Below are 144,179 nucleotides of genomic sequence, written 5' to 3' on the forward strand. Positions count from 1 at the left end.
CACAGCTGTGACTACATTATGCATCTTGTGTGCTTGAGTATACCTAGCATCACTGTGTGATGAGACAAATCACACCACTTTCAACTAAATTACAGGCACACATATACCTTTAATCAGTAAGATGATGTAATGCCTTCAAATATACAAATATCTCACAATTGTAGTAAGACTTCTAATATGGGACGTTCGGTCAACAGAATGTCGTGAATCTCTTGTGATTGCATAGGCAGGTATCGAAAACCTCCAATGATTGTGTTTCACTACACTGCTATGCATGAATGACATCCACCACAATTGTAATGTGTATGATTGCAGTGGGAGAGGCCTCTCTCATCCCTTTTACCTCAAGCAACTGGTTTGCAACACAGTGATATGATGCAATGACTATACATAAGAGGAGTCACAGTTTTGTAAGACTTCCACTATGGCATGTCTGATTGATACACATTTCATTAGCCTGTAGACTTGCATAGCTGGCTGTTCAATTCCAGTAAAGGACAACATTATGTGAGTGTTCTGACATGACATGAACACCATGGCATTAAGTTATTTCTATCCATTTTTATGTTGGAGCAACAACTTTGAACATATTTGGGAGATTGTGGCAGTCAAACATGTGCTCTGAGATTCTTGTGGTGTGAGTACTCCCATGGTTAATATTTTTGAATCTGGAATTGTGTGTGTACAAAACAATGTGGTCAGAAAAGAGTAGCTTGGCCAACAAACAGTGATGTTGGACTGTTCACAGCTGTGTGAATATTACCATGATATGTCCTTTTCATCACTCAGACAAATTCATATTTAATAAATTAGCATCAAAAACCCTTCAATTCACGTCTGGAATTATAATATTTGTGAGAAGTGCCATTGTTATTTCCTATGGCAGATGCATTTAATACACAGCTCTGTAGAGTGTCTAGCATGTTTGGCAGGGGGTTGAATCTGGTCATTTCTGTCTGTCAGACAGTTGTGACATACATGAATGGCTTAGGCAAAGAATACCAGCATGGCGCAGTAAGATGGACACATTTTAAGGTCTTACACTCCAAGTTAGGGGAACCATACCCATTACAGTGGAACAGAGATATAATCCCTTCAAGTGAATGTTCTTCACGATACATCAGATATGCGTCTTTCAGTGGCACCAGTTGTTGATACACATTTCTCTTTGATATATGGCCTCAGCATTTGTTCAAGTCTGGCAACATGCTAATGCTGACTATGTCAGTGAGTGCCCACAGGCTTTATTTATTTTTTCAGATAATATTGATCTGCATTGCATGACCTCATACATTTACATATTACTGTCATTCTTCTGTCCACACTCCAGAGCTCTATAGGACATGAGGGCTTAAAGTACAGTTCTTAACATGTGTCATGCTGCCAGTCATCAGAAAGTGTGAGTGCTCCTATGTGATGATACTTCCTTGTGCATTTATGTTGGTTAGTTGATCTTATTGTAGTCTTTGCTGTAGTTCTTGTGAGCATGCCCAGTATAATGATGTACTAGATGCACACCATTTAGCAAAGAGACCCTTAACTACTGAATGCTATGACATATTTTTTGTCATTTGGTGTTCTTTGTCAGGACTTAATTGAATTAGCCTCTGCAATGTTGGCTTTACCAATATCTGTGCAGTTAGTGGCCTACTGGCAAAGGATAACAACATTTGTCGCAGGTTAGTGTACATTTGGTGTATGTGCAATGTAAATCTACAATGGATCACTCAGTAATATATGTTAATGCTTCACCTGGGTGTGTTGTATGTTACTGTAGTGTCATACAGTGCTTACTATTGCTTTTAACAAGGCTCACTTCAGGGCTGTATATAAATTAAAATGTACCTCATTCACATCTGTAGTTTAATACATTTATTTTAATCAGCATATCTGATGTAGCAATTACACCAGGAAGGACACATCATATCATTGATTACAGTAACATAATTGTATCACAGTCACAAATAATTGTAGCCTGACATTTGTTACATTTGCCATTAGCTGATATATTAATGGCATAATGCTGGCATGAATGTTTAGTTTGCTCTTTTCTTGTGTGGAATACCTATTAATTTGTGATATAAACAACAATACATTCTATGCATATCGATATACATCATGAGATTCAGCAACACAACCAATTTGTCAGGGGACAGATTGCACCTGACTTTTACCTTGATTTATGTGCATTTTTGCATATGCTACATTTGCATGACTCATTCTGCATAAATGTAGGTCACATCTGCTATAGTTAGACAAATGGTAATATCTATATATATATATATATATATATATATATATATATATAATTATTTTGTTTATATTCTGGTCAATGTGACACATCTATGTATGCTTCAGATCCTTCTGTATTTTGCTATATACATTCGCAGCATGCATGAGCAATCATTAACTTTCTGCCATTCACAACATGCATGTTGCTTTCTTTCATGGCTTAATACTATTAATAGAATGTTTGCATAAGTGTCTGTGATTCTTCTCAATATTTCCACATTGTCACAAGTGTGTACACTGCCTCACAACTATCAGCATTGTTTCCTTCATATACGTAAGTCAACAACAACTTTACAAATCTTAAACCAGTGTATGTGTTCTAACAGCAGTGATATGGATATAATTCTTGTACCTTTGATCACTCCCAGAGTATACATTCTAATGGCAGGGAACTTCCATGTACACGCCACATAGGTGTAGCTAGGCATTCTCAGTACAATCATGTGAGTAATAGAAATATTACTGAGCATGCCTCAGAACATGTATAGTTGCAAATGTGCTTTTAAGTATTTTTTATGACTTATTTATACTGTCTATAATTCACATTAATATACCACACATACTTGGTTAATACATTTTTAAATGCACAATAACCTTTCTTTTGTTTACAAGTGACAACAAATGCCAAAGAAATGTCCCCTTCTGAAGTGTATGGCACAACAGCTATGGCATTCATTTATTTTTCTTTATGCAAGTGAAGAATTTAGCATACTGTCATTTACAAAAGATAACTTTCTGGATACATAACTGATATGCATTAACTTGAGTATATGCAGACATCCTCTGCTACATCTGTTGTCCTTGCAGTTATCTCAACTCAGCAGTTTATAAGCATTCATTACATTTACTCCCCTTTCATGCACTGTAGCTTTGTGTTCCTCTCACATCCTCTTTTCAGCATTTCTGGTGTTAGTTATTTACATGAGCTACTAAAGTGAACAGGATTGCTTGTTTAAATAAATATAAATAATTAAAAAAATTTTCTTTGTGCTCTAATCCCATCTATTATCTAAGCACAATTTCCTTGTTTAGCTTCTTTTGCCTTTTAATTCTTTCATTAAAGTTGCACTTGCCTTCTATTATGCTGTTGGCATCTGCTCACTTACTGGGTTTGCATGCATGCAACAGCTAATGTTTATATTTGTGTGCTCAAACCTCCATGCACAAGTGTTTGTGGCCACAAAGAAGTACTGCTGAGCATGTGAGCACCATTTCTAATTGGACTAACATGTAATCATGTAGGTTTAGTACAGAGTGTACAGGCTTGTTAATGAATTCCTGGGCAGTTCTTTTATAAAGACAGTGACTGCCAGCTTCTTACCCTGGATCTTGGCACTGTCACTTTTTTTTCATGTGGTTCCTTCAATTTATATAGAGTTATCAAATATGTTAATCCCATTAGAACTTTTTCCCCAGGCAAGGAGTTACTGGTTGCCCAATCAAACTTTTCCTGTACATAAATGCAAATAAGTAAATGCCTGAGTAATAATGATTCCTAATCACACTCTTCCAACAACAAATTGTACAAGTTGATCCATTGGTGTCGCTTATGTAGCTTCTTGCAGAAGCAGTGACAGCTTCTATGTGGTTAAGACTCTGTTGGACCTCTCCCTGAGAATTTAGTGAAACATATATACAATCAAAAATGTCATGGACACAATGTTTTGCTTAAACTGCATCAAACTTCATGGCAACCAGCTGACTTTATCTTTAATGTTCCTGGGATGATTCATTCTAAGGCCAAGAAAGGGACAGTAATGTAATTCTAGTGCCTAAGGAACTCAGGTGGCAAATCAAGTTAGATGCATGCAACCCTTCAGGCTTGAATGACTATATTTATGATAAAGTTTCTACTAAGATTAAGAAAACTAAACTACCTAATTTTTGTGAAGCAGATTCAAAGAACTTTCATAGACTTGAAATTTAGATTTTCTTGTCCTAATATTGTAGGCTTTTGGATTGTAACAAGTAATGACTGAGGGCTGTAGTGAATGTTTAACATGGTTAGGTCCCAGTTTACAAATGAAAGTGCTTTATCTACATTTGTGCCTTTTTGGCTTCTATCATGCAGATTTATGCTGAGCTACTTATGTACTGCTGTCAGACCTCCAGCAGTATGCTAGCTTTCCACCATTTTGATATAAATGGCATCGCATCCTCAAAGGTGACAGCAGATTCAAAATTCCATTCAGTTAAATCCACCCAGGACAAACCAGTTAATTTCTCCTGAATCGGCCCTGCAGATTTAATATTTTTTCCCTTTCAAGGGTTGTTGAATGGCTTAAGGCTGGTGTAGAGGTCAAAGACTATGAATAATATGCACTTAAGGCACGGTTCATCCAAAAATACATTGATTTTGGACGAGAGCGCTAACTGTACTGTGTTGTTATAAGCCTGCCTGACTTTGGATAAAGTATTTTTGGATGAACCTTGCCTTAAGTGTTTTTTGAGCAGTTTTTATTTTCATTTTGGTTTACTATGAATAATATGTCTGGCTTTACAGAAGTCTTGGATTTGAGTCCATTTGTCTCTATTTGCCTACTGTGTAACCCTGAGCAAGTCATTTAACCTGACAGTGATGCTGGACTGAGTCTGAAATGGGTCCATGTGGACAAGTGCTCTACTCAGGTCACCAAATGCCTCTCCTTAATACTTAATGGAATAGCCAATGAGGTGAAATGATATCACTTTGTGATTTTTTTTTAATCTGGTACCACTCACATATACTTATCTGTATTTTGCTTTCCAGTGCTGCTCTCCCAACCCAACTCCACACACTCACCCCTCACAGCAAGACCAGTGCTTTTTTTCTCTTTTAGATTTACACCCTTAAAGGTACATTACAAGGTCATTGTCTTTATAAGATATAATTAAAAGAAGTAGGTAAGAATCTTTCTGTCTCTACCCTGGTTAAAGTGCCCTTGAATTTGTGAAATGCATTTATACATGCTACTTTTCCTCTGGTTAAATGGTTAAGGCTAACTCCTTACTATACTAGCTTCTAACTATACTAATAAGGACTATTTAGGTCTTTTCTGTTTATGAATTTAAGTATTGCGGTGAGGTTTTGTTATTTATGTAGTTATAGTAATGTATTTTAGGTAAGCAGCTGAACTATGATTAATTGATGAAGTTTGAAATATAGGCAAAAGCACTCGAATAGTTTTGTAATAAAGTTATTTTTGCATCTGTGACACATGTTCATGTTAATTTATTTATATAGTAAGATATTTGCAAGTAGTTATTGTACCAGTTTGATCACACCATTCCTAAAAGGTTAGCAGTTATGTTTTATTCATTCAGTTTTTCCATAACTACCGAAGTGCTGGTGCAAACTGATGCATAATTTGATGGAAGAGGGCACAACAGTCCCTTTTTATGTGGGACTATATCTTGTATGGTTAGCTTTGTCTTCTCTTCTACTTTTCTGCTTTTATTTATTCAGTTGTTAGTTTTGTGCAACCTATCTTTGTCCTGTCATTCACTACATTTAATTTTAGCCACCAGCATGGGATATGATGCCAACCACTTGCTGGTACTTTTTATCCTGCAACTCCCCCTTCACCTGGAGTTTTAGTCCCAGGCTAGTTCATATCTATATACAGATATTTAACAGTGAAGCAAGCATCTTAGTGGTTTGAGCCTCTGCCTTTCTTCATATTTCTGCTACCCCAATGTCTCCACTGTCTCTTCCCTTTTTCAACTACTGCCTCTAATGGCCTTCTCCTTGCTGCTCCATTTTCAGCTTCCTCTCAGCACACCCAGCTGATTAGTCTGTAAAATAGTCGAAAAGACATACAGAGGATGATTTGTAGACTGCATGGTCTCTGTGGGGTCTATATTATTTTGTTGAATATTCATCAAACGTCTATTCAGAGAAGCCAATCTTCATTGACTGGTGAATTTTAACTAGGTCAAAGCAGTGGTTGGCCACCGTCTGGAATTTGCCCTTTTCCCCACTATAGTGAGATCTCAGAGTTGGTATATTTAGTTGGGGGGTGTCAGGTGTAGCCCCCCACCTTGGCAGGGTTTACATTTTTTTTCTTTTTTTTGCGGTCACTCAGTTGGCCAACCACTTGGTTGCCCTACTTAAAGTTTACAGTTTGATGAAGAGCGGCTTCACTAAATAGGTGTTTAACATATGGCTATTTGCTGAACAGCCATTCAATGAAGTGATATAGACCCCTTCCTTTGATATCACTGGTCTCCACTGACATTACTGTGCTGTAAAGAGCTAACAAAAATATGCTGCTATCCCCTACAGAGTGATGTCTGTTATCTGCTTTCTTAATGTTGCTTTTTCTAGAAGTGTACTAACTTGCATTATGTCTTTGTTCACATACAGGTGTGCAGGTGTTTGACAGGAAGAACATTAGGGAAAAGGTCTCCTCTGATGTAATGACCATTCCCAAAAAGGTGACAGTAGGAGGAATTTAGATATAATTGATAAATTATCGCCCAAAGAGGCACAAGTTAGTCAGACACAGAAAGAGTCCTTTGGTGATGGCAGAGCCACAAGACAATAGGTGGTCTGCTAGTGGGAGGAGGAGCCACCATGAGATGGACAACAAAAAATCAGCATTTACTCCAATCTGTTTTCAGTTGAAGTAGATTTGACAGATTGATAGGATTACAACCAAATTTGCTGATGACTTCGGGTTGGGTACTGTCCTCTACTCATGAACTAATACTATATAGCTCTAGCAAGGGCTAAACTATGCACATACCTGGTTTACTGAAAACAGTCTCAAGCTAAATGCAAAAAAGTGCTGCACACTTGCAGTTGGAAAAATAGCTGACCCCACTTCATGTTATAAATGGTACTCCTCTTCAAATAGTCATGTTTATAATAGGCTTCATACTGATGTGAGCAGTTGTTTCTCATTTGATCAGCATGTTTCCACCATAGTCAGGAAATTCTTCTCTATATGGCCCAGTTAGCTTCCAATGTACTATCTTTAAGATTCAAAGAAGTCATCCTGCCACTGTACTTTTCCATTATTGGATCCATCATTGATAATAATGGCCACATTGGTATGTAAAAATTGAAGCATATTGCTCAATGAGAAAGGCCTCAAAGATGCCTTATCAAGAAAATTAAAAGCCTTAAATCCTTTAACTATTCTGATAGATTGTCATGCTCTTCTTACACTCAATGGCCTATGGGCATCTCAGAAGTGACCTCTGCCTCATTTTTGATCCATGAAAGACCCATTCTTATTTGACTTCATGTTTCTTTGCAAAACTAGTGGCACTACAAACTCTACCCATATGGATCTAAATCAACATCAACAAATAAAAAGACTCACTGGTGTGATAGGTTCATAACTTAATGTCTTCTCAGCCAATTAAATAAATTACCACTATATGTCAAACAAATTACTACTTTGACTACCTTTATGGGTAGTTTTGATGATTGGATGGATAGACATACATTTACACCAATATTGTCATGTACATTATTTGGGTGGTGAATGCTATTAAGTCTTTAAAAAGGATGGAACAGACTTTTAAATGTGTTTACTTAAAGGTATATATGGCTAGGAATTTTATGGTCCTTGTGATCATTTGTCTGTATCGTTCCTATATTCATTTGGAAAAATGAAAGGTAAATGCTGGAGTTAAAGGAAGACTGGGGGTATGGTCAAATATAGTTGTCAGAGGGACGAATGTGGCAGGGCTGCCCGAATGAGGAATGGGAACAATTATAGCTTGGGAGGAAGAGTAGGGAGGTGTTCACATTAGTTGTCTATTAATAGTGATTGTGGTTTAGGGACTGTACACGGATAAAGAGAACTGAAGAATCTCTTCACTCTTTTGGCTAGAATGTGTAAATTAATGATAGGCAACTAAGCAAGAACAGTTGCAGTGTATAAGAAATTGTGTGCTGAAGACAGAGTAAGATGCTGTTGGATGTTTAAAGCACAGATGGGTGGGGTGCATGAGTTTGGATAGGTAAAGTTCCTGAAGACAGTATGATATGTGAGGTGTGAGCCACTGTCAAAGTGTATTTCAGCACTTCATATTTAATTGTTGTATTAAAATGTCAATGGAAAGGATAAAAAAGAAACAGTAGATCAGATTAAGATCCACCATTGATACATCTGTCCATCCATCCATCCATCCATCCATTCATCCATTTTCTAAGCCATTTGTGTGCTGGAGATTGCATTGGTGGTATAAACTAAGCATAGCAGACAGAAATTTCCTATTCCCAGCATCACTCAATAGCTCATCCAGTAGGATAACCATCCAGTCATCAATGCACTGTATAATTCCTACAGAAGGGACTCAGATAACAGCGTGACTCATTTTATTCTGAATTTCTATGTGAAGCAGATATATTCCCAGATCCTCCTGGATTGCTAAATTCCTCTGTTTTCATAGATTGCCAGGTTCTTTCCCTTTCATGGAGAATGAACTCAGGAGTATCTTTTCATCTGTTTGAATCTGTAGTCTCATGTTTTTCGTCACTGCCAATAGCCTGTAGTATTGAGAGAGGATGGGGCTAAAATTAACTGATAAACTGAGACTTCAACCTATACCTCAGCTATTGCTCAATAACTTCCTCTGAAACCCTTTACATCTCTTGTGAACAAGAAGCTAAGACACAAAGTCTACCACTTTAAATAGATGCTCTCTACTAAGCTGCTGGGAGCAATCCACTCTTTCCTCTAGAAAAAACATGGCATCTCATTCAAAAGTTCTAATCTTCATCCCAGACATTTCACATTTGTTAACGTACAATTCCTATGGGTGACAGCAGAGACAGACAGTTTAAATCAAAATTACAGCATTATTTGTATCAAGTGGATGTTTCCAAAGCATTTCTGCATTTTGATATCCTGCCCATAACATTTGGAACAGTAGGGCAGATTGACTGATTGATTCATTAATTGATTGATTGCTTTATATTGACAAAAGTAGATAACTGATTCAAAAGGAACAATTTCAGACTCAGCCTGGGAGCAATATAAAGAAAATAAAAATGCCACCATAACAAAAAGCAATTTTCATGCTACAATATCTGCTCACTACAAAAGAGAAAAATAAATGTAAACCACCCAAAAGAAAAAAAAAAAAAAAAAAAAAATATATATATATATATATATATACATATATATATATATATATATATATATATGTGTGTGTGCATGTGTGTGTGTGTGTGTGTGTGTGTGTGTGTGTGTGTCTGTGTGTGTAAACAAGGAAAAATATTCAGAAGAGTGAAAGAGGTCTCAGAAGTAGAACCACAATGTTCCATAGTTACATGGAGACATATGGAGAGTATTCAGAAAAAAATATTGCTGTAGCACTCCTAGTGCTTCAATGGTGTTATGCACCAGCAACATAATGATAAAAAGTGATTCCAAGACATGTAAAAGTTGCAATTGGTAAAAGCTCATTAGTGGGTAATTTTATTATCTCTGAATAAAACACTCAACTCACTTAGAACAACTGTGTTAAATGCACCCCCTCCAACCCAAGCAATGCTATTGCACAGATATCTAGATTCACACACACACACACACACACACACACACACACACACACACACACACACACACACACACACACACACAAACCATAAGCAACAATGGATATACACCACAAAAAGATGGCTGGTCATGGTGTAAAGCCACAGGGTGGAACACATGGCTAAACTGCATTACTCCTCACCACAGACTATAGCATTTACATGTGGATATTTCCAACAAGACTACTGTAATGCTACTTGCTGAAGCCATTATACCACTGTAATGCTACAAAGGTCTTTGAATCACTGCTTGACACAGGATTGCAAAGTGGAGTGTGTGTTTCTGAATCCCCTCCACCCAAGTAGCATGTGAACTTGCATGTATGCAACTTAAATGTATATAGCTCTGCAAGAGAAATTTGGAGGTATAGTAAGTTAGATGAAGTGTAGAAAATACAGGCAGAAAGAATTAAGAAACTAGGGATTAAGAATACCCATGGCAGGTGTGGCTTGTTATTATTATCTTTAGAAGTAATCAAATAATATTTAGATTGTAATATTTATTATCTTATCATTTTTTGGCAATTCATTGTGTTTAAGTAATTCCAAAATTTTTAATACATTAACAAAGAGTACTTTGCATGAAATAATGTTTAAGGCTGTTCCTAAATAGGGAGTGATGAGTTTAGGACCTAATGTATTGGAGAAAGGAGTTCCACACTTTAGGTCCTATAACTGATAAACTGTGACTACTGCATTGTTTCTTCATCATGGCAGTATGGATTGATAAATTGTTATCTGGGTGGGACCTCGGGTTGTATGATCTTTCTCCTATTGAAAATCTACTGACCAGGAAGATATTTGTTGAGTTTAAGGAAATTTAAAAGGAGGAAACCTTATAAAAGGTCTACTCTTGGTTGGACTAGAAAAGTTTTATTTAATCCTGAGTAGTGATATTCTATCCCTGGGGCAAGGAAGATGAAGTAACATATTATGTTAGAGGTAGTTTGTAGAGAGGTTAGGCTCACTTTACAGGCTGTTGCTATTTCTGGAATCCATACTTTACTTGTGACTAAAAGATTCCCTTGCCAATGGCTTCTCTGCTAGTCAGAACAGAAAGACTAGAACTGTCCAGGCAAAGAACATAGCTTTTGGAATTTTATCTCTAGCTTGATTTATGTGTCAATCGAAAGTAATATATTGGTCGAATTGTAGGCCCAAGTATTTGAAGGAAGTAGTTTTTTCTTGGTGGGGTAGGGGGGGTGGTTGATGATCAAGTATGACTCAGCCTGTTTCTCTATTCTTTAGTTGTGGCGAGTTCCATAGTGCATGATTTTTGCTTCAGCTTTGGTTGGGTTCAGGACAACATCCTCAATGAATGTCTAGAAAGTTCAAAAATGTAGCTCCATTGCACATGAATTAATAAGTCCAAATTGACAATGAACCACAGCAACAGACCAAAATTGCCAATGCAAATAATTTAATAAAAAAAGCTGAACATGAGTACTTACAATGATGGCTCTAGCACAACCTACCACAAACTGGTTTGGGCATATCCCCACCTTCTAATCAGTAATTTTAGTCTGTTATTGTGGTTGTTTGTCTAGTGGGTTCAGAATAAGCCTTCTCATGTTTAGCCAGCTGACAACAGTTAAGAGAGTGTGTTGAAGCTGAGACTATATAGCCTAGTGAGAGGGTCTAGTTCTGCAAATAGCCATATCAGCAGCATAGAGACTATATAGTGTAGTGAGAAGGTCTAGTTCTGCAAATAGCCATATCAGCAGCATAAAATATGATTTGAAATAAGGGATTATCTTCTAGGAGTCTGTGAGTAAAGACAAAGAAAACTTAAGGGAAACGGCAGAATGTTCGGCTACCTCTTTAAATATGGAGTGCTGAATGGAAATACAGAATCCATTTTTACTGTACAAGACTGCACAAGTGGGATTAGTAAGAAAATTATAGAACTATTCTAATGCTACTACCATGAGAGATTAAGTGCCTAGTGGAGCAAGTTGTGGTCCACAAGATGTAATGTTTTGGTGACATCAATAAATATTGCTCCTATGAGCTTACCTCTAGCCATACCAGTTAAAACGTCATCTGTTGAAGTTCAGGTGGCCAGAATTGTGCTACAGTCAAATCAGAAGTGATATCATTTTCTGCAAATCAGTCTGCTAGTTTTAATGTAATCTGATATTTGAACAGAAGTGAGCTTTTAATATTTTCCCAAGAGCTGAAAGAATACAGATTGCCTATAATCTGAGGGAGAGCTGCCCACTTGAATTTATATCCACTATGAATTCCTTTTTGACTTAAATCTGAGAATATGGACACAATTCCTGCTCCAAAAATGCAGGGCATGAATTCCTTGCAGCAGTAGCCATGAGACACCATCTTGTTGTAACACCTTCCTCAAGACATTTCTCGGTAAATGGTCATATCATTTTGTGAAGTTAAGGGTAATGCCAGGCTGAAAGGAAATGTGTATGAAACATGCTGATGTCAAGATGAATAAAGCAGAATATATTTTTTTCTCTTTTTTTATCTGTTTCTGACATATTTAGCTGTAATATAAGTTCTCAAGGGAAAAAAGAGACACTTTTGTTTTTTGGATGGCAAACGACAGAGAGATATGTTGATGTTCTCAAAACAAGTTAGCACCTTCTTCTAATATGACAAAAAAGAATAAGAAAGCACTGGTATTTAATGACTATTGAAGATTTTTGAGTATGGACTGGCATTCAGTTCAAGAAGATAAAGATGTAGAGGTGTTTTGGCAAATTCTGACTGTTGTGTTGATTGTAGGGCTAGCTGGATTATGACCTGTTGCCACAACAATGGTGAGGTGAGAAGACACTGAAAACTATCAAACAACTTTGACTAATATAATTGTGGTTACTGAAGAGTTACTGCAAAAAAAAGAAAGTGAGTAGAAAAAAGAAGAAGAAGAAATTTTATGTTGAACTATCCTATCTGTGAAAAGTTGGCTGTCTCATGAACACTACTATTATAGAAGATAGCTAGGGAACTTAGATATCTGGAGTATGTTTTCTATCTACGTTTACTGCTTTTTATTTTAATTTGCTTGTGTGCCAACCTACATATGTGTTTCTCTGTAATGGTATTATTTTCTCTGTCATTTAATACAATTAATTTATTCACTTTTAAGCTTGTGTGACTTATTTATTTATTAATTTTTGGACATAAGCTGTGGTGCATCAGATAAATACTGTGATCTATTGTGTGTATGAATAGATAGGTAAGGGTTTTAATCCCACTGTAAGCTACTTGTGCACATCTGTGTGTGTGTGTGTGTGTGTGTGTGTGTGTGTGTGTGTGTGTGTGTGTGTGTGTGTGTGTGCGCATGTGTATATCCCCCTGCAGAACAACCAATATGCCCTCATGGGGTATTCACCTCCATTGGTTATGTATGTACTGTATGTATGTATCGATGCATTTATTTATTTATGTATTTATTTATTTATTTATTCCATGTGCATGTATGCATTGTTGCTTAGTTGAGAAGATGGTAACCATTATTTACACCAAGAAATAACAAACCATAGTCTGCAACTTGCTTCATTTTTTCACCTGTTGGTAGTTGTTGTAACATCCAGAACCCTCCACTACCAATACAGAGATGGTCTGTTGCTCAAACCTGATGTCTTCCTTCATCACTGATATCCATCTTGCAGTCCTGTATTCACTACCGTGGCAGGCACTGACCTCCTTTTGGCTACTTTTCCATCTTGCCATTTCAGCTACACTCCATTCTTATGGCCAACCACCACTGTGTACAGAGGGATGTCTTCTGGAGGTATGAGTTGAACTTGCCCAGTACAGAAACCTATATTGACCCATGATCATTACAGGCATCCAGAAACAATTCATAGCACAGATGCAGAAATGGCAAGCCATTTCTTCAAAGTACACCCCCCCAGGAATCATCATTTATTCTTATATAACTGCAGAAGTCTCCCAACTGTCCATTGCATCAGAAGATTGTAACCTTTCACCCTCTGTCACAGCAGAATAGTTCAAGTGCCCTTGTATTCTACAGAGCTATTTTATCCATAGTTTTATGGTCCTGGTGGAGTTATCCTTAACAACAAACTGTTTTAGGAAGAGGTGCCAGACACAATGTGATGTGATATTTAACCATCTGTGATTCTCACTGAAAGAATAAGAGAGACTTTTCTCTGGAACAGGAATACTTGGATTCACATCTGGAGCCATACCTCTCAACTGTACAGATTTTTGCAGAATGTCCAGATTTCTGCCTCATATTTTTGGTCCATTTTATTTTTGCCTCATATTTTTGGTCCATTTTTTTATAAAATTGTGTTTTTCTGGCAAATCGTTGAAAACTGAAGTCAGAAAATAATGATATAAATGTGAGTTTTAGACTTCATACCCTTCAGAATATTAATGCCAATACAAAACCTACTATTCTATTAACTTTCAAAGTCTATAAGAGCAGTATTTAAAATTGTTCCCGTTTTTGATTCTTTGCCCCCCCCCACCCCATTATTTATGGCCTTGTCCAGATTTCTTGCTGTGAGAGGTTGAGAGGTATGTCTGGAGCCAGGTCTGAAGTTGATATTTCCTGTTAAGTTGCTGGCAGCAAAATTACCCTTGTAGCTTTGTCAAGATCATCCCCTAAGATACTGCATATATTCACCATGTGAGCTCACCATCCTGAAGACACCATTTGAACTCACTACTAGCAAGACAAATGGTAGTGAGAGTGGTGACACCAGGTTGAGGAACCTAATGATACAAATAAATATTAATAATATAAAAAAATTTGACTAATAGAGTGCACATTGCCTTCTAAGATTAAACGGAGAACAGATTAGGCCAAGAAAACTAACAATGATTCTTAAAATGTGAAGTGTCACCACAATGCTAGGGAAATAGAGCTTGTACAGTTGGTTGAAGAATAACAGATATAATTAGCTTAATTTCTTCACTGTATAAATTTAAAAAATGAACTCTTGACCCCCTTCTACTCAAGAATTTATTTTTCTTTGCAGAGACCCTAGGCAAGTGCCAGGATAGTCATGCTTCCATATTGAGGTCTTGTACAAATGGGGTATCTGTTGATTGGTGGACTACGATTTGGCCAAAGAAGACTCTTTTTTTTTTTTTTTTTTGTTTTGTTTCTTTTTCATATGCATCTAATATCTGTTTAGAATTTATATTTCTGAGAGTTGATATGATCATTCGCTTCACTGACCTGCACAGTGATCATTTTTGACAACAAAAATGGCCTTTATAAAGATGACAAGGTGGTCGTTATCACAAAGGAGTTTTAAGATGATAGAAACTACCAGATAACATCTTGTAGTTGCTATTATTTTCAAGTCAATGTTTGATTAGATGCATTGGTATTATACTGAAAAGTAGAAATGTCAGGAATTACTAATGGGAGTTAATGAATGTACAAGTGATTTTGCCTTCTGGAATTAGGAACATCACAACATAATGTGAGTAATCATTTTATGTAATAAAATCAAGTCTGACAAAACGTTTGTATATTTAAAAAAAGGATGGCTCAGAAATATGTTTTGACAACTGATTTTATTTTTAGATTTTAGAACAATAAAAAAACAAAATGAAAAATGTTTAGTGATGACTACAAATAAACTATTATGCAATAAACACATAGGTTGGAATTCCGGCATATTTGGAATATTTTGTAAAACCGCCTCTGCTTTGTGAATTGGATTTGCCATGCCTCTTAGCATACAGCTGGAGCTTCCAGTATGAAGCATACATTAATCCATGTTTTTTTTTGTTATCATTCTACCATTTACACCATGTAATGAAACAAGAGATTCCTTGCGCTGCACATAGAGGATGAGCACATCAGTCTCAGTCACATGTAATATAATACGAATATATATATATATATATATATATATATATGTATGTGGGATTACTTACCTTGGTCGACACAGCAAATATTTTCATGTCAAGAACGTCGACCACAAAAGGCTGACAATTCAAATGTTAACAGTTAACTGTGCAAACGTGAGGAAAATCCTCACTGCATACAAACAGAAAAAAGAAATAAACAATATTGTTTTTTTTTTACAAGAGGACACGCCTCCTTGCAGCACCCTTCACCCCTTTTTATTATATATACTAACTCTGAGATTGCAGTCCCAAGGGACTGTCAGTCTTGTACATCTGTCAACCATATGCATATGTCAACCAGCTCTGATCGATCAAGCAGCTGATGATATTTTGCTGTGTTGACCAAATTCAGGAGTTTTTATATATATATATATATATATATATATATATATAGAGAGAGAGAGAGAGAGAGATTTGTGTATCGGTGTGTTTTGAGTCACCCATGGTTGGCAAAGTGCACTCTGGTTAGATGCATTTCATTTGAATTAAACTGATTGAACAAAATGTAGTTTGAATAGAATTAGTAGAAGTCTGATATTTGTCCAAGATCACTGATTAGCAGAGACGGGGGAATTTTCCTTTTTTTCCTGGCATTATACAGTCTTAGGTTTGCTATGTTTAAGTTATAGGAGGATGTGGGGCAGTCCTCTCATGTGGTAGGTGTAGGGGCTTACCTCCCCCAGCAAAAACATATGTCTTACTTTAGTAATTATGTGCTATGATATAGTTTATTTAGGAGAATGGAATTCAAAATGTAATTTGATTACTTACCATAGGCTTGGAAATCTCTCTCTCTGTATAGATAGATAGATAGATATAGATACATATAAGATATATATATATATATATATATATATATATATATATATATATATATATATATATATATAGGTATGTTACATTACATCCTAGAAGCTTTTCATCTATTCAGAGAATATCTAAGAATTGCATCCAAAATGCATTTAATAAAAAAGGACAATTAGTCAGATCACAGTTTATCTACAACTTCATATACAGTAAATGCTCCTCCAAGATATCTTTTTTGTAGGAGGAATAGTTACACACACACACACACACACACACACACACACACACACACACACACACACACTCACACACACATATATGTATATGTACATACCTAAATACACACACACACACACACACACATATATATATATATATATATATATATATATATATATATATATATATATATATATAGTTAGCATTCTGATGTAATTTATTATCATGCTTTGGTAGTTAGCAATATGTTACTTATCCGAGTAGTATCCCTCCCATCTGTTAATTATAAAATTAATACGTTTTATACCCATGGTCTGCATACAGCAACTTTGTTGATTTGTCCCCTCTGACCTGTTTGCTAATGTAGTCTATCAACCATATGTGCAAGAATTGGCTTGGGCTCCAGAGTCTACTACTCAGGAGGAGGACAGGCTAGAAATGGTGTTGGAATTGTGGTGAGACAGAGACTTCAGAAGGCAAAGAGAGATATTATCAGAATTAGTGACAAGACTCATGGCAATCAGACTCCAGTGTAGTGATAGGGCAGTATTCATAATTGTAGCCTATGCCCCACAGCAGGTTTATGATAGTGAGGAAAAGAGGGTATTCTGACAACAGTTGCAGGAATTACTAGATAAGTTAGGACAACATGAATTGGTGTTGATAATGGGTGACTTAAATGCACATATCAGAACAGACAGAGCAGGATATTGGGATTGAGTGGGTCCACATGGGTGACCAAAGAAGAATAAAGAAGGAGAGGCCATTCTAGATTTCTGTCTGGCAAATGGCTTGGTAGTAGCCAACACATGGTTCAGAAAGAGAGACAGTCACAAGATCACATACAAGAGTGGCCAACATGCAACTCAGGTAGACTTCTTCCTAGTAAGGGAAGGGCACTGGGGTAGAATCAATGATTGTAAAATCATCTTCAGTGAAACATTTGGCCCACAGCATAAACCACTGGTTGCCATAATCAGCTGCAAGCAGTGGTCAGTGAAGGCTCTAAGGTCAACAGAGACAAAGCAGAAGACCTGGAAGTTGACTGTAGAGAAAGTACAACAGTTCAAGGAATTATTCAGGGCTCTAGCACCCCCAAGAAGATGAGGAAATAGGTGGAGCTGAAGAAGAATGGCAGCACTTCAAACAATGTGTGAGGACTACAGAACAGATATGTGGCCAAGCCAGGTATTGAAATAAGGTACATAAGGAAAGCTGGTGGTGGAATGCAGAAGTCCAGGAAGTCATCAAAAGAAAGAAGGAATGCAGGAAAAAGTGGGAGATTTAAAAGACCAACCAAGGCTAGGAAGGAATACTGGTTGGCTAACAAAGAAGCTAAGAATGGAGTTGCAATAGCAAAGAACAGGGTATCAGAGGCATGCTACCAGCTGCTGGAAAGTGACTCAGTAGATGACACAAAGAAACTACATCAGGTTGCAAGACATAGACAGAAAGATAGAGATGATAGTCAGACACCCTTCATGAGGGATGCCAGCAGCAACCTGCTCACCAATCCCAGGATATCAAAGGCAGATAGAAGGAGTATTTCCAGCAGCTTCTGAATGAAGAAAACCCCACAGAAGCTGTACTGCCCCAGAAACAGCCTACAATGGGAGAGGCAAAGCAGCCCACCATAGAAGAAGTAAGACTAGCACTAAGGAAAATGAAGACAGGGAAAGCAGCAGGCTCAGATGAGGTCCCAGCATATATGATAAAGATGCTGGGTGAGACAGGGGAGAAATGGCTCCTGAGGTTGCTCATAGCAGTGTGGAGAAAAAGGCATATCCCAGATGACTGAAGAATAAGCATACTTGTGCCAATATACAAGAACAAAGGGGACAACTGTGGGCAGCACAGAGGCATCAAACGCCTGTCATATTGCATGAAAGTTCTGCAGATTGTGACTGATCAATGGATACACAGAGTAGTAGAATGCAAGAAGGGAGATGAGAAGTTCAGATTAAGATCAGGATGCAGCAGAATTGACCCAGTGTTTGTAGTGAGACAGATAGTTGAGAAGAAGCTAGAGATGAGGAAAGAGTCCAATGGGCATTCCTAGACTTGGAGAAAGCACAATACTAGGGCCCAAGAAAGCTGATTTGGGTAATATTGTGGTGGTTCAAAGTCTCAGAAACACTGGTCAAATTAGTGGAGGCTATGTACATGGACCCAATTACTCAAGTACGAGCAGTGTTCAATCTCACAGAGAGGTTTCCAGTGATAGTGGGTGTGCACCAGAGTTCATCTCTGACCACTGCTGTTCATACTGGTGATGAACTACATTAATAGGTCAAAGCTAGAATCAGAGGGGCTGCAGTCAAATGCTATAGAGTCTCAGGTGTAGTCTATGACAGAGGAATGCCAAAGAAGCCAAAAGTAAGGTGTGCAAGACAGGTGAAGAAGCTAGAGGAGTTGGAAATGAAGTGCCTGAGAAGGGTGGTAGGATACACTCTGTGGGACAGATGAAGAAATGAGGACATAAGAGCAGAAGCCAAAGTATGTCCAGTTCCAAAAAAGGGCAAAGAGGACAGATTATGGTGGTTTGGACACATGTGCAGAAAAGCAGAAGATTTGGGAAAGACAGGAATAAAGCAAGAGGAAATGAGGACATCCAGTAAAGAGGTGGATGGATTGTGTGAGAGATCTGCAGCAGTCAGGCATGAGTGTTGAAGAAGGCAGGAGTGTGGCATTAAATCAATAGAGATGGTGATAGTTAACATGATACTCTAACCCCGTGTAGGAAATGGGAAATAGGGGGAGGGTGATGATGACTTGTGGTCTAGGGTCAACTCCACCCCACTTACCACTCACTGCCTAGAATGTCAATATTATGGAGAATATAATGTTTTTCCCAGGTATAGTCCCTCCTATTACCTAACTACTGGACTTCTACACTGCTTGCTATGTGGTATTCCCCTGTCCCACTATGAGATCCCTATCATAACACAGAGCTCAGTTTTTTTTCTAGCACCCATTTCCATTTCATTTTTGAAAACGTTCCACATTTCTTTCACAGGGTTTTGTCCTTCACATCTTTCAGCCTCATTTGTACTGTTCATTTTCAATGGTTCCAAATGCCCACTTGTTAAATTAATTTGCATTACTTATTTTTCAGGACTGCTCCCTGTGATGTCTAAGTTCAGGCATATGGCTCATTTGCCAAGGTCACGCCCTATCACCTCACTTATAGGAACACTGTCATGTTTTTCTTGAGTATGACTCAGTTTGGTATGTTATAAAGTAGTTTATATAGACTATAATTGTTTTTTTACGTAAAAATAAATCCTTTCCTCAGCTTAACAGAGAATACACTGATCCTTAGAAAGAAAGCTGCTGATTTTTTCTGACTAGACCTATTTCTACCGCCTTCATATTTTTTAATAAACCATGATATTAGAAATAGGATATAGTTGGAAAACTAGACAATGTTCACAAGAAGACAAAAGATGTAAATTTTACTAAAGATGGAGGGTGGTACTCTGAAGGCAGATCACATCCAGGACTGCTGAGATAAAGTCTCTCTTTGTCTTACAGTGTGGGATATATGGTATGGTTCAGCAGTTTAAGCACAAACCATTCTAATGATATGGAGAGAATTGAACTGCAAAGTGCTTAACTAATATTTATTACATTAGACAAACTGGAGCACTATGATGTTATTATTTAACATTATCAAGTAACTCCAGCAGTGCCATCACAATGCCAATACATTTTTGGAGGACAACAACATAATTGTAAAGAGGCCATCTGAATTTCTGTCTGCTCTCACTGATCTCCAGCTAGTTTATATGCCTGAGATAGAGTCACAGTCTATGAGACAAATATGTACATTTCTTCAGTCATACTACAGCCATCTGACACAGAGAACTGGTTTCAAGCTTTACCCTTTCTACATGATTCTTGGTAATAACTGCAAAGTAATATTACCTGAAAAAATAATGCCTGCTTGACCCTAAAATACTTGCTATTGACAATAGATAACGTTCGTTTCATCAAATGAATGAAAAAAGAAGACACACCATGATTTTAATAATAATTTTATTTGAACTTGGAAAGAACAGGCAGAGAAGAAACATAAGCTTCTGTTTTATTCAACTAGTGCCGTGCTTTGTGTTTTAAGAACTGACCTCATGTAACAGATCAGTCTACAGAGAGTCATAATGTGAGTTGTACTCAATTATGTCTGTGTAAGTTAGCACCTATATTGCTTCAGACTAATTAAAATCATATAATTTGATATCAGGATTTATTAAATAGCCTTGCAGCATGCAACCAGTTATTTAATTTCTACTGAATGCATGTGCAATTTGTACATGACTAGAAAGAATGTCTTTTAACAGGGCACCCTGCCAGCCTTTTAAGATTCAAGGAAATTGAATCTCTCCTCTTACAGGGGTTTGCAAATCTCTGTGTGTCACATCTGTTATTATGGTCTGAAGAGGTGGAAATACAGACTATCAGATGTAATAATTATGTTCTATCATCTCTTAATTTCTGGAAACAGGTCTGTGTCTGGTGAAGTATCTAAGCTGTGGGACTACGTTTCATTTTGTACATCCCTTTATACTACTGATCTCGGCATCTTAACTCTTTTCATTTGAAGTTAACTGCTTGACACAGGACTGTCCATAGTCACAGGGCATTGCAGAGAAACCAAACCCAACTGCATATTTACATTTCTGACGTATTTATTTTTTGTATTGATCATTTATTCTAGGTGATAGAACAGTGATTGCTGAATTGGCTCTTTAGTGTAATTACTTCTCTAATATTCACTTTGCCATGGGGATGGAGTGTGATGAGTCAGGATATTTCCTAGATCAAGTGGCTACAACATATGATAGTATAACTAATAGTCATACCATGGCTGCATTATACTATGTTTTGTATGTGCAGATACACACTCTGGTTTAATATGGGTTTTCAAACAGCAGCCAAACAATCTGAACACTATAAAGTTGACTTTGATTCACACCCTTATTTGAACATAAATTTCCAAAAGGTCTGCTCTGTGAGTAACTAAACTACATTTTAATTGATTTCCTGTTCACAGTAGTCAGCAAAATGCATGTTTAAGCTAGTTCACCTTTCACTTGTGAAGATGCCGTAGAGTTAATAAAGCCTCCTAATGGCTAAGAATTTTTCGGAAGCACACACTTTTTCATTCAATGTAAACCAATTTGTGACAAGCATGATGACACAAAGATGGATGCATTGAATTTAAAACATTTATTTTTCTGTTCTCTTCTGCTGTTCTTCTTTCAAATATTCCTACATTTGCAGAGATGTCAGTTATCATCCAGGAGAAAAAAAATAGAGAGGCATTACATACCTGCATTGTACAAAACCAATGGCATCAACCCCATATCAATAAAGTTCATATCCCTTTTTCCAGATATAATTTTATGTTAAAAGCTATTGTAAGCCTGCAACATCAATTATTTCTTTCTGCATGTAATAATAAAGTGATGAAATAACATACATACAAGCATATTAATTTACTTATACAGTCCCAAAACATGTCATTACAAGAGAGGAGAATGGAAACTAATATTATTCCTTTCACATATTAAAACTCCCACCAGAATTTAATGTCCACATAAACAAAGAAAAGCTAAAATCATCTTTCCTAAACGGACACATTTTATATTACTGTGATCTATTTTCCTTAAAGAAAGCAACATATTAACATTTCCTGTGTAGTTTGCAGGATGGAAGCAAAATATAGTGTAATAGTGAGAACAGAAGGCCACATAGAATTTATTGTTTGAGTCACAGTTCTTATTCAATTGGACTTGACAATATGAGAGTTTTGATAGTGTTCACCCATTCACTCTTACTGGAGTAATAGCAATACACATAAGTATGGAGGAGCTATGTATGTATGTGTGTGTGCGTGCGTGCGTGTGTGTGTGTGTGCGTGTGTGCGTGTGTGCATGTGCACTTGTGTACAAGTAGGTGGGTGCCTATGCCATCAAAATGCACTGGCTGGTAGAGAAAACACTAGAGCAGTCAAGTCTCATGGTTCAATTCAGACATTTGGTAATGAGATGCAAATGAGGTGTTTCTTTATGTAACTTTACTATGTCTCTGACTCAGACATTCTCTCCATTGTGTTAAGTAATCCACCCAAGTTATCTAATTAGCACAGGTGGAGAGAATTTCTCTAAATGCCAGCCATAATCAACAAAGTAAAAGATTTGAAACCCATTTCAGTGATAATTAATCTTGTACTTTTTCTCACCGTTGTGCCACCAAGAAATTGTTATATATAAGTTTGGGGGTATTAAGTTGTCTTTCTACATGGAAGGCATAGAGAGGCTTACTTGTTATAAAAAGAAAGAAAACAGCTTACTTTTAGATTCATGGGATGTGGTTTTCAGTGATTTTACTTCACATAGATGTCACTCACTGAAATTACCTTCAGTAAGTCAAGAAGAATCCATTACATAAACAGATTTTCTGTTGTAGTATAAAACAAGTATTGCCATAACTATCTCACTGTGGGAGTGCAGTTTTTCTAAAAGATTTAACCCCATAGGTTAATTAAAATAATTAAAAATTAGTTGAGAAAGTTGTCAGGTAACCTTAAATCATGATTAGAACCTTCATAAGATGAGATCCATTTGTAGTGGCAGAGTAAGTGAAGATTCACAATGGCTGTCGGAGGCATGCTAGGCTTAACTGTAAATCATTTCTGATTGGTGCTCTAATGAGTGATCACAAATGAAAGATTTGTTTGATTTTTTTTTTCCGATTTGATTTTTTTTTTCTGTGATCAAGATTCCCACATATCAGAGAAATCACTTTTGCCTGAGACACAGAGATCTTGGAATTATTTACTCACCTGGGTGTGGGGAGGCACAACCTTTCATGTTGGGGCACTTTAATAGGGAACAGTGAGTTTCATTTGCACTTTAAAGTTTGTTACTTTGTGTTAAGGTGAACAGTAGACAACAATAATTCAGGAATAAAATCCAGGAAGCTGAGATTCATGAATTATTCAAACGCTAAATTATGTAGCCCATAGTGGTTCTAGTTTCCTGTACTGGAAGCTTAATTGAAGTTCAAAAGTGATGATTATAAAAACAGCTATTCTTCAATTCATTTCCTGATGATTTTATAAAGAAGCATATTTGCAAGAATTGCAAAGGAGGTAATTCATTAAAGTGGATTACGCATTGCAGAACTTGTCATGTTTTATCATTTTTGTTTCCATATCTTGAAACAGCCCAACCTGTGTGTTCAAAGTGATCGGTTCATACAGCATAGACTTTTCATTATATGTACTCCCTGTAATTCTGAATCTGAACTGCTACCCAGAATCAATTAACTGCAGTTCTAAGATCACGACCATAACAACTGCCATCTGAAAAATGAATCTGAGTATTCCTTTAGCTTCACCTTCTTGTAGAGAATGCCCATATGTGACTGTACACTGGTTCAGTGGAGATGCTTTCATCAGAAGCACCACTCACCTAAGGTTCAGAATGCCTCTTGTTCACTGGAGAGAGGAAACTCTAGACATTTGTGATAGTGTTCCTTCCAGAAATGGATGCAGTGAGCCAAGTTCAGTGCAGAAGAGTCTCTGGGAGAAATCCTGACCTATGTGACTCCAAAAATAGATGGGCACTCTCTGCCAGTGCTGATCATTAATGCTTTGAAAAAAAGCCTAATGGCTATCTAACTGAACCATGTTGTGAATGTAGTCAGTATCAATGATATATTGCTGAAGGCTGGTAATCTAATACAAGCACATTTCTCTAATGCACAGCTATAAGAATCACTAGTCGGGGAGACAGCAATGCATCTGGCAGGGGCTATCTATGATTTAAACTGACCCATTGATTGTAAAAGACCATGATGTTACATAAGGATTGAAAAGGTAATTGACAGAAGAGAGTACTAAGGAAAAATACTGAATATAAAAAAGAGGATACTGGTATAAAAACACAAAGCTATGTTATGAAATACAGCAGTTATTTCCATCAGGTACCACCTAAATCCATTCCTCTTTTAATTTTAACCCTTTCACCCCACTGTTGTGATGTGTAGTTGTGAAAAATAAGACTAAACAGCCATTCTATGTAAGCTATTAATTTCTCTGAGCTGTATGCATCCTAGTACCCTGCTCTCAGTAAAAAAGCTGGCCACTTGTTTCATTCTTGCAGCTGTGCAAACCAACCAGTTTACAAGCCTTTGCCATACTATGTATGTACTTATCTAGATTGTATGCATCACTATTGTCTGCGTATGTTTCACAGAAGTGAGGAATACGGCACATGGTAGCAAATGATGTGAAGACTGTATTGTGGTGAGAACTGAACTAGTATATCCTGCTTCACACCAGGATGAAAAACAAGTATTCATTTTTGTGACCTCATCCTTCAGATCGCAGCATTTTTATCATAGATTTTCCTTTCAATATTACTGAAAACATGGAACTTACTGCTGTAGAATCACAATATAGCGCTGATGCTTCTGCAACCAGACAAATGTATCAGCAAAGGCAAGCAAAACCAATTATGACTTAAATTAAGGCATGTTCTTTCAGGGACAATAAATTTGCTGTCAGGCAAACCTGGGACAGCTTCTGCACAAATGACATTTAGATCATAACATTTTATCCAGTCCCACTTTTGTAGTCCATTTTCATGGCATATCGTTCTTAACATTCATGTATCACAGGGGTTAACAAAAAGGAAAATAAGTTCTTGATTTTTATTAGCATACATTCATGTATAGTCTTTTTATTTATATTTTAAGGAAAGTCATGTTCAGAGCTGGATAGATGCAAGACAAAAATATATGTGCCTTGCAAACAAAACGTGCCAACAGGCTCAGATGTTATGCTCAAAAGGATTGTGTGAAGCAGTAGATCACAGATTCTGTTTCATTGAGAGATCTTTGCATGCATGATACAAAGCAGAATGCTATGGTACTGCATGTATAAAGACAAAGGCTCTGCAATGAAAGTCACATCTCTCCATCCCATCCTCACCCCCCCATGAGTGCAAGATTCTGCCTGCTGTGATAGTCAGCCTGCCTTACTGAAATATATCTGCTGTGTCAACAATGGGTAGAGTTCATTACAGTCTATAAGAATGAATAAAAACAAAATGCCACTCATCATTCCACAATCGCAAATGAAAAGGGGCTAACACACAGAATTACAGGTAACACAAAGACCACAAATATACATGTGCTCATATTTTAATGTTTAGTCAGAATGAGAATGGATGTAGAGATATGGGAAAGGATGTTGTAGCTACTGGCAACTCTTTTGTTCATTGTGCATGTAGTGAAAAAGTATAATTTGCATGACATTTCATTTGTTAGACTGAGTTTTTGGACTTTTGTAAAGTAACCTGCATAATCAGTATGGTTGTCTTTCAAATGACTACAGGAAATTGTTGACTCTGAAGTTAAGGGTTACAGTAAGCCAGTGCTGTGTATTAGTTTAAAAAAAAAAAAAAAAAAAACTGCTGATATCTAAAGTAAATGTGCAGACCCACCAGTAACTAGGATCTTGCAATAAATAATCTTTGTCTAGCATATGAGGATTGCTGAGTGGGTAGTGAGTGGCACTAATAATGGTAAGAGGATTGTGACTACCTCTTGTGTGTTTCTGTCACAGTTCATGCAAATCAATGTTTAAAGAGCACATATGGCATGGCCTGACACCAGTAACACCCATAAATGAATACAGAACAAGATGAATGGTGTTCCTCGACTTGCAGAAGAGTGCCCCCAGTGTTCAGTGGGGGCATTACCAGGATTATGCCAGCACATCCTTGTTCTGGTTCACAAAGAAGTAACAGCACAGTTCTCTGTGGCATCTACTGCATCAGACTCATTTTGTCGAGTACATATGGCATTCTGTGCCATGGAATTTGTAGTGCAATGCCAACGTTTATGTCTAGCAGTCATAAAAGAAAGCATACTATGTCAGTTTCTCTGCAAATTCTTGCTCATTGAATTTAATTATATAAGATCATTCTGAAAACTTCCATCAACAAGTGAGTACTCGGCAGACTATAAAGACTGATATAAATGTTATCTGAGTCATAACAAAAGGATCACATGTTTTCTTCAGTATATTAAACCTGAGCAAAACAATCATTTAGCAGTAGTCTTTATATTAAATAACTAACAAAGTAAGCAAGGTCTGAAAATAATCAAGCATATGTTCAAATGTTTATATGTGTCATTCACTTCTGCTGTAAACAACTGACTGTGTGTTTTTTACCTTTCTGGGAACTGCAACATTAAATCCAACTGCTACAAAATAATTGAATGAACAATTATTCTGAAATATATTTTGAGGAAACGTTAATTGATACATTGATTTAATATAGCAAAGCAGTGAAGGTGGGGCTGTCAATGCTGGAATGGGATGAAACAAGCAAAATAAATAACATGGATTTAATAATTTTATAAAAATATAAAATGAACATTATTTATTCAGTCTTACTGGAAATAGTGTTGTGTCAATGCCAGGTTTTTGACATCGATAAGGTGTGAAACCACAATGCTTGCAGTGCCTCGCACCACAAAGACTGTGAACGTATGCATAACTGACATTTTTGGCATTAACCAAAACAAAAAAGACGTCTTCATACTTTTTCTTACCTCTGGGTCTTTGTAAATTGAACTACTGTTTTCTTTTGCATTCAAACACTATTTTCAAATTTAAATTGATTGTCTCATTCTGTAGAGAGTTTAATGGAAACTGTCTCTGCACACTGTGAAATATTGTGTTTAGAGGGAATATTCAGCAACAATCTATTCTAGGATATTCATTTTGGAATATTCTATTAACTCATGTATCAAGTCTGTACATGCATAGTGTGCAGATTGTTGGACCCTACACTAATGGTGGGGGGGTTGAAGCAATAAACAGCAACAGAATAAGAAACAGAATAAGAGAGAGAGAAAGGGAAAGTGGTAAAGACAGAAAAGAAAAAATACTGAATAATGTAGGATGGGAAACAGAAAAAGAAAACCACTTCAATATTATTCACTTACAGATTTTAAATTGCAGTATCTGGTAATCAGGCTATTTATTATTATTATTATTATTATTATTATTATTATTATTATTATTATTTCAATTTTTCTTTCTTTCTTAGTTGTTCAGATGTTCAAGCTCTCTGAATCCTGCAGCAAAACTCTTTTCAAGTAAACATGTTTCTAACTAGTTTACTAAAGATAAATTCTGTTCATTCCTTCAGTAGAAACCTGATCCCTGGTGCCCCTCTGTACTGAAACTGCAGCAGGTAATTCAATCACTGGAGTTCTCAAAACAGGGTCTATATTAGAACACCAAACTTTCAAAATTTCGAGTGTTCTAATATCAACCCGTTTGAAAATATCGAAGAAACAGGAAACCAAATTTTTTCCTACGGAAAGAATTTGGTTGTCCATTTCTGTTGCTTCAGTATTTTCAGTGCTGTGGTGGAAAGTTATGGGTCGGGTTCCGATAAGTGTGCGATTGTGTGGATGTGAGGGTTAGGGTGGGGTAGGTGAATTAGGGTCAGGGTGCGGGTCAGGTAAGTGTGTGATTATGTGGACGTGAGGGTTAGGGCAGGGTAGGTGAGTTAGGGTTAGGGCGCGGGTGAGGTGACTATGCGATAGTGACGGACCTTAGGGTTAGGGTTTGGGTTAAGCCAAGTGGATAGTTAGTGGTGTATGTATAGTTTAGTGTAGGGTTAGGTGTAAGAGTTTAGGTGTATTTGTGCAGATTGCTGTTTGTTTGGTGTGCTTGGGTTGTGTATATGTGTTTTGGAACAGCAAATGTTTTCCCTAGGAAAAAATTTGACTGTTCTATATGTTCGCTGTTTTTAATTTTTGATTAATAGGGTTTGATATACGAACACTCGAAATTTTGAAAGTTCGGTGTTCTAATATAGACCCCTCAAAACATTGCAGGACCCAGTATTTATGTTAGTGTTGCAGAGGACATTTTGAATACATGCTCATTAGCGTACTGTCTACTGGTGTTCAGCCATCAAAATGGTTCCCTGTCAATAAACAAGATGGAAAGTGCATTGGGGAAAAAGCTTATAAATCTTTTATTTAATAGCAGAAATATTTTTATTAAGGCAAACAGTTTTAGACTTAAAAAATAGCAAAATTCATATTTGATTATATGAAAAAACATAGGGATCAATTCAGAAAGATTACATACAACAAGGTATAAAAATGGTGTACACCTCACAGTAACCAATCTCAGTTCAGAGACAGCCCTACCACAGTGCTGTACCACAAAGTGAGGCATTCCAGACACTGGGCCTATGCTAATTAGCATTGTGCTCCACCAGAAATGCCTGAAGTAAGGTATTTACAGCCAAGTGATTCAGACAATGAACACAGATAAAAGATCATGTTCATCCATTGCTTCCAATATGTGATATCACATCATAGATAAGTGCCAGAGAGTTTAGCAGACAGGTATTTGTATGTGCTGCTGTGTATATGAGTGTATGCAGCATGAGTGGCCTCAGGTAAGTGTGTATGTGTTTGTGTGTGTGTGTGTGTGTGTGTGTGTGTGTGTGTGTGTGTGTGTGTGTGTGTGTGTGTGTGTGTGTGTGTGTGTGTCCATATCTGCCTGTGTCTTCATAGTATTGAGGTTAGTTAGGGGATATGTAGGGAAGATGAGCTATTTGTGTGCTTGCATGTGTGAATGTATGCCTGGAGGGATGGGCTCATACAATTCCACATTCCACCCTAAACTAATGAGCAAATCCTGCAAGATTGGGGAGTTAGATAGGAAGACTAAACACCAGGGCTACTCTTTATATTGTGCCATAAAGGCAATTAAAAAGATAATAGACAGGCCAGATTCATTAAGGTTACCACAATGCATACACTTTGTGTACACTTTCTTATTTCAAGAACATTCCTGTCACAATGTTTGTGCTATCTACTCACTCAGAAAGTTTATACTAAGTGTATACATAGTGTACAATTTGTGGTAACCTAAATATAGCCTAATATTTTGCATCACGAAAGATGTGTGGTGGGGTCAACATTACTCCCCAGGGATGCAGATAGCACCCCAGCCATACCAGGTTACTCATCCCATCATACATTCACTCCCCAAACTGTGGGCAAAAAAATAAAATGAGGTGGAGTTGCAATATATATAAAAGACATGTACACCTTCAGGCTGGTCAAACAGTATGATGCACAGGAGACACCCCAGGTGCAGTTAACCATTGTGAAGACCCCTATTCAAATCATAGCTATCTACAGGCCCCCAACATTGACTCAGGATGCCCACTCCACCTATCTGGACCTCTTTGAATCTATCAAGATTCAACTCTTTACCTTGACCTTGGGTGACTTTATTTATCCAACCATAGATCGGAAGAACTATTCATGTCAAAACACAAATGCCCGGAGATTCCTTGATTGTGTCAATGCAAATGCTTGGACCAGCTGGTCAACAACCTCACAAGAGATGACAATATCTTGGACTTGGTATTATCCAACATGAGTAACCACAGCAGTATCCCAACAGTGTCATCATCCCTGGTAAGATCCAACCACAAAGCGGTCACTTTTGAAGTCACCATCTCCCCCAACCCCCCACACAGCCGGGGGGTCAGAAAAAACCTTTTCCAAAGCTGATTACCACCTCCTGAGGGAAGGTATAAACAGCTTCAAACCCCCTCCCCCTCCATAGGAACTGGCACATATATCCAAGCCTACACCAAAGTACTATACGAGCACTTATATAGCTGCATGGAATCAGAAAACCCAACATATAACCTGAATAAACTCTATAATAAATGGAAAAAAGTTGCTGTCCAGGACCAAGAAGGAGCAGGTGCCTAATTGGAAGCAATATCTCCTTAGCTTGAACAAGCAAATAAGAGCACTAGTGAAATCCTCCAAAGCAAACTTCCAGTCCAAACTGACCACATCTACTAAAAACAATCATAAGGCCTTCTTCACATATGTCTGTAATCACAAAGGAAGCACCCAGATCTGCTCAGAAATGGTGGTCAAGGACACCACATGCACAAACATTATAGATATAGCCAACCTGCTGGCAGACAGGTTCAGTGAAAACTTCATTCCTCTGTCTCCCCCATCAGTAAATCATGACATCCCCAGCACCTACCTCCGTCTCCTTATCTCTAGTTTGCAAATCACCACTGCCCTCTCAAAGGCAAAATATACAGCCTCCATGGGACCCAATAACATCCCAGGCTGCATACTACATGAACTCAGGCAGGAACTTGCAGCACCATTAGGCACCCTATCCAACCAAAGCCTGAGTACCAGCTTCTTCTCAGCCGAGTGGAGGACAGCCACTGTCATCCCTTTGCACAAAGGTGGAACATCCATAGATCCAGGAAATTATAGACCCATCAGACTAACTAGCTTGATCTGCAAGGCTGTGGATTATCATGGACCTCATTAACAAGGACATTGGCAACCTCCAAACACTCGATCCCACACAGTTTGGTTTCATCAAGGGGAGGTCATGCATGTTAAATTTAGTCGACTTCTTTGAGACAATCAACAAAGCCACGGACAAGAGGAAGATGGTGCACACTACCTACCATGACCTGGCCAAAGCTTTCAATACTATTCCCCACTTAGGTATAATAGATAAACTCTCTCATCTAGGCATCAATCCATATGTAACCAGATGGGTAGCAAACTAGCTCACTGATAGAACCCACCTAGTCTAAATAGAGGAAGCCACCTCAAGCAGTAGACCTGTAACAAGCGGTGTACTCCAGGGATCAGTCTTGTGGCCTCTGTTGTTTGAGATATACTTTTCTGAGGTGCAGGTCAAAACCAGTGGGCTATGGTTGACCAAGTTTGCAGATGACTGCAAGCTGGGTGCTGTCATAAATTCCTCTACTGATGTGGACATCCTCCAAGAGGATCTCACCCAAACAAATGACTGGTGCCTGAAACATGGCCTCAAACTGAATGCCAAAAAATGCATCATCATCCCCTTTGGAGAGAGTGACATCCCTACAAATTATCACATTAATAACAATGCCCTAAGCATACAATCAGTCGTGTGGGACTTGGACACCCAGGTTGATAGCAAACTGACTTTTGACCACTATATTGCCTCCATTGTAAGGAAGGCTTTCTACATGGCCCACCTCATTAGTAAGAGTATCTCATCAAGGGAAAGGTGGTCATAACATCCCTGTATTCATCCCTTATAAGTTCCATTATTGAGTACAATGCCCCTTTTGGCATGTACCTTACAAAGTACATGCAGCATCTGGAGAGACCACAGAGGTTCCTCACCAGTAGAAATAAAGATCTCAAACATCCACCCTACACATATAGGCTAAAGGCCATGTCTCTCTACTCAGTCTCATACAGACTCCTCAGAGGTGACCTCTGTCTAGCATACAAAACAATCACAAACCCCATCTTGATGGGACTGCTGCATATCTGCAAGTCAAGCTCCACTCGAGTAACCTACACACATTACCTCAACCTGGTCTAAGACATCAATAAGACTTGTTGGTAGGAAAGATTTTTGTCCCAGACACTCCCCCTTTTGTGGAATAGACTCATTCTTCACAGCAAGCAGAGCACCTCATTAACCCTTTTTAAGTGCAACCTGGATAACTGGATGGGGAAAAAAAGAATACACCTCTGGGATTCCACCTGTGTCCCTGCTGGACGGTGGAATCGTGTGCTGACTTGCTGGAACATGGGCTAAATTCTTGGCTAGACTTGTAAGGACCCCAGGGCTAATAGTCTAGTAACTTCCTATGATACCCTTTATATTGTGATGTGAAAGTTCTTAAAAAGTCATAAAATAATGTTTTGCAACATATAAGAAGTGGTGTAGGGGGAACACTAGATACCAGGAATATTTTTATATTGTGTAGGAAAGACTCTTAAAAAGATTCAAACCCTGTAACTTTAGCATTTTAGTAGAGGGTTAGCTCTTTGTGCCACCTATAGATACCAGGGATACTACTAATATAGTTAATGTCTTACGTTTTCAAAATAATAATAATAATAATAATAATCATAATAATAATAAAAGTTAAAGTAAAAGAGGGAGATATTTCAAACCCTGCACCTTTGACAGAGAAAGCAGCTTGTCAAGTGGGTTCCTTGACCCTTTATACTAACTGAGGAGTTAGCCTCAGGAAATATTTTTTACATGACAAGAATTATGAAACTCTTTTGTCTGGCATTATTCACTAATTGCAATGATACATGAGTAATGAAGACAATGCGTGTCACAGAGGCAACAACAGTAGCATTCTGTAAAATTAGGGACAGTAGAGAGAGATGTGGTGTGTCCACGTGGAGGAGAGAATTTGTGACAAAGCATGGTCAAAAACAAAATGACATCAGTGAGAATTTTTAAACTATTGCTTGGACTTACTGAAACAAATTAATATAGCAAAAAGGCTATCACAACACACTTTACAAACAGTAGGAAGAATGTTCCTCTAATGTCTGCATTACTGACTGAGTTACTGACTGTAAGGATCTGTGATTTACAACAGCAGGGTGTAAAATAAGAAGATGCAATAGGGACATGGTCTACCCTAAGGAACAGGTAAAATGCATACCAGTGTGTGCGTGCGTGTGTGCGTGTGTGCATGTGTACGTGTGTGTGTGTGTGTGTGTGTGTGTGTGTGTGTGTGTGTGTGTGTGTGTGTGTGTGTGTGTGTGAGTGTTGGAGAGTGATGAGGGGATGCCTGTACCAACACAACAATTAGGCTGTGGGAAACTGCTGATTTGCACTTACAGTGGTTATGGCTAATTCAGAGACATCCAAATTAGTTGATAATATGATCTTTCCTCATTGTGGATAATATGTCTCTGGTCTGCATTTTCCTGCATTGCAGAAGCAGTCCCTTTTTGCTGCCTACGCCAATACAATGCGTGGGCTGTAGGAAAGTGTTTGATTTGCACTAGTGGTGGTTATTGACAATTCAGACAGGCATGAAAATTAGCTCACAATGAGGTCTTTCTTCTTTGTGGCAGACACGTCTCTGAGTTACATTTTCTCACATTGCAGAAGCAGTCCATTTAGGGCGCAGCTCATACCACCTGCAGTGGGGTTCTTTCTGAATCTCCAGAATAAAGTGAATCAAAATGAGCCATGCAACCCAGTAAGCGTGATTTAATATAGAGTTCATTGTGGAATTTATTTTGCATATGACAAACAAAAGATATAAAGGACTTTCTCAATATAAGAAAAGGTTTCCAAATTAGCTCAGTGGTAAATATTTCTGAAATACTGGATAAAAAAAAAACATTCATTGAATTATTTGAGGATCACAGTGCTAGCAGAAGTACAGGTACAATAAAGTAAAGAAAATCACGCAAATGTTTTACTTTATATAGTATCTCTTAGTGCAGCAAAACGTGGAACTAATACTCCATGTGGTCTCTGTGTAGACAGTAATTGGAAATTATTTATATAACTACTCAACAAAGGCAGTTACAGTTTAAAAAAATCAATTAATTAAGTACAAGATCAGATTTTACATAAAAATGGACACATATATATGACAACAAATTAAGATATTGTATCCAGGTATGTTGACAGCCCTTGAAGTTTTTCACTCTGTGCAATAAACTATGCATATTCATAATACATGTGGCAATAAAATATGCTGGCAAAGTGTGACTGTTTTTTTTTCTTAAGACAACTGATAGTTTCTATATTATGTGACTATTAATCAAAAATACATCTTAGGAGGGGAAACAAAGAATATCTCTTACTGCCTAACCATTATTAGCAGAAAGTGAGAGCTATCTTTACATAGGCTTCATCGATAGAAGAAACATTTAAGCATTAAATTCCTGTCATAGTTTCTCTGCAGGTACTTTAAAGCCCTAAATATATGTACCTATGTATTATACACTTTTGTTGGGGACTCTAATGCACTCCACTAACATTTACCTATTACTGAAGTAAAAACTGTTGTGAGCATAAGTTCTACAAAAGCATTTTAGGTTGCTTCTTATCTAGGTTTTCTGTTTGTGCTTAATTAATGCTTAATATGGATTAGAGCACTTGCATCAGGAATTTAATATAAATTTGTCTATGCAGTTAAGATTTCCCTTGAGGTGGTGACTCTGTGGAATATAATAAATCAGTTTAAAGAATGACATTTTGTATGATATTTATCTGCCAAGTGTCCTGGAAAGGCATAATGACAGTTTCCTGCCTAAAAGGAATGTTCTAGTAAAAATATTTATTTTATTTTATTTGCTTTTGTTCATGTGAAAACCTGACTAGGTATATTCCCCATTTTCAGAAGAGATGCAGTAAGAAAAACTCCAAGAAATAGTAGATGTACAATATTACAAAGTTTAAACAAGCTTTAAAGAAAAATGTGCAAAGATAATGAAATTCATTAAAATGGAATAAACAGGAAATATCACAAAGTCATACTTTGCAGTAAGTTCTAACAAGTGAGGTTGCTACATTACAGAACATCAGTGAAGCATTCATAAGTATAATAATTAAAGTATATAGAAGTACATAGTTTGCGGCACCAAATGGAGAAAGTTGCTACGCCCTTAGAACAGTAAACTGTTTCGCCAACATGAAGGCTGACGACTTAGCTGATGACTATATCGTGTTCTCCTGCTCTCCTTGTATTTCCACCTCTTCACTTGAACTGCATCCTGCCTTCCATCCTCACCTATCTGTCAAACCTTTCTCTTATTCTTACTACTCTTCTCCGCTTCATATCTCTCGTCCTGTCCTTTCCTCTGCTCTTTCTCCTCTACACACACTCTTACTATAACTGTTTTTAATGTTTTAATTATATTACAGGAGCTCAACTAACCACACTATTTCTCTCTCTTTCATATGGCTTTTAAAGTCATGATCCAGCTTAATTTTCATACCTGCCAACTCCCCAACTGTCCAGAAGATTATCTATTTTTTTACCTCTAAGTTGAAACAGATACTGACCAGATAATCAAAGTTTGTGTATGTTTAAACATTTTACTGATTTTCCATCACTGGTTGTAACCCATATTTAGTTGCTGCATATCACCAGGACACTAGGATACCCTCCCATCCCTTCCATAGTTTTTCTCTCACCCTCCTCTCTAACTGCAGTGGTTAGTTAATGGTCATACCCTCTTTACTTTGTCTCAGCTCCCAGCCAACTCCATTGCAGTACAACCGCTGCTTATCTAATTTAGCTTTCAGCAGTAGTCTTATTCTTGTCTAGTTACCCACTTCAGACATCACATAGCAGCTACATTTGTCTTAATTTTGCATCTGTTTCTGGTACTCCCCCTGTAGTGTGCATGTTATAACCTACAGCATACTACTTCATGTTATCAGCTAGTTTGTAGGAACAAATAGAAATGCATTTTTCTTAAGTTATATTTAATATGTACTTGTTTTTGCTTGGTTGCTGATTGTTTTTTTTTGACACTCCCATGAAGATTAGGTCTAAGTTCAGCCTGCTCCATTTACCCTTGCTATACTCAGGTTCACTCTGCTCCCCTACCCTACTCACTATTCCGACCCACCCCCACTATTCCTGCATTTATTTTTAACCAGACCGTACCTACCATTACAATTAACCAATCCCTTATCTAATGCCATAGCAACCTATAATTAATACAGTTTAGCTCCTCCCTGCTTACTAAACCAGTACATAACTCCATCCTCTGGCTACTTCCACACAACAGTTATCTGTATTACACCCCACTAATAAAATTGCTAACTCAGCTTCCTTATAGCAACCTGTTACTCTAAACATCCTATATTGCACAGAGCTACTCTTTCACACATCTCTCCTAATTCTCCTCATACTCACCTCTCAGCTTACATCCTATCACACTCAGTTATTCAAAAAACTTTCATTATCTAACACGTTGCTCCCACCTCTATCCCATGCTCCACCCATAAACATTTCATTATCTAACACGTTGATCCCACCTCTATCCCATGCTCCCCCCATAAACATTTCATTACCTAACACGTTGCTCCCACCTCCATCCCATGCTCCACCTATAAACATTTCATTATCTAACACGTTGCTCCCACCTCTATCCCATGCTCAACCCATAAACATTTCATTATCTAACACGTTGCTCCCACCTCTATCCCATGCTCCACCCATAAACATTTCATTATCTAACACGTTGCTCCCACCTCTATCCCATGCTCCACCCATAAACATTTCATTATCTAACACGTTGCTCCCACCTCTATCCCATGCTCCACCCATAAACATTTCATTATTTAACACGTTGCTCCCACCTCTATCCCATGCTCCACCCGTAAACATTTCATTATCTAACACTTTGCTTCCACCTCTATCCCATGCTCCACCCGTAAACATTTCATTATCTAACACGTTGCTCCCACCTCTATCCCATGCTCCACCCATAAACATTTCATTATCTATCACGTTGCTCCCACCTCTATCCCATGCTCCACCCATAAACATTTCATTATCTAACACTTTGCTTCCACCTCTATCCCATGCTCCACCCATAAACATTTCATTATCTAACATGTTGCTCCCACCTCTATCCCATGCTCCACCCATAAACATTTCATAATCTAACACTTTGCTCCCACCTCTATCCCATGCTCCACCCATAAACATTTCATTATCTAACACTTTGCTTCCACCTCTATCCCATGCTCCACCCATAAACATTTCATTATCTAACACGTTGCTCCCAACTCTATCCCATGCTCCACCCATAAACATTTCAGTATCTAACACGTTGCTCCCACCTCTATCCCATGCTCCACCCATAAACATTTCATTATCTAACACGTTGCTCCCACCTCTATCCCATGCTCCACCCATAAACATTTCATTATCTAACACGTTGCTCCCACCTCTATCCCATGCTCCACCCATAAACATTTCATTATCTAACACGTTGCTCCCACCTCTATCCCATGCTCCACCCATAAACATTTCCTTATCTAACACGTTGCTCCCACATCTATCCCATGCTCCACCCATAAACATTTCATTATCTAACACTTTGCTTCCACCTCTATCCCATGCTCCACCCATAAAAATTTCATTATCTAACACGTTGCTCCCACCTCTATCCCATGCTCCACCCATAAACATTTCATTATCTAACATGTTGCTCCCACCTCTATCCCATGCTCCACCCATAAACATTTCATTATCTAACACTTTGCTTCCACCTCTATCCCATGCTCCACCCATAAACATTTCATTATCTAACACGTTGCTCCCACCTCTATCCCATGCTCCACCCATAAACATTTCATTATCTAACACTTTGCTTCCACCTCTATCCCATGCTCCACCCATAAACATTTCATTATCTAAAACGTTACTCCCACCTCTATCCCATGCTCCACCCATAAACATTTCATTATCTAACACGTTGCTCCCACCTCTATCCCATGCTCCACCCATAAACATTTCATTATCTAACACTTTGCTTCCACCTCTATCCCATGCTCCACCCATAAACATTTCATTATCTAACATGTTGCTTCCACCTCTATCCCATGCTCCACCCATAAACATTTCATTATCTAACACTTTGCTTCCACCTCTAGCCCATGCTCCACCCATAAACATTTCATTATCTAACACTTTGCTTCCACCTCTATCCCATGCTCCACCCATAAACATTTCATTATCTAACACATTGCTCCCACCTCTATCCTATGCTCCACCCATAAACATTTCATTATCTAACACGTTGCTCCCACCTCTATCCCATGCTCCACCCATAAACATTTCATTATCTAACTCGTTGCTCCCACCTCTATCCCATGCTCGACCCATAAACATTTCATTATCTAACATGTTGCTCCCACCTCTACCCCATGCTCCACCCATAAACATTTCATTATCTAACACTTTGCTTCCACCTCTATCCCATGCTCCACCCATAAACATTTCATTATCTAACACTTTGCTTCCACCTCTATCCCATGCTCCACCCATAAACATTACATTATCTAACACTTTGCTTCCACCTCTATCCCATGCTCCACCCATAAACATTTCATTATCTAACACGTTGCTCCCACCTCTATCCCATGCTCCACCCATAAACATTTCATTATCTAACAATTTGCTTCCACCTCTATCCCATGCTCCACCCATAAACATTTCATTATCTAACACTTTGCTTCCACCTCTATCCCATGCTCCACCCATAAACATTTCATTATCTAACATGTTGCTCCCACCTCTATCCCATGCTCCACCCATAAACATTTCATTATCTAACTCGTTGCTCCAACCTCTATCCCATGCTCCACCCATAAACATTTCATTATCTAACACGTTGCTCCCACCTCTATCCCATGCTCCATCCATAAACATTTCATTATCTAACACTTTGCTTCCACCTCTATCCCATGCTCCACCCATAAACATTTCATTATCTAACACGTTGCTCCCACCTCTATCCCATGTTCCACCCATAAACATTCACATAGCACCAAATCTCTTTAATGCCACCACGACGTCATTTTTTTTTTAATATACAATTATGTACTTCATTTTTTTCAAATAGTCAGCTAGTTCCTAAACATACAAAACTAGCAATTGCACTCATCCTCACTTACATATAATATATCACCTTATACTAAGCAGTGACATCTACCCCAAAACAGGCCCCACAATCAGTCAACAAAATCCTTACACAACACCCTTTCTCATACCCTTATCTCTGCTATACTACATCACAAAAACTTAGACCTTCTACTTCTCATTGTGAACCTTAGGAGTCTAACAAATAAAACACATGGATTTCATGCTTTTCTCTTACTCTAGTCCCCTGATATAGCAGTTTTAACCAAAACTTAGCTGAAACCTCATATTACCAACAATGTAATTCTGACCTCAGTCTACAACATTCAAAGGCTAGAGCATATACAGACATGGAGTTGGGATAGCAACTCAGTAATGACAATATATTAATTACATGACTCCAAATTAATTATCTATAAATATATGACACTCATAGCAATTTGCATCCTTCCTGGTAATAATGCCAATCAAATTGATGACTTTCTCCACTGGACCTCTTTAACATGTACTTAAGAAACCATAATAATGGGAGACTTCAATAATGACTGGTTGACATGCACCACTGATGGGTCTATATTATATGAACGAAAGTTCATATAATTGAATGCTGTAAACAGGGAAAATGCTGGACTTTGAACCCTTTATCGTGGGGGGCTGCGCCACCCATACCCCCCGCTAATTATATATACCAACTCTGAGATCACACAACAGTGAGGATAGGGCAAATTTCTTGATATTCACTGTACCTCAATCTCACAAAAAAACTCATTGATCAATGTCATTTTTGCATATACAGCTGTTCGATATTTTGGACTTTCATTCTTCTAATAGGAACCCCCACCGATCACACCACAGACTTTATCAACCTGCATGGATTCTCCTAACTAATAATATCCCCAACTAGAATTGACAAAGACAGTAACAGACACTCTGTCCTTGACTGGATTCTAACCAACAAACCCTCATTTGCCTACTATTCAGGATGCTTCCCTGATAGCATCAGTGACCATTTTCCTGCCTACTTGCTCAGGCCCCAATTTCACCCTGTAAAAACACTACATATAGACAAATAGGCAACAATATTGATTTTACACCTCAATTATTTATATCCATACTCCAGCATCATGACTGCTCCCCACTAAAAGTACTCCAACTAGATTCTAGCATGGAATACTTTAACAACACATTTCTAGAAATACTCAATATCCTAGGACCTACTAAAACTGTCAGGGTAAATTCAAACTACTCACACTGGCTAACAAAAGACACCGCACATCTCCTCAAGATTAAAGATAAAGCATAGACACAGTACCAGGCCAATAAAAAAACAAGACTCCCTTGATTATTACTGACAGCTAAGAAATAAATCCAAAAAACATCTCAAGAATGATAAAAAGACTTACTGTAATGTCATGCAACAAAAACACCATAACAATTCTCAAAAATTCTGGGTTACTATAAAACAACTTCTACGACTTGGCTAATCCTTAACTCCAACCCCAACCACTACAAATACTACTGGCAACATAGCAACCCAGTTCAACACATAGTTTACTAACTCCATACTATCACTAACAGATATCGACAGCAATATTTGCCTAACAGTTCCAATAAGACTTATTGAAACTACCTCTTCCTTCTCCATAAAGCCCATCCAAACCAACATTATCAAAAAAATGCTAAACAGACTTAAGCTACACCCCTTGCTGCTGACAATTTGCCTGCTGAATATCTGAAACTAGCAGCCAATGCTATCTTTTATTCAGTCTCTATATTAATAAACCGCTCCAATCCATAACAGTATGCTCCCAAAATATGGAAAGTATCCTACGTCATCCCATTACATAAAAGCGGAGACTACATAGAGTTCTCCAATTATAGGCCAATAATAATTCTATCCCCACTGTTCAAACATCAAGAATGATGTATTCACTCAGAACTTATTAACTACCTTTCAGGCAACAACCTTTTAGCCAATACCCAACATGGCTTTCAACCCAGCCTTAGTACTACTACTGTCTTATTAAGTTTCACCAATACAATCAACCAGTTTAAAAATAATGGTCTGCTTGTATCCTTTATTTTCCTAGACATGTAAAAAGCATTTCCTACTGTCTCTCATCTAAAACTTCTCAATGAACTTTCAACCTTAAAACTAAGCCATTCTGTCCTTGCATGGTTTCTAAACTACCTATCCAACTGACAACAAGCCATCAAATGGCAGCATAACCTCTCCTCTCTGTTACCTGTCACAGTCGGTGTTCCACAAGGTTCTGTCTTAGGTCCACTCCTTTTCACTGTCTTCCACAATAAACTCCATACTACTACTACTACTACCCACCATGCCACTGTCATACAATATGCAGATGACTCCATGATTGTCTGGGCTGCACCATCCCTAGCTCAACTCCAAGAAGTAATTCAAATGTCCTGCTCAGATATAGAATCTTAGCTCTCTAATGCCCAGCTAATTCTTAATCCCAATAAAACCAAGCTAATGATCTTTTCTAATTGCAAACCCTTGAAAGTCCTTCCTACTTTCTTATTTGTTCATCAAACAATACCAAAATAGACTCAGTATCCCATGCAAAAATACTAGGAGTCACCACTGATAACAACATGACATTTTATAAATTTATATCTTTAATTATTAAAAAAGTTCACATAAAACTCAGCTCTCTTTATAGATTCAAACCATACTTCACGAAGTCAACTAGACTATCCATTGCCAGGACACACCTTCACTCGACTCTCCTGTATACCTCTCCTATCTTCACAACCTCAAGAAAATAGGCCTAGCTAAGACTGTGACCTGCTACAAGACTGCTAGATTTGCCACCAACTCACCACATAGATTCCATCACTGCATTGCACTTCATCAACTAAACTGGTTAGAACTTCCCAACCTTTTAATCTTAACCCAACTCATAACTGGCCATAAAATAATATACTAACATGAGAAGTGTCCTGCTCTTCAAAATCTACTACATCCCTACTCTATTAAAAGATTCTTAAGATCCTCTGACAAATTCCTATTACAAGTTACTAGATCTAATAATAGTTTTCGTAATTCACTCTACTCTAACCATATCTCCAGGATTTGGAACTCTATCCCTCAACACATCCTTGCAGCCAAGAACCCCAAAGAGTTCAAACATTTTCTGAAAAATCTTCTAAAGACTCACTTTGCTGACTCCTGGCTTTGCTCTTCCCCAGCTCCCAGTTAATCCCCATTTTACTTTGCTGACTCCTAGCTCTGATTTTGCCAAGCTCCCGGTTAATCCCCATTTTACTTTGCTGACTCCTGGCTTTGCTCTTGCCATGCTCCCGGTTAATCCCCATTTTACTTTGCTGACTCCTGGCTTTGCTCTTGCCAAGCTCCCGGTTAATCCCAATTTTACTTTGCTGACTCCTGGCTGTGCTCTTGCCAAGCTCCCGGTTAATCCCCATTTTACTTTGCTGACTCCTGGCTTTGCTCTTGCCAAGCTCCCGGTTAATCCTCATTTTACTTTGCTGACTCCTGGCTTTGCTCTTGCCAAGCTCCCGGTTAATCCCCATTTTACTTTGAGACTCCTGGCTCTGCTCTTGCCAAGCTCCCGGTTAATCCCCATTTTACTTTGCTGACTCCTAGCTCTGATTTTGCCAAGCTCCCGGTTAATCCCCATTTTACTTTGCTGACTCCTGGCTTTGCTCTTGCCATGCTCCCGGTTAATCCCCATTTTACTTTGCTGACTCCTGGCTTTGCTCTTGCCAAGCTCCCGGTTAATCCCAATTTTACTTTGCTGACTCCTGGCTGTGCTCTTGCCAAGCTCCCGGTTAATCCCCATTTTACTTTGCTGACTCCTGGCTTTGCTCTTGCCAAGCTCCCAGTTAATCCCCATTTTACTTTGCTGACTCCTGGCTTTGCTCTTGCCAAGCTCCCGGTTAATCCCCATTTTACTTTGCTGACTCCTGGCTCTGCTTTTGCCAAGCTCCCGGTTAATCCCCATTTTACTTTGCTGACTCCTGGCTTTGCTCTTGCCATGCTCCCGGTTAATCCCCATTTTACTTTGCTGAATCCTGGCTTTGCTCTTGCCAAGCTCCCGGTTAATCCCAATTTTACTTTGCTGACTCCTGGCTGTGCTCTTGCCAAGCTCCCGGTTAATCCCCATTTTACTTTGCTGACTCCTGGCTTTGCTCTTGCCAAGCTCCCGGTTAATCCCCATTTTACTTTGCTGACTCCTGGCTTTGCTCTTGCCAAGCTCCCGGTTAATCCCCATTTTACTTTGCTGACTCCTGGCTCTGCTTTTGCCAAGCTCCCGGTTAATCCCCATTTTACTTTGCTGACTCCTGGCTTTGCTCTTGCCAAGCTCCCAGTTAATCCCCATTTTACTTTGCTGACTCCTGGCTTTGCTCTTGCTCATCTCCTGGTTAATCCCCATTTTACTTTGCTGACTCTTGGCTCTGCTCTTGCCAAGCTCCCGGTTAATCCCCATTTTACTTTGCTGACTCCTGGCTTTGCTCTTGCTCATCTCCTGGTTAATCCCCATTTTACTTTGCTGACTCCTGGCTTTGCTCTTGCCAAGCCCCCGGTTAATCCCCATTTTACTTTGCTGACTCCTGGCTTTGCTCTTGCTCATCTCCTGGTTAATCCCCATTTTACTTTGCTGACTCCTGGCTCTGCTCTTGCCAAGCTCCCGGTTAATCCCCATTTTACTTTGCTGACTCCTGGCTTTGCTCTTGCTCATCTCCTGGTTAATCCCCATTTTACTTTGCTGACTCCTGGCTCTGCTCTTGCCAAGCTCCCGGTTAATCCCCATTTTACTTTGCTGACTCCTGACTTTGCTCTTGCTCATCTCCTGGTTAACCCCATTTCTGCTACTCTTCAACTTACCCTTCCCTCTGTTCTCTTCCTTGCAGATTTTATCAAGTACTTTATTTTCTTATGTCTCTCCTTTACCCATTTATGTATTTACTTTATTTTTTTCTACTTTGTTGATTTTCAAAAGCCAAATGCATATATTGTATAATGTCAAATTGTCCTTAATACATAATTGATTGTATACCACTGGGTATTTCATCTATTTCTATGCTTATTATGTACCTTTTTGGAATTTCCACTACTATTCTTTACAAATTATGTGTAATTGAATAATTCTTGTTGATAATGTATGACTGTTTTTTACTTGCTTGTTGGAGCTTTTTCCCCAGGCCTCCGCTGAAAAAAAGCTTTATGTCCAGTTGGACTTTCCCCCTAAATAAATAAATATAAAATTTGAAGATTAAATATATGTATTATGTGACTTAAAGATCTTAAAAAGTGTATGAATGCATTACACTGATCTGCATACAAGATGATAAAAAACATTGCTTCTTTATTTTTGTTTAATGTTGTGATATAAATATGATTATGTGATTAATGTTATGTAACTGCTTACACTGATTTGGTAATTTTACCCTTAGAAGACTTGTATGAGCCAATGAGCCATACAATGTACTTTTAGTTCTGGAAATAAATCTTATGTTTTAGTTAGTAATTTTTTTCACTTGTTATTTATTGACAGTAGCTTGTGTTAGTAGAACTGATAGCTTTCTCTAACATGTAATGTCACTGGACCTTGCACTTGCCCATCCAACAATTGTTACATCACCAGATGAAGATGATGACATTCTCATAGAAGACCATAATTTTGTACCTGCAACTGGTTCTTCAAATGGGCATACAACAGACACTTGTTTTCTAAGAACACATTTAAGAAATGTGGACTTATTTCACATTATGTACTGCTATCATGTTATCTTTTTCCAGTGGCGGCTGGTGACTTCAAATCAAAGGGGGGCTGCAGGAGACAGCTGAATGGGTGGGGTCAAGGGGATGGAGTGTGGCCAACTAGAAAGGGGAGGAGCTATGCTCAAAACCACAAAAACTAACTTTAATTAAATACGCTGCCCTGGGTGGCAAACCATCATTATGAGAGTCCAATCAAGACAAAAATAAGTGTAGAAGAATAAAAATATTTCAATGCATTGGCTGCATGACAGCTTACTTATTATCTAGATGGAAACAAAAGGTTGTGAGGCATGAAAAAATAAATTACTTTTTAAATACATTACTGGAATGCCAGTCAAAATTAAGTCTAAGAAAAACCAGAAGCACTCAACTCAAACCACTTCTCCTTGCACTGCAGTTCTAATTATAATTTATATTCAGCTTTATTAAAGTACCAAGTAACATGCTGAAAGTAGAAATCTCTGTGATGCCCCAACTTGTAAAAATGTTTCTTATCCAAAAAAGATCTGCTGCCTGACAACTATCTACTTGTTTCATGGGGAAAACATGATCAAAGTAAAAAATGAAAAGCAAACAAGAAACAAGCTCAAGATACATTGCTTAAAGGATTACTGTACAGGTTATGGACCACACATGATTGGCATTCTGTTTAGTTTACGGGTAAAGTCTGTACAGATGACTGGAAGTCTCCAACAAGTGTAATGAGCTTTTTAAAATAATGGAATCCTGTCCTTTAATACCCAAGGCTTATACATTATCTAGTCAAGTATTCTCTGCATGGCAACAACAGCAAGACTTTCATTGTTGGCAATTCTTTAACAGTATGCTTATTAAAGCTTACTTGCATCTTATAATCTCAGACAAGCTTACCTTATGGTCATTAAGACATTGCTACTTAAACACAGAGCAACAGGGACTTTGAGTAATAAGCATAAATCTGAGTAATAAGCATAAATCAACAGTACAAAAATATGACAGAAACCAGACCGTTCTGCAAAATCAAGGACAGATGAAAAGCCACTGTAGTACTTGCGTCTACCTTGGATGGGGGGGGGGGCACACTGCACATATACACTGCATAACTACTCCTTGCCTTGTTTGGACACATCCAGAGTCACTACATGGGGGAGTGGGGGAGTGTGGTGCAACAAGTATGTCACAATTTGAAATGTCTCTGGCTGACTGTGATGGCCCTGACACATTTGTCATACCTCTCAACCTCAGAGCAAGAAATCTGGACAAAGCCATACACAGAAGTGGGACAAAGGCCCAAAAATAAGGACAATTTTTAAATATTGCTCTAATAAACTTAGATAATAGAATAGGTCTTGCATTAGTATGAATTTTCTGAAGGGTATAAAATCTGAAACTCAAATGTCTGTCATTTTCTAACTCTAGTCTTTAGTGATTTGTCACTAATTTGCCAAAAACACAATTTTATGAAAAATGGACCAAAAATGTGATGCAAAAATATAAAATAGCCACACAATACAGCTGGGAACCTGTCAAAGAAGGGACACTTTAATATTAGTACTGTTAACTTGAGCAGCTGACAAAATAAAAGAATCTACATGCATTTCAAGTAATCTATAACTTCGATTATTACAGTTATTTCTTAATTGTAAACCCTCCATGTTTTCTTCCAAAATTGCTATTTTGCAGAGGGATTATTAGGAGGAAGAGCAACATTTTGAGCCAAAATCAGGGACAGTTGTGAGGTTGGCTATGCCTAATTCTATAAAGCAATTTATTTGCATGTACCTCTCAACCTGTTAATGCAGTAAATCTAAACAAGGCCAAATATATTGGGGGAACATATAAACAGTACTAAAAATTGCTCTTGTATAAATTGAGACAATTGATAGAACAGCTCTTATTTTAACATGCATTTTTCTGAAGGTTATGAAGTCTGAAACTCAGTGTATCATTATTCAGTGACTTAATTCCTAAATGATTAGCCAGAAAACTACAAATTTTATGAAGAACAAACCAAAAATAAGAAGCAAGAATCTATTAATTCTTTGAAAATCTGGACATTTGGGAGGTAGAGTTCAGCTGGGCATGTCTGAGTTTGCTGCCCTTCCCCCCTGACAAAATCATGGCTGAATGGAGCCTCTGCAGCCATTCCAGTGAACCATTACTTGGCTATTTCACTCCATTTATCATGAGCACTAATGTGCATACTACTTTACTTCTATGATGAGTTGGACCTCATTTAAAATTTTTATTTTGTATTTTACAGCACAAACACTAAGACATCTGCTAAACAAACTTGGCATTAAAACTTCTCTGCCCTTGAAACTCACATTCATTGAAACAACATTAAAACCCACATTTAAAGAAAATACATTTTACCCATGGCAGATAAAAATTAATTCTGGGCTGTTTTCAAATCATAGGCCCCTTGCATATGAAACATACATGTGCTCTTTGATACACCTTTCTATTGCTTTGAACATTTTTCCAGTAAACAATGAAACAAAACTGCCCAATTCAGAACATTTCCATCATAAAAGTCTATTCAAACTTCTACAGTCCACTATTATCAGTAAATATGCTCAATTCTACAGTCCACCATTATCAGTAAATATGCACAATCTCTGAAGTAGTAGAAAAGTCATCTAAATAATTCCACGTTAAATAAATCTGTAATGAAGAGGCTGCTGTTAGCAATCACCTTTATATTTCATGGCTTCATCGAAAAATAAAGTGTCTGATGCCCCTGAGGAATAAATTGCCTAAATTACATTAAAAATAAGCTAGTAATATTGCAATAGGAAATGGATGGCAAACTGATAACAGGCTCATAGTTAGTATCTTAACTTTCAGTACGACAGCATTCACCCCTTATGGGAGTAGAACCAACAACCTTCTGCATCAAAAGCAAGCACACAACCTGTTGTGCTATTAGCAATGTGAGCCGACTTAGCATAATCAGCACTAAACTTCTCTTCCCCTCCAGCTCTCAGCTCCTTGTAAAATCTATGCAATACTCAACTGCATCTCAACTTCGCAGCACAAGAAGTCTGGAAAAAGCCAAATGTATTGGGGTGGGTCAAAAGGGCAAAAACCAGGGACACATTAAACATTGCTCGTATAATCTTGGAAAGCTGCTAGAATAAAATGCTGTGTTACCACCATACATTTTACTGCCAAGGTCCCTGTGCAGAAGAGTCAGAACAACATACCACTATGCCAAATCACCTGCTTTGTGAAAGAAAAATGCTGTGTTACTACCGTACATTTTACTGCCAAGGTCCCTGTGCAAAACAGTCAAGGGCAACATACCACTACACCAAATCAGCTGCTTTGTGAAAGAGGGGAAGACTGAAACTTAAATGGCTATCATTTAATGAATTCAGTTCTCACCATAGCTGTCAACCTCTTAGCACAAAACACCTGGACAAACCCAGTAATGAGGGAATACAGCCCTCAAACATATTCAGTGAATTCAGTTCTTGCCATAGCTGTCAACCTTAGCACAAAAAACCTGGCCAAAGCCAATAACAGGGTATTACAGTACCAAAAATAAGGACAAATTTCAAATAGTCATCTTATAAACTTAAACAATTGCTATAATAAAAGGTTGTGTTACTATATATTTATTGCTAGAATAAAAGATTGTTTTACTATGTATTTTCTGAAGAATATGAAGTCTGAAATTCAAATGCCTGTCAATTTTACTTCTGATGGAACAAAAACAATTTTCAGCAGAGGCCCAGGGAGAAATACTGTAGACACATGTCTTTGTAAAATGGCAGGACACCAGAGCAAATCCACACAAACACAGGGATAAGATGCAGACTCCACACAGAAGGCACCCCAGGCAAGAATCAAACCAGAAAACCTATAGCTGTGAGGCAACAATACTGCCACTACACCATCAAATATGTAAGGACACAAGAGCAAATCCACACAAACACAGGGATAAGATGCAGACTCCACATAGAAGGCACCCCAGCCAAGAATCAAACCAGACAAACCTATAGCTGTGAGGCAACACTACTGCCACTGCACTATCAAATATGTAAAGAAGTAAACATTCTGAAACCTGAAGTCTGAAATTCAAATGCCTGTCAATTTGTTAATCAGGACAGTCTGACTTGGAACAAAAAAAAAAAACAATTCTCAGCAGAGGCCCAGGAAGAAATAATGCAGACATGTCTTTGTAACATGGGAAGACACAAAAGCGAACGCACACAAACACAGGGAGAAGATACAGACCCCCCCACAAAGAAGGCACCCCAGCAAGAATCAAACCCAAGAACCTGCAACTGTGAGGCAACAATGCTACCACTGCATCATCAAATTTCAAGCATTGCAATATTTAAAAACCACAGATATTATGAGGAATAGATCAGATCAAATATGAGGCAAAAATCTGCAATTTCTTTACAAATGGTGGTGGGTAGGGAATTCAGGTCTTTAACACCTGCATACAAGGTACAGGGTTCAAGCCTGAGGTATTCCCTAACACACCACCATGAGTCTAACCACCAATATATTGCAACTGGGACACACACACACACGCACACACACACACACACACACACACACACACCTCTCCAGCAGCAGCGACTGACCATAAACAGCAAATCCCTCCAGCAACAGTGACCGACCATAAACAGCAAATCCCCCCAGCAGCAGCGACCGACCATAAACAGCAAATCCCTCCAGACCAACCTGCAGCAATACTCACTTACCTGATGATGTATCATGTCTGACCAAGCACCAAACTCCACCCGCGACATTGAGCAATCCAGCCAGCGACCAAACCCTGCTACACCTACCTCCTGAATGAGCCCGCACAATGAAAATCCCGCGAGAGCAGCTCACCTCTTAGTCCTGATTGGATTTGCCTGCAGCCAATGCAGTCTAGACCTCCTCTTCTGTGTAGTCGTTCCTGCAATGATTCCTGGGTGCATTTGCAGCAAAGATTGCTGGGTACCTGTGTTTCTTAATCCGGACTGCAGTCTGGACTCATGTTTTTTTTTTTTTTTTTTTTTTTAGTTTAACAGATTTTTTCTTTCTTTCTTTTCTAGGTGGGAGGGCTGCAGTCCGGCAGTCCGATACCACGAGCCGCCCCTGTCTTTTTCCCAGAATGGCTGAAAACAAAAATTACTACCAAGCACTGCTGCTACAAGATGTGCCTGCTTGCTATAATTTTAAAACTTTTTTGTCTTTTGACCACCTCCTACTGATGATCAGCTCAGGTCTTTGACAAACAAATTGGTCAATTGATGCCCTTTCATCCACCATGGAGGCAGTCAGGCTGACCAGGGAGAGAGCATCATACTGCAGACTGACAAAATGTATGTGCCTAACTCCACCTGTACCACATTCAGGCTCACATTGAGCATAGTCAGTGAGGCAAATATCCCTGTCCCACAGTGGTGCGCCTACCTATGGGGTCCACCATAGCATATTGTGCAATGAACAACTGCAAAACCATATTCCACCTCCAGTGTAGCAAATGGACACTTGTCATTAGCCCAAACCCCAGTCTGGATCTCTAGTTCCAATGGCAGCACAGCAGTTACACCTCTCCATGACACTTGGTCCCTGTCTGCTCCTCTTAAAGGAATGTGAGTGGATGTATTTCCATCATTCCTCTCCCTCCCCTTCTCAGGTCCTCTAGTGCTTGGGCTACTAATTAATCTCAGTTACCTGAGTCTTTAAACCTAAACCATGGAGCCAACATAATATCATAAGGTTAGAGAATATACATCCCTGGGCGTTTCACCACATGGATTTTGAATTGATTAAAATTCCCATTCATCTCCTCTAGGAAGAGGAGGAATGTGAAGCTGCTGATTATTACACTACAACATGACTTAAAATCTTTATAGAATGGGATAAAGTATAGCATAAAAACAGCCAAAATTGAAACTCTATGTGGTGATTTATCTTTTGCATATACCGCCATGGAATCTGCATCTTTTGTTGACCGTTCAATGAGTGGTCACACAAAAAAGGAATAAGAGCTGATCCAGATGAGAAAGCAAAAAGCTTAAGAGGTACATAGCTGATTTCAGAAAATAAAACCTTTGAGTGACAGCACCAAAGTGATGTCTGAAGTAGAATGTCAAAATCTCACACAATAGCCACATGTCTCATATGGATAATCTACATCATATTCTGCAATAGTAACAGACTATGATTATGCAGTCTTGTGAATGTGTAGCAAAGAACAGTATCATATGAAAAATATATGACCCACAAGAGAAATGGACCAACCACAATGAATAGCTTCATATTTGAAACGGGAGCTATGACAATAGGAGTAAAAGAATGCACTGTAGCTATCAGCAGAGGACAAGGATATACATTCCATATACAGCAAGCTAATCTGCATACTGAATGAGGTACTGTGTTATAACTTTCCAGTTTTGCTAATAATGATGCAATAGATTTGAATGATATTCAGCTTAAAAAGTAATATGCATTTGTCCTTGAAGGGTGCATATACCTTCACATGGCATGAATTTCAAATATATATTTTAACTTCATTACCAGGCTGTGCCTTAGAATGTGCTTTGCTACAAACAAGGAAATTAATGCGTTTGGTTTGAATCACAGCAGTAAAACATCAAACTGTATGACTAAGCAAGGAATTAGTGGGTACAAGCAGATGTAAGTGTGCATCTGATTGATAAGTTTGAACATGAATGCCAAGAAATGTACTAAATGACTTAATACTCATGAAAGAGTAATGTCTCATAGGTGGTATACAAATATAAAAGTAAAGTTAAAGCAGCAGCAAAGTTACTTTATACCACCTTTTGAAAATTAAATTATCAACATATACTAGAGGGTCATATATGAAGAACTGCAGTTTGTCTGCTTATAGATATTAAGAAGTATTATTTGACAATAGCTGACTGGAAATACTGGCAGTACTTAAAATCTGGGCAATATTCCATAATGAAAGAAATAGACAAGGACACAAATAGTTTGGACAACACTTGAAAATATTATATTTTGAATAAAATATAAGGGTAGGAAAGACACACGTGATCCATTTTGACAACTCCAATTGGACTTAGATAAGAGAAAGGAAATATTGTTTTCTCTGAATTAAGAACAACAAAAGACATAAGCCAAAATGTAATGATTTAAAAGTCTCTAGTTTTAGTAATGAATCAAAAATATATAAATATGTAACAAATCATCCTGGAGGAGAAGAATGGGAATTTTAATCAGTTCAAAATCCATGTGGTGAAACACCCAGGGATATATATTTTCCAACCTTACAGTATATTGGATCCATGGGTTAAAATGATTCACAGAAAATGTAAGCTGTCTGTTACATGAGGTGCTACCACCACATGTATCTAGTGCAACAGCTTACATAAGGGATAGCATAGGACTTGATGTAGAATCTAGAAGCAGTGCACAGGAAAGATGATAACTTTTGGAAGGAAGTGAATGCAGTTACCCTTACAGTAGGATAAAGCATAGAGATGGCCTTGGATAAGTAACGGAAATCATAGGTGAGGTGTAAAAGTAAATTATACTAGTAATTATAACATTTCTGTTTAATTATCAGCTATTTTTTTCTTTACCCTGAATTCTCTGTTCAAGTGAAGGGTGCAGCCATGAAGCCAGGTTTCCTCCTATGTATTCCAAGAACTTTAGGATGCAAGCTGAAAGAGGAAAAATGTTTTCTTTTATTAGTTAGCAACTACAGATTGTTGGTTATTACTTATATACCAATAATCTAATTTTTATTTTAAAGTATAACCCGAAAGAGCCAACATCATTACATATTCATCTCTGTTAATAGATTTAACTTACAGTTTAAATTTAATGTTCAAGGAAAAATGTAAATAGTACATACTAATTTCTCTATACAGACAAATTAGTATTAGTGCAGAAAGATGTTAAAGCACAACATGGCAGTCTGACTGACATTTGTATAAATATTTACTTCAAATTATATGTCTCAAAAGATTACACAGATAGAGAGAAATATTGAAAAATAGCAACCAGTAATCACAATACTGAATGAAACCTATAATCTCCCTGAAGAATAGCTTACAGTAAAGCTAGATTTTCAGTGATTATTTGATAATGAGCTATTTTCAATTAAACAAGTATAGCAAGAGGAAAAGGATATTGTTTCTGTTTACGTTGTATAGCTTGCCCATATATGTTAACTGGAACTTGGAGAGATAAAAGATAAAAATCATAAAATTCATCAAAACTTGACACATAACCTCAAAAAATGTAATTTGTACCACAATTTGCTTCTGTGATTTAACCTACATAGGGAAAACTTAATGTAATATTAAGCAAAGGAGATCAAAGCATGTTTAAGATATGAAAAATGGTTACCGAATAAAAAAAAATTAAGTTTCTTACACTAGAACAAGTAGAGATACAGCAAAAGAGAAGAAATCATATGTACATTTACTTAATAAAGAATAACATAGTAAAAAGAGACCAGTTGCCATAATGGTTAAGGTCTTTGCCTCCTATGCACAAGATACAAGGTTCGATCCTGACCTCTGACCAATACCTGTTTGGAATTTGCATGCTCTCTCTGTGTGGTTTCTCCCACCTCTGAAAAACATGCTGAGTGTTTCCATCTCAAACTCACCAATGAATGGAGCTCTGTAGCACAGACTCTAAATGGTTCCCTATAGGGGAAGTGGGTGGAAGAGCTGTATAGACCGACCATTTTGAGCATCTGCTGTGGTGCACAGTATCTTCATGATAGCAGAACATGGATCACAGACTGCATGTTGTGGCAGTGCTAGCCCACTGATGGTGTAAAATATGGCTCTAGGTGATTTGTTCATGTTGACTAATGTCACCCAATGGGCATGGTATTTACTGGTGATAAGTGGGTTGAGGACCCAGCCTACTCTGACCTATGCCAGGTACCTATGTTAATGGTAGGAGGGCTGCATGTGCCTCTATTGGCCAGTGTATGCCAACCATAAAGCCCATCAGCCCTGGGTCAATAAGCTATTGTCCAGTTTTGTCTAAATGCCCAGCAATAGCTCAGTTGAGTGAAAGCTGGATATAAAACAAATTAACCTGTGAAACATGAACTGAAAATTGCTACAGGATACAGCTTGTAAGTGGATGACATGACAGTACGAAGGAGGCTGGACATCTTATGTATCCAAGAGACAAGATGGAAGGCAGTTGACTTGGGATCCAAAGTCTACTACTCAGGAGGAGGATAGGCTAGAAATGGTGGAGGAATTGTGGTGAGAGAGAGACTTCAGAAGACAGTGAAGGAGGTCATCAGAATTAGTGCAGACATGGCAATCAGTCTCCAGTGTAATGGCAGGGCAGTATTCATAATCTCAGCCCAGGCCCCACAGCAGGGTTGTAATAATAAGAAAAGAGTGCATTCAGGCAGCATGTTGCAGGACCTAGTAGATATAACAGTACAACATGAATTGGTGCTGATAATGGGTGACCTGAATGCACATATCAGGACAGACTGAACAGGATATGATGGCTGCCTGGGTCAACATTGGTGGAGCAGGAGGAATAAAGAAGGACAGGCCATTCTAGACTTTTTTATGGCAAATGGCTTGATAGTAGCCAACCCATAGTTCAAGAAGAGAGACTGTCACAAGATCACATAGAAGAGTGGCCAACATGGAACTCAGGTAGGGCACTGGGGAAGAATCAGTGATTGCAAAGTCATCCCCAGTGAAGCAACTGGCCTATAGCCAAGGGAGCCCACAGGATTTTTTGCAGGGGGGTGCAAACCCAGAGCCCTGCCCATGCAGCTCCACCCCCTTCACCCATGCAGCCCCACCCCCTCCACCCACACAGCACCCCACCCCACCCACACAGCCATTCCAGTGTCCCATTACTTGGCTATTTCTCCCCATTTGTCATAGACATTGTTCAAATCTCTCAGTGTGCATACTGTTTTATGCTTTACTTCTACAACGATTACAGATATTTGGATTTCATTTACACGTTTTATTTCAAATTTTATAGCACAGACTGATAGAAATTTACTAAACCTAAACAAATCAGCAGTCTTACAATGAAAACAGACAGCATTAAAACTTCTCTACCTTTGAGATCCACATTCACTGAAACAGCATTGAAACCCACATTCAAAGAAAATGCATCTGGCCAGTGGCAAGGTAAGTTTACCTTTTGGCTGTTTTCAAATCATAGGCTCCTTGCACACATTTTTAGAACCATGCAAAAATTCTTTGATTTACCTGCCTGACTATATTAATTATACTATATAATAATTGAATTATATCCCTTGTATAGTACAGCATCACTTGTTAGAGTGTGTTTTAAATTTATAGTTCTGAACATTTTTCCTTTAAGCAATGAAACAAATCATATGAACCAATAATGACAACCTGCCCAATTCAGAACATTTCAACCCTAAAGGGCCACTCAAACTTCTGCCATACAATCCACCAATATCAATCAATATGCAGAATCTCTGCAGAAGTACAAGTCATCTGAATAATTCCACATTAAAGATATCTGAAACCGATGAAGAGGTTGTTGCTAGAAAACAACTTTATATTTCAGTGTTTCATTTACAAATTCAGTGCCTGTTGCCCTTGAATAATAAATTGCCTATGTTACATTAAAATAAATGGTAAGCTGGTATATTGCAATATATTGCAATAGGGAATGGGTGGCAAGCTGAAAAACAGGTTCATAGTTATTAGGTGTCTCATCCAAAGGATGACATACTAAGGACTGCAGTACCATACCCCCTTAAAATACAAATGTACATGCTGTAGGAATAGAACCTACAGCCCTTATGATCAAGATGCAAGTATGCTACCTGCTGTGCTAACACTGCTTTAAAATTATATACCACAATAATGATATAATTTGCTAAACAAAACAGCTGCACATTTTAAGCAGACCTAGCATGAGCAGCAATAACCTTTGCTTCCCTTGAAGCTCACAATTCCTTGAAAAAGCACTTGAAAATAAATTCCACCTGCTAGATCTAACTAGGGTAGGGCATTTCTCTCTCTCTCTCTGACTCTGTCTATCTGTCTCTCTCTCTCTCTCTCTCTCTCTCTCTCTCGCTCTCTCACACACACAACTCAATTTCTTAGTGCAAGAAATCTGGACAAAGCCTAAAATAAACAGGGACAGATTATAAATATTGCTTTCATGAACTTATAAAATTGCTAGAATAACAGGATTTGTGTTGGTATGCATTTTTCTAAAGGATGAGGTGTCTAAAAACTATTTAGCAACTTCAATCCTTTTTAGGAGGAATATGGAGCAAAAATCTGGACATTCTGCAAAAACCTGGACAGCTGAGAGATATGCTACCTCCCTTAGAGACTTTTTCAAACTGTCCTCCTTTCCACATATTTTTACTCATTCCAGCCTTGACAATGTACATAAATAGATTTTGTCAAAGTTACAACAAATTTAAACTCTGTGTGAAGTTGGTGTTTTTTTTTTTGACAGAAAGGTATAAAGGAACTCATAGTTGAATCTCTCTGTACTGAAGTATTCCCTACCATGATGCTGCTTTAATAAATAGTGTGTTTGCTTTTAGAAACCTTTACAGTTTTTATACTGAATTTTATAGCTACATGAACTAGAAATAACCAATTTCCTTTTCAGAGTCTAAGCTAAAAAGTCCACTCCTTATAAGCACTCCTTCCCCTGGAAAACGTCTATATATGCATCATCACAGAGACCTAGTTCAAGACTGATGACAGCACTCCGTTAATGCAGAATTTCAATACCTGTCACAAGTTCAGGCCTACCACCTTGGATAAAAGGTTGATGGTGTCTACCTATTCTTAAAGAACAGTTCATCTCCAGACTTGCTAGGTGAAATAATGAAGTGGAACTCGTCTACATCCAACTTAGCATTAACAAAACTCCTTACTGTATCATACCTAACTATAGGTCCCCTCTATGTACCCCATCAGTCCATATCTCCTACCTAAGTAATATGGCATCCCTCCCTATGCATTAAACCAATGCCATTATTCTAGGAAACTTCAATCAACTACTCCTCCATTAACTGGGAAACTTGTATATCCTTGAGTATGTATTCCCAGACAGTTCTTGATTTCATCAATACAGGATATCTGGATCAGTTGGCCTGTACCAAAACAAGAGTGATAAAAGTCTGGACTTGATCCTTAACAATGTGGCACAACTTCGGTGTCCACCAACTACCACTTCCTCCCTGGTTAAACTGGACCACAAATCAGTCACATTCATTAGAAGACTTGAAGCCAAAAGCATCTTCCAATACCTCTGCTTTCAGGGATTATGCTAAGGTTAATCTACTAAAACTAAGCGATGGCCTGAATTATGTGGAATCCTTTACTGCCAAATCCTATGTACATGTAAATAGCTGCATAGACCCATCTATCCCCTTCTGAAGTAAATAGAAAGCCACATTTAAGAATAATTCCATTTAGTCTAACCCAAATATAAACAGGCTGTGTAATAAAAGAAAACATATTGCCTGCAAAAATAAATTTAACTCTCAAGATGCTAAAGACACTCTTGCTAAACTTAATAGGAAGCTCGTTACCCTGATCAAATCAATCAAAGCCAGATATGACGTAAAAATAACCAACTAGGTGAAAGGTAACCAGAAAGTCTTCTTTAACTATGTTAGAAATCTCAGAAACAATTTGCAGCACTGCACAGAAATAATAGTAAATGATTTTAAATTCCTGGGCATAGGCAATTTACTAGCGGACAAATTTAGCTCAAACTTCAAACATGTATGTGCGTATATATAGCAGAGTGGCCAGAATTCAATATTTTGTGCTCAGACGTCATAAATTTGCCCATACACCACCCAGCTAGCTAGCACTTAAAAATATACTCAAAAATCTGCCCTTAAAACTTCAAAAAGGGACACATGTTCAACTATTGCCACTTATAACCATGAAAATGTTATTTTAGTGGTGCATTTCTATCAGGTAGGTATATTTTGGGGTCTCCTTTAGATTACCGAACCGACACTTCACCGACACGCAGAAGACCGAGACAAAACGACCGACAGGTAAGTTGACCGAAACGGTGATTTGCCGACAGCTGAAAGACCGACAAGGGTAACATGTGAGCGTGACTCGGTAAGTGTGCGATAGTGACAGATTTAGGAGTGGTCAGGTAAGTGTGCGATATTGTGGGATTTTGGGTTAGGGGGTGGGAAAGGTGAGTGTGCGGCAGTGTCGGACTTAGTGTTCGGGTAAGGTAAGTGTGTGATAGTGATGGACTGTAGTTTAGGGACGGGTTAAGTGAGTTAGGTTTAGAGTGCGGGTAGAGTGAGTGTGCGATAGTGACGGCTTTATGTTTTAGGGTGGGTTAAGTGAGTTAGGGTTAGGGAGCAGGTAGGTTAAGTGTGCAATAGTGACTCTTTAGGTGTAGGGGTGGGTTAAGTGAGTTAGGGTTAGGGTGCGGGTAGGGTAATTGTGCGGTAGTGTCGGACCTTAGGGTTAGGGTTTGGGTTAAGGTTAGTGTATATGTCATTGTGTGTCGTGTAGTTTACGTTGTTTGTGTCGGTGTAATGGTGTTCGGTTTTGTGAGTTGTCGGTGTTGTGTGCTTTCGGTTATTTGGGGTCGGTGTTTTGTGTGTCAGTGAATTGTCAGTTCGGTAATGTAAAGTAGACCCATATTTTGTACTCTACACAGTTTAGTCAGGTCTAACCATTCTAAACCTTAGAACTATAAAGTTTCTAAGACCATCAGAGAAAATGTAGGAATTTCACTATAATAAGTATGCCCATCTACACCCATGCCTCGTTATATTTTTATTAGTAAGCAAATAATCCAAAGATAAAGTACGTGTAACAGCACCACTAGATTATTCAATATGTTAATGATCAAAATGGAACTATAAACGTGTCCAATGAAAAGCAATCAATAGTCATCATAACCACAGTGTACATAGCTGCAGGCATACCAAGATTAAAAACTATATATTTTTTCAGACTTAGATACCAAACCATTATAATCAGAATGCAATTGGGTTTCATCTCCCCATATTAGTGCTGGCTTCCTAACTTACAAGTATCTATGAAACAAAAACATGGACAGCAGACACTTCAAAAGTAAAAAAGGAAAGAAAACAGTATGTTAGGCTAAATATACGTAATGTTATAGTAAATATTTTTCGACATCCTCTCAGCCATGCATGAGTACCCAAGTAAACACAGATAACACTGACAATCTCTCAGACAACAGCCACATAGTTAAACATTACATCGGAAGATGCAAACCAACACAGTAGTAAGTTAACCCCCCTACACAAGCAATCATGCATCACAGCCATATGTACATAGCATGTACAGAGGAACAGGTACTGCTGCATGTTATTACTCCTCATGCATCACAGCCATATGTACATAGCAACATAGCACAGAGGAACAGGTACTGCTGCATGTTATTACTCCTCATACATCACAGCCATATGTACATAGCAACATAGCACAGAGGAACAGATACTGCTGCATGTTATTACTCCTCATACATCACAGCCATATGTACATAGCAACATAGCGCAAAGGAACAGGTACTGCTGCATGTTATTTCTCTACTAACAGCCATCAGTCCTAGTAATGTCAGTTCAGTAAGCTTCTCAAGATGCAGTGCGTATCATCGGCTGATCCAAAATTCCATACCACACTACTACACCAAGATTGTTACTTTATTTACGCGGCTTTAAATATAACAATGCACTTCACCACATTCCCACTGCACGTTTACTCCACTATTGTTGAATTACAGATAATTGAGTTGAGGGGCATTTTTTTGTGTGTGTCCTTAAATGGTACAGCAAACCATGCCTAACCTCATTTTAGAGATAAAACATGAGGTGGGAGAGATGCAGAACTTTGACTGGATGAAAATTGTCAGGTTTATTCATATATCCCGACTGCATATGAAATTTATTTATTTCCTAATATTGTACACAAGTCCATAGGTAAGTATTGGGTTAGCTACCCTTGAGGGCCATTTTAAGCCTAAACAGTTTCCCTTTTTGTGCTCAAATTAACCTATCCCGTTAAGAGACTGGCCTTACCCATCCCACGTTCGATAATTATGTATGACCCTAATGAGAATGATTGGGATCATACCATTGATAATTTGAAAGGATGCATGCATGGGATAAAGCATTTAGGAGCTATCTGTCCATCAGTTGAAATTGTAATACTTAATAATAACAATAATTAGTAAGTACATTCTGAGTACATTATCCTTCAGATCCTCGTGTCACACCCATATTGGTGGGGTTGGGGGGGAAACACACCCAGTTTAGCCTCCTAAGAACTACAAATGCAAACATATTATTTATGAGGGACAGCACAATTCCTTATGCACTTTTGTTTACATATTATTTGAAAATGACTGTTATCGCGGTTACAGCTTGAGTGAAGAAGCTATGCTTCTGAAGTTAGACATTATATGTTTCTGTGCCATGCTCGAGCAACTGAACGTCCCCTGCCTGTTTTGGATAATTTGTCTGTTAAGCACGTACATACAAAGAGATGACAAAATGAGAGTTGTGGAAATATGGATGTAAGCATACATATCAACCTCTTAGCCCTAGAAATATGGACAAAGTACAAAATAATGGGTGACAAAGGCCCCAAAAATATGGACAGATTTTAAACATTGCTCTTATCAACTTAGAAAGTTTTTTTTTTTTTTTTTAAATAATAGGTTAAGAATTAGTATGCATTTTCTGAAAGATATGAAGTTGGAAACTCAAATATCTGTCATTATATGGTGAGTTCAATCTTAAGTTTTTTTGCCAGAAAACCACAATTTTGTATGAGGAACAGATCAAACATATGCGGCAAAAATTTGGAAAGCTGTGAGGTAAGAACAGTACTAGACAAATTAAATGCTAAGAAAGGCACTTTTGTTTTCTGAGTTCAAGATAAATGTTTCTGGGGTTCACAAACTTGCGTGTAAATTGACAATGGCTGATCAGGAAGTTATAACATGGGATTATACAGTTGCTGTCACATCAGAAGCCGTATTTCTTAAGATAGGTGAGGATGTTGTATACCAAGCACAGCTCACATTAGAAATATAGTGATTTTCAGTCAGTCAGATACATCTGACCACATATTCTATTTAAAAAATATTCAATGAAGGGAAAGAGTCAATTTTAACAGAATGCACTAACATGTCAAGAACCTATATATAAGCAACAAAGATAACTACGTAAATAGATAATATCCTAATGTGATATAAAGAGGTGAAGAATCCATCCACATGCACACACCTCTCAGCCTGCATAGCATTACAAGTAAAACGAACCTCTCAGCCTGCATAGCATTACAAGTAAAACGGACCTCTCAGCCTGCATAGCAAGTAAAACGGACCTCTCAGCCTGCATAGCACTACAAGTAAAATGGACCTCTCAGCCTGCATAGCAAAAGTACATAAATACAGACCTCTCAGCCTGTAACAAACGGAGCTTCCTTCCAGCACATAAACGGAGCCTTGGGGGAAAAATCTCTCCTTAGTGTGACTCCGGCTTGATGTGGAATCCATTTCTGTGCACTCTGTGTTTGAATTTAATGTCAGTGTGCAATGCGCAGAAGATAAAGACTTAAAACATCAGTCGCACAGGTGCAAAAGTGTCTGTGTGACTGGATTTGAAGGGCTTTCTTAAAGAAGAACACCCTAAAAAAATTTTTTTTTTTAATTAAAAGAAGATTCCAGGGGGGTGCAAGTGCACCCCCTTGCACCTGGCTGTGGGCACCCTTGCCTATAGCATAAATCACTGGTTGCCACAATCAGAGAAAGCTCTAAGGTCAACAGAGACCAGGCTGAAGACCTGAAATTTGACTGGAGAGAAAGTACAGCAATTAAAGGAGTTACTCAGGGCTCTAGCACAAGAAGAAGAGGAGGAAATGGGTGGAGCTGAAGAAGAATGGCAGCACCACAAAACAATGTGTGAGGACTACAGAACTTATATGTGGCCAAGCCGGGTATGGAAATAAGACACATAAGGAAAGCTGGTGGTGGAATGCAGACTTCCAGGAAGTCATCAAAACAAAGGAGTGAAAGGAAAAAGTGGAGAGAGAGAAAAGACCGACCAGGCTAGGGAGGAATACTGGTTGCCTAACAAAGAAGCTAAGAAAGGAGTTGTAATAGTAAAGAACAGGGCACCAGAAGCACTCCACCAGATTCTGGAAATTGACCCAGTAGGTGGTACAAAGAAACTATATCAGGTTGCAATGTAAAGACAAAAAGATAAAGGAGGTAATCAGACACCCTTCATAAGGGATGCCAGCAATGACCTGTCACCGGTCCATAGGATATCAAAGGCAGATGGAAGGAGTATTTCCAGCAGCTTCTGAATGAAGAAAACCCCACAGAATCTGTACTACCACAGACATAGCTTACAATGAAAGAAAAAGAGGAGTCATCCCTAGAAGAAGTAAGAATGGCATTAAGAAAAATGAAGTCATGGAAAGCAGCAGGCTCAGATGAGGTAACATCAGATATGATAAAGATATGAGGTGAGATAGGGAAAAATAGCTTCTGAGGGTTCTCATAGCAGTGTGGAGAGAGAGGCATATGCCATATGATTGTAGAATAAGCATGCTCATGGCAGTGTACAAAAATCAAAGGGAACATCCACAACTATGGGCAGTATAGAGGCATCAAACTTCTGCCACATTGCATGAAAGTTCTGGAGAGGGTGATTGCCACATGGATATCCAGAGTAGGAGAAAGTAAGATGGGAGATAAGCAGTTCTGATTCAGATCAGGGTGCAGCACAACTGACCCAATGTTTGCAGTGAGACAAATAGTTGAGAAGAAGATAGAGATGAGGAAAGAGTCCAACTGGGCATTCATAGACTTGCAGAAAGCATATGACAAGGTCCCAAGAAAGCACATTTGAACAGTACTGCGGTGGTTTGAAATCCCCAAAACATTGGTAGAGATAGTGCATGCTATGTACAAGGACCCATTGACTCAAGTGGGAATAGTGTTGGTCTCACAGAAGGGTTTCCAGTGGGAATGAGTATGCACCAGAGTTCAGCTCTGAGCCCAATCCTGTTCATATTGGTGATGGACTACATTAACAAACAGGTTGGAGGGGACAGATCAACAAAGCTGCTGTATGTAGAGGGCAAGAACTTCAGCAAAGGATAGGGGAATGGAATGGAAACCTGAATGCAAATTTGATGAAACTAAGTACATACAAGGCAGTGGTAATGGCAGTGAATTGGGAAATCAGAAGACGCTGTGAATTAAGATAGAAGGGAAGATAGTTGAACAGGTTAATAGCTTCAAGTATCTGGGAGGAGTGGATGAGGAGAAGGGAAGTCTGAATGAAGAGGTGAAAGCTAGTATCAGAGGGGTTGCAGACAGCTGTCACAGGATGTCAGGTACTTTGTATGACTGAAGAATGCCAAAGAAGCAGAAAAGTGAGGTGCACAAGACAGTTGTATGAACAGTACTACTGTATGGTACACAAACCTGGGCAGTAAAGGCAGAGCAAATGAGGAAGTTAGAGCTGATGGAAATTAAGTGCTGAGATGGGTGGTAGGATGCACCCTGTGGGACAGACAGAAAAATAAGTATATAAGATCAGAAGCCAAAGTAGCTCCATTTGCCAAAAAGATCAAAGAAAACAGACAATGGTGGTTTGTACACATGTGCAGAAAAACAGAAGACAATCTGGTGAAGAAGCTATGGGACAGACAGGAAGAAAGTAGGAGAAAATTAGGCCATCCAGCAAAAGGGTAGATGGATTTTGTGACAGAAGATCTCTAACAGGCAGGCATGAGTGTCAAAGAAGGCAAGAGTGTGATATTGAATCAAAAGAGATGGTGACAGTTAACACAATACCCCGACCCCATGTAGAAAATGGCAAAAAGGGTGTTGATGATGACAGTTCCTGTCAGAAGAGCGAATACTTAAATTAGCAAATGCTCTTATATCGAACTTTAAAACGCAAAACCTGAAAATTTTACTCCGTGGTTACCTGTCACTTTATTGGATTCATTGTAATCACCATCTGCGGAAGGCTTCCTGGGTTGTTTTTTGTTTAACTAGTTTGTTTGGTGGATTTTAGTTGCAAAACCTGAAAATGCCGAAGGCACGGAACATTGATTTTTTCCCAGGGAAAAAAATCTATGGGCCATTCTCTGGACTCTTCTCTTTTCTCCACTGTGGTGCAATCTCGAAGTCAGTATAGTTAAGTTGGGGGGGTGTGGTGGGCGAAGCCCCCCACTTTATTTTGCTTGTACATTGCTTTGTTTTTTTTTGAGGGTTTTTTGGATCAGCAAATTTTTTCCCTGGGAAAAAATTCACTGATCTGCTCCTTCGACATTTTAAGGTTTCGCATTTTTAAGTTTGATAGAAGAGTGTTCGCTATTTTTAGCGTTTGAGATTCTGATATAGATGCAATGATGATGAGATACTATGTCAAGGGTCAAAGGTCAGGTCATAAAGTCCATTTGTTTTCAATGTAGAAATTAACAACAGTGTCCTCATATAATTTCCCGGAAAGGTAAAGTAAGCATTGCCATTTGCTGAATGTAAAAACTGAATAATCTGATCACAGTTAAAAAGATTAAGTACAAGAACAGACATTATAAAATAAGGTTTACATATAGATGTGAAAGAGATTAAGACATATTTGTGTGTAAGATATTTGACTATCATTGATGTAGTTACTATATACATGCAACCAATAATACACATACAAAAAGTGTTAGCCAAAAGTCTGCAAAAAAAGTGTAATACTTTTCCTGAAGATGCCTGATAAGTTCTATGACATGTGAGTATTTATGGATATGAATCTCGGGGAAAGAAAATATGATTTGTCACCATCAGCTGTAATCAAACTGGAGAGCAGGTGCTATTTTTGGCCTAGACTTTGATGACATCTGTTTTTTTAATGGTAAACAAGATTAAGGGTTACAAACCCTGAGATAGTTTAACTGTTTCTCTGAGAATATTTAATTTGAACTTGCATTTTGGGACCAGTGATGTATAATCTTGATTAATAATTAACTATTACCAAAAGAAAGTTAGGACTGTCATGAACTAAGGTTCTGCAGAAACATTTTAGGTTGCTTTTTATGTAGGTACAGAGGTAAATTCTCCGTTTGCGCTTAGTTGTTAGCATTTGTTAGATGACTTATGTATGAGATCATTTTTTGCATACTTTTTAGAAACTGCAATGTTCTGAATGAAACAGAAAGAAATATGGTATCAGTCAACTAGCATCTGAAGTGCAGCATGCACTAAGGTGGGTTGAGTTGGGAAACAGCAGTGTTGCCATCTTTCTGCCTCTGATGCAGACACAGCTCTAGTGATGGGGATGTACCATAATCACAAAGGCAGATTGATGTTGAAAACTACTGCAGCTGACGGGGCAGAGCTTATTGACTTTATGTGGAGTGATGCCATACCTCTCAGCTGACCAGATTTTTGCCTCATATTTTTGGTCCATTTCTTATAAAATTTCTGGTTCACTGGTTAATCACTGAGAAATGAATTCACTAAATAATGATGCATTTGATTTTCAGACTCAAAATCCTTTAGAAAATGGATGTTAAAATAAATCCAATAATTCTAATAACTTTTTTAAATTTATAACAGCAATATCTAAATTCAGTCCCTGTTTTTGAGCCTTTGTCCCCCAACTATTTTAGGCCTTGTGCAGATTTCTTGAGGTAGCAAGTTGAAAGGTATAGATGATGCATATGATATCACTCTCGCTCCCCAGTTAGGGCATACTGAAATAATCATCTGGTTTGCAGGACCAATGTATGTGATACTGCAGGTTGCTCTCCTCCAATTTCCTGCCGAACCTGTGATTGGTGTAGTTCAAGCCTCAGGGGACATGTATGGGGAATACAAAGAAAAAAGGTGCAGCTGGGCAGCTGAAGGCCCACCTAAGAGCACACAATGGGGCAAGAAACAATAAATATGAGTGTAGTTAAATTGGAAACAAACGGATTAGCATTAATGTGTATAAAAGTACATAGTTTGTGAAACCAAATTATGAAAGTTATTTGAACTGTTTTACAAGAAATTTTGTTTGGTTTAGATCCAGTCTGATAAATCAAGTATAAAGATTTGAAGAGCAGCTATATATCACATTATTAAAAAACTGAAAAGGTGTAAAGAAAAACAATATAAAAGAAGATGCCTATTTAAATATTATTTTAATGTTGTCTAATGAATAAAAGCATGATTCTAATTATATTCAATTGCCAATGACTCTTTAACTGATTTGCTTACATTGTTTGATGAAGAAGATAAAATGCGTTTAATAATGTCATTTAACAGCCTGGATTGATTTTGTATATACCTCCTAGAGAATGTTCATATAATCCACGGTGACAAAGGAAAAAAAGTTATGCTTTAGTTTATAAACTTGCTTTTTCAGTTCCTTATTGATGTGTAATAATTTGCAATGCTGAGTCCAAACACACTGAAAAAAAAAGAACCGAAAATAGTGGAGAAAAGCAGATATCGGACATTACCTTCAGTAAGCTTGTATTTGGCAAGGGGTAAGTCCCACACCCTCTAAGCTAATATTTAGCAACTCCAAAATCACCATACCTCAGAGAAAAGAGAATACCCTGAGAAATGGAAATCTTGGCCTTAGTGTATATAAGTCTAGATTTCATCCATTTGGTCTCTGCTTATGGGATGTGGCATTCCAAGTCCTGATATTTTAAACAATTGCTGTTTTTTTTTTTTCATTTATGTTGATACTGTTCAACTGACACATTCTATTTTCATCAAATATCTTCATTGTATACAATATTTACTATTGTCTAACACTAGCCTTAATAGTGTAGAAAGTATAGTGTATGAAGCAGATGTTAGATTAACTGCTTAAAATATGACACAACAAGGAGTTTGGTACAGAAGCCTGTTAATATGGTTTAAATATAAAAATGTCTAAATTCCTCAACATATACTTTTTCTGACACCAAGGAATTCAAGCGAATATTATGGATTACAGTGAAATCCATAAAAAAAATTAGAAAAAAATATATGTAACTAAACCAGTTGTCAGACCAGCAAATAATCAACAGATACCAGCTAGACAGACAAATGGTGCAGGCTGTGTGCAGCATGTGTGCCTCACACATGTCTGTACAGGGGTCTACTTTGAAAGACCGACACGCCAGTTCGCCGACACACAAATCACCGAGACCAGATAACCGACAACACACAAAACCGACAACGCAAAACACCGAACACCATTACACCGACACACCGAACGTAAACAACACATTACACTACATACCATAGCCACTAGCCCTAACCCAAACCCTAACCCTAAGGTCCGACACTATCGCACACTCACCCTACCTGCACCCTAACCCTAACTCACTTAACCCACCCCTAACCCAAGGTCCGACACTATCGCACACTTCACCTACCTGCACCCTAACCCTAACTCACTTAACCCACCCCTAACCCCAAGGTCCGACACTATCGCACACTTCACCTACCTGCACCCTAACCCTAACTCACTTAACCCACCCCTAACCCCAAGGTCCGACACTATCGCACACTTCACCTACCTGCACCCTAAACCTAACTCACTTAACCCGTCCCTAAACTACAGTCCCTCACTATCACACACTTACCTTACCCGAACCCTAACTCCGACACTAACACACACTCACCTTTCCCACAGCCTAACCCAAAATCCCACAATATCGCACACTTACCCGACCGCTTCTAACTCCGTCACTGTCGCACACTTACCGAGTCCCGATCACACATTACCCTTGTTGGTCTTTCCGCTGTCGGCAAATCACCCTGTCGATAAACTTACCTGTCGGTCATTTGGTCTTCGTTTTCCGCGTGTTGGGGAATCGTCGGTTCGGTCTTTTAAAGTAGACCCCTGTACAGACCCTGTGAGGAAACTCCATCTTCCTTGAAATTAAAGTGTGTTTCAGCTTAGGTGTACTTGCATCTGGAACATTCAAGAGACACATTGGAGATACTGTGGGAGTATCCCAGACAACTGCTAGTCGTATCCTGGCAAAAATCCTGGAAGCAATGTGCAGCAAAGTGGAGGATTGCATGCACTTTCCAACCACCCCATGAATTGTACAAATGTAATGCACCATTTCTGTTGATAGCAAACTTACCCCATATACTCGGTGCAATAGATTGCATACACACATAACTATGAAGACATCAGTACATCCAGAAGCAGACTGATACATAAACAGAAATGGATGTCCATCCATCACCTGCCAAGCTGTGTGTGCAGCAGATGGCAGCATAAAAACACCATGACAATATACCCTGGAAGTGTCCATGATGCTGTCATTTGTAGGAAAAGTGGACTGTGGGCTGTATTTCAGAAAGGTGAAATACCTGAGTGACTGCTGCTGGGTAACTACAGGAACACAGCTAGGGTAAAATTTAAGATACCACTCACAGCAATGTCCATTATGAACAAAAGTGTTTTTATTACCCACAAAGGGTGACAGTGGGCATCCAGTTGAGCTGTGGCTAATGAACCCATACTGTGAGCCATCAAACCCTTCACAGCAGGCCTGCAATAGAATACATGAAACAACCAGAAACATTGGGTCTATATCAGTTTGTCAAATAGTCTATTCAGCTAATGACTCTTCGTCAAATCCACTTAAGTAAAACATCATTTTAACAAATGATCTTTTCAATGATTTTTTTCAAAGGGGAAATAAATAGTGGACCAGCTACTGACCGTAACAAACTCTACACATTTTAAAACTCAGCAAAGTGGGGTACTTTGCCCCTCACACCCCCCTAACTAAATATACCAACTCAGAGGTTGCACTACAGTGGGGAAATGGGCAAATTCCTGATTATAGTCAACTACTTCATTTCCTTGTGAAAAAATTCTCTGAAACAATAATTCGCTAAAATGACATTTTGCTTAAGTGGGTTCAAAAAATAGTCATTCACTGAACAGAATCTTCAGTAAGGTGATATAGACCCGAAACACCATAGAGTATGTGTTTGGTGTATTGAATGCTAGGTTTAGAGATCTGGACACATCCTAGGTTGCAGTGCAATACACACCTGAGAAAGCAGCACAGATGATAATCGTATGTGCCATGCTACACAACATGCTAACCAGAGCACATGATAGTCTTCCAGCTGCAGGTGTTGGTGAACTATTGCAAAAACCTCAAATGTCTGAAGAAGATATCTGACAGGTATTGGAGGAGGAACAAAAAAACACAGGGGACAGAAGTCACAGATATAGTCAACGTAGGGTGCGACCCACAAGTGCAGGTCCAGAAAACATGGCAGTGCCTGAACCAAATATTTGAGTCAGGAAAAGACACACATACATGAGTACATTGATTGAACATTGATGTTCAGGTGTTTCCCACCACATCAACACAGATTGCATCTAATGACAGTTACCCACTAGATGTACACACCATCACTCATAACACCATAATCATAACATATTCCATCAGGAACATATGCAAATATGTCACAACAGGGATTAGAAGCTCAGGGCACAATTGACACAGGTATCCACACACATCCATATTGTTGTATCACTGTATAATAAACAGTAACAGACATACATCAGTGCTACATATATATATATATATATATATATATATATATATATATATATATATATATATATATATATATACCTCTACATGATAATAACATGAAAAAAAGAGAAATCACACAGGACATAATGCAGAAATTTTAATTTCAGTAAACACATATCATGGTATAGTGGTATTACAAAAATATGAGACATCTATGTGTACTACACTGTTAGACACACTCTAATGCCATCTCAGGCAACCTCGCTGACATCTCATGTGGCTGTCTTCTCTGGCCTAACCATGTACAGGCACATCTTGCACTAGTTGCTCCACAAATGTTGTGAAGAAGAAGCATGATTACGACTTGAAGGCCTTGTGATTGGTGAGACCTCAGCAGATGGGGCAGCAGTTGAACTCTGTGTGGGTTGGACCACAGACAGAGATTCTCGATGGCCAATGGAGTTTCTGTGGACAGGTAGCCTGCCTCTCACAGGTTACAATCTGCTGAATGGAATGCAGAATGATGCTGCTAGTACAACACTGCTGCAGTACTATAGAGGCCAGGGTCTCCATCCACCATGCCACAGCTAGCAGACTGTCATTCTGAGTACTGATGCAGCCATAATCTTACCAATCTTGTCTTTCATGTATGACATGTAGCTGGTGTGTGACACAATCTGTGGCATGGGCAAGTGCATGGACATCTGAGCAATGCTGTTGCTATGACTGTTTATTTGCTTGCAGCAGGAGGACACCATCTGATGCTTGACCATGTACATCTGCTCACCTACATCTACTGCAATGCCCTCTTTCTGGATGCTGTGTGAACTGCCAGTACCAGTGGTGGTCTCAGCTATGGTGTGTTGGTTAATGGCCTCACTCTGTTCAGCATCCACTGTGACAGCATCCTCTGAATGGCTAGACAAGTGGACCTAGAAATCTGAGGCTACATCTACTACAACATTGCTGTCAACCTCATGGATGGACTCTCCAAATAACCCAAGGCCCTCTGTGACAGGGGCCATAATGCCATGTTGTGGCACATCATGAACAACATCATGATCACTGGATGGGTTGCTGGATGATACAGATAGTTGATGTGTTACAAGATACAAAGATACAGATCAGGACAATGTGCCTACAGCACATGACGGATGTCATCAAAGACATATAGCATATGTATTTCACTGCAATGTTACAAATAATAATGACTTTGCTTGCAGTCTACTGTATGCATGTTTCACGGAATGTACATAAAATAGGTATATAATCTGTTTACATAGCCAGCATACATAACATGTGATGCATAAAAAAACACACCTAGCAAACACTCATGGGAAGCTAGTGGTGCTGAAATGGGGTAAACTTCAACTAGTGCAGGAAAAAAAACAGCATTACTGATCACATCATTTGCACCATTAACCAGGTGAGCACAGTTAAAACACACAGAATGTATGACAAGCACATGCCACTTGTATGTGCACTTGAGGACATTGATGTAGACTAATCTATAAATGGTAATAAGGACATAGTATTAGTGGAGGTTATCTGCAGAATTAACAGCAAGGACAGGTATGATACATAAAATACAGCATACCACCGATAGACTCTTGGTGTGTAGAAGTTGTGGGTGGTACTGTGGGTCCTGCAGTAGGAAAGTAAAAAGAAAGGCAGCATAGTCAAAGTATCTAGTAAAACAAATACTGATAGCATCACATTTACAACACAGTAATATTAGCTGCAAATATCCACATGATGGATATTGCAAGTGTACATCAGATGGGCCTATTTTGACAAATATTGACAAAAATGTCATGCATCACATTTGCTACACATTTTTGAAAGCTATGACAATTTTTCTGAACATACCAGGTCTGTCTGCACTTGAAAATGTATGGCTTGACCCACCACTGGATGTACCTGTAATGTACAATGGTAAGGAAACAACAATATAATAGTAAATAACAGTGCTGTGAAATGTGGTGGAGGCACTAACAAGGTAGTTTCACAGCAACAGTATAGAGGCACTCACCTGCCGATCTCCGGTGTAGGCCTGAGGTAGATGGACCTATGAATATTAATGCAAACAGCATTACAAATGCTGTTTGCACTGCTCTGTCTGTAACTCAGTTGTACCAGTACATGTAATTATACTTAGTTCATCATTGTCACCCTGTGCAGAAGTGTGTTCGCAGCTTAACTCGCCTGCTGTAAATCAAAAACAGCAATAAATGAATATGAATGCTACAGCAGTATGCAATAATTGTCTCAATACACATCCCTGTAATGTAAATAAATACAGACATGTCTGCCCTGGAACTCCATCTTCAATCTTACCACTAGAGATGAATTGCTCCCCTCTTGCTTTATCTTATGAGACCAGAAATATTGTGATGCCATCGAGGGTCAGTGGTGGTCCACCTTTGGTGGCATCCCTCGATCTCTCACTCTGTTGGCTATGTGAAGAATTATGTCCAAGCAGCATCATCTACAGGCCTAATGGGATCAGTTGTGACCTCCGACTGCATTGATCATGTTGGTGAGGTTCATCCAGATTTCCTTTCTTCAAACAGTATCACCTGATTGGCCTAGGATTCTCCTTCCATGTTGGTGGAGAGCATTAATTATAATGTTTTTTTCATGGGAGGAGAAGTTGTCACTCTTGATTCACACATGACATTATTCATGTTTGAGCCCATTTATGCATTTCATTCAATGAATAGTATATATCAACATTAACATTATGCATTCCAAATACATATATATTGCATGGGAGTCCAAAGAAAACAGTATTATGCCACATAAGCCTGCTTGCATGTTACTTTCAAATACTACAACAAATAATCTGAAGAACTTATGGAACATGTGGGTAAACCTTAGGATCCAAAGTCAGGCCACAGACTGCACAGATCAGTAGTATATTGTGCCAGTAATGATAATACCTCTGTAAAGAATCATCATTGAAGACATATCTGCAATGGCAACACCACATTTGTAACAGTTTTGTTAGGAGACATGAAATAAGAAATATCTGTAAAACCAACATCACATACTACATATGGATAGTGTCAAAATCTGTAGCTTTCCATAGTTAACCCACAGAATACTAGAATTTACCAATAAGAAATGCAGATGATCTATAAATCAGCATTCATATACCATTAACATTTTTAATGGAAGTCTGTCTATACAACTGCAATATGGGACTGAAATAAACTAATTAGAGGAACAACATCTGTATGCATAAAGTTCAGGACAGCATCACTCCAGTAACTTATGACAACTTCTGTTAAAATGACTATTTTGAGTAAATATTAATTCAAACATATACCTTTTGATGTGAGTAACTTTAATAGATTTACTAATCACCACAACAGAAATGCTACCAATTGCCAATGTACCTCTCACTCAGAATCACATAATCAAAGTGCTCATTGCATGCACCCAACATTAAGTATATTTGTACCATGCACAATTAATGAGGTTAATTAAAATTCAAGTTTTCGCAATCCTATTCATGCACATCAGAGGAAATTGCTGTTATGCACTGAAACACCCAAGTATACCACTTAAACACCCAATAGGTATTGATAAATGGTACTATGTGTGGCATGTGCCTGTTATCTTCCAATGATCTTATAACATGACAACAGTGCCACTTTCAAATATTGATTTTGATACATTTACTGATCAGACCACTGCTAACTGTGAGCTGAGTGGTATCACAGTGAACATTTCTCTGTTTTTGCATTTTCCAGACTTCTTCAACTTGAGGACCATGATGGATACTTTGAGAAGACTGAGACTTGTCTGTGCATGCAACTGGACTGACAACAAAATGCTGACTGTGTATGCCAGATTGAAGCAGAGGATGACAGCCAGACCCAGGAACTTCACCATGTTGAATCAGATCACAATGGAGCATTGATGGAGAATGGGGCTCTAGTGCACTGAAAAGCAGATTCATTACTGCTATGATGATCTGCATTGGAGGGATGCAGATGATCCTCAGATGAGGTGAAGGCAGTAAGTTACAATATTCCAAGTATACCTGAGCATTGCTACTGATTTTACAAATATTTCTCTGTATGATATATATAAGACAGATGTTTTTATAACCACATATTAGCTGCTGTGATAATTAGCTCAGGGGATAATTAAGTGGACTTAATAAATGCTGTCCTTTTAACTATGGGTTTGATTCCCATGTTGTTAATTTATTTAATAATGTTTTAATATCCTTTGTAGATGTATATATGTTTACAACATCTAACTAATAATTTCACATAGCCTCTGTTCTCATACATCACAGATGTCTATAGTGCCTAGGCTGTGGATGTCTGCGCATTTTGGAGTTTTCCATTTTAGTACAACTGCATCACCTATTGGACCATTACAAGTTGGAATACAAACATGTTTATAACTTCATTACATCATTCCTCCTAAACAATTAAACAGACATGTTTATTTAAAAAGTAATGCCCATCCAATTGCTTACATATATGTTTTTAGTTATGTATTAATAGCTGTTACTTCTTTATAATGAAAGATCCAAATATTGTATGCATTTTCTGTATTCATCTTTTTACCACAGATCTCTAATAAACATCTGTGGTGCCTGTTTTCTATAACATGACCTTTGCTGAATGTTAGCATGGCTTGAAAAGCACTTGGTCAGCATGTCTAAATTTTGACTTGTTGTGGCTTCAAAATCACATAGGTAAAACATATATCTGTACCTTGTACCTTGGTTAACCTCACCCATTGCATTTTTTGGAGGACCCATATTGCAGTACTTTATATTGATGTTTATGTTGTGCATGGTAATGGCTCAATGATATAGTCTTCAAATTTCTATGAATACAACTGTGATCCATAATGTTCTGATAACATCAGCTGTTGAACAACAGTGTTTGGAGAACAGTACCTGTTTGTTTGTTTAACGGCAGCATGTGTTGACTGCTAGCTCACCTTGTATGGAAACAGACCAGAATATCTACATTTTGGTGTGCTGTGTTGTGTGTCCAAATCTGGAAAGGGGGCACGTATATGTGAAACTTTTATCTTGCTTTAATGTAACCATAGCATTTATTTATAGAAGCATATTTCACTTATTGACATTAACATATAATTTGAGATTTGTTGTAAATAACTTGGTTATTCATCAAATTGTTACTAATATATCCATAATCCATAACATTCCATTAACATCAGCTATTTAACTTCAGGAGCAGTACGTCTTGTTAAATCCTGTTATATGTCTGAGTAGTTTTTTTGTTAATATTGTATACTTTGCAAAAATGCAATGAAGGTCTGTTTTCACATGAAATATTGAAGTCAATAGTAGAGCATCATCATCCTACTCAAATGTTGAGGAACTGGGATGGCCTGACTAACAGCTGAAATGAACAACAGGGAAGATGTATGTATTTTCCTACTGATGTGTAAATTAGCAAGGAACAATAGACCTCACACATACCTTTCTGTTTCCAAAATGTATAGCATCATGTATGGTTTTGTTTACAGAAGCTGTATGCTGCATGACACTTTCACACTGTCCGAGGAATGTATGCTCTGCATTACCATTAATGTATATGAACACAGTGATAGCATGAATGTATTTTTCCAACTGTTTAGTTACATGAGCATCGCATGTTCATACTTTGCAATCCTAAGCCAAGATCATTATTAGTAGACCACCACCGATCAAAATGATGTGATAACATAAACTCTTTTCACTGCTTGCAAAATTTGCTTTTTCAGTTAAGATGTTTTAAGTAGGCAGGTGGTTCTCAAAATAAGAGTCTGGATGTAGATTGTGGTTGCAGGTTTGAATCTCATGTCCTCCAATATGTGTTGAAAGATGTTACCACCTCCATGTAAAAATGTCAAATGTGTATTACGATTACTTCACAGCTCCACCACTTCACAGAAACATATATTAAAAATCAAAAAAGGAGGCAGAAACACAGCAAAACTGTTTGATTTTCTTTTACTTTAACACACTGGTACTTCGGCCATTCGCCTTCAATTGGGGTGTGGATGTGTAAATGTAAAATAGTATATTGGTCAAACAAAAAGAGCAGTAAAAGTTAGGATTATGGAATATTTGAGGGATATCAGTAACAGAAATTTTAAGAGTCCAGTTGCTGAACACTTTGTGAATATCCATGGGAGGAGCACTAGTTCCTTTTTCTTTAGTATTCTGGCACAATCTGTGTTAGTTAGGGGGGGGTGATATGGTGAGAAGTTTGAATGAGTTGGAAGGTAAATTAATTCTCAATTATAGGACCTTATTTCCTAGGGGTCTCAATCTTGAGGTTAATATATGAAATAATTTTTAGTAAGTTTACTTTCTTTCATATTTATAAATATTTGCATTAATGAAATTTGCATTGTCATGCTTTCTGGGTTTACATAAATGGTATATACATACACACGCACACATATACACACACACACACATATATATATATATATATATATATATATATATATATATATATATATATGTATTTTTATATACAAAAGTTTAGTAGAATAGCTAATTAATCAATTTTGAATTAATTTGTATTTAAATGAATTATTTAAAATAAGTTATTTAAAATGTTTAGGATGGCTGTGTTTGATATAATAAAAGAAAATGTGCATGTATCACTTTAAAAATGTGTATGCAGTAAAAATGTGTATCTAGCATTTTAAATAAGCTGTAATTTTTCAGTTAATATTTAAATGGATTAATTGGGGTTTGGACCTATGTATATAAAGTTGATGTTTGTATTTGTATTTTGTCCGTTGAAGGCGAATGGCCGAGGTACCAGTGTGTTAAAGTAAAAGAAAATCAAACAGTCTTGCTGTGTTTCTGCCTCCTTTTTTGTTTTTTAATATGTGTATTATGATTACCTGATGTTCTTCAGAAAGAAATGCCTGCAAACTGTGCTGAGAAATGCATATCAGTGTTATCTGAGGGACACATTTTTCATACATTCTATTTTTTAATTTCGGGCAATGAAGATCGGCAATTGCTGGGCACTGGAAGCAACTCATTAACAGCTCAGAGCTTTAATCCTCTGTGCTAACTGCCAGACTTTTGTATACTTAAAAAACGTTGTTTTGATTTTCAGTTAATATGATTCAATATGTACCATGGACAACAGTAGTTAAATTCTTAACAGTGATTGTGTGACAGATAGTCTATGTGGAATAATGATGAATATGGACTCAAATGAGAAACATTCTGAAGTGCACTTGAAACTTTGAAATGTATGTTTCTGGGAAATCACTGAGAATTACAGTGAACAGTCAATGCCAGGCATTAGAGTTTCATAAGTATTTTTTTGTTTTTTGTGCTACATTTGTTAATTGGAGAGTGACAGCCAAGTAGTGGGACATTAGTATGGCATGATGCTGGGGAGTCTCTGGTGCATTGCCCTACCTATGGCCTCATTTGACCATGACACAGTTCTGGGCAGAATCATAAATAAGTTTATGACATTAAATATTGATCCCTGTGTGTTAAGATGGATTGAAAACTGCCTCAAAGACAGAAAATACATGGTTTGACTTGGCAATGCCTCCTCAGACAGACAGACAGAAAGTAACCAGTGGTGTCTACCATGATTTTGTGTTGGGTCTCCTCCTGATAGAAAATTGCCAACTTCACAATTGATAACACTGATGCGTGGTTAACCAAATTTGTTGGTGATTGCCAGCTGGGTGTAGTTGTCAAGATAAAGACATTCATACCCTTCAAAATGAATTAGTATGAGTCAATCTCTGTTGCACTGAAAAAGGGATTAAACTAAATGTTAAGAAATGCAGTATCATTGCTTTCAGGGAAACAGCAAACTGCTTCAACCTACTGCACTGATAACATGTCAATGATTAATGACTTTGACACCTGGGATGATAGCTCCTTTGCCTTTGATTACCATATGATGATTGTAGTTAGAAAACTCTTTTATGTTACACATCTAAATTTCCACAAGAGTCTATTTTAAAGCCAGGAAAGACATTTCTTCCCTGTACTCTGCCATGGTCTAACTCATTGTAGGATATAATGCATCCTTTGGCATAAATCTTACTAGATAAATTAAAAATCTTGGAAAACCACAGTGGTTTCTAACAAAAATGATCTCCGGACTCAAAAATCATAGCAACTAGAATCCTTGTCCCTGTACTCAATGTTAAACAAGCTCCTGAGGGGATCTTTGCCTCACTTACCAGGCCTGCAGGGATCATGTTATCCTTGTCCTCCTTTTCCTGATAAGTCAAACAGTGCACCCAACACTAAAACAGGAGATCTCAGCCTACATCAGGAAATAAATAAAACTAAATGGAGGAATAGGCTTATCACCCAGCACCCCCCTCTGCTCTGGAATAGGCTGCCCTGTAGGTTAAGCAATATAGTTCTCTGCTGTCTTCCAAATGTAGCTTGGTCAGCTAGATGAGTATCCTTAAACTGAACTGCATAGAAACAACTCACAATGTTCCATAAATAAACCAATAATTGCAAAAAGAATGCTTGAAGCACCTCTAGGATGACACAACTGTTTATTAAATATTAACAGCTTTCATCTCCAATATTGTGAAACTTCATCAGAAGAGTTCACCACATTTATTTCCAGTTTAAATACCCTCGCCCATGTGAAGTATCAAAAATACAAGCATATAGCTAATACAAACTTATCATAAAAATCTTTTTATCACAGTTATTGAATAACAATAAAGTAAAACACTTGCGTATACATTAATAAAAATGAACTTTGCAATGCTTTCAATGAAAAAAAAAAGTTTATTGAAAAACATTTACTCAAACCAGGGGGCTTGTTAGCCTTTAATTTCAACTGCCAAATCAGTTCATAGTACTTGATTAACTCACCCCAGGGTCCATCCCTGAGGCTTTTGAATACCTTGCCTACAACCCAAAATGCAAACTCATGTTCACCATAACATTGTAAATGTGTAAACAAGGCATTATTGCCATTCCCTTTCTTGATGTCATTTACATGTTGTATATACATTCAAGGGGAGATATTTCCATTATTTCAGTATAAAAGCTGGACATCGGTTACACTGAGCAAGATACACCAAACATTTGTAGTGCAATTATTGTTACCCTTATACATTATTTTACCAAAATTCAAGATTTCAGCACATACGTTTTATAAAATGTAGGTGTGTTGTATGCATATATAACATTTAAATGTATATTTTTGTTTTCCATACCTCCCTTTTAATCTTGTGATTTTCTAAATATTGTTACCTTTCATTTGAATGAAACCAGGTTTTTCACCCAAGTTTTTGAGCAGTGAATTTTTAGTAGTCTAAATATCCCAGCTGTTGCTAATGATCTTTTTTGTTTCAAAACCAAGTTTTTTATAATCGTGTAGCACTCTTTTCCAAGCTTTTACTTTCACTGTTGATACCAACTTTTCCTCTACCTAGTAACAGGTAGAAATACTTCTCTTCCCTTTTTTACTCACTTCTACTGCTACTTCCTCAAGTAGGTCATTGGGATAACCCTCCCACTCAACAATATTTCTTTTACGTTATTAATTTCAGTTTTAAAAGTATCATCCTCAGGCAACACATGGACTATATGAGCCATTTACCCTTTTACAAGGGCTTTTTTCTGACTAAATAGATGAAAACTAGTGTAAGGAAACAATGAATTACAACAAGTTTGTTTTCTATGCCCATTTGAACAAAATACTTAAAATTTTACATCCTTCATACTATCAACATCCAGAAAACATACTCCACCCCTGGAAACCTGTGGGAACCTATTCCATAGGCATGATAGTCTCTGGGATACATACCTATCTCTCCAGCAGGTCCTATTAATATCTCAGGCAAGGCTGAAGTCATTAGAAGGGGTAATTATGGTGCTGTTTGTTTCGTGGATATGCAGAGTGGGGTCTGACAATGCTCTGTATGCCAGGTCTAGATCTCCACTCAAAAGCCTGTAGGAGACAGAATACAGGGATAGGGCCTTGAGGTGGTCTGCATAAGACATTTTACTTACAACGACATGCATCTGGAGCATTTCTCCCTGGGCCTCCACTGAAGATTGGCTTTGTTCCAATTCTGACTTTCCCAGTAAACAAATGTTAAATAAATAAATAATAAATAAATAATTATGCCCTGTATTCTTTTAGTGAGGAACCTCTATGGACATTCCAATTGTTGGACATGCCTGGTTAGGTACATAACAAAGGGGGCATTGCACTCAATGATAAGTCTGATGAATGCCAAATACAGTGGAACAATGACTTCCTTGGACTTAGATGTCATACCTTTGTTTATAAGTTGCCCAACATAGAATGATTTTCTCGCCACTGTAGACACATGATTGTCAAAGGCTAGGCTACTATCTATGTGTGTCCTTACATCCCTGATTACTGGGTCAACTCTAAGGGGTGTGTTGTCAATATGATAGTCACTAGGGATGAATGACTTCCCAAAGGATACTATTATGCATTTCTTGACGTTTAGTTCATGGTTCTGACACCAGTTATTTGTCTGCATTAGCCTTTCCTGGAGAACATTTGTGTCAGTGTGAGATTCAATGTCAGCTCCTAATTTGCAATCATCTGCAAATTTAATCAGCCAGAGACTACTGACAATGGCCTAGACTTCTGGGAAGTAAATGCCAAAAAGGAGCGGTCCAAAGATTAATCCCTGAGGGACTCCACTTGTGACTGGCCTCTTTGTAGCGTGGACTCCCAAATTCTAACTTCCTGGGTCTTGTCTGTGTGCCAGTTGGCTATCCACTGGGTAACATGTGGGTTTGTACTTAACCTCTTGAGTTTGGCAACAATGCCCGAGTGGGGTATTGTGTCAAATGTCTTGGCCAGGTCAAGGTAGGCAGTGTGAACAGTTTTGCCCTCATCCATTGCTTTGGTGACCTTCTCAAAGAAGTCCTCCAGGCTGAGTAGGCATGATCTGCCCTTGACAAAAACAAACTGGGTTAGGTCCAGTGTCTGGAGCTTTAGTATACCTCTATTGATCATCTCCATGATAATTCTTTCCATGGCTTTACATACAAGACTAGTGAGACTTATGGGTCTGTAGTTTCCAGGGTCTGTACCTTTGTGCAGAGGGGTGACTGTTGCCTTTTTCCATTCATGAGGTACAAAACCTGTTTGGAGGCTACAGTTAAACAGTAATTCCAGATGCCCTGATTGGTCATGTTTCATGCTATTTAGAAGGCATCCTGGGATATTTTCTGGGCCCATTGATGCAGTGTTCTTGGCCTTACAGAGAGCATTAAGGACCTGTTCCCTAGTGATAGTAGGGACAGTTATATTTGATGATATTTCCTGAGGGAAGGTTGAGGGGGGGAGAGAGGGGTAAAGTTGGAGCTGAAGGTGTTGGCCAGTAGGTTTGGTATATCTTCTGGCTCAGTACAGGTGGCTCCATTTACAATGAGCTCTGCACACAATTGTGTACTGCCTTTGAGGTTGTGAACATAGCTAAAGAATGCTTTGTGGTTGTCCTTCACCTGGGAGGCCAAACTTACCTCAAATTTGGCTTTGGTGCTTTGGTAGACTTTATTTGTCTATGTTTATTGAATCTAGAAAGCAGATTCATTTTAAAATATGGTACATTGAAACCTCGAGGTTTGAATTTAGAAATGAATTTAAATATTCAATAGTTATTTCTATAGCAATTTAATGTTACTTAGTTCTTAGTGGTTTCAAAATTGTGTGTGTCTCTTTAATTCTGTGAATTGTCCTAATTTCCTTCAATTGTATTTAATTGTGCTTAATTGTTTGATTGTTGGTAGCACCAGTGTGTATATATACTGCACCTGGAGGTATGTATTTTATTCCTTTGAAGGCTGTTGGGCCGAGGTACCGGAATAAATTTTATCCTGCATCCTGCTTTTTTGGTTTGTTCTCACTCTTGTTTGCTGCTGTTAGTTGCTGCTTCCATGTTTAAGTTGGGTCTGGATTTATGATGGCTAATCACAATGTCGAGAATGAAGGAATTTTATTTGCCAGCTTGGCTAGAGAAAGGGATATCAAGTTGGCTCAATTTGATCCATGGACAACCTCTGGTAACTATGGTTATGATAAAAAATTTGAAGACTTAAAGAGACTGAGAATTAAGGAGACATCTTTATTTTATGATATTTGTCTTTTGGAAAAATATGTTGAGCTGTCTATTACACCGAGAGGCTTGAGAATAGATAAACTACCTGCATACAAATTTGCTGAAGATGAAGGTGAATTTTTAGTAGAATGGCAAGCAGCGTCTCTCCAATGTACCTTAACCTGGTTACAAATTCTCATCAAACGTAACCGGAGGAGCCTTGGACTACTCCAATCCAAAATAGCAGAAAGTGAGGCTAGTTTATCATTACCAGATACACATGCAACTTCTTCTTCTTTTGTACTTGCTATGAAAGATGTTAACTTAGCTGTTTCTAAAGCCGAGGGTGAAGTAATAGCTAGGAAGAAGAAAAAGCTAAACAGAGGCATTACTGATTTTAAGAATAATACAATTTATTCTTGGCAACGTCAGCGTCAGCGGAAAAAAAGTACTAATGGTACAGTCCGAGGAAGATTATCAGAGGGAGATTCACGTAGTGGACGTGACTCTTCAGTGTCGTCATCTGATACAGCCGGTGGAAGTAAGAAGAGTGTTTCTTTCGAGCGAGTTGATTTGGTGGATGATAATGGCCCAGTGATGGAAGGAGAAGAAGAACAAGGTAGATGGAACTTTCGGCAAGGTGCGAAACGAAAATTTCGACATAAGGGTCGCAACAAAAGGTACTGAGTTTGGTGTTGACGCATATGCTACAACACATGCTATTTGTCCACATAGTTCGTATGAGCGTACAGATGCATGTACTGGTAATGTGAACGAACGTGGGATTCACGTTTCAGGTGGTGAGGGGTTTGTAAATGAATGCGTTGAGTTTACACAAGTCCATCGATTGGATAGCAATGTCAATCATGAGAATGGGACTAATGTTGTGAATTTAAGTGACTTGGTTCTAACACCTGAAATGATTACGGTGCTGAACTTGGGCAGTAAGTTTGTACCAACAAAAGTTCCAGCATTATGTGACATTCTTTTGGACATTAAACGCTTCTGCAGAAAATTATATTTAAAAATGTTTTTTGAGAAAAGTTGTGTTAAGAATGATGCTAATGATGCTATTGTAGCAACTTTTGAAGACAATTCATTTGTTTCTGCAGGTTTTGATAATGTACAAAATTTCTCTGCTAGTTCTATTGATATAGATGGCTTGGATGATTTTTCTGTTCTTCTTGACCCTTTGTTGGACATTTCTGTTCATGAGGTCATGGCAGAAAATGCACCAATTATCTCTAGTCATAGGGGCAGTAGTACAGTGGTAGGAAATTATGAGGCAGGTGCAGTCGACATTCATTTAGAACGATTCTATACAGGTTATGGGAAATTTACTTTACCTGAACTCCCGAGTCGTAGCAATTTTTGCCCACCCAAAAATTCTGTAGTTTTAAGGACATTTGAGAATGTCCTATGCAAAAAGGCGGAAAGCGAATATGCTAATTTTTTGAAGCACTATTTTTCATTCAATTTAAATAAATCTGAATGGAATGCTTTAAAGAATATGAAAGAAGCAGCAAAAAAATATGCCTTTTGTGTTGCAGACAAAGGGGGCAAATGGGTAGTTATGAATAAATGTCATTATTTAAAAATGAGTTATGACTTGTTATGTAATGATCAAGTGTATGTGGAGTTGCCTAGTAATCCTATTACTGAGTATAATGCTTCGCTGCTAGAGATTCTTGAAAGAGGTGAAAGGTTGGGCTTTCTGAACAACAAAGATGTAAAACGTTTATTTGTGGCCAGTCCTAGGGATCCCATTTTCTACACTATACCTAAGATACATAAAAATGTTTCCGACCCTCCAGGCCGACCTATTGTGTCTTGCTGTGGTGGTTATTTGGAGTTTGTGGGGATCTTTTTGGATAGTGTATTAAAGGAACATTTAAAATATGTTGTTTCTCACATTACCAATACAAATCAATATTGTGAGATAATTAGAAACTTTAAATGGGACTCTAACTTGTATTGGGCTACGGTAGACGTTAAATCATTATATACGAACATTAGCAATAGATTGGGTTTGGAGGCTATAATGAAAATTTTAGGAGAAGGTCCACGTACATCATTTGTGATTTCTCTCTTAGAATTCGTTCTCAGTCACAACTATTTTGAATTTGATAAGAAGATTTTTCTTCAAATAGATGGCACTGCAATGGGAGCAAGTTTTGCTCCAACTTACGCTATTTTGTTTATGTCAATTTTCGAAATTAATTTTTTGTACTCCATGACATTTTTTCAGAATAATGTTGTTTCTTATTTTAGATTCATAGACGATTTATTTTCATTTGTAGAGGGGATGTTTCAGATTTTGATAAGTTTATGGTAGATCTACACAAAAATAAATTTGGTTTAGAATTCACATATATTACTAACAAACAGAAAATTCAGTTTTTGGATATTTTGTTATATGTGGACAAACAGGGGATTGTCCAATTTAAACCATTTAGGAAGGAGGTAGCTTCTAACAATTTTCTTCATGCATCAAGTGCACATCCTATGCACTTAATTGAGGCACTCCCTTATGGGGAATTCAAACGAATTTATGAACACACTTCTGAACATAGTCTTCTAAGTTTGGAATTTGACTTAGTTTGTAAAAGACTGTTGAATAGAGGTTATTCTGAAGCTTCTATTAGGAAAAATCGTGCAAAATTTGATTCTACTCAGAAGCATCATATTATTAAGACACCCAATATTAATGTTACTCATAATGAGATTGATAGGAATGATAGGATATTTTTTGTCACAAAATTTTCTTTATTTTCGGATATTTTGTTTAATATTGTTAATTTTTTGTGGCCTTTTGTTTGTAATAATGAAGAGACTGGGTATCTTTTCCCTAAACATGTCTCTTTTTCATATGGTAGATATCCCAATCTCAAGGAAATGTTGAAACCTAGATATCTCTTGAGTGATGTAATTTTGTTAAATTCTGATAAACAATTAGGCATGTTTCAATGTGGAAAATGTAAGATATGTAAGAGGGTGAAAAACCTATCAGGTAGTGTTATTAATGGGGTTAAATATTATGCTGAAAACAAATTCAATTGTAGCTCCTGTGGTGTAGTTTATATTATTGGTTGTGACTGTGTTTTGCCCAAATATTATATAGGTCAGACAAAACGTCAACTGAAAAAACGTATATTAGAACATATTGGTGATGTACGTAATGCTAGAAGTAGCAGTCCAATATTTGAACATTTTCAGAGTGTACATAAAGGGTCTGTGGACTCATTATATTTTTGTGCCCTGGCTAAACCTAATGCATCTTTTGGAGGTAATTATCAAAAAAGTTTATTGAATCTAGAAAGCAGATTCATTTTAAAATATGGTACATTGAAACCTTGAGGTTTGAATTTAGAAATGAATTTAAATATTCAATAGTTATTTCTATAGCAATTTAATGTTACTTAGTTCTTAGTGGTTTCAAAATTGTGTGTGTCTCTTTAATTCTGTGAATTGTCCTAATTTCCTTCAATTGTATTTAATTGTGCTTAATTGTTTGATTGTTGGTAGCACCAGTGTATATATACTGCACCTGGAGGTATGTATTTTATTCCTTTGAAGGCTGTTGGGCCGAGGTACCGGAATAAATTTTATCCTGCATCCTTCCTTTTTGGTTTGTTCTCACTCTTGTTTGCTGCTGTTAGTTGCTGCAGACTTTATTTGTCCTCTGAGTTGTTTGTTTAGTTGGATGAGAGTGCTTTTATCATGCTGGGTGCTGCACCTCCTAATTTTTGCCATGATTTTCTTCCTCCTGTTATATAGCCTATTGATTTTGTGATTCCACCAGGGTGGCTTATTTTTTGAATTAGTACTGTACTTCTTCCTGGTGGGTACCGGCAGTTTCCTCTATGCAGCTATTCACATGCTTCTATGGGGATTCTGTGAACCGTTCTGCATAGGCAGCAGTGTTCTCAGGGTTTATGGGGCCTTGAAATGTTGCCAAGTTCTCACTTAACAGCAGGAAGTTAGCCTTAGAATAGTTCCTGAATATTCCAGGTTTAGCTGGGAGTATATGTTTTATTTTTACTTCAAATAAGACCATTTTGTGGTTTGACCTTACCAGGGAAGGCATTACAGTAGGGGGTGTGAAGCACTCTCCCATATTAGTGAGGACCAGAACCAGTATGGTTGCACCCCTCATTGGTGTATTGACTATCTGGTCCAGGGAGTTTGTATTTACAAAATCCAGGAATCTCTGTGCATGTACATTTGATGTCATATAGAATTCCCATTTAATAGTGGGGTAATTAAAGTCACCCATGAATATGGTATTGGGTTGGATGGTTAGTGATTCTAATAAGTTCAAATACATGGTATGGATTTCCTGGGTCATAGACAGGATCCTATAGCTTGCAAGGAAGTGGTATTGGATTTTACCTATGGTGATTTGGACATGGAGCAGCTGAAGTGCATTGTCCTGTTTGACCAGCCTTGAAGTATATTTAATTTTTATGTAAATAAAGACACTTCCGCCTTTAGTTTCTGCCTGTGAAATAGCTGGCCTAAATGTGTGAAATGCATTATAAGTTAGCAGTGCTGTTGTGCTGTCTGCAGCTTTAAACCATGTCTCAGTGACTGCACAGATGTCAGCATTCTCTATGTTGAAGAGAGCTTCTAGGGAGTGGAGTTTTTTGTTTTGACTCCAAGCATTGAGCATTAATAGCTCTAGATGTTCTTGGTTGTCATCCATTTAGACAGAAAAAAAGCTCTTGTAAAAGGGCAAATGGTTCATATGTAAAGTTGAAATGGATAAAGTAAAAGGGATATTGTTCAGGGGGGGATATCCCAATGATCTACTTGAGGAAGTAGAAGTGAGTAAAAAGGGGGAAGAGAATATTTTTACCTGTTACAAGGTACAGGAAAAGTTGGTGTCAACAATGAATGTAAAACCTTGGAAAAGTTCACTATAGGGTTTGAAAAAAATGTATAATTTTAACCTATAATTTAGATAGTTTTGAAATAAAAAACTCACTAACAACAACAACAACGAGTTTATTGAGTAATATGAACAGGCTTGATAGTTGAAATTGAAGGCTGTCAAACCCCCTGATTTGAATGATGTATTTCAATAAGCAGTATTTTAAAACTGAAAGTGATACACTGTTAATTTTTAATAATGTATACACTTGTGCTTTACTTTATGTTTATGTGTTAACTGTGATAAAAACCTTTTCGGATAAGTTTTATTGGGTATTTACATATAATTTTGATGTGTCATGTGGATGGGGGTATTTAAACTGAGAATATACATGCTGTGAACTTTTCTGTTGAAGTCTTGCAATATTGAAGGCTCTTAATATTTTATAAACAGTTGTGTTATCCTAGGGGTACTTCTGGCATTCTTTTTGAGATATTGCTTTGCAGGTTGAATGTTGCAAATTGTTTGTAACTGGTTACAGTTTGAAAATTGACAACTGACCATAATAGCACCAACAATCTCTATTGGGCACTCAGATAACACTGCACAGATGGTACCAATGGAAATATTAGCTCTTGTACATGATCAGTGAGACACTTGATGCAGTTGACCCAAGTTTGGGGGATTTTTCATCTGATGGGATTCAAAGAAGGTGATGTATATATGGAAACTGAACAAATTAGTTCACCTAGTCTGCTGTATATGAGTGGAATTACAACAGCACAGTGGAAAATCAATCTGGATGGGATGTTAATACAAAAGAAGTGATGTGTGAACCAACATCATGTAAACTAGACATTTGATAGAAGCAACAATTTTTCATTGAGTGGTTTATGGATGCACAAGGTATGACTTTGGAAAAACAGTTTCCAAAAAAATGTAGAAAGTTGTAGATTGAAAATGATTATTTTCAAAAATGGAAAAAAACTGAGGCAGGTACCTTTAGACTTGGAAGAATCCTACAGGTTTTGAGGGAGGTTTGTATTTGCATACCAAGTTAATCACCTTATTTTATAGACATAGTTTTGAGTTGATGTAAGTTTTAATGAGAGTCAACAACAGGGATGAATCAGTTTGAAAAAGATATTTCTTATTTAGACTGTAAGATAACAGCAGACTTTTTATTTTCAAATTATGAGTATAAATATAAGAATATTTTTGGGAAGGTCAATGAGGTGGTGAAGGAAATAAACTTTGAATAGAAAAAAAAATGATTGAAAGAGGTAAGAAAGAATATGAAAACAACATGGCATACCCAGCACTGTAATTTAAGGGCACTCTGACGTTGCAGAAGTTAATGCAAGACAAACTACTGAACCAACAGCTACTCAGGGAGACAACAGGGTTGATGAAGAAGGGGAATCCCCTGCAGAATATCCACTTTTGACGTAATGAGATCCTTTGACAAATCAACAGAGCAACAGGGGCATGGGACATTGGACTCCCAGGGGGTCCTACCCAAATGTGAATCAGAGGGAGATGGGGAGGGCAAAGATGAGGGAAAATTGGAACCTGGATCAGAATGTTTGGACATATTATTACATTAAAAAGGTAACTTTAACATTTATAATTATAGCCAAGTGGATATAAGCAGGTCACATTGTAATTTATTTGGAAGGGACTTCACTTTCATGCCTGCTAACAAAGTGGATATTGCTGAGGTATTGATTGGTTTTAAAGTTATTTGTTAGGAAGCTCAGTTTTTCTATGTTTTTCCATGACTATCACAACAATTTTCGCAACTCAATGGAAGCAAAACAAAGAGGAACTTGAGAAATAAAAATATAGAAATGTTTTATGTTACGCACTTTTGTTCTGATAACTGGAACTTCATTAGAACATCTTACACTCATTCTTTAACAATTAATTAACCCAGCCTCACCTTAAACCCATGTAATAGCAATCTTCCAATCATGTACTAACACCCCCCCAAAAAAAAATTAAAACTAAACAGATATACATTTCATTGTACATCATGAAGTACCCTAAAAATGCTAAAAGCAAATTGCTAAAAATAAATTATTTCCCCTTAATTAGAAAACTCTGTTCTATATTCTATATAAAAATTACAATGTATTGCCATAACATTTTATATTGCTTTATAAGCTCTAAATATTTGCCTTCTTTTTTATAATAAACCATTAAAAGAAATAATTTCAATAATCCCTTGTGACTTATTAGCATTTAAAACCAACTGCTAGTGCATTTCCCTTACTTCTAAATGTGTTGTCCAACTCTCACCCCTACTAAGGGGTGGCACTCTGTCCAAAATGAAAAATACAAACTTCTTAAAACCAGAACAAATTGTGCTGTCTTTATAAAAAGCATTCATTTTTCTTTTAGATATGTATATTTGTTTTATAATATTTCTATTATTATCTATTAATTTTTATTGTTAAATTTTCAATAGAAACAATTGAGAAAAAATATTCATTCTCTTCTGCCTCTTCATAGCATACGCTTGTTGATATATCCTAACTTTCAACTGCTTGTTAGTTTTGCCTGTGTAGAATGCAGTGCAGGATAAACTCTTTATGTAATAAACTACCCTCTTAGTATTGCAGTTGTATCACCCGTTAGGTGATAACAATCTAGGGAAGTCAGCAATTACCATGTTTTAACTTCAAGAATATACCTTCAATAAGGACAGCATTAAAAATTATCAGCCTATTCTCTAATAACTGATTTAGGTTTTTATGTTTTCATATATATATATATATATATATATATATATATATATATATATATATATAGTTTTTTCTCCCCTATTTTTTGTCTAAGTTCAGGAGTATCAAAAACTATACTCCACTTTTTTTTGCCTTGAGATCCTTTACCACATCCCCTTAATCACTGTAACTACAGATCAATGCCTTAGAAAAATGCTGTTCTTTTCTGTTTCTTTTTGTTTTCCTTCTTTTTTTCTCCACCTCAGTTATTTGAATGTTGAGGACATGATACTGTAAGAATATGTATGCCGGCAGTATTTATATCAGTAGGTTTGCTCTCCTCTGTAAGGCACTGCTTTCTCTGAGTTAATATATTTAACTGTGTGGTAGGTGGAGGGGGTGCTTACTTACTAGCTTCAAATAAGTGGATTTTCTATGATACACTCAATTTTACACGAGCTATACTACATTATTTCAATATTTAACTTCAGTGCTAGCTGTAATTGCATTTAACATTTTGTTTTTGTTGAGGGCTCCCAGAAGGTAAAGGGTGCGAGTCTATAATATACTTCATAAGCAGTCGCTTTGTCTGTTACCTACTTGTCAGTGTTCTGTTGTTGTTGACATAAGGTGCATATGTTGGTATTTGTGGCTTACTGTTGTAGTGATTCATTTTTGATTTTTATAACTTCTAGAAACTGACAGTTTGGATGATGTCAAGCTTCAAACAAAATGCTTACAAAAACTACGTGTATTGGATACATTTGGGCTTCATTACAGATAATTAAATAAAAGTGGTTGTTAGCATTAATACTGAATGTTGCAGCTTTGAAACTGGTAAAATAAATCTTTTTTTTTTACATTGCATTCATTTGTCTATGTGTTTGGGCTTCATTACAGAAAACGGAAAAAATGTGATTATTAATACTAAATGTTTCAACTATGACACTGGCAAAATAAGTGTTGTTCTAAATAGCATTCATTCATTTTTCTTTCAAGCTAAGTAATTTGATATTTATCCCTGTGTCCCACCAAATAATTGTATTGAGCAGTACTTCTACATGAGATAGAGTTATGATTACCATTGTAATTTGGAGTATTTATTTATTTATTTGACATTTGTTAACCGGGATGGTCCATCTGGGACGAGGCCCTTTTTCAGTGGAGACCCAAGGAGAAAAGCTTCATAGTTACAAAACATATACAAACTCCATAGTTACAAATCATATGCAAATACACAAATAGAAATAACGATAATGTAAAGCAGTACATAATAATAAGACTGATTACAGATTGTATACAGTGTTGGCTATCTATGTATATTGAAGTAGGTAAACCAGGAAAAATAGTGTTTACAGTAAAGAGAAAGCAAGTTAGTAAGGAAGTTTCTGGGTAGCAGTAGTTGTTGAACATTTGACTGGTGAGGGGATTGTAATAGTATAAGGAAAGTTTAGGGGTAAAAGTAGGGAAGGCTTTTGAAGAGAAGAAGAGAGGGTGAGTTAGGATGGAGGTAGGGCTAGGTACTAGTAGGAGAAAAAAAAGTGACTTGTTGGTCTGGAGAGATGGGTTAGCCAGGGGGCTGATAACAGAGGCAAAGTGTATATAAGCTAAGGTGATTTCTCACAGTCTTTTTGAATAGAAGATTGGATCTAGTGTTTCGGATGTCCAGTGGGAGTTTATTCCAGTGTTTGGCGGGGTAATAGCTATACAGGTTTTTTCCTATGTCGAGTTGGGTTTGGTTATGATCAGGAGGTGTTGGTCAGAGCTCTCGAGTGTTCTAGCTGGGGTGTAGGATGAGATGATGGGTAATATGGTGGGGCAAAAGGTGGACTGGAATAGGATGGAATGGATTATTTGGAGCTGAGAGAGTGTAAGGTTGTGAGGGAACTCTAACCATTTCAGTTTTTGTGGTGCAAGACAGTGGTGAGAGGAGCAAGAAGGTTCAGTGGCAAATTTTGTTACTTTATTAAAAGTGGATTGAAGTTTGGATATAAGAGAGGTCTGCAGGTTGTTGAGAATCTGAGAGCCATAGAGAAGGGTTGGAAGAAGGTAGGCCTGTGATAGCACAACCTTTGCTTGAGAAGAGAGAACGTTTTTGTTTCTGTAAAGAAGGCCTAATTTTTGGTGGGTTTTCTTGATGTTGTTTAGTACATGGTGGTCAAATTTTAGCTGGTCATCAATGATGACCCCAAGTAGTTTAGTGTGATTATCCACCATGATAGATGTGTTGTTGTGAGAGGAGATGGAGAAGTTTGGTTTCAGGTGGGTCATAGTTTTTGGTAGAAAGAGAAGGAGTTTGGCCTTTTTTGGATTTAGGATTAGATGGTTTAGGTTGAGCCAGGTCTTGATAGACAAGAAATATTCCTGAGTTTTAGTATGGAGTTCGGGAAGTGTGTCTGCAATGGTGATGACTGTGGCATTGTCAGCATATTGCATTAAGGATGAGTGTGGGGTAGAGCTTGATAAGATTGGTAAAAATGTTGAAAAGTAGTGGTCCTAGGATTGATCCTTGGGGAACTCCCATCAGCACTGGAAGTTCTGGGGAGATAGCTGAATCCCATTTGACAGGTTGGGAACAGTTGCTAAGATAACTAGAGAACCAGGAGATAATGGCAAGGGATAGGTTTAATTGCGAGAGTTTCTCTAAGAGTATTGGATGGTGGACAATATCATATGCTTTGGATAGGTCAAGAGACAGGAGGCAAGTTTATTTTGTTCTCTATATTGAGAAATAGTGTTTATGAAGGTGATGAGAGCTGTAGAAGTGCTATGGCCAGGGCAGAAACCATGTTGGGTGGGGGTAATTAAGGTGTCTTTGCTGAGGTGCAGGAGAATTTGTTTGTATACACATTTTTCAAAGCTCTTGGATAGGGGTGATAGTATTGTGATGGGCCTATAGTTAGTTAGTTCAGTGGAGTTACCTCCCTTGTGGATAGGAATAGTGTAAAACTTCTTCCAGATGCTTTGGACTGTAGCTTTAGTAATAGACCTGTTGATAAGGATAGAGATGGGTAAGGCTATGGAGTTAGCAACTAGTTGGAGAAAGAGTGGAGGGAGACCATCTATGGAGGGAGAGCAAGATTTGAGCTTAAAGAGCAGTGATTTTTATGTAAGAGTTTGTAGGCTGAAAGTAGGGGAGGGGTTAGGGTGATTAGGGAGGAGGTGGGTGGGGTGGTGTTGGAGTTGGAGTGATTCACAAGTTTGCTAATGAACTCTATAAAGTATGAGTTGAAGTTAGTAGCAGTTTGGAGATGAGGGAGTGTGGTGCTTGGGTGGGGGATAGATGGGTTTCCTGGATGAAGGATATGATTAATAGTATGCCAGAATTTTGGGGGGGGTTATATAGGTGTGTTTTTTGGGGGTTAGTATAGTAATTCTTTTTGTCATTTTTATTTGATTGCTTTGCCCATTTACAAAGTTGTCTGTATTGTTGTAGGTGAATGGACAATTTGCTTTTGCTCCAGAGTTTCCATTGTGTGTCTCTCTGTGCCATTAATGAAAGAATGGAGGGAGTAAGCCAAGGAGGCACAGTGCATTGTATCCTGATCTTGCGTAAGGAGGCCAGGGAGTTTCAAATGTTGAGGAATGTGTTGTTAAATTCCATGACTGCTTCCTCGAGAGGTAAATGTTTGAGAAAGGTCCAGTCATTAAGAGATAATTGATAGTTGAGTTCATTAGGGTCAACGTTTTTTATCTTATGGAAGGTTTTAAATATATGGGGTTTGAGTTTGTGTGGAGTAAAGCAGAGGACATTGGTAGGGGAGTAATCACTAAGGGTGGAAGGAAGGGTTTCAGGGAAGTGATATTTGTGGGGATGGGATACAAGGATCCAGTCATGTATGGAAGAATAGTTGGTGGATTAGGTGGAATAGGTTGGAGTTGTGACTAATTGGGAGAAACCATGTAGGTTAATGGAGGTGGAGAGAGATAAGGTTGTGAGTGTGGACCAGTTGATATTGACATCTACCATGATTATAGTCTCATTGTGGAGGTCTGAGGAGAGAGTAGAAAGCAAACTTTCAAGTACAGTGAGGTTGTCACTGGGTGGGATGTAGATAGCAGCTATATAAAGAGAGTTGTGGGGGTTTATTCTAAAGTTGGCCAGAAGGAGTTCAGCAGGGGAATTGGGTGGGGAGGGGGAAGGGACAGGAGTAAGTGTGAGGTTATCTCTGTACAAGATTGCAACACCACCTCCTTTTCTTTTTGCTCAATCTAGTCTTAGGATGTTATATTTAAGAGAGAGGCTGTCCCTATTAGGGATGTGGGGTTTTAACCAAATCTCACTAAGGGTTATTATATATGGAGGGTGGTGTGAGATCCAAGAATGGAATTAAGTTATTTTATTTACTATGCGTGTCAGGTTAATGGAGTAAAAGGAAATGTGTTTTTGTGGGATATGATAGTTAGAGGTGGTGATATGTTTGAGGGTACAGTTTGAGGATGCTGGTAGAGCTGGGTTGGGGTTGGGATTATGTCACCTGCCAGTAAGAGGGAGAGGAGAGAAGGTATTGGCTGAGGTTTGGGAACAAAGAGTAGGTGGCACTTAGGTTTTCCTTTACTGTGTGTTGTTTTGCCTGAACCATGTTTTATGTGTGGAGGTAAGGTTGTGTAACCAGTGCAGGGTACTGGGGTTAAGAATGAGTGAGGTGGTTGAGTGAAGATGGGTGGATAGGTAGACGTGGGTGGGTGAATGAAGCATTCAAGAGGAAAGGTGTTAGAGGTGAGGTTATATAGAATTGTAAGAGTTGAGGTAGCTAGTAGTGCCAGAAGAAGGGAGTGGTGTAGCATGGTGGATTGTAGTTAGGTGAGAGGTGCTAGTGTGAGAGTAGGGAGGTGCAAGTAAGAGTAGTAGTTTAGGCTTGACGTTAGAGGCAGATGGGGTGAGGAAGTGTGGGGTTGGGGATGAGGTATACTGAGTAGCGGGTAAGGTGGAAAAGAGGGTGGTTTTGGAGGAGGATGGTGAGGAGAGGGATGGGAGGGGCAGAGTTAGCTGGGTGGGGATTAGGAGGGGGTGTGGTGAGAAAGTGTTTAGAATTAAGAAAATTATGTCAGGGGTGGATGAGAATGGGGGTAGGGTAGGGGAGCCGAGTGAGCCCGAGCATAGCGTGGGCGAACGGAGTGGGTCTAGCCCCCCTTCAGCCAAGAGTTCTTCTAAAAACAATCTACAGTTTAGGCAAAGGCTTGCTCCAGGGGCTGATAGTGTGTCTCCCTGTTCTGCACTATACAGCAGTTATAGGGTATACATTTAACATTTTTATAAGTACTGCATATTCAATTAATCACTTCTCTAGTTTGCTAGTAAGTGCAAAGGACTAAAGCTCTAAGGTGTGAACAAGTTGCTTCCTAATGCCCAGGGTACACAGTTTGATTAATTCCACCTTCACTTTTCTACTGTGTGACTCTGAACATCTCATTTAACGAGACAGTGCTCTCAGGCTGCCCCAGAAAAGGGACAATTGTGGGCCAACTCAAGCAACAAATAAGTAAAATTAAAAAAAAAATCTAATGATAACAGCTTTGATGTATGACTCATGCTTTGGACCCAGTTCCAAAAGACTTACTTTCAGTGTAAGTGACTTTCTCTGGTGTACTACTCTGAAGTACACCACTTACACAGAAAGCAGGTCTTTTGGAATCTGGCTTCTGGTGTAGGCCTGTTGATAGATATGCCTTAAACTGAAGTAAACAACTTACACTGAGATCACGTCTTTCGAAAGTGGGGCAGACTTTCTCCAGAGTAATTCACTTATACTAAGAGCAACTATTTCTGAATCTGGCCCTGTGTGTTGTATTATATTCTAGGGTTAGTAGAAATATGAGATGCAAAAGGAGAATCTTTAGCAAGTGAGAGAGATAACACTGCAATTGTGGATGTATAAGAGGCTGGCATTGTACTGAATTACTATCAAGGGCTAATAAAAATATAAGATGCAAAGGAAGAACCTTTCACAGGTGAAGGAAATTACATTGCAGCTGTCACTTTGGGGAGACTGCAGTCATTCATGAAATAAGCCTCAGATGTAAAACACCTGAAACAATGAAGGCCATGTTACAGAAATTCAGAATAGTGGAATATAACTTTTGGATGATTTTACAGGTCATACAAGACACTGTGGAATCTTACATCATACACCCTGCAAGGCATAAAGCTACAAAATAAATACTAAGGAACATTTCCTAAGAGATATAAATGAGCAGAAGAAACTTTTATTCAAAAGTAAAAAAAAATCACTGCTGTCATGGACATGCTTATGTGGACTGCTCATGCAGATACATTTGTGGAAGCTAAACAATGATAAGAAATGTGAATATATATATATATATATATATATATATATATATATATATATATATATATATATATATATATACACATGAAATGCAAAGGATGAGCTGTGAGGCTTTTTTTTTTTTGAAACCATTTATATTTTATTAAGGAAGACTAACTGGAGGGTGGAATCCTAAGCAGAATATGTATCATCGGCCACACTCAGAGGCATCATAAGTGGAAGAAGATTTAAGAACAGTCTTCAGTCTAGACACAATATTTTGGAAAAGCTAGCTGTGCTTGAGGATGAAATGAGCCTCTGTGATTTGGACTTTTGCATAATGTTGTAATAATCAAGCCCAGAGGGTGATCAGAAAATAAGCTAGCTATAACTTTGCTTTTTGGCTGTTTAGCATTTTCCCAGTTGTAAATATTTTTGACTGGTCCTTGTAAAGAAATTTATTTTCAAAGACATTTCATCTGTTCTGCAGATTTGTTGAGATGTTATTGTGCCTCCACAGTTAATCTTTTTGTGCTGTGTGTCAGGTTTTCATGATAGCAATGCATGGAGTCAAATGCTCATGTGAGATTATCAGTGCTGAGCTGGGTTCTGGCAGAGCATAGTATTGTGGTTTGCATAGTCTGTTACAAAAAGCTGTCTGACCCAAACCTGAAAAATACATTTTTGTCTGGAGAAATAAAACCTTATTTACCTTTATATGAATAAATACATCAGAAAAAAGTTAATTAACATGAGATCATACATTTCCTGTGCTGATTTCTCACTTTCGATTAACTATCATAATACTTCTTTTGGCGAGAATTATGCATCTTGCTTTTAACCTGAAAATAGCTGCTCACAATATAATAGTTCTCATTTCCATTTAGAAACTAATGTGTAGGAAGATTACTACAGCAGATGATCATATTTATTTATAAAACTGTAAAGAGATAGAAGCATTTTTTTTCTGGAAATCGTTCACTTAGGTTGAAAAATGTACTATAAGTGCAGTTATCTTTATAAGTGTGTGTGTGTGTGTGTGTGTGTGTGTGTGTGTGTGTGTGTACATACATTTTACGTTTGCTATGGCATTCAGGTTACACTATTGGGCTGTGAATTATAGTGGACCATAGACTGCACTGCAGGAACCATAAGACATTGCACCATACACATTGGTTTATGATCAGCCACTTAAAACAATAGGGCAGACAAAGCATATAAAGCCATCAGTTAGCTTAACAGTATTTCTTATTATAGCCCAAACAACCCAGGTTTGGCTAGTAACCTGGGCACTGAAGTAGATGAAAGTCAAAAAGGCAGCCAGCATCCAGAATGAATGTATCCAATAACCATTTATTCATATGTTCTGACCCAAACAAACAGACCGGTTTTGGCACAAAGCCTTCTTTAGTGATAGCATAACACTCCATCAACTGACTTAATATAGCCATAAGATAATTGGCTAATAAGTAAATACGTGATGACAATTACACATTTAAAGATATCATACCAAAAAATAAAAATCAACATAAAAGTCAAAAGATTTTATGTAAATATACTGAACACAGAAAAATTAGTCATATCTAGATATCTTGATATTTACACTGTGAAAACAAACTAGCCCAATTAAACAACTTGCAAGTATGATCATTAAGACCCAGGTTAAATAACCCCCCCTAGTCTAATAATCCAAGCCTTTTCTTTGCTGTTAAGCATATCGTGCCATCCAAATTTATTAATATTGTCGCCCCTGATGGCATCAATGATTTGAAACTGAAACTTTGCGCTGGTATGAGACAATACATGTTTATATAAAGCACTAGATAGATGTTTGTTCCTAATGCCACTATGATTTTCTGACATCCTGATTCTCAATGGTCTTGAAATCTGCCCAATATAAAAGGCAGAACAGGAACAGGTGGCAAGATATATGTCCCAATTGGTTCCACAATTGCCAAAACATCTAATCTCAAAAACTTTTGTTGTATTCCTGCTAGAAAATTCTTTAGATTTTCTCATATATACACAAAATGAACAATGACCACAGGGAAAGGAACCCCTTAGTTGGTCACCAGAAAGTGTGAGTTGTATACCACCCATATTTGTCTTCCCTTTTTATGTAGGTTCAGAAAATAGACCAAAGTACGACCTCTCCTATATGAAAATTGGCACTCTGAGGCAAGAATATTAGCTAAAGCTGGATTAGCTAGTAGGATATTCCAATTACTTTTAATCACATTTCTAATAACATTAATACTCCTACCAAATGTGGTCACAAATCTAATGGGGACCACCCCTGTATTGTTTTTTTCTTTATACCTAAGCAACTCATTTCTATTAAATTGTTCTGCCCAATTATATGCTGACATGATATGACCCAATTTATAACCTCTGGCCTTAAATCTGTTCTTTAAGTCATGCTAATAGTATTTGTAACTTGCCTGATTGGAGCATATCCTTTTGATTCTCAAAAACTGAGACTTGGGAATATTTCTTATAATATGTTTTGGGTGTAGACTGTTGGCATCCAACAAGGCATTATATTGTGGGTATTTTCTGAAAATTTTTGTATCAAGTATATTATCACTATTTCTAGTGATAAATACATCCAAGTATTGAATTTCACTATATTGCATATTGAGAGTAAATTCAATACCCCACTTGTTGTCATTTAGGTATTGAACAAACTCCAATAGATATTCCTGATCAGACCTCCAAACGAGCCAGCAGTCATCAAGGTACCTATGCCAGATGTCCAATTCCTCTATATAGATATTGTGCGCCCTATAATAGATAAGCTGTTCCTCTAGGAACCCCATCAATAGGTCGGCATATATTGGTGCAAATGATGCCCCCATTGCTGTACCTTGGACTTGCCAATAACAATCCTGATGAAAATAAAAAACATTCTTGGTTAGTACCTGATCCATCATAAAAAATATCAGAGTATTAAAACCCGGTGGATAAAGATTACCCTTGACCAACCAATATTCAATGGCCTGTAATCCGTCCCAATGTGGAATGTTCGTATATAAAGATTTAACATTAAGGGTACACATCCACCAACTGGGCTCAAGTTGGGAGTCTGCCACAATTTGTAGGAATTCATTCGTGTCTTTCAACCTTGATCTAACTAAACTCAAAAGAGGTTGTAGATGTAGAGTCTTTAATTCCAAAAGTGGTTCTGTTAATGAACCCCTGCCTGATACAATAGGTCTACCATGTGGTTTAGTTAGGTTTTTAGGAATTTTGGGCAATAAATAAAAAGTTTGTCTATGTGGATCAGTCACTGTTAGCTGTTTCTGAGTATTTTTAACAATAATTCCCTCTTCAACAGCTAAGTCCAAAAATTCATCTATCTCCTGTTTAAACCTATTGGTAGGGTCTAAGGGCATAAGCATATAATGCTTACTATTCCATAACTGTGTTTGTGCCTCAGAAACATATTGTTCCATATCCAACACCACCACAGCACCCCCCTTATTTGCTGTGGTAATGACAATATTGGGATTATCCCTCAAATCCTTCACAGCTCGGAATTCTGATTCCGACAGATTGTTACCGAGTATGAATGATTCCTTTTGTTTGAAGTGTAGGTCCCTGATGACTTTATCTTGAAAAATGGTTACATGTTTGTCCATAGGTGGCTAGAAAGTGGATTTTTGAAAATGAAAATCAGTAGATCTTTAAGTATTATCTTTATCCCCAAAAAACAATTTCAAGTTAAGAAGGCAACAAAATGACAACGCATCCTGTACAAAATTATATTCATTAGCAAAAAAAAAGGGTACAAAAGATAACCCTTTATCAAGTACTTTTAATTGTGTTTCAGTCAATGACACAGAGGCAATATTATGTACATTTTGGTAAACATTTATTTCTGTATCAGTACATCCAATAGTGTTTCCAAATTCTTGACTGTATCTGTGCCTTTGTTTTCTACCCCCCATGTCGCTTAACCCTAAAGGGCGATCCATACTTTTCATTTTTTTATGCACTGGGGATTCTTGAATAAGTACATGTTCAGGTTCCATGGTTGAGGATTCCTCCCCTGATGTACTGCTGAAATCTGTCTTGACTTTTTCAGTATAGACCTTGGTCTCTTTTTCCTAAATCTAGTTTTTCATGAATCCCCCTCCCTGAACTGCACATATTTTTTAGTTCCAAACGGTTTCCCCTCCGCATAATCCACCACATCCCTTTGAAATTTGTGTATCTTCTTATTTTTTAATGTTTCTCCAAATAAAGTAGTTCTTTGGAGAGCTTAGATAGACATGAGTTATAAACTGTTTGTCTCTCAAAGGATTTAATATTTTCACATAGTATTTTGATATCTGCAACATTAGTGTCAATAATTCTTTCATAAAAAGAATTTAAAATCTCAACAAACGCCATTGTTGCTGTATGTTGGGCTTTCCCCCATTCCTCATTCAATTGTTCATCTGGCTTGCTAACAAATGGTTGAGTTTTAATTCTAAGTCCTCTTGGTGTTATCTTTTTGGCCTTACAAGCCTTAAACAACCTTAAATGCCAAACATTGCTTCTGAGTTGAGTCATGCTTTTGGTCAACTTAAAAAAACAGTCCCTGCAGGAATCCCCTGGATCTTTTACTATATCATCACATATACAAATGCCTTCCTCACTAATACCAAAAATCTGAACACCATCCTTATCTGTGGATAACCCCTGTAGTATAGTTATCAAATCCATTTGTACTCTGTTGTTTATAAAGCGTTTATATAAAGTGTTTATCTTGACTGACTAGAAAAAAATCTTTTGTAATAAATTGGATAGTGCAAACAGCAATGTCCATACACCAATGTTATATCTGTAATACGAGGGAGCAAACCACCAGACAGTATGTAAAGACTTACCAGTAATCAAATATATCATGAATCCCAATAACATACAGCCAGTTGGGTTTTCAATATATGCCACCTATAGTTTGTCCAAAGATTCTCACTAATCTAATGGTCTATAAAAGTTATGCACACATGCCCCCAGTCATTGTTGTAACAGTTAAACTCCACTAACATCAATTTATAAGCAGCTATACTGTAATGACCACCTGCAATAGACACCAAAACGTCGTTACGGTGGATCATCACAAAAAATATATAATTTAGTGCTTTTCCTATGAGCCATATACTTCAAACATCATAGCCATCCGCAACGGATATCAACTGTCATTCATTAAGTATGAAAAGCAGAATACCTGACAATAAACACCTTCCCATCATCAGTTTCTGTTATAAAACATGAGTAGCTGCTTAATCCACATTCGACCCCCAAGGGCCCAATAAGTTCAGATTAACAATCTGAGTACAAGTGCATAACAACTAAACCATAGATTACCCCCTAAAAAGAGGCTGTATGTGCATGTATTACATGTATAAACACCAATGAAAGTCCAATAAACCTAAAAAACACCTAATTAGTCCATTTGACAAATTACTATCTGTGTAGCGAATGTTTACTCCCCCTATTTCAAGACTTAGTCAAATAAGCACTTGATAAGCATAAATGTATGTTCGAAGAGAAAATGAAAAAGTTATGACATTATGAATATAAAAAACATAACTTTTGAAGTGACCAACATACAACCACATGTTATTTATGTATATCAATCACATTGCTCTAGTATCAGTGGGTCATTATCATCAGACCCGAGGAAAAACATGAAAACATAATTTTTGACAAACCTAGTTTGTTCAACTAAAAGTCTAGAGACCGAAAAAAATGAAAGACACTTTGAAGTCCTTGTTTCATATTCACAAGAAAATACAATCCCAAACCGTAACAGCAGAATAAGTCCCCCTTAACAGTATTTGTAGAACCGTGATTTTTCCACATTAGCAACAGTCATAAGAAAGCCCAAAAATAACGGCCCCAAATTGTTCATTTATGTATCCTGAAATCATAAAGTTCCATATTCGATCTTGACAAAGAAATGCAGTCCCAAATGATGACACAGAAAAATGTTATTTTGTAGAATTTTGGCAAGCCGATAACCGCTCCACAATCAAACAGTCATAAAAAAGCCCAAAACAGATGATATGAGATACTCAGCCCGAAAACCATTCGCACACTTGCCCCAAAATTGATTGAGAAATGATACAATTATGTAATTGTATAGACAAATTCTGTCCCCGTATAGTTGGTAATCACAAAACAGAGTTTTAATTCTCACCAATGATGCAGTACACAATAGTGGCTCCCATTAAGCAAAATGGCTGCTTTCGATGTCTCAATCATGAGGGACACAGTCTACTGAAGTAGCTGGCCAGGAAAGAATAGAATTAAGTGGCCAATATTGGATAACCTATTATGAGTGAGGCTATTTGAAAAAGTGTTACTGCATTAGTCTATATGAACTGAAACAATACCACTTAGTAGTCCCATTTCAACACAGATCTTTGGTCAGGTAATACAAAATCATTTAATCAATATATGGGATGGAAACCACAATAACAGATCTCTGGTAGATACTAGGAATATGCTGAACATGTAGGCCCATTGCAGTAACACTTGTCAGTTTTATGGCTCTGTATTTAACATGATGGATTTTTCTGCCAACTTTCCAGTTTTTAAAAGCCCAGGATAAATTTCTCAATTTACTATACGTTGGAATCTACCATATCAACTGTTATCACAGTTCTTAATTGAAAGATGATTTCTCATGCCATTTAGGTTTAAATTTACCAAGGCAGTCTCACAGTAGGTGTTGTAAGATGAATATTCCAAATATTTGATATTCATATAAGCCTATATAATATGCTGATAAATATATCAACGATTATGGATATGAAATATGGGAGATGTAGACTGATGGGTGAGTATTTAGTACAGCATACTGTGATTGAAAATGTGAATACCTTCAATGACCTGGGTATATGTATAGATCCAGCTTTGAGTTTTTTATGATCATATGATCATATCAGCCAATTGTCTAATGATAGTTTCAAAACTATAATCTGTATAAAAAGATTTATAAAGTCTAGGAAACCATTTGTGGAACCTAAGGGTGTCCTTGGGGCTTATCCTTCTTTGCATTTGTCAGGGGTGATCTTTCATATGCCATACCCACTCTGTTCCCCACCTCCCACACTTGAAGACTATATGAGAGGGTAACTCCTATCTTTAGACCATGCCTCTCATTAGGCAGCATCATTGATGAACACTGTCCCACCTAAGATGGGCATACCCATCTCTCCCTGCCACTCTGTCAGTTCCCTGAGCTGGTAATTAATTCTGGGTCACCTGTGACATAGTTATGGATTTATCAGAGGTGCCGGAAGATGCTGACAGCTGGGGGGTAGAGGTCCAGAAGGGCATGTGGTGTCCTGAAAAGGGCATTCTTTTCTTTTTTCTTCTACTGTTAATTGTAGTAAAATCATAAATGAAACTACTGTCTCTCATCACTCCATTCCATGTGAGAATGGGACATGTACTTTCACCTGAATGCCTGGCCTTTGAGTATACCATTCAAAAAGACTGCCTGTGTGCTCAAAACCTGAATGAGAAATTAAAGAAGGACAAATATTTTAACAGGCAACATTCAATTCTAGTGTCTGTGTGTTATTTGAGCATTGCAACGCATAAACTACATAGTGGTGAACAATAATTGTAATTGCTATATGGCAAGGACTCTTTGGTTGGAGTCTGTTTCTGGCCATAGTCCAGACAGCCTAATGTGCACTTTATATTGTGAAAGCAGATATAGTGAAGACAGGTTGGCAATTTCAAAATTGATTGATTTATTTATTTTATTTATTTGACATTTGTTGACTGGGTTAGTCCGTCTGAGCTAGTGACCTTTTTCAGTGGAGGGTTGGGGAGAAAAACACCACAATACAAAACAGTGCAAGTACAAAAATCAAAGTATAAAGTTTGGAAGTAAAAACGAAAAAGACATTTACAGTTATAAAAATTTGCTGCTCCACAATGAAAAGTATACAATTCAAAAGTACAAATTATACAGATGATAAAAATCATAGTTAAAAAAAAATGTATTCCCTGTATGGAAAAGGCTAGTGTAGAATAAATAATAAAAAAATATAAAGGAAAAAGTAGGACAGATGAGCAAAGATAGAAGAAGAAAATGTCTGTAAGTGGAAGTTTACAGATTAGGGGAGAGTATAGGAGAGCATATGGTACAAGCATAGGTAGCAAAGAAGCAAAATAAATGTTGGTGATTTAGTATTAGAAACATATAAGTTAATTTTGCAAGTAGTAGTATGAGGGTAAGAGATGGGCAGAATAGGGATTAGGGAGAGTAGAATCAGAATACTAGAGATTGTAAAATGGAGGGGTATGGAGAGCGGAAGATGAAAAATGAGTTAGTTTAAAGGAAGTTAGTAATAAGTTACTGGAACGAGTAAATTAGAGGGGTATAAAGAACAGCAGAAGAGTATAGTATGGTAAACAAGAAGTAAGGTTAGATAATATTATTGAGGAAACAGAACTAATAAAGAGGAAAGTGAGGGAGGGAATAAAGTAAAAGAAGAGAAAAGGAGGGAGGAAATGTATCTTGGATGGTTACATTGACATCGCCGGAAGCTGTAAAGCTAATTTCTGAGAGTTGTCCTGAATTTATGTGCATAAGTAATATTTCTGATACCCAAGGGAAGCCTATTCCATGATAGATCAGGATGATAGCTGTATAGGTTTTGTCCAAGGGATTTTTAGGTTTATAGATCTGTAAGAGACATTGGTCAGAACTTCTGAGGGAGCGTGGTGGGTTATAGATGGAGACTAAAGAGGATAGGTTGAAACATCAGGAGGGCTTATTAAGAGTAGTGTGGATTAACAGAAGTTGAGAGTATATGGGTTGGTTTGGAAATTTTAGCCATTTGAGGGTTTGGAGACAAATACAGTGTTTTTGGGGACATGTCGGCTGCTATAAAAATTATATATATTGACCTCTCAGCACTATAATCAGAAATAGACTAAAACGAAAATGCATGCTTCAGTTTCATCTGGTATGGCCTAGAGTATTGTGGACAATAAATGCTGGTTTCTGAGTTTGATTAAAATAACACACACACATATAGGTACAGCCACAGACTTTGCTACTTAAATCTGCTTTATGAATTTTCAGTCCACCTAGTATGTCAGAAATGAACAAGTGAGCAGAAGTTCTGAAAAATCTTGTAATGTCTAGATTGTACCTGAACTCTCTGTGGACATCCAAAGTATGAAGTATCCTTTCTCCCTCATGTTGGGGCTCAGGGAATAACACAGGTATAAGGATAGTTTGGCTTTAAGAAAATTTGAATTCCAATTTAAGCATAAAATAAGGATTAGTTCTCAAGGAAACCCTGTCCTGTGGAAAATAGAAATAAAATTGACCTACCATAAGAACTTACAACTCAGATATTCTTCTTGCAGAGGTCAGAAGAACCTCAAGTCAGCCAGATGAGCTGGTTCAAATGAAACAACTGTTAGCTTCTCTAACACAAAATGAATGTTCCAAGGAGGAGCCACTGGTTTTCTTGGAGGTCTCTAATGCAAAACTCCCCTTAAAAGTATGTTGACATGGGAATACCTTGAAAAGGGGTATCCATGGGCAGACATACTGAAATGGCAAACAAATAAACCTTGATGGAGGAGTAAGACAGGCAAATAGGAAAGCAACTCACACAAATATTGTAAAACAAGTGAAACACTACTCTGACTGGGTTCAGGTTATGTTTTGGCATCAACTAGAAAACATTTTCCATTTGCTAATATATGATTTTCTAGTAGATGGCTTTCTTGCCCCTATTAGTACCTCCTGCACATCCTGAGTAAACAAGTGCCTAAAAGGTATGAAGACCCTGAGATCCAGGCAGTCAAAGTTGTGTGAAGTTGGCATGTATAAAATGTCTCCATTCTTTTAACAAGAAACATCTTTAATAAATTATCACTTATGATATAAGCAATCATACATTTATATAAATGAAAACAAACCATATTGACATATTTTTGTTGCAAACATGATACAGCGCTTATAATCTAACCTTGTCAGTTATTGTCAGTCAAACATTACAAAGCTCATTCAATTCCTGCCTTCCCTTAAACATCATTCCTCCTTCAAAACATTATTCTGCATGTATTACTCCCACCTTTCTTATTTTGTTCATGTCCTTTTTTTCCTACCCATGTCTAAACCTCCCACGTCTAGTTGTTTTATCTCTGTTATTATATTCACTACTTCTAGTGCAGCTGGTTTGGACTTTGATTTCTATTTTCAAGTAAATACTTTTTGGCAGTCACCATAATTAGACTCAGCAAGGCCTTACTATGTCTAGATAATTTCAATTCTGTAAAATGGATAAAAAAATAGTTTCCTAAGTTATACCAATTTGCTCACCAAATATTTCTGATAGGGTAATCTGCAGGGGAATTTTTAAAGTCTGCCAACTCATTACAATCCAGAAAATATGTTCCCAATTATCTCTTTTATCTCTGTTCTTGTGTGACTAGATCCAGTCTGTGAGGAAACTTGTGGTATTTGTCCCCGGCCAGTTCCAAAAGAAGGGATAAACACATTGTTTGGGCCAGAAGGGAGTCACCACAATGATCCTGGGGGATTCTTTCTAAATCTTCAGAATTGCCTTGAGTATCCAAAAGTGTAGCAAAGCATGCAGAATATTCCTACCAAGAAAAGGAAAAGCTATCTGTCTTCCAGGCCTTCTTGCATGAAGTCTTAGAGCAGAATTTTGCCAGAGGATTGTTCATTGTGAAGGCAAAAAAGGCCTACTTGAGGAACTCACCACAGATGGATCAGATCTTGGAAACCCCCCAGTCTTGTTTCCATTCATGAAGGTCTGCCTTTATCCTGCCCAGCTTGTCTGCCACACAGTTTTGCTCTGACAGAATGTAGGAAGTAGAGTGGAATTCTGTTGCAAAGTTATATCCCATGATAACATGTTTAGTCTACAAATGGGTAAAACCTGGTTCCCCGTTGCTTTTTTATGTACCACATCACTGTGATATTCTCCGTAATAATTTGAAGTGGTCCTGTGGACCAAAGGTGATTTAGAGTGCTGAGTGCCTTGATAAGGAAACTTTCCTTTTCATTTATGCGCTTATTTCTTTCTGTATTGTCCCCCGTTACATTTATGCATTTGTGTCTGTGTTTGTTGTCACAGATACTTTGCACTTTTATCCCCCTAGCAAAGTGCAAAGTGACTGTGGTAACTGTTTTGGAGCAGAAGGGAAGAGGGAGAGAAATGGATTCAGTTTACTTGTTGCCTCCACCAACTGATTTCTCTTCACACACATCCCAGAACTGGAATCTGAAAGGATAACGGGTGTTGGTGCTGAGACAAAAGAGACTTCAGTTACCATTGTATCTTTCTCATGTGGAGGAGTCTTACCAGAGATAGCATGAGAATCATAGATGCCATGAGACTCAGAATCCTGAGATATTCCCTCCCTTGCCCAGTAAGGGTAGGTACCCCAACAGTCGCAGAAGACACTGCTAACCCCCAGTCCATAATGACTTCATGTGTAACACCAGAGGGATCAGGAGAAACAGCTTGGAATAGATCTAAATGCAGATATATTTTTTTCCTGTGGAAGAAAAGCTCTTTGTACTAAGGTTCTCTTGGAATCCCAGCCTGCATATGAAATTTCTCAAAGAGAGAGATTCCAGACACTTTGAAAAAAATTTATTTTATTTATTTATTTATTTTACATTTGTTGACCGGGATAGTCCAACTGGATGCATGTCCATTTTCAGTGGAGGCCCAGGGAGAAAAGCTCCAAGGGTAAGCAGATACAGCATTACATAATATCAGCATTACATATTACAAACATACTATTTACAGAGATTACATAAGTAAGTAAGTTAAACAAGTTCCACAGGTTACAGTTAATCCTGAGCACAAGTCAGGATTAAATTAAATTACACAGTAAACTGGTTAACAGATTTTTACACATTCTAGAGAGAGTTAGCCAGGCTTGATACATTGACATAGCCAGTTAAGTGACAAATGTTGTTTGAGTCTAGTTTTAAATTGACCTAAGGTGGAAAGTAAGGTAATATCAGCTGGAAGAGAGTTCCAGGATCCACTTACAGAGTTTGCAAAGAGAGAATCACCGGCTGTGTTATTAATTTTGCTAGTCTGAATTAGTAGTTTGTTAGAGGATCGAAGTGGTCTCGGATTGCTATAGGGGGTGATAATAGTTTTAAGAGCAGGAGTATTTTACAGATTATAGAGGATTTTATAGGCCATAATCAGTTGGTTATACTGGATTAGGCTGGGTAGTTCATGCCACCCAAGCTGATTTAGATTGATGCAATGATGTGTCCTAAAAGGCAGCCCAGTGGCAAACCTGGCAATGTGGTTGTAGCAAATTGAGAGTTTGTTAAGGACAGTCTTGTTTAAATTCAAGAGTAGAGGGGATGCATACAGAAGGGTTGAAAGAAGGTGAGAGTGAGCTATGGCAATTTTAGCTGAAGGGGTTAGGAAGGCTTTTATTCTGTAAAGTGACCCTAGTTTTTTATTGATGGGTTTGATAGTTTGGCTAACATGTAAGTCACATTTTAGATTATTGTCTATGATGACACCTAATAGTTTTGTAGATGGGTCAGGGGAGATTATTGTGCCATCATTTGATTTTATGGTAAAGGTGAAAGCGGTAGACCTACATGTTGGTGAAAATAACAGCATTTTATTTTTTTTGGGGATTTAGGATCAGATGATGTTCAGAAAGCCAGTTTTCTATTGTATTAAAGGTGGTCTGTGTAGCTGACCATAACTCTACTGGAGATGTGGCTGAGCAAATCAGAGTAGAGTCATCAGCATATTGGATACAGCTGACTTTTGGGATGACAGTATAAAGGCTGTTAATGAAAATGGAGAACAGCAAGGGCCCTAGTATAGAGCCATGTGGTACTCCAAGGGTGTTAGGTAGAAGGTTAGAGAGTTTGTTCTGCCAGAGGACAGCCTGCTGTCGACCATTCAGGTAGGACTGAAACCATTGAAGGGCTCCTGTTTGCAGGGTGTGGATTAAAAGTTGGTGATCAACCATATGGAATGCCTTGGAAAGATCAAAAAAGAGGGCTGAGGATATATAATTATTGTTGCGATTATGGTTTATGGTGTTGGTAAAGGCTAGGAGGGCTGAAGTAGGGATATGATGATGATGGAAGCCATGCTGAGTGTCTGCCATAAGGTGATTCTGGATCAGGTGGTGCATGAGTTGTCTATGAATACATTTTTCCATAATATTTGCAAGTGGAGAGAGTATAGCTATTGGCCTATAATTGGAGAATTTAGTAGAGCTGCCTCCTTTGTGAAGTGGGATTACATAGGATATTTTGCAGATGGTGGGAATTTTAGCTTCTACTATGGTTCGATTGATTAGTATTCAGATGGGGTAAGCAATAGCATCAGCTGATTTTTGTAGGTACTCAGCAGGGATTTGATCAGCAGAAAGTGTAGTGGGTTTTAATTTTTTGATCAAGGTACGGATAAGTGAAGTGGCGACTGGTTGGATGCTGAACGGGAGTAGGTTTCTAGGGGTGCTACTTTCAGGACCAGGGTAGCTAGGAGGTAGTTGGCTAGCTAGGGCTTGAATCGTCTCAGTAAAGAATTGGTTAAAACTATCAGAAACATCTTCGGGGGTTTTATCAATAGTAGCAGCAGGGATTGGGGTTGAAGTTTGTCCAGGATGTAGTAGATTATTTAAACCTGCCCAAAACTTCTGAGGGTTATTTTGATTTACTGTCTGTAAATTACAGTAGTATTGTTTTTTGTCTTGTAAAATTGAATTTTTGGTTTTGTTCCTGGATTGCCTGTATTTAATGTGATCTTGAGGGTCTTTAGAAGAATGCCATAAAGCCCATGCTTTGTTTCTAAGGGTAATTTTGAGTTTAGACTCTATAGAAAGCCATGGCGCTGTTTTTGCCTTGGTTCTCTTTGAACAAACAGGTGCATGCAAATCAAGGATCTCAAGGAATTTGTTGTTAAAGTATGCTACTGCTTCCTCTAAGGGGAGGTGTTTTAGAATAGACCAATTACATGAGTTTAGTTCTTGTTGGAATTTGGCAGGGTCAAAGTTTTTATTGTTTCTAACCTTTCTGAGTAAGGGTTGTTGGGAATTAATGGTTTTGTGCTTAATTACATATGTGAGAAGGTGATTGTTTAGGCCATTAAGGAGGGTACCAGAGGTGTACAGTTGGGGGTTGACTATTTATGAGTACCCAGTCAAGTATACTTTCTTTTTGGTTGGGTTTACCTATCCTGGCAGGGGTGGATATAATTTGTGTAAATGCATGCAGGTTAATATGGGTGGTTGGGGATTCTGAGGAACAGGTGCCCCGGTCTGTGTTAAAGTCTCCAAGTAATAGGGTTTCTTGGGGGTAGTGACATGATAGCCAGTTCAGGATATCTTCAAATGTAGATATATTGTTACCTGGGGGAATGTACATGCAGATGATATTAATGCATTTATTTTTATTAAGTTGCAATTTGGTGGCAATAATCTCTGAGTTATTAATTGGAGGTGGTTGTATTACATCTATGGTGACATTCAACTCAGATTTATAGAGTACAGCTACTCCACCCCCATTCCTCGAAGCACAATCCAGCCTGTGTATGTTGTACCCAGGTGGTAACACTTCATTGTCGTTAGTGTTAGGTTTTAATCAGGTTTCAGATAAACAGAGAAGCTCAGGGGAGTGGGCATCCAGAAGTGCATGCAATTCATGTACCTTATTATTAATGCTTCTAATATTGAGATGACAGACTAGGAGAGAGTTAGTTGGCCTATTAATTGTAGGTTTGTAGCTCAGATTGCAAGTAGAGGGGGTATGTGTATCTGAAGTGAGTGGGCCAGGGTTGGGGTGAATATCACCACCACGTATTAGGTTGAGTCTATACTTGGTGATGAACTTCAGGAATTTGTTTATTAGTTTGTGGTAGTGTTTGGATCTAGAGCTAATGTGCCTGGGGTTGAGATGTTGATAGACTGAACAAGATGTTGGATAGGATCTGGTACTGTAAGTATGGATGAAGGTGGAAGGATTTACAGCTGGGGTGATAGTAGGACCTTTTGGGACCTGAAATCCCATGAGAAACTGGTTTTCATACAAGTTAAGGAGGTATGGTATGAACAAGAGGGGTAGTAAAGAGGAGTATATCATTATCTGTGATTCAGCTAGTGAGTTAAGAAACTGTTTTACCTGGTGATGCAACACCAGAAGATAGAGTGGTGAGGTAAAGGTACTGGAAGGGGGATGGGAGAATGCCAGATGAAAGCTAATAGGTGCTATTAAAATGTAGGTAGTAGAATGGGGGAGGGTGGAGTGGGTGGAATTATCCCAGATGAAAGCAGATAGGATCTAGAAAGTGGGGGAGTGGCTATAGTACTATAAATTTAGAGGTACTGGGGGCGGGAGGTAATTGGGGGCAGGGAGGGGAGCGAAGAGAGCCCGAGCGTAGCGAAGGGCTATTGCAGTTTACAAGGTTTCCTATGGTGTCCTAAAGCTATAAGGTAAGTATTACAGCTCTTAATGTAAGAGTCAATTTGCTTAAGTTACAGGGGAAGGAGGCAACCACTCAAGTAGAAAAAAAGAGCCATATGGCTGACCAATATGGTGACCTGCTTAATTACACAGCACTGTAAGTGAAGGCTTAACAAATGCTTTTTGTGTGCAACTTACTCTGTTTAAATGTTGAGAGAAACTGACTGCAGTCCTGTAGACACCGTTTTGTAGGGAACTGTAGATTTCAACTAGGAAAAGAGAAAAGCAGAGATTCTAGGGTATGCATAAAGGAAACAACAGGCAGTTATAATGCATTCAGAAAGGTTTGGTGGGGGGGGGGTAAAGTAGCATACTTCAGAATGAACTAAGATTTATAGCTAAGAAACCTAAGCAAGAGAGCAATGCAGTAAATAAACACTTGCCAGATTTTAATGATATACCAGAAAAACTAAATCAATTGTTCACAATTGTACAACTGGAAAATTGCCAGTAAAAGCACTTCAGGTATAGCTAGCCCAAGTTATTCAAGTTATAAAAGCACTTCTTCAATGTGTCTGTGCAATTCAAACATTAAAAACACATGCAGCAAGTAGGAGCTCTGATTATACACTTTCTCTAGGTACAGGTTCAGTTTAAACACAAATATTACCACAGAAATTCAGTAAAGTCACTAGCTACTTATAGAGCCTCTGGAAAAAAAAATAGAGCAGTCTGTGCGGAATCAGAATTTAGCAGCAGGTCATTCAGTTACACAAAAAAACAGTAAAAGATCCATACAATGAAGAAACTTACACTAAATCACACCAGGTCAGCCAAGGGGGAAAGAGAGAGGGAAATCCTAAGCACCTAGATTTGAAAATGATGCCTGCACTGAATTGTAGCAGTTTAACCTGTTTGAGGAAGGAGGTGGGTGGGGGGAAAGAGAAGGCAGTAGGAGGGGTTACAGGGAATACCCTGATTGACTCAAGACACCACACCAGAGGTAAGTTGAATGTAAGGGCCTAAAATCTGCACTCAGCACTGTGTTATTTGCACTCAGTACTTTAATTTTAATGTTACTTGCACTCAGCACTGTAATTTCACTTATGTTTAGCAGGACAGACAGACCAACAGTATGCAATTTTGAAAATTTTTACAAGGGTTACTTGTTCAAATGACAGGCTGTTGCATTTTACAAGGTTTCCTAAGGTTTCCTAAGGTGTTCTAAAGCTATAAGGTAAGTATTACAGCTCTTAATGTAAGAGTCAATTTACTTAAGTTACAGGGGAAGGAGGCAACCACTCAAGTAGAAAAAAAAGAGCCCTATGGCTGAGCAATATGGTGATCTGCTTAATTACACAGCACTGTAAGTGAAAGCTTAACAAATGCTTTTTGTGTGTGCAACCTACTCTGTTTAAATGTTGAGAGAAACTGATTGCAGTCCTGTAGACACCATTTTGTAGGAAACTGTAGAGTTCAACTAGGAAAAGAGAAAAGCAGAGATTCTAGAGTAAGCATGAAGGCAACAACAGGCAGTTATTATATAATAATGCATTCAGAAAGGTTTGATGGGGGGGGGGGGTAAAGTACCATACTTCAGAATTAACTAAGATTTATAGCTAAGAAACCTAAGCAAGAGAGCAATGCAGTAAATAAACATTTGACAGATTTTAAAGATATACCAGAAAAACTAAATCAATCGTTCACAATTGTACAACTGGAAATTGCCAGTAAAAGCACTTCAGGTATAGCTAGCCCAAGTTTTTCAAGTTATAAAAGCACTTCTTCAATGTGTGTGTGCAATTTAAACATTAAAAACACATGCAGCAAGTAGGAGCTCTGACACTTTCTCTAGGTACAGGTTCAGTTTAAACACAAATATTACCACAGAAATTCAGTAAAGTCACTAGCTACTTATAGAGCCTCTGAAAAAAATAGAGCAGTCTGTGCAGAATCAGAATTTAGCAGCAGGTCATTCAGTTACACAAAAAACAGTAAAATATCCATACAATGAAGAAACTTACACTAAGTTATACCAGGTCAGCCAAGGGGAAAGAGAGAGGAAAATCCTAAGCACCTAGACTTGAAAATGATGCCTGCACTGAATTGTAGCAGTTTAACCTGTTTGAGGAAGGAGGCGGGTGGGGAAAAAGAGAAGGCAGTAGGAGTGGTTACAGGGAATACCCTGATTGACTCAAGACACCACACCAGAGGTAAGTTGAATGTAAGGGCCTAAAATCTGCACTCAGCAGTGTGTTATTTGCACTCAGTACTTTAATTTTAATGTTACTTGCACTCAGCACTGTAATTTCACTTATGTTTAGTAGAAAAGACAGACCAACAGTATACAATTTTGGGAATTTTTACAAGGGTTACTTGTTCAAATGTCAGGCTGTTGCAGTTTACAAGGTTTCCTAAGGTTCCCTAAGGTGTCCTAAAGCTATAAAGGAAGTATTACAGCTCTTAATGTAAGAGTAAATTTACTTACGTTACAGGGGAAGGAGGCAACCACTCAAGTAGAGAAAAACAGCCCTATGGCTGACCAATATGGTGACCTGCTTAATTACACAGCACTGTAAGTGAAAGCTTTACAAATGCTTTTTGTGTATGCAACCTACTCTGTTTAAATGTTGAGAGAAACTGAGTGCAGTCCTGTAGACACCGTTTTGTAGGGAACTGTAGAGTTCAATCTGTTTAAATGTTGAGAGAAACTGATTGCAGTCCTGCAGACACCGTTTTCTAGGGAACTGTAGAGTTCAATCTGTTTAAATCTTGAGAGAAACTGATTGCAGTCCTGTAGACACCGTTTTGTAGGGAACTGTAGAGTTCAAACTAAGTCACACCAGGTCAGTATACATAGGCAAGAGTCTGTATACATAGGCAAGACATGGAAAAATGGAAAAATGTGGATACCCTGTAGCCTGCTATGTGCAATAACTGGAGCTAGACACGTTATGAACACTCTTGGAGCAGTGGATAGCCCAAACAGTAAGGCAAAGAACAGATAATGTGACTCCGAGACATAAAAATTTAAAAAAATCTGAAGCCTTAATTGATAGGAATTTGATGATAAGCATGTTTTAAATCTAAGGTTACCAAAAAAATCTCAAATGGGGAAGAAGGGGAAAGAGATTATTTTATAAAAGGATCTTGAACTTGGGCACTATCACAAACTGGTTTAAGAAAAAGGTTCGTAACTGATCTCCAGGCATTTTCTTTTTTGGCATCAGAAACATTCTTGAATGAAAACCTTTTCCCCACTGGAAAAAAGGAAATATTTCTATTAACCCTGTAGATCAGTATGTATGTATACCTTTAATAAGCTTTCCATGGGCTTGCACAAGTGTATAAATACTGAGCACATGCAAGCCTGACTGCCATTTTGTAGTAAGCTGTTGAGATGTAAGCATGCATGTCTGTGTAGTTTGTCAATAAGCTCATTTATATTTTGTACTGCTGCTATCCATCCTGATGTGTTTCTGTGTAATAAAGCATATAAATGAGCTACCAAACCTGTTTGTCTTCAATTGTAAACTAAGATGAGCAACATGGTTTCAGAGTGGGATCCTGATTCAAGACCAATAGGCACTCAGTTAATGCTGGATGAATACAGAGGAATGGATCATCCCTAATGCGCATATAACTTACAAAAACAGGTCAGAAATGAATGGCAGTTACCAAAACTTGCTTAAATGATTTCTTACTTGAAAAATATAAAATGAAGGACTCAGAATACTCAAAATGAATTTCTAGTTAAACGAAATGTGTGAAACTGTGACATATTAATAAAAATATTCAAAATAGTTACAAAAATGTTTGAAATAATGTCCAAATCACATAAAATAAGAAAAACAACTACATTTTTTTTGCTATGTGCTACTTTTTCACATTAATTGAAGCTATTTGAGATATTCGAGGTGTATGCAGTGTTCACAGGTTTGTACAGTATTACAGCGCAGTTATTTCACAAAATACAGCCATTTCAAAGCATATTTCGCAAAGTACAGTATTTCAAAGAGTTTATTGTGTATTTGAATGTTATTACATGTACTTGGTGTGTGTGCATATTCAGAGGTTCATAGGTTCATACGTGTTTATTAGGCTAATGACCACAAGGACCTTTTGAAGCTTAGCCATTCATCCCAAATCTCTGACAAGTTTTGATACCCTTGTTAAGTGTAAGCATGGGCCTGGGAGATGAACCATTTACAGATTATCTGTGTCCAATAGAGACATAGGTGCCAAACCAGGGATGAATTTCCAGTTTCCCATCCAATTGTCCAAGATGAACTTGAATTGAGTTAGGGACTAATTCTGTTTCACATGGATGGGGAGTCTATTCTTAATTCTTTAGAAAGGGTAATTCTGGGGCTATTTGTTTTGTGGATATGCAAGAGGTCCATCAGAGTGTGGTCTGACAACACCCTGTATGCCAGGCATAGCTCTCCCCTCAAAAGTCTGTAGATAGACAGAATTCAGGGATAGGGACATTTTACTTATGCTCTGTATTCTGTTTGTACATAATTACAAGGGCCATATTTTCAGTGTGTTTGGGCATTCTTTGGTTAAAAGATTTTGAAAACCAGGTCTTTTTGCCTTTGATAATAATATTGCAGAGAATTGGAAAGTGTTTGAGCAAGAATATGATATTTTCATACAAGCTGCATTTTCTGATAAAGTTGCACATACAAAGGCATTTATTCTGCTTAATTTTGCTAGTTCAGAAGCCATAGAATGAGAGTATTCATTTGTGTATACACCTGCTATGTTTGCAAGAGAGGGGGAATCCATCACATAGTGGTACCAGCTGAATCAAGGGAAGACCCAGAGTGCTAAAAAAGTACATTTAGAGAAATGAGTAACCCCTAAATGAATATTACAATGGAAAGGCACTTATTTTACAAAAGAGATCAAAAGCCTGGTGAAACTGACTTGAGAAACAAAGCTAAAACATGCAGATTTGGTGATTTAACGGATGAGTTGATAAAAGACAGACTTGTGTGTGGTATTAAGGATGATGCTGTGAGAAAGATTTTGCTTCATGATAGTGATTTAACTTTGAATAACATCATTGAGATTTGTCAGATATATGTGCTCACAGAAAAACACAGAAATGTGCTTACAAATGAGAAATGCATGTTTCCAGTATATTCTAGTGCTAATGTTCATTGTATGCTGCACATGGTTAAAAGAAACAGGCCCAAGCACATGGCAGCAACTGTGAACCCTGTAACGGTATCTGGTAAACACCATAACTTTCTAACAAATTCCAGAGTGCGCAGAGTCTCAGTGAAGCACAAGGACAAGTCAGCAAACTCAAAGCATGTTCCCCCACCTAGCCTCATAGTCAACTGTTATAATTGTGGTGGCAATCATGTGTGCAAAAGTGAAAAGTGCTTAGCTTTTGATCAGCGATGCCACAGAGGTAAAAAGTGGAACAATTTCCAAAGATTTTGTAAATCAAAAAAGGCTTATTCTTTTATTAAAGGGGAACATTCAAAGAGACAAGTTGATCAATTAGAAAGCCATGATCCAAATTTGTATGTTGATGGTGTGTCTGTGCTTCATGAAACAGTCACTGCAGTAGATTTATGGGCAAAGAAAGAAGTATTTTCTACTGTTTGGATAAATGGAAGACCAATAGAGCTTAAAGTTGACATTGGTTCAAAGTGCAATGTTATGTCGGCAGAAACATTTGCTAGAGTATGCGCTGGAGAGAAGCTTGATCTGGCAAAGTGTGTGAAGCTTGTTGCTTATGGTGGTAAAGAAATTCAGACTGAAGGTTTAGTAATGCTTTCATGGTCCTCTGCTGGGAACAGCTATGGCTTGCGATTTTATGTGGTCAAAAGGCATGTACAGTTATTATTAGGCCTCAGAGACAGTTTGAAAATTGGACTACTTTCATTTAATAAGAAAGTACACCTTGTAAGCTTGAAAGTCCATTATTCTAATTTTGCCCAGTCTATTTTCTCTACCTATGCAGATCTTTTTGAAGACAAATGAGGCTAACTCCCAGTTGTGTACTCCATGAAGTTAGACCCTGAAGTCAGCCCAGTTGTCAGACAGCCCAGAAAGTTCCAGTATCTATGCAGAACAGAGTCAAAGCCAAGCTAGATAAAATGGTGCAGTAGGGTGTGATTTATCCAGTAGATTAACCTACTGAATGGGTATCTTCCATAGTAGTAGCTCATAAGAAAATTTCAGATGATATCAGAATATGTGTTGATCCACAAGATTTGAACAAGGCACTGAAAAGACCTTATCATCCAATGTTTACAGTTGAAGAATTCACTGCTGTTATGCCTAATGCCACTGTTTTTTTTTCTGTTTTTGATGCAAAAAGTTAATTTTGGCAAATTTTGCTTGACAGAAAATCTTCATTGCAAACCACTTTTAGTACTCCTTTTGGCAGGTACAGATTTTTGAGAAAGACATTTGTGATAAATTCTGCCAGTGAAGTCTTCCAACATGCCATGGAACATATTTTTTCTGGGTATCCTTGCTGGTCATTTATTTACCAGTTCAGGTTTATGACCAGATCCTTCAAAGCAGACAGAAACTCTCAAGACAATGTTCAAGCCCTATATCTTTTTCTTGCCATGGTTAACTATGTAGGCAAGTTCATTCCAGACTTGAGTCAATTTTCAGCACTGCTCAGAGAGATAACACATAAAGATGTATCCTGATCATGGTAAGAACAACATCATAGAGCATTTGATGTTCTGAAACAGAGAATTGCCAGGCCACCAACTCTCAGATACAAGGATGTTCACAAGCCAGTTATTCTTTCTTGTGATGCTTCCAAGTTTGGTTTTGGTGCAGTCATTCTTCAAGAGGGTAGACCAGTAGCCTATGCATCCAGAACTCTAACATAAACTTTAATGCGGTATGTGCAGATCGAGGAAAAGCTCTTGGCAATTGTGTTTGCATGTTCAAAGTTCCATGTTTATATTTATGATAGACCTATCCAGATTGAAACAGATCACCTACCTCTAGTCACTATTTTGAGAAAGCCTATGCATACAGCTCCAGCCAGATTGCAATGCATGATGTTGAAATTACAAAAATATAATTTCAACCTTGTCTACACAAAAGGCAAACTTCTTTATCTTGCTGATACATTATCCAGATCACCCAGAAATACAAATGAACAGCATGAAAATGAGAAATTTGATTTTGAAGTCAAATATTTCTTCCACACATCTTGATGAGTTTAGAAGTCATACAACCTCAAATCCAGTTCTTCAGAAGCTCAGACACTTTATCAGTTAAGGATGGCAGTCAGAGCAAACTTGTTTACCTCATGACCTGCAACCTTATTTTCCTTACAGAGATGAGATTTTGTTTGATAATGGTATCATCATGAAAGGTCCAAAAGTGATTGTTTCAAAATCCTTACAACAAACGTATATTAGTATTTTGCATTGTGGCCACATAGGAACTGATTCTACCAAAAGAAGGGCAAGAGAACTAGTGTTTTGGCTTTCTATGTCAAGGGACATTGACAGAGCACTTTCATCTTGTTCTGTATGTAATAGTACTAAGCCACATCAACAGGAAGAACCACTTCAGCTAAACCAGATTCCTGAACTACCTTGGTTGACAGTAGCAACAGACATTTTCAAATGGAATGGTCAACATTACTTGATGTTAGTAGGCTCTTATTCATATTGGTTTGAGATCGACCTATTTCCTAACCTAGCATCCAGTACTGTCATTACTAAGATGAAGAATAATTTTTCAGTCCATGGTAGTCCACATAAAATTATTTCATACAATGGTACACAGTTTAAAAGCCAGCAGTTCAAGATGTTTGGTGAAGAGTGGGACTTTACTCATGTTACGACTAACCCTGAGTACCTACAGTCAAATGGTTTGGCAGAACATCCAGTTCAAAGTGTGAAACAATTACTAGAGAAGTCAAAATTAGACAATAGCTATGGTTTTTGGAATCTCTTGAATCTCAGAAATATTTCTTGTGATAAACATCTTGGTTCATCTGCACAGAGACTTCTGTCAAGACAAACCAGAACCACACTACCATTTATTAATAATCTATTGGTGTCATGTGGCAAGAACAACAGATCAGTGAAAGCCCATCTGCTGAAGAAGTGCTTATCCCAGAAGTCCTATTATGATAGGTCACTCCACAACAAGTACAAATATGACTCTATCATTGTCCATGTTGGTGAGAATGACCTGAGATGTACTTCCCTGGACCACATGAAAAGAGACATGGAAGAGCTCTCCGATCTTGTAGCCCAGGCAGGTATGACCCTAGCCCTGAGTAGCATTCTGCCATCACCCAGAATGATACTGCATACAAGGACAAAATGATTGACTTCAAATTGGCTAAGCTTCTGGTGTCATTCTAAGGGGATCCAGTATCTGTCTGCTTGGGATGACATGGTCGACAGACCATGATGCTTTGCCACAGATGGCCTGCACCTGTTGCCCCTGGGATTCCGGATACTGGCTAAGGGTCTTGCTGCCCCTATAGTGCCTTTCTTAGGCAAGGTTCAAATGACAAATTCACTACCATAACAGGAACAGGCAAGCAAAAACTGAGGGTAATGCTACTCAATGCTAGAAGTCTAAATCTCAAAATGCACTCACTCGAGGCACTCCTTAAAATGGAGAGCATCGATATCTGTGCAGTGACTGAGACCTGGTTCAAAGCTCCAGAGAGCACTCCTGCACTACCAGGCTATAACTCATACCACATGTTTCGGCCATGTATCCTGGACCGAAACACCAAAGGCAGAGGTGTGTCCATATTCATTAAGGATACCCACACCTCCAGGCTAGTTGCTCAGCATAATGCATCCAAGGTTATCCAAGAACAACTAACTCTGGGCAAAACTGCAATCCAAAGTGTAGCTTGCTACAGATTCCCCACCATGCCCCAGGATTCCCACTCCTCTTTTCTTGATGTACTGGAAAATATTAGGGTTCAACCAAGTACCCTAATATAGGGTGACTTCAACTACCCCACCATTAACTGGGAAAACTATTCGTGTACCTACTCCTTAGCTCAACACTTTCTGGAATTCTTAAACTCCAATACCCTGGATCAACTTATCCACACCCCCACCAGGGGCAACAATATCCTAGATCTAGTCATTACCAACATGAGTGACCGATGTTCCACACCTATAGTCAACTCCTCGTTGGTCCGATCCGACCATAAGCTAATTATCCTTGATATCCACATCCCGCCCCCACCCCCCATTAAGGAAACCACAGTAAAAAATTTCTTGAAAGCCAACTTCATGCTTCTTAAGACAGAAGTGTTAAACTTCATGACATCCATGCAGATAGACAATACAGTTACAACTATTCAATTCTACACAAATGCACTCTACAAGTACTTACACGAGTACATGGATTGTGCTATCCCAAACAGAACCAAGATGCTATCCTCCAAAAAAAAGGAAGCCAATCTGGTGGTCCCCTGCTATAAACAAACTGTACAACAGAAGGAAGAAACTGTTGCAAAAGAGAGTAAAATCCCATAAGTGGAGGAGCTCCCTGGTCAGCCTCAGTAAGAAGCTGAGATCCCTATAAGATCCTCCAAAGCTAGCTACAAAAACAAAATTGCCACTAATTCCAAGGACAACCACAAAACATTCTATAGCTATGTCAAGAATCTCGATGGCAACACCCAGCTCTGCTCTGAGTTACAGTGCAAAGGCAAGAAAATTACAGAACCAACTGATATTGCCAACATCCTGGCAGATAGGTTCAGTGCTAACTTTACCCCCCCCCCTCACCCCCTAAAGGGCCCATATCTATACGGGAAGAATGCAGAGTCCCTCTAATCACAACTATGCAGGTAAAAGCTGCACAAAAATACAGCATCCATGGGACCGGACAATATCCCAGGCTGTGTTTTACACGAACTTCAGAACTAACTGGTTCCCCACTTAAGCACCATATTCAATAATAGCCTCACATCAGGCTTTGTGCCCACTGAATGGTACACAGCAACAGTTATCCCACTCCACAAAGGGGGAGCCACCACTGATTCCAGGAACTATCGACCTATTAGCCTGACGAGCCTGGTCTGCAAGGCCATGGAACGTATCATCATGGAACTTATAAACAAAGACATTGGTAACCTCCAAACTCTGGATCCCACCCAGTTTGGGTTAGTGAAAGGCAGATCATGCCTCCTGAACCTGATTGACTTCTTTGAGGCAGTCACCAAAGCCGTAGATTAGGGTAAGGTGGTTCACACAGTCTATCTTGACCTTGCCAAGGCTTTCAACACCATCCCCCATTCTGGAATTATAGCTAAACTCACTAAACTAGGTATAAATCCCTACATCACAAGATGGGTTGCCAACTGGCTCACTGACAGAACCCACACTATAAAAGTTGCAGACTCCAAATCTGACCTCAAAGCAGTGACAAGTGGAGTACCACAGGGTTCCGTCCTGGGACCTTTCCTGTTTGGTATCTACTTCTCTGAAGTACAGGCTAACACAGAAGGCCTCTGGCTAATGAAGTTCACAGATGACTGCAAACTAGGAGCCATAGTCAAGTCCCCAAATGATGTGGACATCCTACAGAAGGGCCTTGCTGAGACAGATGCCTGTTGTCAGAGCCATGGCCTCAAGCTCAATGCCAAAAGTGGAGTGTCATCCCCTTTGGCAAAAACTCTGTACCCATGAAGTACCACATAGGCAGCAATCTACTTAACACCGAATGCGTGATAAGAGACCTTGGGACCCAGGTGGACAGTAGTCTCTCCTTTGATAGTCACATCGCCACAGTAGTCAGGAAGTCCTTCTGCGTGGCAAACCTCATCATAAAAGGGCTCTCATCCAGGAAAAAAGAGGTCATTGTTCCCCTCTACTCGACACTCATTAGACCCATTATAGAGTACAATGCCCCTTTTGGAATGTACCTCATAAGACATCTGCAGCAGCTGGAAAGGCCACAGAAGTACCTCACAAAGAGGATTACTGGCCTCAAACAAATGCCCTACACTGACTGCCTCAAAAAAACTCCAGCTTTACTCCATAGCATATCGCCTACTCAGAGGTGATCTCTGCCTAACATATAAAGCTATGTCAAACCCAGAGCTGTTGGGCATGCTACACCTAAAGAAATCCCAATTCCTCTGAGCTACATGCTCGACAGACCTAAACCTTGTCACCACAATAAACAGGACATGCTGATGGGATAGATTCTTGTCCCAGAGGCTTCCCATACTCTGGAACAGGCTACCCATCAATGTCAAGCAAAATTCTTCATTAGCACTCTTCAAGAAAAATCTTGAGGAGTAGATGGGAAATAGGAAATACACCCCGGTGATCACTTCTGTGTCTCTGCTCAACAGTGGCACAGGAAAATAACTTTCTTGGGTGGCGTAAGCCAGGGAAACTTGTTGGCTAGGCTTATGTAGGCCCTTGGGCCGATAGCCTAGTACCTACCTATGAATCTATGAACCTATAAGACCAGCAAACCCCTCAATCCATTACGAGAAGGGGAGATAGTGAGAATGCAGACATCCAAAGATTTTGATCAAATTGGAGTCATGCAAAATGTATGTTCAGAGCCAAGATCTTATATTGAGGAATCACAAGGAGTAGAGTTTAGGCAAAATCTGAAACTTTTGGTCCCGGTGTCCAAAACTGTATTGCAGTATCATATCTACAAGAAAGTCTCTAAATCTCAGAGTGAGTTATTCAGCATTCCAGTTCCAGAGGGCATTCCAGTAAATATTCCTGTTCCTGAGAAGAACCATGAAACTTCTGAAACTGTTTGTTCATCAATGACTGTCCCTGTTTGTAAACCCAGTTCTGATTGCTACATCATTAGATCAGGTTGCATTTCCAGACCATTTTCCAGATACATGGCAACTTGGACATAAGTGTTGTGTTTCTCAGTGTCTGTATAGCTGCATGCCTTTTTCAGATGTCATTTTATTGTGGGCAATTCATTAAGGAGGGAAGATGTAGACCAATATGTATGTGTACCTTTAAGAAGCTTTCCATGTGCTTGCACATGTGTATACATACTGAGCACGTGCGAGCCTGACTGCCATTTTATAGTAAGCTGTTGAGATGTAAGCATGCATATCTATGTAATCTGTCAGTTAATCAGTTTGTTTATATTTTGTAATGCTGCTGCCCATCCTGATGTGTTTTTGTGTAATAAAGCATATAAATGAACTACCTTGCCTGTTTGTCTTCAATTGTAAACCAACAACCCCCCCTCCCGATAAAGCATGTGCTGTAAGACAGGAGGGAACAGAGAGGTTTGGTCTGGAGATGTGGAATAATTCCCTATAAAGGAGGAATCTCTTGTGATTGAGTCAGTCTCAGAACCCATTTATCTGAAACAACCTGTTGCCAAAGAGAGAGAAATGGAGAATCTGACTTTCTGGAAGGAATACAGATTGCCAGGGTGGGAGGTGGGGCAAGATCTCTTACATACTCATTCTGACCTTTTCTGCCTGCCCTTTGTTCTGGAGGATTCCTGCTTTGTTTTAGTGAAGCTCACCATCATTGTTTTTAATGTCTGCTTATCAGCATATTGCTGAGACTGTTTTGTTTTGTTTCTTGCTGCAATTGGAGAAGGGAGCATAATAAACTTTGGAAAATTTAGAGAGGGAGGGATAAAGATTCTCTGTACATCAGCTTAAACCTCTCATCACATTTTTGATAACCTTTGCAGCAGTGGGAGCAAAATCTCTATGCAAAGGTGAATTTAAGAGCTCATTTTTACATCCTCTAGGAGGTTCTGAGAATAAAGCCAGGCAAACCTGCTCAGCAAAGTACCAGTAACAACCTCAGTGGATGTAGTACCTACAGTCAAAAACACACTTTAAATGATTAATTTAATGACCTGAAAATCAAAGAAACCAAACCACACAAAGCCGATTTTTCATCACAGGGAGGAACTGCAGATAAAACTTTCCTTATATTTTCACAGCTAGTCACAATAATCTTTGACACATGAGCCTGACAACTCAAAATTATAAAAATTAAAGTGGCAGAGGCAAACACTTCTCCCAAACTTAAAAACAAATTGTTTTACCAACCTTCTCAAAAGGGGAAGGATTAGAGTCAAGCTGTTTGGCAGCATCTGGATTGGCTAAAGCTATAGCTGCTGGGTCATGTTTGAGAAGAGTGCATAAAAACTTAAGACTGAAGAACTTTATATGTTCTGTTTGCTGTTTTACAGGCAGCAAGCTGAGTATCAGGAAAGTTGCAGACAGTGATACATACTTCTTCCAGAGCTGATAGAACTGGGGAAATGGGTAAAGGTTCTGGAGGTTCCTTCTGTAACAGCTGATATTATTTTCTGGGGGCTGAGAAACCTCAGTGGGTCTTCTCCCATTGAATACGCTTGCACATTCTGGAAAGAGTCTCAGAGAAAGATAATCATTGGTAGGGAGATTCAGGTAACATAATCTCCACTGAGTCTTAATCAGAGTTCTGTGAGAAAAAAAAACTTTATGTTCCATCACATTCCTCTCTGTATTTAATTTCTTGAATCTCTTCAGGAAAAGATGAATCATGACCTTTGATTCTACCAGAAACCACCTGATAAGAAAGGTCAATAGCCTGTACAAGACCCTGAGCTGGACTTAAGAAACAACTCCTGTCGAGTGAAACTGGAGCAGGAGAAGCTATACGTTTAGTTTTATTTCTTTTTGACAGGAAACTTAAGGCAAACACATTTTTAATGGCAGCAATAGCTTTTTCAGGGATGGGCACAACATTCTTGTTAAGCAGAGCACTCTCTCTGTTCCTTCTTGCAACACCAATAAGTAGGAACCCAATAGCTGCAGAGGGCATTGCTAACTCCAGTGCATAGTGGCAGTAATGGCCATACAGAGGTATCTAGGGAAAAAGGCGAGTGGTCTGAGGAACCAGCTTGGCCACAGCAGAGTCTGTCACCTACATCTAAGGCAAATTACCAGCCTACTGTGGTGGCAAACACCGTTACTGAATTATCATTTAAAACATAGGCAAAGAAACATTTATATAAAAGAAAACAAACCATGTGAGTAACTTTTACTAGCTAATGAGTTATTATAAGGTAATGATCTTTGACATATAACAAAATATTTACTGACAATTAACCAGATAAAAGTGTGTTCCCTGAGCAGCACTAAATACTCCAAAATATTGTTTCATTGTCGTCAAAATCACCACACTTCCCATGAGTCTATGCTCAGTCATCAAACAGAAAAATTGCTGAATGGCATTACATTGAAAATGCCAATAAACGAAACTTCTCATGTGGGGGGTTTCCATTTGATGACTAAACATGGACCCACCTCCCATGCACTGGTATATTATAATCACTTGAAGTTGCTGCTTCACAATAAAAAAGAGCTGATTTCCTGATAAGATGAATTTGCACAGAAATGCCATGCTAAATTTGCCACCAATCTCCCTCATGGGACACACCATTGTCATAGCATAAAGCATTTAAACTGGATTGAACTGACATATTCTCAAATAACTGCAACACATAAACTCATCCATCATCCAGAAAAATGCCCTGCACTACAAAACATGTTACTGCCCTACTGTCCAGCAAGGGTCCTCTGTTCTAGTAACAAATTCTTATTACTTACAAATTAGTCAAATAATGCTGCAGGAGACTCGCTCTACTCTCAGTACATTGCTAAACTCTGGAATAGTATCCCCACATAAATAGAACTCTCTGACAAACTCAGTAGTTTTAAACCACTGCTTAAACAACAGCTTAACCAGCCTGGTGCAGCAAATGCTCATCACAAGTTTAAGGCTTTCCCCCGGATTCTCTATGCCTTTCACGGCGTGCAAGATTGGTGCAGGAGCTCTAGCAGGCAATATGTCTGCCGTGTAATCCAGGAACAGCCTGCAGGGGCATGCACGAGCACTCTTTCACTAGTCCTGCACGGACTAAGCCCCTGTATGCAAATCATCCCATTTGCAGGAGACATGCATGTAAATGAGGTGATTTTGTGACCCAGGAAGCTTGCAACCGGCAGTGCAGGACTAGTGCAATCTGCAGAAATGTACTCAGTAACCGAGTACATTTCTGCAAACTCCAAAACGGAGCTGTGACAGCTCCAAATAAAGGCTGCATATCATATAGTAAGCATGCTAATGGCCAAGTATAAGGCCATTGGCATTGCAAACAGTGAAAAAATACAAAAATCAACTTTTATTTTTTTTAGCCGATCTCGGCTGTTTAAGCGTAGGGCAGCGGCGCGCAAATGGGATCTGGGGAAAATAACAAAATAAACCTAAATTAAACATTCTAACTAAAATCAGTATTCTGCCATGCAAGTCAATGGCAAGCAGAAGACAACATGGCCAGTGACTAGTGGTTGCTAAGGGGGGAGGCTCAGTGTGAGACATGTAACTATGCATTAGCAAGCAATCCTATGCAAATGAGGGGAATGATAGTGAATCCCAGTTTTCCCCAGCATGTTAGTCAGCTCCCAACAGTGTAAGAATAGGAAGAGCTTGGTGCAAGCCTAGGAGTTAGCTGACATCATGGGGGTGTGTGTGTCAGACATACTTTAAGTGGATTGGAGCGCTGTGGCTCAGGTTTGTTCCTATCTTAACACAGCTAAGCTAGGGGGCATGTCTGAATCTGCCTAGCACACTTAACATTGCCTAAGCAGGTGTGTGCACCGTGCACCGGGCTATAATGGAAGAAAAAAAAAGTTAAACCAGGAAATAGCAGCACTGTGCACATTTGAGAACTGTGTTTGCGCGGCTCGCCCCTGGGCTTAAACAGGAAGGCAATGGGAAGGGAAAACAGCAGTAGAAAGGTAATCAAGGAGAACTAGCATAGCTGGCAGGTAAAATGTATGAGAATCAGCCAATTATACAGGCAGCAGCCCAGCCTAGCCCAGAACACTACTATAAACTATGCAAACACCTTCCCCTCTGGGTTTTCCCATACTCTCACCACCAGTGTAAACAAGTGGGAAACTTTTAACACTCACAACAGCAAAATGATGGGGGCTGCAATAGCTATCATGCAGCACCTTGTGGAAGAGGCTGAGGGTGGTGAGGATGTGAATGCTGTCCACCAACCCACAGTGAGGAGACAGAGAAGAGTGTACAGACTCAGGGTAACCTACCAGGGGCTACATGAGCTGGAGATAGTGGAGTGCTATAGGGTGGACAGGGACCTCCTACAGCAAATTGTTGAGCTGTGCCAGCCACGCCTGACACACAGAACTAACAGAGGGGAACCCATCCCAGTGGATACCAAGGTATGTGTAAGACTAAGAATACTAGCTAGAGCTACCTTCCAAAGGCCAACTGGGGATATGATGGGGATCTCACAGGCATCAGCATCCAGAGTACTCCACCAGTTCCTGGATGCCATGTCAGCACATGTCAGTGAACACGTATATTTCCCCAACACCCGTGAGGCGTTGGCCAGCAATATGCAACTGATCCACCAAATAGCAGAATACCCTGAGGTAGTGGGTGCTATAGTCTGCATGCACATACACATCAAGGCACCAGCTGGTGAGCAGGGTAGGGTCTACATCAACCGCAAGGGCTTCCCCTCCATCAACTGCCAGGTTGTGTGCGATGCCCAGGGCATAATAATGAATGCATGTGCTGGCTGCCCTGGAAGTTATCACGATTCCCACATCTGACATCTGACGCAGCTCAATGATTTTTGAAAAGGGGACAGTATAGTTATGAGTCTTAAATTAGACAAATTGGTAGATGGGCCTCCTTTCTGGAGGGGTAAGGTATAAGATTTTTTCCATACTGTTGGGACATAGTACATCTGTTTATAAGAATGGAGACTGGAAAAGCTTTTATGTCAACTGAACTGTTTATATATTCTGCAGGCAAATTGTCAGGGGCTTGGGTTGTTGCTGTTCACTTGAGCAGATGTGCCTTAAAAAGAATTTGGGTAAAGGGTGGAAGGTGAGATTGTTTTGGTTGGTGTTGTCTGGCTGTGTTACCGGAAGGGATGAGTAGGTGTTATTGTAGGTGATGATAGAGGCTATAGTTTATATGAAGTGCTTATTAAGTCAATGTGCTGCGGTACCTTTAACACCTGAAAATGAGTATCTGCTGTCTTTAGGGGGAAATTACCTTAATGCAGAAAAGAATGTCACAGGAATAATTCAAGGTAACGTGAACATTAATACTTTAAGAGGCCTCAAACATCCACATACAAGCAGTGTATAAAGTCAGTGTTTTACAAGCACTGGTAATTTCAGACTAGGAGTACTTGTTATGGTACCAATGAACATATAACTGTTAAATGCTTCCTCATCAGGTATTCCATGAACATCAGCTGTCATACCACCTCTGCATACAGTACATAGTCAGTTTGGACATCCTAAGTATAGTACAATGTCATATACTTTTCACGGATCATATTAACTTATGTCTATCCATCTAAGCAGATTTCAATGAACACAAAGAAACTGAAACCACCTTTAATGTAAGTGGAGATTGCCCTTTTCTGACTGTTGTACAACCTTGGGGTCAGTATATATAATTCTGGGTTACCTATTACAACTGCAAAACCGCAATTGTGCGAATATGGAAGCGTCGACACATATTGAGTCAAACCACGAAAACACTGAATGTCCTGAAGCACGAAATTCAAAATGTCGAATCGTCATAGTTGGCCCTTCTCTGGTATAGCTCCTTAAGGTAAGTGTGCAATAGTTACGGACCTTCGGGTTAGGGTGCAGGTTAAGGTAAGTGCATACATAGTAATATATGCAAGCTTTAGTTTAGGGTTAGAAGTAGGGTGTTGTTAAGTGTATGTATGTGGATTATTTATTTTGTTTGAGTATGCTCTTTAATGTAGTTATGCAATAGTTCGGACCTTAGGGTTATGGTGCACGTTAAGGTAAGTGCATACATAGTAATATATGTGAGCTTTAGTTTAGGGTTAGAAGTAGGGTTTTGTTAAGTGTGTGTATGTGGATTATTTATTTTTTTTGGGTATGTAGTACGTAGCGGGTGGTGGGAATGGCCAACTATGCTGATTCGACAGTTTGAATTTCGTGGTTCAGGCCATTCGGTGTTTTTGCAGTTCACTCAATATGTGTCAATGTTTCTGTAGTCGCATATGTGAGGTTTTACAGTTATGATATAGATCCATAATTCTGTGGAGTGTGGGGGGTTTTCACCCACATGGTAGGTGCAGAGAGCTTGCCCCCTGCAAAAAAATTGCTTCAGTGTTTGCTGGAGGCAGTTTTGGCTGACTTGCATTCATCAAAACTGACTAAGATAGATCAACATGAATCCACATTAACTACATCATTGCATATGTCTTAATAGGGTCACCGCCAAAACAATCACTAGCTGTCCTGTAACACAGTAGGCTAATGTATTCAGGAAATTTGTTGTTGATGATATCATTGCTCTCATTTTCATGACACAGACTTAAAATGGTTCATAAGTTCGTAAGTGTATACTAGGCTAACAACCATTGTGTCCTTATAAGCCTAACCATGCATTCCAAATATCTGACAAGTTCTGGTACCCTACATAAGTGTAAGCAGGGTCTTGCTAAATGAAACATTTATAAACATGAGCCTGGGGGATGAACCATTTAGAGACTGCCTGTGTTCATTAGAGACATAGGTGCCAAACCAGGGATGAATTTCCTGTTGTCTATCCAATTGTCTAAGATTCTCTTGAATTCGATTAGGGAGGATCTCTTCTTCTCATGGATGGGGAGCTTATTCCAGAAAAGGAATAGTTTCTGAGATATATACCTGTCTATCCAGCAGGTCCTTTGTATATCACTGGCAAGGTTTGCATCTTTAGAATGGGTAATTTTGGTGCTGTTTGTTTTGCAGATTTATAGGATGTCCATCAGAATGGTGTCCAACAACACCTTGTATACCAGGCATAGATTGCCCCTCAACAGCATGTAGGGGACAGAATTCAGGATAAGGTTTTGAGGTAGTCTGCATAGGACATGTTATTTACATCTTGATTTCTTTTAGATTGGAGCCTCTGTGGATGTTCCAATTGTTCAATTTGCCTGGTCTGGTACATACCTAAAGGGGTATTGTACTCAATGACAAGTCTGATGAATGCAAAATGCAGTAGAAAAATGAACTCCTTTGTCTAGATACCATACCTTTGTTTATAAGTTGCACAACATATAATGATTTCCATACTACCATAGACACATGATGGTCAAAGGATAGATTACTCTCTGCATGTGTCCCCAATCCTTGACTACTGGGTCAACTGTTAGGGGTGTGCTGTCCATATGATAGTTACTAGTAGTGGCTGAATTCCCTAAGGAAATGATAATGCATTTCTGGCATTTAGTTTTAGCCCATGGTATGTGTCAGTCCTTCATGGAGAACATGTGTCAGTGGGGGATTCTAGGACTGCTCCTAATTTGCAATTGTCTGTAAATTTGGTCAGCCAGAGGCCCTTGATGTTTGCTTTGACTTCAGAGAAGTAGATGGCAAAAAGGAGCTGTCCTTGGACTGATTCCTGAGGGACTCTACTGGTGACTGGCCTTTTTTGTAGAGGTGGAGTCCCAGTTCTAGCTTCCTGGGTCCTTTCAGTAAGGAAGCTGGCTATCTATTGGGTAATATGGGGTTTTTACATAACATCTTGAGTTTGTCAACAATGCCTAATTGGGGTATTATTGCAAATGCAATGGCAAGGTCAAGGTAAGCAGTGTGAACTTTTTTGCTATTGTCCATTGCTTTGATGACCTTCTCAAAGATGTCCACCAGGTTATTTAGGTATAACCTGTCCTTCACAAAAACAAACTGGGTTGGATCCAGTGTCTGAAGGTTTCCTATGGAATTATTGATAATTTCCCTGATAATTCTTTACATGGCTTTGCATATGAGACTAGTGAGACTTATGAGTATGTAGCTTCCATGATCTGTAGATGGACCGTCTTTGTGCAGAGGGATGATGGTTGCCATTCTCTATTCGTGAGACATGCAGACTGTTTGTTGGCTGCCATTAAATAGTGATTCCAGGGTTCCTGATAGGTCATGTTTATGCTATTTAGAAGGCACCCTGGGATATTGTTGGGGCTCATCAATGCAGTATGCATACTGTATTACAGTGTAAGTAGAACATGAGGTCATTTATGAGGAAGCAAAGTAGTGATGTCAGGGATGGAAAAAAGGAACAATCAGAAGCAGAATCACATTTACTGGCCAAGTATGAATGCATACAAGGAATTTGACTCCAGTTTCAATGACTCTCCAAGTATAAACTGCATAAATGACATACATACAACTATTAAGAACAAGACAAATGACATACATGCAACTATTAAGAACAAGACAAAAAAGTAAATATACATACAAGGTGCAAAATGCAATTCAGTGCAAGAAATGCTGAAATAAACTCCAAAAGAAACAAGTATTAACAATATGTAAACAATACTGCAGAATCCTCTGAGGCCTGGGAAAAAGAATAGCCCAGCATAATAAGCTGAGTCAACCGTTTATGTACTTGATGGCCTGTGGAAAAAAACTGTTCTCATATCTGCTTGTTTTGATTCGTATTAATCTATAATGTCTGGCTGATTGTAATAGTTCAAAAAGATGGTGGACTGGATGTGAAAGGTCGGTGATGATCTTCCCTGCCTTTTTCATGACTCTGGAATTGTACAGGTCCTGTAAGGAGGGCAAACTAGTACAAATGCTATTTTTGGCAGACCTGACTATTCAGTGTAACATATTTTTGTCATGATAATACAGAGATCCAAACCACACTGTTATGGATGAGCTGAGAACAAACTCAATGACTGCTATATAGAACTGAATCAACAGTTCCTGTGGGAGGTTGAACTTCCTCAGCTGTCACAGAAAGTACAGTCACTGTTGTGCCTTTTTTATGATGGCCCCTACATTGATCTCCCACTTCAAGTCCCGGGAGATTATAGACCTCCAAAACTTGAAGGATTCCACAACTGACACAGCAGTATAAAATATAAAAAGGGGGGATACTATTGTAGTACCACTCCTAAAGTTCACTGTCATAGCCACAGTTTTAAGAGTGTTCAGTTCCAGATTATTCTGACTACACCAAAGGGTCAGCTGCTCAACCTCCCATCTGTATGCAGACTCATCACCTTCCTGATGAGCCCGATGATAGTTGGATTGTCTGTGTATTTAATAAGTTTGACAGAGGGGTCCTTGGAGGTGCAGTCATTAGTGTAGAGGGAGAATAGCAGTGTGGAGAGCATACATCTCTGTGGCGTACCTATCTTGATCATGCGATAGCTAAATGTAAATTTCCCCAGTTTCACCCGCTGTTTTTTATTGGTTAGAAAATTGTTGATCCATTGACAGGTGGAAGCAGGAACGGAAAGCTGGGAGAGTTTCAGGTGAAATGTTCTGGAATGATTGTACTAAATGCAGAGCTGAAGTTCACAAACAGAATCCTTGCATATGTCCCTGGGTTGTCAAGATGGTGCAACATATGGTGCAGGCCCATATTAATTGCATCATCCACTGACCAGTTCCCTCGATAAGCAAACTGAAGAGGGTCCAATGAGGGAGCTGTAATATCCTTCAAGTGAGCTAACACCAGCCTCTCAAAAGTCTTCATGACCACTGATGTCAAAGCAACAGGCCTGTAGTCATTCAGTCTTGCTACAGTGGATTTCTTAGGCACTGGAATTATTGTGGCTTGTTTGAACGATAAGGAAATTCCACACAGCTCTAATGATTTATTAATAATCCAAGTAAAAACAGGACCCAGTTGATCAGCACATGTTTATAAACAGGAGGGTGAAAACTCATTTGGACCTTTCTTAATTTATTGTCTTTTAAAAAAATGATGCACATCCTCCTCAGAGATAATTAATGCATGCTGAATGTGAGAATGTGTGGAAGAGAGAGTCATATAAGTCTGAACACTGACAAAGCTGTTAACTGTCATTTTTAGCCTCAGACTTATCAAACCTGCAGTACAAAAAGCATTCAAGTCATCAGCCAGCTGGTAATTAACTGCAGTGTAGGCTGATGGTTTCCTGTAGTTTGTAATGTTTTGTAGACCTTCCCACAATAATACAGGATCATTGGCTAAAAACAGTTTTTTCAGCTTTTCAGAATAGTTCTTTTTAGCCACTTTGATTTATTCTGTCAGTGTGTTCCTTGCCTGTCTAAAAAGTGTTCTATCCCCACTTCTATAGGCATCTTCCTTGGCTTGATGAAGCTGCTTAAATTTAGCAGTAAACCAGGGTTTGCTGTTGTTAAATTTTACCAGGTCTTAGTGGAGACACACATATCTTCACAGAAGTTGACATAAGATGGTACTGTGTCTGCCAGTTCATGCAAATTACCAGCAGAATCTTCAAAGACACTCCAATCTGTACAATCAAAGCAGGCTTGCAGCTTCAACTTTGCCTCAATAGTCCGCCTTCTAACCGTATTGATCACATGTTTAACATATTTTAATTTGCTCTTATAGATAGGAAGCAAACGAATCATACAGTAGTCAGAAAAGCCTAAAGCTGCACAGAGGACAGCACAATAAGCATGTTTTAACACTGTATAACAATGATCCAGTGTGTTCCTGTCTCTGGTAGGACACCTTATACGCTGTGTAAATTTAGGAAGTTCATGTATGAGATTTGCCTTATTAAAACCCCCACAATAATAAGAAGGGAGTTTAGATAATTCTGTATCAAGCACATTATCTGATCAGACAGTTTTTGTAGTGCCACCTTCAAATAGGCTTGAGGTGGAATGTAAACACCAAATGGAATAAATGAAGGGAACTCCCAAGGCGAATAAAAATGTCTAGAATTAACACAAAACATTTCTAAGTAAGGGCAGCATATTTTACTTAACACTGTGACATCATTATACCAACCAATTATAAAAAAGCAGATTCCACCTCCTTTACTCTTCCCTGATGTCTCCAATACTCTGTCCATTCTGTAAAGTTGAAAGCCAGGCAGATGTAATGCAGAGTCTGAAATGGATTCATTTAACCAGATTTCTGTGAAACACAGTGTAATGCCCCTGCACTGGCCAAGTAATCAAGGAACCTCAATCCTCACCACTAGCACCAGTGAGGGATATCCACATTGGGAGGATGACAAGTACACACACAGTAAAGTACAATTTCCCTTAAGAGCACACATAGATCACAGTCTGGGGCTGATTTCTCCCTCTTTCTCCAGATCCCCAATAAGACACACCACTGGAACAGCTATACAGTTGAGTCCTTAGCCAGGGTTACAAGATAAGTCCTCCAAGCACTCTGTCCAACCAGTACTTCATGTCCCTGCCCAAGTAACTCACACACACACACACACTCACACACACACACACACACACACACACACACACACACACACACACACACACACACACACACACACACACACACACACACACCTTGAGATTTGATTTATACACAAACACACACCTGGGAAAGGCTGGCACAGGCTTACTAGTTATGCACCCTTCTGCCCAGACCATAAGGTAGTTAGCACTGCTGCCAGAACCCCTTATCATCTACTTTAAAGCCCTTCCCAAAGGGTGACCAGTTCTAATGTGTAATATTACTATTATCCAAATGGTAAGTGTGACCAAGACTAAGCTTATTGGAGAGGCCCATACACTGTCACCAAATACATATGCAAGTACTCTAAGAGCTTAAGTATCTCTAAACAAATCAGCCACAGTTAAAAGGTTTAAATATAATTAATAATAAATAATAAAAGAACAAGACAATATTCAATAACTCAGCACAGTGACTATAGAGTTCAGAATTACAGGAAATATTTTAAAGCAACATTGCAGGATAATAACTAAAAAAAACGCAACCTGAAGTGAAAACCAAGGAACTGTTGTAAGTATTAAGCATATACTCTTTATTTCTCTACTTTTCATCTGACAGGACTTCTTCAGAAATTAACAATTACATTCAAACTCCCAACCTTTAAATACACTCACTAACAGAATAAATAATATGATAATTAGTACAATAAACTAATTAAAGAATATAAAATGCTTAAAATTTAAAGACATGATTTACTACTTTTTATTCCTTAAGCTTTTACCTTGCTTCTGTGATCTTTTAAAAAACATTTTATATTTACAACCCCATTAAGACCAGGGTATTTGTCCGTAGACAATTTAATTTGCCAAGAAGTTTCTCTTTTTTCCAAATCATTTTTGTAATCACCCCCCCCCCCTCATATCTTTAGGTAACTGCTCAAGCACATAGAACAAATATTTCTTGTGTTATTGACAGGTCAAACTATGTCTGTAGAAAATGGCACTATCAAATTCCTTGTTTCTAATAGCCCTAACATGCTCTTTTATTCTCATATGAAGTGCCCTAGTGGTTATTCCAATGTAAAATGGTGGAAAACCTGAACATACACTAATGTACACCACTCCTACACTGTTACAATTGTATCTCCCTGTGATAAAAACAGTTAAATTCAAATGGCTTAACAATAAATAGGTTCCTTCATAAATAAACCTACACAAGATACAAAAAATACATTTGCACGTCCCTTTTATTTTTTCAGTTTGTGGTATAATCAGTTTACTGTTGTCACTGCTTAATAAACTTTTTATGCAGTTATTTCTCTTATAAACAAACATGGGCTTCTCTCGTAAAGATGTCAATAAATCTGCATTTCCCTTTATAATACACCAATTGTTATTGACGATATTCATTATGCCAAAACTATCAACTGACATTACCAAATTGCAAACTTGACTATTAGATTCTTTGTTGGTAATCTGCTGACTCACATAAGTATCACTATTTTGCTTTACTAAGGGTACAAAAATAGTGTACCTTTTCTTTGAAACCTCTACTGTACTAGCAGCTAGTAAATCTATTTTATACCCACATTCCAAAAAAGTGAAATAATAAAATTTATCTCATTTAAAAACCTCATCTTTAGTGGTCAACCTGGATGCTCATATAAATTGTCCCCTTGGCATATTTTTCTTAAAAAATAATGGGTGATTATTACTAAAATGTAAATATTGGTAAGTAAAAGTATTTTTTCTATAAACCCTCCTATGAAAGCAGAAATTCACTAAATGCCATTCTAGGGTAATATCTAAAAAATTAACAGTTAAACTCATGCCTCCTAAAGTAAAGTTCAAGAAGTCAGTAGTAGCATTAAGAACCTGAATAAAAGAATTACATTCTGTTTCAGTGACCTTGAAAATAAAAAAAAAAAACAAATCGTCACCAAATCTCTTGTAAAAAATTATACTCTCAAAATGAATGGTGTTGGGTAATAATTCTTGTTCCGACCACCCTAGCAACAAATTTGCAAAGATTGGAGCTGCTGCGGATCCTATTGTCACTCCCTTTAATTGTTGAAAGTATTTACCATTGAATAAAAAATAATTGTGTTCCCAAAGTACATCTAACAAAGGACAATATAAATTTACATCAGTATTAGGGTAAGTGCTGCGGTAGTGTTGTCACCTCACAGCAAGACGTTGTCTCATTCGATTCTCAGCTAGAGCGTCTTCTGTGTGGAGGCATGTGTGAATGGGCGTGCCTTTGCTGAAGGTTGTGCATCAGGGCTGGTAACTCGGCACGTAAAAATCCACTACCAAACATTAGCAGACCGGAGTTCCGCTGTGGCGACCCCTAACCGGGATAAGCCGAAAGACACAACATTAGGGTAAGTAGTAAACTTCACCAAATAAAGCCTAATGAACTCAATTCCTTCATTCCAAGAAATATAAGTAAACAAAGAGGTAACATCAACTGTAAAATAATTAAATTTCCACATTCCCCATTTACAATTTTTTTTATGAAACTGTGCATTATGAGACAAAAAATCCCAAGAATTTTTTAGATTAAGAAGATAAACATTGCACCAAAAGATTCAAAAATAGAATTAAAATATAGTGAAATACCTTCAGTTACAGAATTGGGGGCTGATACTATGGGTCTAAAGGGGGGGGGGGTTAACATTTCTATGTATCATAGGTATTCCAAACAGAACACCTATTTTTGGATAATCAACATTCATAAAATCATACAGTTTGTATTCAAGCAGTCCATTCATCAAACGTTCACATAAATAACTCAATAAAACTATTGCCTGCATTGATATAACTTAAAGTAACCTGTTTGTATTCATCTTCGACACATAATTTATTTTCAATGGGAGCAATGTAATCATCTTGATTCATTAATACCAGCCCCCCCCCCCCATTGGCTTTCATAGCTCTTAACCCATGCTTAGTTTTAATATCATTCAATGCTTTCCTCTTAATACCATTCAAATTATAAAAACAATGATTGTTTGTATTTTTTTTTCACTTAATAAGTTTCTAATATCTTTTTCACAGCTTTTTTCAAAGGCTTTCAGAGTGCTATGCAATCCTGGATTAAAACAGGATGGCTTAATGAAACAAGTTTTGTTAAAATTTAATTCACCCCACAAAAAGTTCAAATTTAATTTCCTTGTAAAACACTTCCAGTCCAAAATAACATTTACAATATTAGCCCTCTGCGAAGTTACAAAATTCAAACCTAGATGTTAAACTTTTAGTTGTACATCAGTAAAACTAAAACTAGACAAACTGAAAGTTTTACAATATTCAATGATGTTAAAATTAAATACTAGTCCTTCTTTCTTGTATTCTGGCTTCTCATTCGGTTCCATTGTGTCTGCCATTCCTCGACTAAAGACGCCAAGTTTTTTGACCCTGAAGGTACACTCGCAGATGGATTTTCATTAGCTGGATAAAAAGGTAGCTCTTTCACTGTGTCTGTAAACTCCCCTTCATCTGTAGGATTAGTCAACTGCCTTGGAGAATAATTAGAAGCATATTTTGTTTCCAGTTGCATATTCACATTGATACTTCCTTTCAACCTTGAAAAGGAAGTCCCTCCTCTCTCCAAATGATTAACGGATGTGGGCTTGCCAGAAAAAATATCTATAACATTAATAGGAATGCTTCTTAAAGGGAAAGCTTTCCCCATCTCATAAGCTTATTTGTCCATGAGTATTTTCTTTTGTTTATGGGTGACAACAGTTCTTTTGAACCTCTCCAGAGAGCTAAAAATAGCCTCATATTCAGTAGTCATCTCTTTGCTGGACCGTAACTTCACCAAAACTTTGCTGTCAATATTGAAAATGACAGTTTTCAGTTCACTTATGGTATGTTCATTATGTCTAATCAGAATTCTCAAAAAATCCATACCATTTTTTGTAAAAAATCTACCAGTTCCACATATAAAGGATGTCCCTTCATAATGCCATTAGGAAACTTAAAAAATCTAAGCCCCTTAGGCACAATACGAAGAGCAATGCACACTGTTCAAAGTACACATTGTCCAATGTCAAAGCTCAATACCTCCTTAAAAGTTTTTCCAATTTGACCATCCTGTTTTTTAGCTCTTCCTTCTCAGCAAAAGCCTCAACCAAAAGTTCACTCTCCTCAAACGGGTTTACATTGATGAAAAAAAAACAGATGCCACATCCTAAAAAAAAATATTAGATCCATTGGTAGGCATAGCTTTAAGGGAACCATTCTCCTCCTCTCCAACAACTCTCTCACCTTTCCTGGAGGTTTTCAGTGACATTTTTTGGTATATTCCCTTTTAAACTGGAAACCTGTCCCATGAGTGAATTCAGTGATTTTTGTATCTCACTAAGAGCAAACTGCAAATTGTTAATGTTCTCCTCTTGGGTCTCAGGGACAACATAGGTAGTAAGTTCCAATAAGGTGTCATCCACTCCAGTCACCATCAGATCACAGGACAATTAACAAAAAAACAATAAAAATGGTAAAAACAAACAATAACTAAAAAAACATAAACTGAAGTGAAAACCAGGGAACTGTTATAAGCCTTAAGTGTAAACTTTTTATTTCTCTGCTTTTCTTCCAACAGGACTTCTTCAGAAACAATTACATTCAAATCCCCAACCTTTAAATACACTCACTAATAGAATAATTAATAAGATAATTAGTACAATAAACTAATTAAACAATATAAAATGCTTAAAATTTAAAAACATGGTTTACTACTGTCTATTACTTAAGCTTTTACCTTGCATCTGCAATCTTTTAAAAAACATTTTATATTTACAACCCCATTAAGACCAGGGTATTCATCCAGAGACAATTTAATTTGCCAATAAGTTTCTCTTTTTTCCAAATCATTTTTGTAATCATCCCCTCTCATATCTTTAGGTAACTGTTCAAGCACATAGAACAAATAGTTCTTGTGTTGTTGACAGGTCAAATTATGTCTGTAAAGGGCACTATCAAGTTCTAAAAAGTTTTATTTATAAAGGAACCTATTTATTGTTAAGCCATTTGAATGTAACTGTTTTTACCACAGGGAGATACAATTTTAACAGTGTAGGAGTAGTGTACATTAGTGTATGTTCAAGTTGTCCAGTGTTTTACGTAGGAATGACCACTAGGGCACTTCATATGAGAATAAAAGAGCATGTTAGGGCTATTAAAAACAATGAACTTGATAGTGCCCTTTGTAGACATAGTTTGACCTGTCAACAACACAAGAAATAATTGTTCTATGTAAGATATGAGAGAGGTTGATTACAAAAATGATTTGAAAAAAAGAGAAACTTCTTGGCAAATTAAATTGTCTTCAGATGAATGCCCTGGTCTTAATGGGGTTGTAAATATAAAATGTTTTTTTAAAAGATTGCAGACACAAGGTAAAAGCTTAAGGAATAAAAAGTAGTAAACCATGTCTTTAAATTTTAAGTATTTTATATTCTTTATTTAGTTTATTGTACTAATTATCTTATTAATTATTCTATTAGTGAGTGTATGCAAAAGTTGCGGATTTGAATGTAATTGTTTGTTTCTGAAGAAGTCCTGTTGGATGAAAAGTGGAGAAATAAAGAGTGTACACTTAAGACGTATAACATTTCCTTGGTTTTCAGTTCAGTTCGTGGTTCCCAGCTCCCTTTCCACAGGAAGTCTGGTATCCTCTGAAAGCAGTGCCTCACTGTCAGCCTTGATACTACTACTCACCTCTGCCCTTGCAGTCACTCTGTCCAAGGGAACATCAGTACCCACAAGCAGCTATGGCTCACCTTTAGCCTTACTGCTAAAGGGTTGCTCCCTCCCTGAATTAACCACCTCATCAATCCTGGCTGCAAGTGTGTGGTCTGTCTTAGTCTCCCCCAGGCTACCAAACCCACATGTTTGTCTCCAAGCTTGACTGCATGTAACTGCATGCACACACAGTACTACATTATCAGAATCATTCCCTATCAGGACATCTGCAGGGATATCCTCCAACACACCTACTTGCTGGCTTCCTTTTCCACCCTCCCAGTCAAGGTGACCCCTTCCCAAAGGTATTTGGAATGAGGTTCCTCCTAAGGCTCTGACTGGCCTAGACTGGCCAAGCTAGTAGTGCTTCTCTGTAACCATTGCAGGCTTCACAATGGTTAGGTCAGAGTCTGTGTCTCTCTTAGCCATGGCGTCGTTTCCATTCACTAAGATAGAAAATAACCTCTTGTGGTAGTTTGGAACCCTTGTTGTCTCAAGACAACCTGCTGTTGGCATTTTGTCATTCCCACTTACTGGCTCTCCCACCTTTTGTTCCCCACCTTGCCTCCATGGATATCTATATGCTACATGGCCCTTGTTCCCCACCTTGCCTCCATGGATATCTATATGCTACATGGTCCTTGTTCCCCACCTTGCCTCCATGGATATCTATATGCTACATGGCCCTTGTTCCCCACCTTGCCTCCATGGATATCTATATGCTACATGGCCCTTGTTCCCCACCTTGCCACCATGGATATCTATATGCTACATGGCCCTTGTTCCCCACCTTGCCTCCATAGATATCTATATGCTACATGGCCCTTGTTCCTCACCTTACCTTCATGGATATCTATATGCTACATGGCCCCACTGGTTGCATTTAAAACATTTAACCCTTGGTCCTGGACATGTACTTGGACTAGTGGCTTCCCCTGCTACTGACGGACTCTGTTGGGGCAGTCTGAGCTGCCCACCATTGGGTTTTCTTAGACTCATGAGCAGCAGTTGGTGTCCCTTTCCTGTGCAGTGATGCCCTGCTTGCTAGGTATAGGTCTACCCTCTTCCCCAACTCATCTGCATATTGCATTGTCTATCAGTTAACCAGATTCTCATGTCCTCAGGCAAAGTGCTAAGGGCTTGTTCCCTCACCAAAAGGTCTGCCAGCCCTTCAAAAATGGTGGCCTGACATCCACTCACCAACCTATTAAAATAAGTGCTAAGTTCAGCAACATATTCACACACACTTTCATCTGCCTTGCAACTATGCTCACAAAACTTTTTGCTATAAACTTCACATGTTAACTTAAAACCGTCTAGCAAACAGTTCTTTACAACATTATAATTTAAAAAATCAGTGTCAGACAGTGTGGAAAGAACAGTTACAGCTTTACCGTGGAGTAAGGGGGTCAGGAACTGTACCCAGAGCCCTTGGACAACATTATATTATTAAAATGCCTTCTCAAACATATAAATGAGACTATCAAAATTATCCTTCTCTGTAAATTGTGTAAGAAATTTACTGACCTTTGTTGCTTCCAGGGTTCAGTTATTCCCTTCCCCATTACCTCCATGACTCTGGCAAAGAGTCAACATCTCCTACTAATGTTGCCTCTACCTCTCCTTCTCCTCAGCTTCCAGGCGTCACAGTTTCTCATTTTCTTCAGCCTTCAGACATTGCAGTTTCTCATTTTCCTCAGTCTCTAGGCACCTTGGTCTCTCTGCTACCTCTGTTTTCAAACACTTGGCCTACAACCAAAGTCTCTTTAACGTCAAATGGATTTTTAAGTCTTCTGTGGAAAGGTTGAGCTGTCCATTTTCTGAGAGTTGTACATCTCCAAGGCCAGTCTGATTGTCCTCCTCATTGCTATTTTCTGATGCAGCTGTGACTAAAGCTGCAATCATGTCTGCTTTAGTCAGGTTGGCATGCAGCAGTCTTTTAGCCTGGCACATCTCAGCCACCTGGCTCCCTGTCAGCTTTCCATACTCCTCTGCTGACAATCTTGCCTGCTCTCCCTGACTAACTAAGCTAACAGAACAAAAAAAAAAATAAAACAATTGTGATATGAACTCTGAATGTTCACTGGGTGGCTGATTAAGAGTACCAATACCTTCAGTGACCACTAGACACAGGCTATAGGAATTCAATATCCATACCCCTACAAGCCAATTAATATGTGATGTGGCTATCTCACCACAGTCAACCAATTAATATGTAATGTGGCTATCCCACCACTGCCAAATAATTTATATGTGACACCCCTGCACTGGCCCAGTAATCAAAGAGCCTCAATCCTCACCACTAGCACCAGTGAGGGATGTCCACATTGGAAGGATGACAAGTACACACACAGTAAAGTACAATTTCCCTTAAGAACACACAGAGATCACAGTCAGTCTGGGGATGGTTTCTCCCTCTTTCTCCAGATCCCCAAGAAGACTCCCCACTGGCACAGCTATAGAGTTGAGTCCTTAGCCAGGGTTCCAAGCCAAGTCCTCCCAGCACTCTCTCTGTCCAACCAGTACTTCGTGTCCTTGCCTAAGTAGCTGACACACACACTTTGAGATTCAATTTGTATACAAACACACACCTGGGAAAGGCTGGCACAGGTTTACTAGTTATGCCCCCTTCTGCTCAGACCATAAGTTTGTTAGCACTGCCACCAGAACCCCTTATCATTTACTTTAAGGCCCTTCCCAAAGGGTGACCAATTTTACAGTATAATATTACTATTATCCAAAGGATAAGTGTGACCAAGACTATTGGAGTGGCCCATAAAGTGTCAACAAATACATATGCACGTACTCTAAGAGCTTAATTGTCTCTAAACAAGCCAGCCACAATTAAAAGGTTTAAATATATTTAATAATAAATAATAAAAAAACAAGACAATATTCAATAACTCAGCACAGTGACTACAGAGTTCAGAATTACAGGAAATATTTTAAAACAACATTGCAGGACAGTGTCAAATAAATACAGAAAACATCTAAACTAATATTCACTATATTCCTATCTATATCTAAAAGAAATCACTTTAATCTAGTTACTTACTATTAGCAAGGCAAGTACTGATGAGAGGATGTTGTCAGATCCAAAGACAAATACAAAATGCCCAGACTCACTCTCTGAGATAGTTCTTAAATTAATAATACACATTACTACTGGGTTAGTTGGGATGGCATTAGTCTTTGTCACCTGCCTTCAGTTTCCAGGCTAACAGAAACTTAGAATTTAGCACCCCTCTGTCAGAGGTACATATCTCTCAGAAGTTTGCCTAGAGCTGAAAGTTGTAAAGCAGTTAAAACACTTTTACATGTGAAACCTAGTAATTATTTCTGTTTCAAGCAATAGGAAAACCTCCAACTCTAGACCTTGTATCTCTTTGCATTAATTAACTTTTATAGCATGTTTGTAAACAATTTTAACTTGTTTTCATGACGTTTTTCAAGTTAACTCTACCATTAAAACATGCATCTGCATAGGAATATAGTTTATACACATTTCTGCTCTTTTCCAGTAGGGTACATTGTGGTTAAATTCTTGAAGCTCAGTACATAACATACAGTTCAACACACACTTCTGCACCAGTAGTTTAATATACACATAACATATAGTTCTCTTACATTTGTAAGACAAGCCTATGGATCATATTAATATACATAAATGACATATGATTATTTACAAAATTCCAGATAGCTTGGCTGGCAGTGTCACATTTCTATATAAATCATATTACTATTTTCAAGTGACATATAATTATTTACAAAATTCCAGCCAGCTGGGCTGGCAGCATTTCGGTTTGCCACCCACAATACAGAAGAATGCAAATAATCTTTGTAAGTTTCATTGAGAAGTAACAGTTCATCCATTTTATTGCATAGGGAGCAGAGGTTTGCCAGATGTAAACTTGGAAGTACTGTTTGAAAACCTCTCTGTCTCAGTCTAACAAGTGCACCAGCATGCTTTACCCTTTTGGGTGCTTGTGTCTACCTCTGCTGCTGACAGCTGCTGCTCCTTCAGCTAGGATCTCCAGAAATTGTCTTAATTGTGAAAAATCTGGGGAAATTCCATGAAATGAATTGTTGAATATTTAGCAATTCTTCACGAGTACACTTAATTACAGTTGAACAACAAACAACAGGACAAATAAACAAAAAAAAAAAAAACAGAATACTAGAG

Source organism: Protopterus annectens, chromosome 12.part0, assembly GCF_019279795.1.
Source record: "Protopterus annectens isolate FY-2018-M chromosome 12.part0, PAN1.0, whole genome shotgun sequence".
Lineage (NCBI taxonomy): Eukaryota > Metazoa > Chordata > Ceratodontiformes > Protopteridae > Protopterus > Protopterus annectens.